This window comes from Saccostrea cucullata, unplaced genomic scaffold (assembly GCF_032062105.1).
Source record: "Saccostrea cucullata isolate Sc308-1 unplaced genomic scaffold, CSIRO_AGI_Scuc_v1 ctg669, whole genome shotgun sequence".
Lineage (NCBI taxonomy): Eukaryota > Metazoa > Mollusca > Bivalvia > Ostreida > Ostreidae > Saccostrea > Saccostrea cuccullata.
Window position 1 is genome coordinate 42,191 of NW_026922475.1, and position 144,179 is coordinate 186,369.

General features: G+C 32.4%; 2 protein-coding genes and 3 long non-coding RNA genes across 7 annotated transcripts; 2 read left to right on the forward strand and 3 right to left on the reverse strand.

Moving 5' to 3' along the window:
- The first annotated feature begins 4,864 nt into the window (after positions 1–4,864).
- Positions 4,865–10,044, forward strand: LOC134261830 (cell death abnormality protein 1-like). The gene is made up of 5 exons (XM_062744222.1): positions 4,865–5,123; positions 6,834–6,883; positions 7,433–7,609; positions 9,648–9,756; positions 9,878–10,044. The coding sequence occupies exons 1-5, from the start codon at positions 5,044–5,046 to the stop codon at positions 9,906–9,908; spliced, it is 447 nt and encodes a 148-aa protein (XP_062600206.1). The 5' UTR covers positions 4,865–5,043; the 3' UTR covers positions 9,909–10,044.
- A 29,109-nt stretch (positions 10,045–39,153) lies between these two features.
- LOC134261826 (uncharacterized) lies at positions 39,154–40,248 on the reverse strand. The gene is made up of 3 exons (XR_009990894.1): positions 40,143–40,248; positions 39,601–39,751; positions 39,154–39,167 (listed from the first exon to the last, which is right to left on the reverse strand). It is a non-coding gene; the product is annotated as an uncharacterized LOC134261826 (long non-coding RNA).
- An 11,180-nt stretch (positions 40,249–51,428) lies between these two features.
- LOC134261831 (multiple epidermal growth factor-like domains protein 10) lies at positions 51,429–107,459 on the forward strand. Of its 3 annotated transcripts, none has more exons than XM_062744225.1 (6): positions 51,429–51,495; positions 102,259–102,308; positions 104,826–105,068; positions 105,393–105,510; positions 106,331–106,353; positions 106,453–107,459. In XM_062744225.1, exons 1-6 carry the CDS (start codon positions 51,434–51,436, stop codon positions 107,343–107,345), a joined length of 1,389 nt encoding a protein of 462 aa, XP_062600209.1. In that variant the 5' UTR covers positions 51,429–51,433; the 3' UTR covers positions 107,346–107,459. The 3 variants fall into 3 exon arrangements, with proteins under 3 accessions (XP_062600209.1, XP_062600207.1, XP_062600208.1); XM_062744223.1 differs by lacking the exon at positions 51,429–51,495 and adding an exon at positions 101,752–101,867; XM_062744224.1 differs by lacking the exons at positions 51,429–51,495; positions 102,259–102,308 and adding exons at positions 104,120–104,520; positions 104,625–104,674.
- On the reverse strand, positions 67,373–72,992 carry LOC134261828 (uncharacterized). Its single transcript, XR_009990896.1, has 3 exons — positions 72,681–72,992; positions 72,528–72,577; positions 67,373–67,500 (listed from the first exon to the last, which is right to left on the reverse strand). It is a non-coding gene; the product is annotated as an uncharacterized LOC134261828 (long non-coding RNA).
- On the reverse strand, positions 70,882–71,966 carry LOC134261827 (uncharacterized). Its single transcript, XR_009990895.1, has 3 exons — positions 71,848–71,966; positions 71,280–71,302; positions 70,882–71,176 (listed from the first exon to the last, which is right to left on the reverse strand). It is a non-coding gene; the product is annotated as an uncharacterized LOC134261827 (long non-coding RNA).
- Positions 107,460–144,179: the final 36,720 nt, after the last annotated feature.

Consider the following 144,179-nt stretch of genomic DNA (forward strand, 5'->3'; position numbering starts at 1 on the left):
AGACGTTGACACTTTATTAGAATGGATTAAATGTACCGGTATCAGGTAAATACCAAGTCGACATATTAATAAAAATATTAGGTAAAGGAGAAAATGATGACCACAGGCCCGAGATTACTTTCATCTCTCACAGAATGGGCTGCTTGAGGACTCTCTGCACTTAGAATATGTACAGGATATCATTTGTTCTTAGAATTAAATAAAATGTTACAAAACTGTATCAGATACAGGAACCACAAACACAATGACAATGTCATTGTTTACAGAATTGGCAGTCACTGGTATACTAGGAATGCACAGCAATCTGTTCAACAGCCATTGTATTTCCAGATACAAAATATCGAAATGTCTTTGTCTAAAGAATGGACAGTTACAGGTGTATTCCAAGGTATGATAGTATTTATTCATGTATATGCGATGTCTTAAAATCAGTTTATAGTTTCAAACAATCATGTCATTTTAAGAGTACTGAATATGTTTAGAAAGAGCATTTTTAAAAAAGTATTATTATTAGATGACAATAAAAAAATGAAAAGAGCGATATATTATTAGTGTCTCAATTGGCCCCTTAAAATGGATATCTTAATTTTACTTTATATATAGCTTTAATTTGTACAGCTATATATGTGACCTTTATTGGTAATTTTCATTTTGATCAAAATGCCGTTATTTTAGAAACATGACATCATAAAAATCACGTTTTCCCGCCATTTTTGCATATTTTGTATAAAACTGCTTATTTTCAAGCAGTTTTTCTTTCAGAAAAGATAGAGCGCAACCGAGAACAAGATTTATATTTTTACCAAAGATGTACCTATTCAATACTAATTAATGACAGAAAAATTATGTATGTTCTACACTGCGCTCTATGTTTCCCATAAGAAAAAACATCAAGAAATAGGCATATTTTTGGCTTTTTTGTTAGATAGCAAAAATAGCATTATTTCTCATGTCATTTACAGCTAGTGAGTGCAGATAAATGTGAAAAATATATTGAAAATATTTCTATTATAATCTCTTCTACAAAATAAATATAAATAAAACATACCTGAATGTCATTCTAAAATGTTGATTTTTAGGGGGCCAAAATTGGCTCTTATCATATAAATTCCTTTGCAGGTCTTATTTTTCATTAAAGAAAAAATTGTCTTTGAAAAAAACCTGGTTTCCCATTTACCGTAGATTTATCGTAGGGAAGCTTATCTGAGCTGAGTTTATTTTAGTTCTTAATAACATAAACATTCAAATGGCATGTTAGAAATTTTTTTCCAGGGGAAGGGGGTCTACTCTGTCAAAAAAAAAAAAAAAAAAAAAACTCAGAAATTTAATGACAAGCAAAAAAATGTAATCACGCCTAAAATAATCCAATTTAGAAATTTGTTGACAAGCAAAACAAACAAAAAATAAGCAAAAAAAAAACAAAACAAAACAAAACATACAAACAAACAAACACAAAAACAAAAAACAACAACAAACAAACAAACAAACAAACACACACACACAAACAACAATAACAACAACAAAAAAACAACAAAAAATGGTACACTCACTCCATCACGAAAAACCTATTCCGGGGCGGGTTGTGTATGGGTGGGGGGTATTGACCTATAACTTCTAATGCTTTTTGACTATTACTTTTCATACCAACTAAACACAGGCCCGCGTTCTCGAGGGGATGTCTACGGTTTCTATGCGGATCCAAACACTTTTTACTTGGTTTAGTATGCCAATTTAGTAGCTCTGCATATTCTGACCGGGGGGGGGGGGCGGATCCCCCGTCTCCCTTCAGATCCGTGCATGGTAAATCATGAAAAGAGTTAGGCAAGGGGGGATGCAAATGCTCTTTCATAGTTTTTTGCGTTTTATTAAGCATATTTTTTCTACAAAGAAACATTTCATTTTATCAAAACCCTAAACCAATTTTTGTAAAAAAAAATATAGCCAACAAACAAAGCAGGGGTATTCAGGAATTCAAGATAATTAACTTTTGCAACGAAGTCTTCCACCAGTGAGAGAGAGAGAGAGTGAATTTGCTGACAATATCACTATATGATTTATACCACTCTTCACCATATAATTTGTAAAATGATTACTTTAATGAGACTGTTAACATTCTGTCCCATCAACATCTTTCCCAAATGTTTGCCTCGTTTGAAAATTTGTTTGTACGTAAAAATGTACGAAGACATAAACTCCATATAGAGCATTTAAAATACTTTAATAAAATAAAAAAAAATTGATAAATATAAATTTAAAACTCAATAAGAATTTCAATTTTATTATAATTATGAAAATTCACCCGAAATTCACCTGTGTGTTTTGGCATCGATAGCTTACCGTTTTTTGTGAAGGTGTATGAGAATAACAACAAAGACAGAAACAACGAACACGAGCTATGTGACTAGTATCACGATGAAATGAACAAAGTTGTCTTTCTTCTGAGGATTCAACTCTAGATCTGTGGTACCATTGCTATTAATAACAGTAACTAAAAGAAATGAATTTAAATTGTTTAATGAAATAATTTATTTTGTTACATTTAAAAAAAATTTTTGTTAAGTTCTATTTCATTGTATTCTATTCGTACGTCCTTCTTTTCATATATCTTGAAAGGATTTCGTATAGCAAATATAGACATATTTACAGGATCCTGTTTCATTGAATAGCTTAAAAAATACTTTTATTGAACACACATGTGATGCTCAGAACACTTTGATATACCTTAATATTTTTCATTAGCAAACTACTATTGAGATTTTAAATAGTTTAAAAAAAATATTTAAAAAATTAGGAAATAAAAAGCACTTAATACATTCGAAGAATTGCCTTTCTTTCAAACTCTAGATGATTCTCGGTACAAATCATCGGTACAACAGCCAGATCTGGTACATGCAAATAGGAGTATTGAATTCATGATACACTTCGTCAAGAATATATCATTGAAGTTATACAAGATGCCCATGGGCCTTATAGGTCACCTGAGCATTATGCAACAACTTTCCAGTGATTGAATTTGATTCATGTTCTAAGCCAGCATTCACAATTTTGAAAGAGGCACGATTGTTCATCATAACTTTACACTTTTGCTTTTCACCTAATCAGTAATATTCAGCAATAATCAGTAGTACTGCTACCACACATGAACCCCTGACCCTTATACCTAGATCCACACATTGAACAATTTTGAAAAGGCATCCTTGTTTTTCAAAAATATTTGATAAATTCCAAGGAGCAGATTTCAAACGATTTATTCATTTTCAGTATATAAGTACAGCTCCCCCTCTCTAGTACCCCTGACCCTGGGGCCTTGAACTTCACAATTCTGGAAGATTAGGGCCCTTGCTCATAACTATATAGGTAGTTTATCTGCTTAATACCCAGGAGCAGAGAAGAAAATTTTCAAAGATTTCATGTATTTTCACTATATAATCAATAGAGCCCCGCCCTAACACCAGAACCCCTGACCCTGGGGCCATAAAATTCACAATTGTGGTAGAGGCACTCTTGCTCATCATAACTATGCACTTTGTTAATCTATTTAAAAACATAGGAGCAGAGAAGAAGATTTTCAAAGAATTCATGTATTTTCACTATATGATCAATAGAAACCCGTCCTAACCCCAGAACCCCTGACTCATGGGGGCCATAGAATTCACAATTTTGGTAGAGGCACTCTTGCTCATCATAACTATGTACATGTACTTAGTGGGTTTATTTAATACCCAGGAGCAGAGAAGAAGATTTTCAAAGAAATAATGCATTTTTCACCATATACTTATTTAGCCCCGCCCTAGCACTAGAACCCCTGATTCCAGGACCATGAATTTCACATTTTTGGTAGAGAACTCAATGCTGATTACATTCATGAAAACAGTCTGACTGCTTAATGCCCAGGAGTAAAGAAGAAGATTTTTAAAGATTGCATTAATTTTAGTAATTTTGGCCCCACCCCTCAGGCCCCAGGGGTGCATGGATCATGAAAATCACAATTTTTGTTTCCCTTTACCCAAAGATATTTTTGTGCCAAATTTGGTTGAAATTGGTTCAGTGGTTGCAGAGAAGAAGCTGAAAATGTACAAATGTTAACGCACGACAGCAAACGGTCACCTGAGTTTACTCAGGTGTCCGAAAAATACACACATAGATTTAGTAAGGGAATCAAAATACGATTCTAAGCCCCATTGGCATACTACTAAGCACTCAAAGTTATTGAGTGTTTCGTGTTTGCCTCGGTTTGCACAGCCTAATTTGAAGGACCGGTCTCCACGTCTCCTAGTCGGATGCAAACCCGTGACGTAAGATTGATTGATTGTATACTGTTTAACGTCCCTCTCCAGAATATTTCACTGATATGGAGACGTCACCATTGCCGGTGAAGGGCTGCAAATTTAGGCCTATGCTCGGCACTTATGGCCTTTGAGCAGGGAGGGATCTTTATCGTGCCACACCTGCTGTGACACGGGGCCTCGGTTTATACGGTCTCATCCGAAGGACCGCCCCATTTAGTCGCCTTTTACGACAAGCAAGGGGGTACTGAGGACCTATTCTAACTCGGATCCCCACGGGGCCGTGACGTAAGTATAAAATCCTTACTCCGCGATTTTAGAGCAGACGCTCTAACTACTACGGCATCTGGGCGACAAGTGTAAAGTGTAATGTTAAAATTACATAATTATACAGAAAATGACAATATGACGGTATATCCATAAAGAATTTTCATACCCCAATAAATCTTGAAGTCTTAAAAAGTGAACTTAAGCGACATAATTGATTTATGGATATATCATACTTTCTGTTCTATCTAATTTCCTTGATATATAATTCTATTTTTAGACATCATTTTATCGTGAAAGAAAAAGGGAAATTCATGAAAAAATAATGGCATGGCAATGGAATAAAATAAAGTGCATTCACATTACGTGGAATGAAAAGATAAAACTATGAAAAAGTGTCAAGCAATTTTACTAAATTAATTGACATTAGTCGTTATTTTTTCAAGATTTTTTATTTGATTTTCATCAAATACTCGGAAGAGTGCATGTGATGGTCTTTCATAAAGACATTATAACCATTCTGTTAACAACAGTGTGTAACATCGATGGAGGATGTCATGTTAATAACTGGTACTTTATCATAAATTTTTTTCTGCAATAACGTTTACTAAATAAATTAATCGTTCATTTCTTAATACTAATTTTCATTATACTTTCCTTAGTATGCTTATATGAAGCTTTACTATGTTATAAATATTAATGCCAACTTTCCCCCTAGGTTATCATTTTGCGACGTATTTGTTCCATGTTATTTTTGGTGTTAATAGACATTCATTAGGAGATGGTTTTTCATTGTTAAAACTTAGTTACAAGTTTTGAAATATGGATTTTTACCTGAAAAGGACGTTAATGGTAACCTAACAATCAAGTTATATGATAAACGTGACGACTTTAACTTTTTATCGTCAACTTCCCGTACTCATACAGCAATATACCTTCATCACCTGCATACGGCGTGTATATATTTCAGTTGATTCGATACGCAAGAGCATGCTCTGCGTACGAACAATTTCTAAAACGAGGTAAGTTGCTGAAACAAGAATATCAACAATCTCGTTTAAAGTCATCATTTCGTATGTTCTGTGGTGGATTGATTGATTGATTGTATATTGTTTAACGTCCCTCTCGAGAATTTTTCACTCATATGGAGACGTCACCGTATACCGGTGAAGGGCTTCAAATTTTGACCTTTACTCGGCACTCAGGGTCATTGAGCAGTGAGGGATTTTTATCGTGCCAACGCCTGCCGCTGACACGGGGCTTCGGTTTTTAAGGTCTCATCCGAAGGACCCGCAATTTTCACTTCAAAGTGCCGAGCGCATGGCGAAGGAACAATTGCTACCAATTTTAACGACTAGGTCAGTCGCGGCCGAGATACGAACTCACGACCTCCCAATCACGGAGCGAGCGTTCTACCGACTGAGCTACGCACTTCTGTTGTGGATATAATGACCGTGTCAGCATATACAATTTATCATTGAGTCAAATGGTTACTGGCGTTTTTTATACCAATTGTTAGTCCATTATTTATACACTGAATTGACGACGGATTTTCCGTTATTTCACGATCATGACAATGAGCACACGGCGGGTGTGACTGGTCAGCAGGGGATACTCACTCCTCCATGGCACCTGATCCCACCTCAGATGTTTCGGAGGTCTGTGTTTGCTTTGCTCCTATTTCATATTGTTTTATGGACTTTGATATTGAATAATGTTCGTTTTCTCCATATCTTTCATGCGACAATGTTTAGAAAAATTGTCTTCAACTGAGTCCAAAACCAACCCCTTTGTACTTCAATAGTACTGGGTCCTCAGTACCCCTTGCTTGTCGTAAAAGCCTAAATGGAGCGGTCCTTCGGATGAGACCGTATGAACCGAGGCCCCGTGTCACAGCAGGTGTGGCACGATAAAGATCCCTCCCTTCTCAAAGGCCTTTAGTGCCAAGCAATTAAGGCCTAAATTTGCAGCCCTTCACCGGCAATGGTGACATCTCCATATCAGTGAAATATTCTGGAGAGGGACGTTAAACAGTATATAATCAATCAATCAATAGAACTGTATTAATTATTCACCTACTTTGTTTAAGACTCCCATATGGACATGTACGGAGCATGTTGTTTTGATTTTACGGAGGCTACTTTTAAATAAGTTAATGTTACAGTACCCTCTACATTCTCATTATGTAGAAATTTACAAATTCCATATTCGAACTTCATTATGATTTTTTCAACCTGTGTATATTATCGAAGCAGCAATTGTTTCCACTTTACCTTTCAGGCCGTATTCATGTGAGGCCAACTTTAGAAAAGGGCCAGAAAAATGCGAACGTAAGTCAAGTGGCACTAAAAAAATTGAAAGCTAAATATTACGGTAATGTATATTTAAGAAATAAACAACAATGTTAAAAAGTTCTCTGGGAAATGAACTTTTAGTTGGTCACGTGATCAAATCCTGTGAAGCCCGAAGGGCTTCTCAGTAGATTTGATCACGTACCAACTAAAAGTTCATTTCCCAGTGAACTTTTTAACATTGTTGTTTATTACTTATATTTACATTTGAAACGAATACATTTTGAGTTAAATTGTATTTATTACACGAATGGACCAACGTATTGTTATGTAGTGACGCGCAATGACCTAGAAGTTGTTTGGTCAAAATTTCACACCGCTCTGTGATCCTGTCGCGTTATGACCTCTGACACCCAAATGAAATTTACACAAAATTGAACGTATTTTCTCTTCAATAGGTTCATCTAAGAAAGATATTTGCAAATGTAAATATTGTATCATGTTCAGCAACAACAATAACAATGAATAATTCTTTAAATATTTGAGAAACCAAACAAAACAATTAAATAAACTTAATTCTTCCTACAGCCTGTGAGCCTGGTAGATATGGATGTAATTGTTCTCAAATCTGTCCAACTGGTACCTTTGGATTGAACTGCTACTTTACGTGTAACTGTTCTGATGATGAAGCATGTGATCCAAAAATAGGATGTTCCTTCAGCAACGAAACTTCACTATTTACAACAGCCAGGCCTTACAACACAGGTTTGTTTGTTATTATTTAACAAATAAGTTATAATTTTATAAGTTTTGTGGAGATGTAAATACAGTTGGTTATTTGATCATATCTCTTAAGGGCTTTCTGTTTGATTTGATCACACACCAATCCGTATTTACCCGTAGTTATATCCCGATAACACTTATTGCTTATATTAACATTCATCACTGATTTATTACAGATAGTAAGGCATTAAACTTATCAACCTATTAATGATTAATTTTATTCAAAACTCAACGGTATGAATTGAGTGTGTTAAACATCTTTATCCCTTATGACAATGAAATTACGTAGATCGTTTATGACTAAACAATCAATTGATGGTCACATGACGAAAATGCTTTACATAAGTGTAAAACCCCAGTCACATTTCCAAAAACGACCAACGGCCGACGGGTTTTGAAGCAAAAATGGGATTCTTCGGGTGACAGTCGTCAGCTAACCGGCCGTTGTCTTGCCCGATTTTGACCTCTTTTTCTGTCGGCCGACCAATTTTGTGTCTATCGGTCCAAGTTATAATTTTTTATGCGTCGGTGGCCGATTCTTTCAAGTGAAGTTATCCGTCGACCAACCTTCGATCATCGTCCGACCATCGGTGGTCAGTTTTTTGAGTCGGTCGTCCGTCGTTGGACAATAAGGGTGTTTAAAATTTCGGCCGACGCTTAAAATCAAACTGTAGCTTAGAGCTCGATGATCGAAAGACGATTGGCCGACTTGTGAATATTTAACCTAGTAAGGATACATAACACAAACAAAATTTTGATGCATGGATTGATATAAATTTTGTGAACGGAAATAACATGAATAATTAATCCGTAAGATATAAAGAAATCTTAAGTATTCTTTGCTGCTTAGATATGCACCATTTGTCGTTTAAATGCAATTTCATACAAAATTTTGCACACATTTTCAACATTGAGTCACAATTTTATAAGTTTCTGTCTCTTTGCCTTGCAAACATTACTCATGTCACCTATCTGAATATAGATCTTTAAAAAAATATTGCTTAATTGTAAAGAAAAAAGATTTTTTGTGTTATTTATCCAAGTCAATGGTGTCCCTAGGAATTAATGTGACTGCTCAGTTTCGCCCGATACTGTATCGGTCGACCATGTTCTTTCAGCTGACAATACCAGAAAAATTTAGTCGCCCGACCATCGGCTTAAATGTGACCTAGGCATAAAACGCCTTGTTCAAATATGTACGTTTAAAATTACTTGCAACTGTCTTATAAACATATATTTTTTATAAGCAGAGTTCAATGTTCCATCCTTTCGTAATGACTATTGTATTATGATATGAATGCTGAAACATTTTGATTTCATTGAAGTTTATTGCCTACAAAGATTGATAGCGTTATAATAGGCCTCGACTTAGAGTTTTATAGTACGTAATGGAGAAAACAAATTTTATAAAAGCTTAAAAGTCAAATGAAAATACAAATTGGGATCAGAGGAAACAAAGGCTGACAAAAACTTCAGAATTGAAATCAGGTACCACAGACCGGAGAAGCTACCTCATGTCAAACTACCACGCTGATTTGTATGATAATGACCAGTCAAAATTAGATTTATTAAAAGAAATAATTTGCCGACCAGGTCATTGTTTTGACCTAAGAACTTACGAATAACTAATTATTCAGATCTATCCTTTTCTCAACTTTAATGTTCATAGCTTGTGACAGCTAGAAAATGTTTGTACCTAGAACATACTCTTGTGTATTGAATCAACGTAGAGAGTTGACTGACTTATAACTGAATTAAATTAAGAAATAAATCCTTTCATTTCTATGGATCAATTAATCTTAAGTTGATGCGAAGTATTTTACTATAGTAAGATTCGTCATATTTCCCAATTTATAGTTCGGAAAAGATTTGCGACATTTGTTTTTTATACATGTATACAGATGTGATTCAAAAATTTCACTTATTTTAGGTTAATGTTATCTTTTGCCTTCCAGAAAAATTGTCAGTACATTCTATCTTCCATTCAGAGACTTATTCTACAAATCTTCTATTAATTTAGTAAGCTCAGACAAGAAATTGAACATACTGAACGAAGTAACAATATCTCTGTTGGTTTCCTCAGCAGCAGTAGTTTTCTTCAGCGTTTTATGTGCTTTTATTCTAATAAGGTAGTTTTTAACATTTTTATCTCAAGTAAGCATGTAGATTTTATGTTTAATCTTTAACATGTTTAAAGACTGACTGATTTCAATCATATTTAACAACTAAAGATGTTTTTTTCTTCTTCAGATTGAGTAAAAGGATTTACAAACGTGAATAAAATAAGTAGACTCTATGTATATAAGTAACATTAAATCCCTCCTAGCTCGTATACTGTGTTATTTGATTCTAAACTAAGTATTACATGAACCTTCTTCATTGTAAGATCCTTAATATGAATTCTATTTGCTGACTTTTGTATTTCAGGAAAACTTTTAAACAACTTACAGTTGACTGGTATGAGGAGTGAGGATGAAAATATATATAGTGAGTGCAATTATACAGATTCCAGTATGTTAAACACCAGTATATGCCCTTCTACCGATGGAGATGTATCATATGACTACTCTGTTAAGGACAACTATAACATTCTTTCACTCAGATGTAGGACATCGAGAGTGAATGAGTATGACGTAGAGAGTAATTCTTCTTCGCCATCGTTACATTCAATTACTTCTCAGCAATTTTTGGATGAACGTGAGGCGGACGTTGTGTTGGAACCAGAATGTTTGATAAATTTATTTCAGGAAAATCCAGTTCAACAGTCGGATACCAGTCGAGAGGAGGATAAAAATATATAATACTTGTTTTGAACGTGACAAATTCCAGACAAACAGCTGTTGATTTGATACGTGAAAAGAGCGCTGCCAGTCATTTGGTAATAAAACACCATGTAGACAAGCAGGAAATCAGATACCAGGTTCAAACTTGATCGAATCTAAAATACCAACTAAAACTAAATGTAAGCTTACAGTTTTAAAAATATGCATGAAATTTATAAAAAGGCAAAAGTGTATTACAGTTTATTTTAAGTGTTGTTTTTTTCTTTATAAAAGACGTCCCTGTGAATTTCATGGAAAAGGAAAGGAAATGATAACTTTAAAATAATATTTTTGCATACTATTGTTAATTAAAGAATATTTAATAAAGGAAATATCTTTTTTCATTGCATAATCAACCTCAAAAACGGGCACTCTTTTGATCTGATAAAGTGATTATCAGCATTTTTCTGTCTTCAATTTTAACTATAACTTGTGTACAGTAAAGGCATTACGAAATACAAATGAAAAATTATATTTACGGGGGTTGTCCCAAGAAGTCGTAGAAAGAGAAAACAGTTTAGTTTCTCTTTGCTAAATTGAATTTCTTTTCTTGTAAAAGCAAAAAGTAACATTTTATGATCATGCATTTCAGATTTCATGATGATATCACATGTAATAAGAAAATAATTAAAAAATAAAGAAAGCATGTAAGTTTACATCGGCGCACGAAAACAAGCATGATTTACGTCTCTGATCTTAATTTCTGCTTCATGCGCCTTTGTTCACATTCAATATTTTTTTTAACATGAAAGACCACTTTCGACTAAGGGATTTATTTAAATTCACAACTGCCCGGTTTTTTATAAAGCAGATTCAAATTTTAGTCGAAATTTAGTCGAAAGATTGCCATACACTGTAGGCAGCAGAGAATACGCATTGTTAGACGTCGTTCGTGGCCCAGATTGTTCTCCCATTGTCTGCATTTAACAAAAAGTACTCTTCTTCTTAAATGATGTAACTATTTTCGGTTTAGAGGAAAAACTCTAATTGAATCTCATGCCGTTTAAAAATATTTTCTATTAAAATCTAGTGTGTAGTGTCACTTCAGTACTCTTTTTTCCCGTCTCTGATGCATCCCTACCTATGGTTTAGGTTTACCTATTTAAAGGCTATAGGGCAGAACCGGTTTTGTAAATAAAATTGGCAGTAAACAGGAAATTGCTATAGCCTGTTTTTTCTGAAACATGCCATGTGAAAAATGTGTTTCCACACTTTTCTGAAAGACTTTCATGATTTCAAACAGAAATGGATGGCTTAAGGGGGTGGGGTGGGGTTAAATAACAGTTAATACATCTTATCATAGTTTACTGCAAAAATTACAGCTCAATAGCGACCGATACGCTGGTAAAAAAATGTGTAATATCATCTACACTGACAAACCTTTGTTTGCCTTACAATGGAGCGCATTGAAGTGGTAAAATTTTCCATTTGGATGAAACGTTCTGAGTCATGTTTTGAACGTCAATTATAACATAACGATACGCCCATTTCTTTAGAAAAGAGAAAGAAATATTCGTCGTAATGTTTTAGGACACCCCACTTTCCGCGAGAAGCAACATGAGTTACACTCGAATTTAGATTTTTTAATAAGAAAGAGCTATATATAGAATACCCGCTTCTGTAAAACATACATTTAAACGAATTTGTACATAATTATGATTTTATCATGTTTATTGGAGTTAGCATAACATGTATCAGTCGAACACGTGCTTATTCGGTGTTTATGTAGCCCGTCCATTTGACTGGCTATTATATTTATGGAATACCTGTTCTACAGGTATTCGATTGAATCATTTGACCGAATTTTCCTTTCTAATGAAATGGGCGTGTCTAAAGATAGCTCAAAACGTTCCATCCAAACGGAAAATTTTACCACTTCAATGCGCTTCATTGTATATGGCTATTGTTATTACTGCGCACAGAGGATCTTACCAAGAGCACTGACCAATTGTTGAATGAATTGCAACGTTTACGCCAAATGTATGTTTATATTCTAATTCGAACAAGTGGTTCAGATCAATCTATGATCATGTCAATGGAGTGCAAAATAAAAAAAAATGTTCTATAGAATAAAATGCAAACATTAGAAACTATGAAAAATATCACGGGCGTTTTTAATTTGTTGTTAACTAGAGAAAAATATGTTTAATAAAATGTATACGTAGTTAGTGTCAAGTTCAGAAAGCCAGCACTTCAAGGGTAAGGAAACCGAGCAGCTTCTCATATCAAAATGGACAAAACATTTTTTACATAACTATACTCATGATCACGTGTGTTTGCCAGGGAATCCACCTGACAATTGTATTCACCAATAGTACAATAAAGGAATTCATCAAGCGTAAAATTCCTGTAATATTCATATAGTAACCCATAATGCAATTCTCATTCATCTGATATCAGTTAAAGCAATATGAGCTGCATTTTTGAAAATTTTATATTTCTTTTAAAATGTGTTAATATGATAAATTTGTATGTAACTTAAACCTTTTTGATCAATTAGACTAAAAAAACATTAAATTGTTTAAGAAGAAAGACTTCTATACAATCGAATATACAGTAATATATAAGGAATAATTATTGTACAGGACGACAATAATGTAATTTTCTTTCAATCAAAGCTTATAAATAGGTCTTACATTGCAAATATGAACAACAAAAGTTTATAAATATTTTAATTTTCTTTAATTGAAATAGTTATTCACAATTTTGCAACAAAATATTCTGACTTCAAAGATGCAGCTCATATTGCTTTAAAGTCCCATTGGTGCCTCATTTGCTAATCTGACGCCAAAAAATATAGTCCCGGTTCCCATGCAAAATATTTGTCCAAAAAGAAATTTTAATTTATGACAGCAGAAAATCATGGAGAATACTAGTACTTATAATTTAAACTTGAATGAATTCAAAAAAGATCGATTGAAGTACATTTCTACAGAATGATATTATAGGGTGGTGAAAACTAAAACGCAACATAACTTTTCTGTTTACCATGTCTCTACTTGCTAGTCACTTCCTAGCCACATTTCCGTGAATAATTTACCCTATCTCGCTAACTCTCGCCAGAGCCACTGTCAGAACTACTCCGAACCCATCGGGTTTTATAATTTGCAGAACACCGAAAAATAAAAGGTTCCGAACACATAAGTAGGAAAGTGATGTATACAAACCATATTCAAAACAATTTATTGCATGTCCGTGCGCCGGTTACGCGTTTGACGACGTCATTTTCAACAAACTCAATTCCAACAACACTGAAAATCATGACACCAATTGTCTGTTTCTAATGCTATTTATATGAAATTTTGACATATTAAGATTTTGATTCTGGTTATACTGATTTAAATTAGAGTTCAATGTTTTACATAGTACTAATGAAAGAAAAGCAAAATTAATGTAATAGTTACATGAGTAAAGTATTCCGAATTTTGTTCGTGCGCCAACATACCTTATCGGACTTCATAAATCGTCCTTATATTATCTATATTAAAGATATACATTTTAATATTCACAAATTTTAAAACATTGAATATATTATGCCTATGCAAAATTGGGTAAGTATTGGTTGCATGTTTAAAAAGTTAAAAACATTGTCTAAGACTTTTTGGGACAACCCTCGTTTTGTTAACTATGATGAATCACTTATAAATATGATTGCTTGAATGTATGGAGATAACGAACAATACTCAAGATCTATAGTCTATTAAACTATATAACAAAAAAGGATAAGGACATCAGAAGTGGAATCAGGTGCCATGGAGGAGTGAGCATCCCCTGTCGACCGGTCACACCAATCATATGCTCCTTGTCAAATTCGGGAAAAAGGAAAACACCGTGACAACTCAGTGCATAAATAATGGCCTAAAAATTAATGTGAAAAACTTCAGCCAGTATTTGACTCAATGATAAATGTTTTTGTTTACAAGGTCATTGTATCGACCATAGAACTTACAAAATGATGATGTGAAACGAGATTGATGATATTCTTGTTTCAACAACTTGCTTGTCAATTATTTACCTCGTTTTAGAAATTGTTTATAGAGCATGTTATTGCGTATCGAATCAACTGAGAGATATAAACCCCGTATGCAGGAGATGAAGCATATTGCTGCATAAGAAAGGTAAGCTCACGATTGAAAAGCCATCACATTTATTATACGGATTGGTAAATAGATAACTATTAACGGATTGGTAAAGTAAATATCGCTATATGAAACAGATGTGTCGGACCCTGTGCTCCTTCAATCTCATCGTTGATACATCGTGTCGACATAAGAGTGGAAATAAACATTGTTAATTTACAATATATCTAAATGTCGAGTTGATGGCCACAGCAAATGCTTTATTTTTTTCACTTATAAGATTTTATTCAAATTCTGCTTCATATGAAAATTAAAATATTTCTGCTAATATCTTGGCACAAATTGGTATACATGAGAATTTCAATATATTGCTTGAAGACCTGGTCTCCGAAAACCACATAGATATTGTCAATCAGAAGCCCAAGCATCTTTCTAATGTCATCTGCAGAGCTCTTGTGTGTACAATATTAAGAATCAAAAATAAAAATCATGATATTGAACAATAGATATCTTCGCATCAGATAATTTGTTTTAGTAAAACTAATATCGCCATACAGTATTTAAAGTCGTAATGTCTAGAACTCGAAAAATAAGCTTGAATGTGTAAGCATTAATCCGAAAATGTTTTCATCTTTTTAGTCTACAAAAGCTTTATTATTTCATGAATGAAGCTTATTTTAACCTATGTAATACGATAAAACATGACTTGGGTCAGTTTACGCTATATACACCGCGAAGTGGTGAGGTTTTCATACTAATCGTTTGTCCATTATTTATACACTGAATTGACAATAGATTTTCCAGTTATTTCCCGATCATTACAAGGAGCACACAACGGATTTGACCGGTCGGCAGGGGATGCTTACGCCTCCATGGCACCTGATACCACCTCTGATGTTTTGGAGGTCCGTGTTAGCTCTGCTTCTATTTTATATTGTTTTATGGAAAGAACTATATATGGTATATTGCATATATTTAGCCCCACAAAAGTCAAATTTTGAAAACTTCACGAAATGTGCTGAATTTAATAAATTGTATGAGAAATATAAATCAACAGAAAATATTATAGTTTCAAAGCAGTATATTCACAATTTTTGTTTTTATGACGTCACAAACTAGTCCGATTTATATCCTTCCTCAGAAAGAGGACAAAATGGAAAAAATTTCGACAATTTTAGCTTTAAAATTTATAGAGCGCAAGTTTGTTCATGAACAATATTAACATATTTCATTGATATTATCATTCTACACATTATATCAAAATATTGATCCTGAACACACATGCTCTCGGTGACTTTTACTCAAAATATCGACGAAATATGTACATTTTTCTGAAAAATTCATAAAAAACTGAAATTTACGTCATGTTTGTGATGTCATTACGTACATATGACGTCATTACTTATGAAAATATACAGTGCTTTGAAGTCAGCATATACTCCCCTGTTTAAGAACTTAATTAAATATATCTCCATCAAAGTTTGATTTGGGGGGCAAATATTGGTTGTTACCGAATAAAGTTCTTTGATCTATCTCTATATGTTTCATTATATAAAAAAACGTAAACTGCCCCAAGTTATGTTATGTATAGCATAGTTTACTTATAATAAGCTTCATTTCTCATAATTTGATTTCAGTATAGATGATAAGACAATTTTTTTCATCTAAAAATGGCTTGAAATTGAACGTATTTGAAAGTATTGTCAAGTGGAGTAATGTAAGCAACTAATGTTATACAATATAAATAAAATCTTTAATCCAATCAAATGACGTGTTATAACTTAAATTAAAAGAAACATTTTCAATTTGATATTGATTTATTTAAAATTTATATATAAAACAATAATTATTCGTTTTCACCTTCGTGGTTTGAAATTTATTTGAAATACCAAATATGACATACAATAAATATTTCCGGGCGACACTTTATAACTAATATATATTTTCCATTGATTATGGCTTGATATATAAAGACGGAAATGTTAATTAGACTAGTTCAGAAATTGATTTTTACATTCCAGTGTTATTGCTCTGGTCCGGAGAAGCTTTTAAATCTGTGTAAAAGTAGCATTTACTCTAAGTATTTACAGGTCATGGTCCCTTATGTCTTAACGACAGTCCTTATTAAACTGTTACAGCCTATAGATGGAGGGTGTCACGTAAACAATTGGTAAGTTTCAATCAATGTCTCTTTTGAACATAAAGTACACCAGAAAGACTTAAGGTTTTTAAGAGGAAGATATTTTTTTTTAAAAATTGAATAATATCTATATGAAATGTTTTTTCTTGTAAGTTTTATTTTAAAATGTTTTGAAATTAAATATTTCTTATTAATATAGTATTCGATAAAATTATTCTCTTTAATGAATACAGGCCAGATTCATGTGAAGCCAACTTCAGAATTGGATCTGAGAAATGCGAACGTAAGTTTTCAGTTTTTGTTGTTGTTGTTTTTTCAAAATCACAATGAATATTGCATAAAATTTACGAATAGAAGTAGAGTCAGTATGATTCGAATCCTTATGAGAAGATCAAATATATGGAGAAAATAAACAGTGTATAAGATAAAAATCCATGAAGCAATACAAAATTGGTATAACACCCACACATATTTTGAAAAGACCAGAGGCTGGATCAGATACCAGGGAAGAGTGAGCATTCCTTCCGACCAGTTATTAGCCATGTGCTCCTTATGATCTGGAAATAACTGAAAAATTTGTCGTCACAGTTTTTATATATATTTTATGGTCTGACAGTTATGCCCTGTTCACACGGAGAATTTAATTCGCAGTAAATTAATGCGAAGTAAACTAATGCGAATCAAACTAATGCGAATTAAATTGCGTTCACACGACAGCTAATGCGAAGTAAACTAATGCGAATTAAAATTTCGACAGTCAGGCGTGAGGAAGGCTATTATGACATCATTTGCAAATTACGTCACCTTATGCAGAAGCAGATGCATTTGACACAATGACACAGTGTCTGGAGACATATTTTAGTGATTAACACATTTTTTCTTAGATTTTCACTCAAAAATAGCACAAACACTTCAAGCTGACCACCGACATGACGCATTTGACTTAATTTTGCCATTACGCATGCCCCAAAATTTAATTCGAATTAGCTTCGCTTAGCGTTCACACGGAGCTAATGCGAAGTAATTTAATGCGCAGTAAACTAATGCGAAGTAAACTAATTCGCATTAAATTCTCCGTGTGAATGCTAAACGAAGCTAATTCGCGACGTAAACGTAAGTTTACTGTTTAATTCGAATTAAACTCTCCGTGTGAACAGGGCATAAATAAAAAAAAACGTCAGTCAGCATTTGACATAATGATAAATTGTACTTGCTGACAAGGTCATTGAATCGAACATAGGACTTACGAAATGATAGCTCAAAAAGAGTACTGATATTCTTATTTCAGCAACTAGTTACTGTTTTAATGTGCATTGAACTGGTATCGTTGGAATTTACACTTTGTATATCGCTTCAAGGTCTCCATGACCTTTTCAGCATGTGAGCCTGGTAGATATGGTTGTAACTGTTCTCAAACCTGTACCCTTGGTACCTTTGGTTTGAACTGCTACTTTACGTGTAACTGTTCTGATGATGAAGTTTGTGAACCTGAAATAGGATGTGCCTTCGCCAACACCTCAGTCTTTACAACAGGTAAGCTTTATAAAACAGGTTCCTTGCCACATTTTACTTTGAATATTGATATTTTTTTCGAGTCTTTTTTCAAGACATTTTAAATGTTTTTGTGATAATGAAACTCACACCAGGACTTTTTTTCTGATTTATTAGATATTCCTGAAGCAACAGAGGACGCCTTATCATTTCTAAGCACGGTCATCATCATTCTAGTCGCGTCACTAGTGCTGGTGGTTGCTATTAGTATTTCCTGCATCTGCTTTATAATTAAGTAATAAATTACTAGGATATAGTTGAAAGCTATGTGAATAGAAATAAGTGAATGCACATTTTTGACATTTTCTTTCGATTATTTAGTCCTTCCAAATATTTAAGAATGTTTATTTAATGATTTGCAAAGAATATAATAATCCATCTAAATACTAACATTGTAATGATGCAATTTTTTAAATATGAGTGTTTTAGTTCACCTTAGCCGAAGATTCAAGTGATCGAAAATTTTCCGTTGTCTGCCGTCGTCGTTTCCACTGACTTTTCACAAATTCATCTTCGTTTCCAGAACTACTGTGTCAATTTCAATCAAACTTGTAACAGATAATCAATGTATAAAGGGAATTGAAGCTTGTTCAAATAAATGGCCAAGAACCCTCAATGGGAGAAAATTACAAATAGCGAAAAATTAATGAAATCATTGAAAAATCCTTTATCCAAGAACCAGTTGGCCAAGATATATAAAACTCATGTGAAATCAGATAGTGTAGATTTCCGTTTCTTCAAATCATGACAGGGGTAGGATGGGGCCGCAATAGACGATCAGATTTTAACATAGGAATATATATGAAAAATCTTTCAAAAAGGTGCTGTAGATTCAAGTTACTCCCTGAGGTAGTATGGGGCCACATAAAGTTTTATGTAGGAATAATTAAGAAATATACCCACAATTCCTTTTCTTAATAACATAAAAGCTTTGATTGGTCAATACATTTTCTTGAAACTGCCTGCCAATAATGCTCTTAAATACTGTATACAAATTCCATCATGTAGAATATACTATTGCTACCAGAATTAAAATTAAACTTGACAAATTAATAAAAGTGATCAAACTGGCTTTATTTCTAATAGGTACGTAGGAGAAAATACACTTTTGATGAATTATATCAGGCTTGTTGCTTTTGATTAATTTCGTGAAAGCTTTTTAATTTTATAAAAAAAATTACTGCAGCTTCTTTAATTTTGGTGATCCTCTATCACCTTATATCTTTATCATGTGTGGAGAACTTTTAGCAATAATGATAAGAAAAAACAATAAAAAAAATCAAGGGAATCACTATAAAGAACATGGGAAAGAAAAAAAAACTAGTTAATTAGGCTTCAAATTTGTTAAATGGAAGCAAAGAATCATTGACAGAATATAAATCATCAAAGAAATTTTTTCAGAAATTATTCAAAATCCCATGCAGCATGGACTGATTCCAAAATATTTAGACAAGCAATTTTTAGTCATGAGTATAATCTTAAGGAGGCTGGTGGGTCAACAATTTAATCCCAAATTAACCACCAGATTTAAATTATTTTTTTATACGGTATCTTTAGCTGTCAACTATCATTTGGAAAAGAAAAAATTCATATATTTTAGTTTTAGAATTTGATCATTTTGTATATCTTTATATGGAGCTCTCCTTTTAAAGGAGATTGAAATAGTCTAAAAATGGCTGCCACCCCCTAGCCTCGTTAAGAGAGGTTGTGCATGATTTATCTTACTTGGAATCTGTTATGATTTTAATTTGGATGAGATTAAAAGTCAAATAATAATGTTTCAGAAGACATAAAATTGTTATAATCCTAAAATTGTCATTGGAGGGAAATTAAGTCATTTATCAAGAGCTTTTATTTTTTAGAATCATGACTCTCAGAATTAAGGTGTGGCCAAAAAATAATTCAGTTTTGTAGGGAAAAGTCGCAGTTTGTCAAAAAAAGTATAAGCATCCTGGCCTTAGTGTAGAAAGCATACACATCTTTAGGGGGTGAGACGAGTCAACTTACGCATTTAAAGGGACACCGGGCACATGTCACATGACTCAAAAGACAGATTATGTCATAGTCGATGCTGATGTACATTTTAAAAGTTGTTAAATCAACAGTTCTTGTGTAATTTTATCTTGTTTTTAAATATTGAGTTTTTTTTAAAAATATTAATATTGAAGATTTTTAAAGACCTTGCCAACATTTATATATTGAGAAAATGCCAAATCCACATATCCGTTTCTCTTTAACCTGCAATCTGATGTCAGTGACGTCAAAGACGTAATGTATGAATTCTCAGTGCAGCGAGATCAAGTAAACATTAGCTACAAACGTCATGATCAGCTTGCTTTCATAATAAACAGGTCACAGTCAATATCTCATGATAAATTTCTGGATAACATTTAAAAATTAATATTTTTTTTCGTGTTTGGTAGCAGAGCTTCTCTCTATTCAGATAATATTGCATGTTTATGTTTTCGTGTGATGTCACGATTGATTTCCCGCACTCTGAATAATGCAAACGTGAAACGTGAAATGCTGACGTCTTATTTAACGATTTCATGTAAGATATTGAGGTGTGCTTCACTGCGATATTTAGACAGTTAATAATTACGATGAAGGATTGACATTCAGTCATAAATTTTGCAATTTTATTGACAGATTTTTTCTCCCAAAATAAATATTTTTGTCGTCGAAGCTACCTTGAAAATGCAGAAATTATCCCACCCAAATACTATGTGAAATTAAAACAAATGCTTTCAGATAATTTAAACACTATGAATATCCTGAAATATTTGAGTATATGGTGTTACCAAACTTATTCATTACCTGTGCCTTAAAATTCGCATTATGGACCCCGTAATGGACCCGTAAAGATAGAAGTATCAAAACTCCATACAAACGCTATATAGGGCGATATTTTTGAGGTGATATCTTTTAGATAAGTCAAACAATCTAGTGACAGGAACTTTTTAAAAATGTATTGTAAATGTATGTAAAAGTAAATATTAAATTAGTAATAAAAAAATACGAAAATAATTCATTGACAGGATATTTTTCAGTTTAAGGCCCTGTTCTTCCTTACGCTTTTCAATAATAAACTAATTTTTGCTTATTTGCTCAGGTGAGCGATGCGGGCCCCTGGGCCCCTTGTAAAATCTAAACTCTGATAATAGTAATAGGTTTAGTTAATTGAAGTAAAATGCTTCGTATTTTTTGGTACTTTAATTTGTGCTGGGCCTTTCCTGTGGCTTAAAAAATGACCACTTTCATTTTTCCCATTTAGATGGACCTCAAAAAAATCTTTAAAAATACTAAACGGTGAGTTTCGTTTCTTTTTCTATAAAAATATTGTAAGATTTTGTCTTTTAGAAGAATTTTAACATAAACATTGCAGTCATGCTGGAAAAAAAACAGAATTTTTGAACGAGAATATTAATTCCCAAATTTTGACTTATAATTAAAGGATAATTTCCTATCATCCAGGCACAAAAATTGGGGAACATTCATCAGGATCTGCGGATGACAATCCAGATCGTCCTTCCTATTTAACAATAGGTGATCGATCCTCTCGGTTGTATGCAGATGTACATTATGAAGAAGCAATGGACAGGAAAAGTTCTTCAGAATCATCAAATTACAATGGAGACAACTCAAGTATCATCACTGACAGTAGTAAAAGATCTGATGATTATTTGACTCCGACAGGGAAACGTGTTTTTCAAAATCAATGAACGTAGCAAACGTAAAATGATTATAGAAAACTTATGTATAAAATACAATCAGTAAAATCAATTTGGGTAATTATATATTTTTCAAAGATGACGTAGAAAAAAAATGTCAAACGTGCAATCCAATATATCAATAACGATATCCTGGTGATTGAGCCTTTAATTCGTTATCGTGAAGCTTCGATTCTCGTTAGCCAACCCTCAAACCTTGGACATTAGGAAAAGTAACAGTTCTTCCTGCGTCAGGTCCCCATTATCAAATGTTCGTCACAGGTCTTTTGGAGGAGATCTTAAAATCTGAGATCTCATGTTCTATTGGGAGTTTGCACAAAAACCATTAACCTTAACTGGTGAAGTCTCTATATAAGTGCTAAAAATCCCGGGATACATGGGGAAAGACGCCCTAGGCACAAAAAATGATAGTAATATGAAAATAGGTGTGAGTTGGGTATCAAGACTTTCCTTAAAAAACAAAAAGGGAACGAATGATTTGTTCCATTACATTTCTCAGTCGATTTGAAAGTGATCTAGCACACCTAACATGACTTTATGTCAAGGTATTCCCAGAATATTACAGCCATATAACAGTTAATTAATAATTATAAAAGATGGAGATAACAAACAGTAACCAATTGCAATGAATTGTGGAAAGATTAAACCTGGTTCCTGATTTTTTAAAAAATATTATGACGGTCACCATACAATCTGAAAGAAAAACCCTGACTACCAGGTATTCCAACAATCTATTGAAATTCCCATGGGTACAAATTGCGCTCCGTTATTAGCAGACTTATTTTTATATTCATATGAAGCAGAATTTATGCAAAATCTTATGCGTGAAAAGAAGAAAACACTTGCTGTGGCCTTCAACTCGACATTTAGATGTATCGACGACGTATTGTAAATTAATAATGGTAATTTCCATTCCTACGTCGATACGATATATCCTGGTGAGCTTGAGATAAAAGATACCACAGAGTCCGACACTTCTGTTTCATACTTGGATAATTTACTTGGAAAAGACACTAATGGTAATCTAACAACCAAGCTATATGATAAACGTAATGACTTTAACTATTTCGTCAACTTCCCTTACTTATGCAGCAATATACCTTCATCTCCTGCATACGAAGTATACAGCTCAACGCACTTTTTAAGCTCACATGGTTTTTCGCACAAATTAAGGTCACATTTTTGTAATAAAAATCACCATTTTCGAACTGCAATATAATGACAAAACCCTACGTTATATTACATGTATAATGTTCAAGCATAGATGTCTTTTGAAATTATTATCTTAACATTCCAAAGTGGATGTTTTAAGGGGAATTTATATATAAATGGTACGATGTTTCGACTATATTATTCTAGCTAGGTTTTTAACAATTGTATAAAACGAGCTTTCTTTGATACCATGTACTTGATTTTTTTAACTTTCTTCTTAAGATGAGTAGTTTTTAAAATTCTTTGTTCATTTACCATATTCCTCTTGGTTTTGTCGAAATGTAGCGCCGAAAAGGGATAACATTGCAAAAGGAGACCATACTAATGGGTAGGATAATGAAGTAGTGTTTATTTTTTTGAATAGTAAATTTCTTTTTTGAAAAGGAAAATTCCTCTGCATTTACGGTTTGAAAGGTTAGAATTTTGCAGTGGGATGAATCTCTCATGAGTCCAGATTTTAGAATTTGAATCTGAAAAATTCCACCTTATTAACATACAAGACAGTCAAACAGATGAAAAATACTACTACATGTATCACCCCAGCTAAAGAGTCGAAATGTATAGAAAATACACATTACAGTAGCTAAACTGTGCCCATGTCTACGTTTCTGCAAAGAGCTATTGCCTTCAAAAGAACGGATAAAAAGACAGTTGCAATTGGCAAGAAACCAGAAAAATCCAAATGAGAGAAGTAACTGTTGTTATTTTTAAGCCATGAAAATATCTAAGTTCTACCAATAGATATGTGTGAATTATGTTTTAGTAAATGAAATACCCCCGGTAAAACTCAAATCATGTAAACAAATACTTTTAAAATGTATTTTGATGCCTCGATAAACAATATTACATCATAACAATGTAACCTTAATTTGTGCGAAAAACCATGTGAGCTTAAAAAGTGCGTTGAGCTGTATATATCTCAGTTGATTCGATACGCAAGAGCATGCTCTACGTATGAACAATTTCTTAAACGAGGTAATTTATTGACAAGCAAGTTGATGAAACAAGAATATCAGCAGTCTTGTTTAAAGCCATCATTTCGTAAGTTCTATGGTCGATATAATGACCGTGTCAGCAAATACAATTTATCATTAAGTCAAATGCTGACTGACGTTTTTCATACCAATTGTTAGTCCATTATTTATACACTGAATTGACGACGGATTTTTCCGCTATTTCCTAATCATAACAAGGAGCACACGGCAGGTGTGACCGGTCGGCAGGGGATGCTCACTCCTCCATGGCACCTGATCCCACCTCTGATGTTTGCTCTGCTCTTATATTGTATTGTTTTATGGACTTTGAGACTGAATACTGTTCGTTATCTCCATATCCTTCTTCAATAAGGTTAGAAATTCTCGAACTTTTTTGTTAGTTTTACAAAAATATTTTTTTTTTTTTAAAATCTAGCTAACATTTTAAATTTGAAAATTATGGAAAAAGAAACGGCTGATTTCAATTACATTCACTTGTTCACTTTATTAATTTACTTACTGACTTGTTCTTTACCAAAGTTATTCACAAATTCGAAAATTCAAAAACGGATATCAGAGTCATATTTCTTGAAAATGTCTTCCCAACTGATACAGTACTTTTTTGATCAAACGATAAATATTTCGTTCCCACAGTAATAGGAAATATGTATAACAGCAACTGATTTAAAAATGATAGTGATTTTAAATATTCCACTGAGAATAAAATAGAAAGACAAAAGAAGAAAACTGTCTTAAAGATAAATCTGTTTAAACATAGATTCAGGCGTTTTCAGAGAAGACAGCGTTCTGTTCTTTTTGCAAACGCATTATAAGCCCATAAGTCACTTTCTCGTTATATTTTATATAATTATTATTTTTCCTTTTTATTTGTTAATTTTTTCTTTTTTTAATTCATTTGTTTTACGCTCTCTCTTTCTCTCTCTCTCTCTTTCTCTCTCTGAATTCATTCTAAATATGTGCCAATTGATAATCTTCTCTTCATACATTTTTTTCAATGTTTACATGTACTTGTATTTGTACCTTGACCTATAGAGAGAACGATCATAGGCAGTTATGCCTGCTGTTCAATCCATTTATATGAATAAAATATATAAACTATAAACTATAAACTTTCTCGTTCTTATTCTGTAATAAATATCATTTTGTTGACATGAATATTATAAAGTAGAAAAGGAATGAAGCTAGGGGCAATTAAATATTTTTTTTTAAAATTTATTATTAAGACAGAAAGCTAGCTTAGATTCGACTTTACGCACAACAAAATAAAAACCATACTATTTACGTGGTGCTAAAATAAAATTAAGAAGGAAAACTTACTATATACGAGCTAAAAATAATCTGATAGAGTGGAGAAGGGAGGAAAAGATCAATTGTCATCACAGCTGTTGGTATCAACCTCCGAGTACGTAACGTTAGTAAGTATTATACAGTCTTTCTTCCTTGATTTTTTTCCTCAAATATGTTTATGTAAACTTATGAAGCAAAAATACAGTGTGTCCTAAATTGTATGAGTAATAGAAATTTTTAAATTTGTTTATTCTAATGCTAAAAGAAAGGCAAATTGTTTTCTACGAAATTTTCCTTACTTGTTTTGGTGTACAACTCGACGTTTAGATGTATGAACGACATATTATCAATAACCAATAGTTACTTCATTCACGTTTCGAATCGATGTGTCCCAGCAAAGATGAAACACAAGACATCACAGAGTCTGATACATCTGTTTGAAATTTGGTATTACTAGAAAAGACGTAAATGGTTATCTAAATTTAAAACTCGTGAAGTTTGAAATTGAATACTTTTCATTATTCAATATTTCAAAATAGAAATTGAAGATTCATTTTTCAAGTTCCATTACTTTTTTATCATACATATCCTACGGTGGAATCTTGTATGTAGAAATATATGTTCATACTTTATTGTATTATTTTTATTTATTCAAACAACACTGAAATAATTGGCTTTTTTGACTTCAAAATTCGATATTCTTTTTAAATGATATGATGTAAAAGCTTCCATGCTTATGCCACACAAAGGTTCAGCACGTGAGTCTTATACAGTTAGAATATTATTTAAATCAATGTTTTTGGAAATTAGTTTCTGGTACCTGATATTAATTGATCAACCATATAATTGATTTTATACATACTAAATAAGAAAATTTACATAAAGTATAAATATATGTATGATATAAAAGGAAGTCAGTTTAATTCCACAAAAATGGTCAGATCCTCTTGAAAGGTGGAAATTATATATATTGTAAAAAGTCAAAATTATAATCAATTGGGATATGTAATTATTGTGAATACACATTACTTATATATTAATGTAATAAGTAAGTTTTTTGAGATAAAGATTAAAAGAGCTTTTCGTTTTACGTTTCACGGAAATTTGTACAATCATCCATGGGTATTAATGATTATCATTTGCCTCTGGCGTTTTAGAGTTTAATGTTGGCCCTGCTCCCGACTTTTAAAACATGAATAATGTTCCTTATTTCTATTTTTCATTTATTCTCCCAGGGCTAATTTTATGTAGAATAATGCTGAACTTGCATCCCATTGTAGCATGTAGCCAAAGACTACTCCAAATATTTGAACATAGATTTGCATTATCAATGGATAATGAAAAGCATATGAGTAGGTATCAAAAAGTTCGTGGACTAGCGCCATAAAAGTAAAACCGCTTAAGGTACATGAATAAAGAAGATGGGCGAACAAGGCGGGCAGAATGCCTATAGCGTCAGAAATTAAGAAATCGTATTTAATATGGGAATAGAGTATTTAAATCAACCTCTAAATAATTGAAATTTTTGAAATTATGAGAAAAAAAACTTTTCTGAGAGAGAAAAAATCTCGTAAAAAAATTTTCTTTCATAAAATTGGTATTCGTGGGATTCGAACCCTAGCAATAAACATCCGACGTATCAATAGCATACTGATTTGAGACTAACGCGTTAACCACTATGTTACATCATTCATGATGATTTGAGGCATTTAAATCATGTTTGTGATATGACCCGCGACTTTATGGACTTGAAGTATTTCTCGGAAAGAAGATAATGTTGTGTCATAAAATTGTACTTTTAAGATATAGTGGGTCTTCGCTCCATGTTTTAGAAAAACAAAAAATGTGTATCTTATTGCACACGTTTAGGATCCTCTTTTTAAATCAAAGTACCGAAAGCACTCATGGGAGTTGAACGTGGTATTAAATAAAATCTTTGATCGGGAGGTTAAGTGAATGAACAATATTATTATTTCAAATACAGACAACTATTTCAGATTTTTTGAGTTGCAAAAATCTTGAGAAAGACATTCAGAGACATTGAATAGCAAAAAAATGCAGGGGCCATATTGTTGTCTGCCTACATTAGTCCTTTTTTATACCCCCTGCTTGAAAAGCGGGAGGGTATTTATTAATCTGGATTTCCGTCTATCTGTTTGTTACGCTTTAGGCATACCCATCTCTTATCCGCAACTCCTCCTACACTTAACTGAACGAAATTTTCATAGAATCTTTATTACATATTGCCGTTGTGCACCTTCTATTACTTTTCCATCCTACACATATTTTGGGTTTCCCATTGCAAAACATGGACACTGCCATTATATTCATATTAGAGACGGTTGATCATTTATATAATAATTCACTGCTCATAGTCTTCAAATTTGTAAGATATTTTTCCTTGGCACCTTTACCCATGTGTTATGAAAATTTCAGTTTCGCAGGAATAATATCAATGTTGATAAAATGTGGATTTTAACAAAGCATCCTTTTAAAGGCTAACAGGTTTGTTATATAAAACTTCTCTGTGAATATAAATGTATTTCAATTACACGAACATTATACATGGAGTACGTCAGAACTTAATCTTTTTTAATATTGTGAAGAAAAAAGCAATACCAAGTTTAAAACAAATATTTAATGACCAAACATAAAAACAGTGGTATATGTGAGAGTTTGTGTGCGTACGAGTTATCTGGTATGTATATGAGGTTTTCCTTTTATAAAAAAAAAACAACTTCATTTTGTTGTTTTTACGAAATGATTTTACGAAAACATTAGTGTCCGTTTTTTGGTTTTAACATTTATAACAGAGTACTAGATTTACCGCTTTTGGCAGGTGATACTGCTGATTTAGTAATAAATACGCATGTTTCCTAGAGTTTTTATGCATTAATGAATTCATTTAAACCAAGAAAATGTTCATGAAAAGCTTGAATAAATTCTGTGGACCGGTAAAAAAAAAAAATTGCTAAAAATCCGGGACCGTCGGGCGTCGGGACGACTAGATTTACCGCTTGCCGTTAGTATGTAGAGTTGTCGATCGTATCTTTTTCAGTATATGTCGCCACTCAAAAAATGAGATCCATTACGAAAAACTTTTAAGGTTCTTTATAATTTAGTTTTACTTTGAACGAAATCTAATATTCAAAATAAGATTACTTTATCATTATTACATTTACTTACATTTCAAATTATGAAAATTAGATCAATTCAGGAGAAAATGACATGAACTATTTGTGGCGGATGTTTATGTATGTTTTCTGTTGAATATCATCGGAGTAAATCAGCCAACACAGTAGCCTCGCTTTCGGCTCTATATAATCAACACAAATTACTGCGCATGTTAAATACGTGATGACCATGGGAGATTGAACATAGTTCAACTCCCAAAAATGGAGAGAAGACCCACCCATATTGAAAAAATGTGTTAAAGTATGAGAAAATGATCGTTTTTGTTCTTTTTAGTGTGTGTATGCTTTTTCAAAGGCAAATATTTTCAGTCTTTGTGAGATTTTTGTAAATTGTAGAGATTTTACATAAAGTATACTTTTATATTAGATGAAATATCAAGTAAAATTTGGATTTAATTGAGATTAAAATTTTGACTTCTTATCTGTCGCACTATAGGCATTCTGCCCGCCTTATTCGCCCATCTTCTTTAAAATATCTTTTCTATCTATAGAATGAATCACAAATCATAAATTTTATTATTATTATTTTTTTTTTAATAAATTATTAATGAATTTGTAAGCAATGGTATGTTCATGCGGCGCAATCTCGAAAACGACGTTTTTTTTCTACCTAAGTGTAACTAAGAAAAACTATTGTGATATGGATATTCAACATCCAAATATCCCGTTAATTCAGGTATGTGCTGGGACACTACTGTTCCATTTAATATAAAATTTATACCTCATTCTGGAAGTTCTATGAAATTTTATCGTAAATTTTACAGGGAATTTCAAAACAAATATTGCCTTGAAAATGACTTAATTATTCCCACCCTTAATGACGACATGGTTTCATTACCTAAGGATGTTTTGTTGCTTATTTGCTTTACTCCGTTTCTTAGTTAGTTTGTTTTTATCTCAAAATTAAAGAATATGGAATATATACCGAATAGTTTTCAAACTCAAAAGTCCATTAAACAAATCAAAATTATACGGACCTCCTAAAAACAGAGGTTAGATAAGGTGTCATGGAGGAATGAGCATCCCCTGGCGACCGGTGACGCCCGCCGTGTGTTCATTTTTATGATCGGGAAATAACAACAAATTCGTCGACAATTCAGCATGTATACAAATGCCTAAATTAGTATGAAAAACTACAGAGTTGGAGAGAAGGACATTTTTTTATTATTCTCTTATTAAGTTTATTAAAGCAAAGTTAGTCTTTACCATTGCCATATTGGGATGTTTTAGTGTATGTTAAAAAGTGTCTGCTTTGTCGTGAATGCCTTGTAGCAGTTACCTATATCGCTAACAGAAGGTGGATGGATGGAATTATGATCAAAGTACGAAAGCCCAGAAGGCTCATTCGAGATTCAAGTTTCGAAATACGAGATTCGAAATACGATTCGAAATTCGAGATTCGAAATTCAAGATTCAAACTAACCAATCAAAAGCGCGTTCAACATTTGATTACTCCCCTTTGTCATGTTTTTACTATCAAGAAATCCCTGAATATATTTATAACAAATGGGTCATTTGCTAAAATGATAATGCAAGAAAAAATATTATATGTATTGAAACGAAATAAAAATATTATTTGGATTACATTTTGAAAATACATACATAATCTTATTTTTCTCATTAAACAAAATTGTATTATGTATATATGTAATATTATATGGTCTTATCGTTAACTTGGGAAACAAGAAGGTCGACTTTTTTAAAATCATATTATTGCTGAGGGAGAATATTGTATTTGAATATAATTAGATATGAAATATCATGAATCGTCTATACACTGCACAGTAATTAATTCAATGGTATATATTTCATTAAATTTATAAAGGGTACATTTCTGCAATGAGTGTCATAATGAACCCCACCCTGTTAAATGTTTAGGAATGCAGTTTACTAGAGACAGATTTTTGTATCCCAATTAAAACGTATTCTAAGCTTTTAAGTCGTGTTTGTTCACGGTAGAATTGTCATAAATATTATGTTATTCTCAAATGTGCATAAAGTTTTTAAAAAGTTTGTTCTAAAAAATCTTTTGAGCAAAAAACTTAAAACCACGTCTTTTATTTTTTTCTCTCATGGGATTGTCTAAATGCTGTTATCTGACGGGACAGAAGGATAAGTGCCTTGTTTATTCTGTGTATTTAATAGAAATTCACGGTTATCGTTCTTGACTTCCTTATTTAGAAATCGTCAAGACCTGTTCAAGTTTTACAAATTAAAATTTTCAGTGTGTATGGAAAAATGGGCAGGTGGGGTGGGTAGGAGTGGTGTTATTGTTAGTTTTTAGACACTTGAAACTTATTCATATCTTTGGTGATATGTCATCAGCCCCGTAAATAATGTAGGCAATACAAAAATATATATACTCCTGATATATGTATTCCATTTAATATTTAAGGAGTTAAAATATAAATTGAAGTATATCTTGCTGATCAAAAATCCAATGATTATTTAAATTTCCTTCTAATATATATATCACTCTTTCTTGCATTATAATTTAATAAAATGACTCATTTATTATAAATACGAGGGTCATTCAAAAAGTTCGTAGACTTTTGTCCTAACTTTTTTATTAAACGTCATATTATATCCAAATTTGGTACAAATATTTTAACAACAGATTCAAATAATTTGAGTAAAAAAATTGGAATGTATCTTCATATTTATTAAAATTACCAAAGATTCAGAATAGCAAAAATGGGGTCACGGAGCACAGTCAAAATTGAGTAATTTACTAATTTTCACTTTATAGTATTTACAGCCATACCTTTAATAAATGGAGCTGAAACGAAATAAGATTTACATGTTTAAATTAAGTATTGCTGTATTAATTAAAATGAAATCAGGTAATGTAATATGTCGCTCCATTTAAAAGATATCAGTTTCTAAATACATATGGACTTGATTTAAAAAAGCAAAAAACCATGACGTTTGAGGACGTCACGGAGCAACAAGTAGCAATAAAATTGTACTTAACATTCGGGAAACTTCTTATACAAGCTTAAAAAATCTGTATAAACCAGGATCTGTATGAAAAATAATCTGTGTATTTGTTTTAAATGGAAAATACAAATTTTGAGTGGTAGCTAGTTTGAATGGGATGATGGATTGTCTGCAAAAAACGGGTTAAAGTTAAAAATATTGTCGAAAGAGTTATGAACGTCATTGAACGTGATGTATGCTTCACTATTGCAGAATTAATAGAGTTACATGGTAAAGTAAAGAATTTGAAAACAATGACATTATTATTCAAGCTATATTTGTACAATTGTACGCACACTAGGTGTTAAGCGTTATGGATATGTTTTTTTGAATGGAGAAGACGCTACAAACCATGTTTTAAAATAAGAAAATTAGTATAATTTTGACAAACTTGTTTAACGTTGTCTTTGACGTTACAATGTTGGTTAAACGTGCTCCGTGGTAACAAAACATGATGGTGTAAATTTTGGCTAACAAGAGTTCCATTTAATCAAATGAAATGAAACTTCACACTTCGACAAAATAAATGTTTATGTTTACGAACATGTGTTGATCTATAATCTTATAATATAGTATATAATATGACGACGGGAAGCATTGTAGACATCTACGTATTTTTTGAATGACCCTCATATATTAAACGATTTCTTGATAGTAAAATCATAATAAAGGGGAGTAATCAAATGTTGAACCCGCTTTTGATTGGTTAATCTGGATCTTGAATCTCGAAACTTGGATTTCGAATCTCGAATTTCGAATCTCGTATTTTGAATCTCGAATGTACGAAAGCCCAGAAGGCTCATTCGAGATTCGAGTTTCCAAATACGAGATTCGAAATTCGAGGTTCAAAATTCGAGTTTCGAGATTCAATATCCAAACGAACCAATCAAAAGCGGGTTCAACATTTGATTATTTCCTTTTATTATGTTTTTACTATCAAGAAATAGTTCAATATAATTATATCAAATGGGTCATTTGATTAAATTACAATGCAAGAAAAAGTGTTATATATATTAGAGGGAAATTTAAATAATTAATGGAATTTTGATCAGCAAAAAATATTTTTATTTATATTATAGATTCTTAAATGTTAAATAGATTTCATATATCAGGAGTATATATATTTTTGAATTGTCTTCTAAACTTAATTTTTATGCATTTCCTGTGTTAGGAAAACCACGGGTACTTGTGAAAGGTACCCCCCCCCCTCCCCCCTCGATATTCAACCTTATTGCTTATTGGACATTTTTTTCACAAGTTTTATTTATTAAACTTATTCATCATGTATACAATAACAAAAAATTGTAAAATCCCCAGAATAATCGCTCAACACACCCCCCCCCCAAATACCCACTATACATTATAAGAGAAGGATATGCCACTCCAGTCTGTTTACGTTGTACCCCCACTGGTGTTAAATGCATTTATTTTGTTTTAACTTTATATGTCGATTCACACTGTCTCTACATATACAATGTATTTCCAGGGGCGGATCCAGGAATTGAAGTTAGGGGGGCGCCAGATTCAGGCAGGGGGTCTGGGGGCCGCCTTGAGGCCCCCAGTGGGTCCAGGGCAAAGCCCTGGTGGGGGCCCAGGGGGCGAAGGCCCCGGAAGCTCTTGGATTCTAGAGGTTTTGTAGGGTAAAAATGAGGTCTACCGAGTAGACATTTAAAACATTTTCTCGACAAACTATGTTTTATGCTAACTTGGACAATTTTAAGGGGGCGCGCGCCGGGTGCGCCCCCCTTAAAACTGCCACTGATTTCTGTCTTAGTCCATGCTATCGGACTGACTCTGCATCACGTAATAATCCCACATTTTTCCGTAAACAGCTTTCTTTCTTGTAACGTGGGGTAATAAATAGTGTTTTTTTGTTTTGTTTTTTTGGTTGAGCGATTATTCTGGGGGTTTTACGCCAGCGATTTTTTTCGTATTGTAAGGCTACACATAACAGAGAAATAAGCCCCGGGGTTCAATATCAAGGGGGGGGGGGGGTCTTGTCCACACGTACCTGTGTTTTTCTAAAAATTAAGACAAGAAACATGTATTGACGTAAGCGTCAAAAATCGGCCGCAAACCAATTAATGTTCCTTTTATGAAGCAACTAAAGACTATGGTGGTCTGTTTTTAAAATATCTTATATTTATCTTTTAATATATATCCTCGTGATATTAAAAGCTTGTGCTCTACATTGCATGATTTTCTTAATTATATAATGCATGTTCAGTATTAACCCCTGGTACTCTGCGTCAACAACTTTTGAACCGTGGGCCTTTATGGCATTTACATTAAAAGTTTAAAACTAAAATTAAATGTAATCTACAACTAGATATGCAGTGTAGTTTAATTTAATAAAAATGCAGCAAATATGTTGGTATCCTTGCTCTCTCTTAGAGGAAAAAACTAAACTCCCTCTAGATCCGCCACTTCATTTCTTCTCTTTGAGTTGTAGCGGGAAAATTCTTGGCACATTGTAAAACGTGCATTATCCTCGTAAATCTTGTAATATTTTGTAGCCTGCTAAGTCTTTTAATGAATTTACATTTAACCATATTTTTCAAAATGTTTATATGTGTACATATGTACACGTCATTTTAAAATAAATACGTACAACAAATCCCGTTTGAATAGAGAAAGTAAAATTGTGTAATATACATAACGCGGTCTTTGATTTAGACTACGCCAACACATGTCTTAATTTTCTCCGCACTTCAAACATATCTAAATTTCTAAGTCAGTATTGGATGAATTATTTACCTCATTCTTCATAAGAATTTTTAATTTTATGTTTATTGTGCGTTTTTCTTTAACCTTAAGACCGTCTTTTTAATATATTTTTTATTTAAAATGTTTTAACTCCGCAGAAACGCACAGCGACTTCGAACTTTCAAATCATATAACCGACCATCTCCTGGCGGCCGGTAATTTGTCATCAATACAAAAATATAATTATATACTCCTGATGTATGTAATCTATTTAATATTTAAGAATCTATAATATAAATTGAAATATTCATTGCGGATCAAAAATCCATTAATTATTTAAATTTCCCTCTAATATATATAACACTTTTTCTTGCATTGTAATTTAATCAAATGACCCATTTGATATAATTATATTGAATTATTTCTTGATAGTAAAAACATAATAAAGGGAAATAATCAAAGGTTGAACCCGCTTTTGATTGGTTCGTTTGGATCTTGAATCTCGAAACTCGAATTTTGAATCTCGAATTTCGAATTTTGAATCTCGAATTTCGAATCTCGTATTTGGAAACTCGAATCTCGAATGAGCCTTCTGGGCTTTCGTGCGAATGAGCCTTCTGGGCTTTCGTATCAAAGAGCTAGGTTCGCTTTATGCATAACATTACCCAGTAGATATACCATATCCAAAAAAAAAAAAAAATCACAATTTATGTTTAATTTATAATTTGATAAATTAAAGACTTGGTGCTATCATGCCCTATTAATTTTTTTCTTTGAAAGTTCGGGTATTGGAAAGCATGCTTCATGAAGTTGCAATGATCTTAAATTTTTCAGAGGAAAAAAAATATGAGCACACTTCTTGGTCCAAAAAAAAAGTTTCGTAATTATCACGCACAGTTCATTTAATAATTACATGTTTTAGAACAGGGGCTGCGCTCTATATGACATAGTGAAAAAGTAGCTTTCGAATTAGCTGTTTTGTTGAATTTTCTCGATATGAGGAAAATGACGCAATTCATGACGTCATAATGCATTTACTAGCCAGAAAATTAAGTCATTTTTGACAGATTTGCAATCAACATGGGTCTTGATTATATTTGAAGTACTGTCAATCAAACCAAAGCAGTTTCAATTCTTTAGAAATTCACAGTGCCTAAAATGTCCCGAAGAAAATCTTTTGCATTGTGTCTTGGCCATTATATTTCGGTACATCCCACTAATTATTTTTAGAATCGGTAGGAGAAGAAAGTAGTGCAGAAAAAATTAAAAGTTCCTTAATTTGCAGGTTTGTATAAAAAAATCGTGCAGATGTGCTGAACTGAGCCTCGCATTTGTTGATTAGGAGTATCTTTCCTACCAAAAAAGCTTGGCAAATGTAATATATCAAGAAGATCGTCCAAATTATTTTGTGTATTATACCGTCAGTGAGAACTCATTTTTTTCATTTTAGAGGTTCCCGCAGACAGACGCATTTTGCCGGAAAACGAATCTGACATGCCACCTCGAGATTTTAACCAAGGAAAGAAAACTTGATGTGCTTTGATTTGAGGGGTCACTCACTGCTGAACGAAAATTATGGACATAGCTATTGGAAGAAACGTTAACATTGTCGCCTATGGGAAAACAATTAGTGGACTGTACCCATTTCTCCGTAATGACTGTTTGACATATCTCCAAAAGTCATGTATATGATTTAAATATGATATAGCTTTCATTAAGTAAACTGTATGCCAAGTAGAATTACTTCAGCTTTTTTATCGTTAACATCCCCCATTTATGTTTCAAAATATTTCATTGATGTCTCCAAATGGAATATAAATCTCCCATTTGAATCGATTTGCGATGACACGATTTGAGCACATTGATTATTTAAACAAAATAGACTTCAGACAAATATGTTTATGTCAAAGGTATTCCAAAGATCTCAAGAGGTGTCAATATTTTGAAAATTCTAAGGACTCTGTTGCAAAATTCCACATCAAATGAATACAACGAGAATTCGATGAAGGGACAATTTCTGATCGATAGTATTTCCAACAGATTGATCGGTGGAAGCTGGCCTTAAAGAAATTTGTATAAATGTTGCAAATAAGAAAAATTGGTTAATCTAATAAATACAGTGGACAAAGAGCAAGAGCCATCTTATGCTTAAAATGGCCGTGTACTCATATCAATTAATTTACTATCACCCTCTTTCCATTTTAAATATCAAAATAAAGAAAACAATTGGTGCTTTCATTTTCTATAATACAATATCATTTTGAGAATCCCCATATTAAAAAACAGGTTTGAAAAATTGCAATGTTCTTGAAATTTGCGGAAAACATGCGTATTTGACTACCTTCAGAAAAGAATTAAAATATGAGCACAGCCCATGATCCAAAAATAAAACATGTTTTTTGATCTTCAGAAACAGAGCTTTCAGTATGTATTTTGGATCAGAGGTTGTCCTCTAAATGAAATGTTGAAAAAATGCTTCAACTTTAGGTCATTTTCAAAGGAATTTACAAGATATAAGGAAAATGACGCATTTTATGACGTCATAATGCATTGACTAGAAGGGAAATTACGTCACGATTAATAGAAACGTGGCCACAGCACTCCAAGTGATAAATACTGCATTTGCAACCTAAACTAAGCGGTTTTGATTTTTCAGAAATTCTCAGGGCCAAAAGAGGCCCAAAATTGTTCTTGCTCTTTAAATAAGCAAACAAGAAAAGGGATTTTGTTTTCACCAGAAAAGGGATCAGCTAGGTGCCTAGTACAATAACGCATCTCCTGCTTACCCATCACGCTCGATATAAGATATACAGATCAACGCACGTTTTTAACTAACATGGTTTTTTGCAAAAATGAAGGTCACATTATTCTTGCAATAAAACTTAATATAATCGAACTTCAGCTCGAGACATAACCCTAATATGTATCAAATATCTAATGTCAAAGATATATAATCTTAAGAATCATTAAGTTTTCAAAGTCAATGTTTTAAAGGGAACTTTATTAATAAATGGTATGATGTTATATTCTTTATGATTCTGAAATAGGTATTTACAAATTTTAATAATCGAGCTTTCTTTGATACTTTTAAGTAGAAATTCCCAAAATGACTTTTTAGATGAGTATTTTTTTTAAAGTACTTTGCACATCTTCCATACTCGTCTTGGTTTTATCGAAATTGATCGCCGAAAACTGACAAGGTTGTATTAAGAAATCCTGCCAAAAGATAGGATAATAAAGAATTGTTTATCTTTAAGAATAGCAAATTGTTACAATTAATAGGAAATCATTTTACATTTAAGGTCTGAAACTTTAAAAATTTTGCGATTGGACGTATATTTCATGACGCAAGATTTCAGAAAGTAACTCTGAAAGAATGCCAGCTTTTTAACATGGAAAGTAGTCGAACAGCTGAGAAATACTGTTATAATCTTGCGATTTAGAGTCATATTAATATACGGAAAATAAGACGTAACATGAGCTGCACTATTTTTGTGTATAGGCAAGGCAAATGACTGCTTTAAAAAACGGATACTAAGACGACATCAGTTGGTGAGAAACCATAAAAAATCAGTTTGCAGCTGTCATAACGCATCATGCAAGAGCATATTAAAACCCTACCAATTATTATGTATAAATTATGTTCTAAGTTAATCATTTAAAATCAAATCAATTAGTCAATAAATCATTTTAAGTATGTTTTGTTGCCTCGTTACTCAATTTTGCATTATAAATATGTGACCTTAATTTGTGCGAAAAACCATGTGAGTTTAAAAAGTGCGTTGAGCTGTATATATTGGTCAAGATTGATTGATTGCTTATTGTTTAACGTCCCTCTCGAGAATTTTTCACTCATATGGAGACGTCACCGTATGCCGGTGAAGGGCTTCAAATTTTGACCTTTACTCGGCACTCAGGTCCATTGAGCAGTGAGGGATCTTTATCGTGCCAACGCCTGCCGCTGACACGGGGCCTCGGTTTTTAAGGTCTCATCCGAAGGACCTGCAACTTTTAATTCAAAGTGTCGAGCGCATGGCGAAGGAACAGTTGCTACCCACTTTAACGACCAGGTCAGTCGCGGCCGAGATACGAACTCACGACCTCCCGATCACGGAGCGATCGCTCTACCGACTGAGCTACCGTTAACGGTTATTGGTCAGTTATCAGGGTACCTATACTGGCTCTTAACGGGAATATTGAAATTAGTGTAACATTCACATTTATTTGTAAACAGTAAATGACTTCGTTAGCAAATAACTTTTTCATCGAGTCAAATGCTCACGGACGTTTTTCATACTTATTTTTAGTCCATTAAATGTATTTATACACTGAATTGACAACGAATTTTTCCTTTATTTCCCGATTATGACAAGGAACATACGGCGAGTGTGATCGGTGGGCAGGAGATGCTCACTTCTTCATGACACCCTATCCTAACTCTGATGTCTCGAAGGTCCGTGTTTGCTTTGCTCCTATTTATATTATTTTATGAACTTCTGATCTTGAATACTGTTCGTCATCTCCATTTCCTTCCTCATTAGTAGAATATATTTAATGACAATCACAAGATCTGAAAATGCCTAGTTCTTATTTTTTTTATTAAAGAAAATTTTGTCTCTGACAAAATCCTGGTTTTCAATTAATCTTAGGGAAGCTAATCTCATTCTGAGTTATCTTTTGGATCGTAATAACAAACATTCAAGTGGCAGGCTCATCCAAAATCAAATTCACTTCAAAGAACCTGGTGATTTGAAATTATAGTTATTTTTCTTTCCTTGGTGCAATAAAACTATAACTGTTCATCTTTATATCCTCAGTCGTTATCAGGATTATTCATTCCCCCTCTGCAAAAAAAAAAAAAAAAAGAAATATAAATAATAATAAAAATACACAAAACCATTATCGATAAAGCATTGAAAGAACTATAGGCAAGTGTACAAAAATTGACAACAAACAAAGCTGGGGTATTTGGGAATTCAAGACAATTATCTTTTGCAATGAAGTCTTCAATGATTACTTTAATAAGATTGTTAACATTCTGTCACTTCAACATATTTGCCAAATATTTGCCTCGTTTGAAAATTTCTTTGTGAATAAAATGTGTTCTAGCGCATCGAAGTCATAAATTCCATATAAATTATTTAAAATTCTCTTAGAAAATTTGAAGAAAAATTATGAATAAATTTAAATTTAAAAACTCAATTAGAATTTTAATTGTATCATAATTATGAAACATCACCCGAATTTCACCTGAAATTTTTGGCATTGATAGCTTACCGTTTTCTGTGAAGGTGTATAAGAATAATAACAAAGACAGAAACAACGAACACGAGTTCTGTGACGAGTATCACTATGATCTGAATGTAGTTGTCTTTCTTCTGATAATTCTCCTCTTCATTTATTGTAATGTTGCTATTTACAACAATCACTAAAAAGCAAAAAAAAAAAAAAAAAAAAAAAATCTTTAGATTTAGATTGTTTATTTAAATAATCTCATTAACTTTTTGTTCATTTTTAATTTTTAAGTTATATTTCATCATATACTATTTTTATGTCCTTCTTTTTATACACCTTGAAAGGATTTTGGATAGCAAATATATAGATACAATGTATATCTACAAAATCTTGTTTTATGAATTAGCCATAAAAATTTAATTTAATTTTATTTAACACGCATGTACAAGTGATGCTTAAAATCCACTCAGTATGGTACCTTCACATTTTCAATCTGTAATTCTTATTGAGATTTAAATGGTTTAAAAATTGATTTAAAAAATATGGAAATAAAAACCGTCAATACATACGGATAATTGCCTTACTTTCAATCGCTGGATGCTTCTCTGTACAACAGCCAGATCTGGTACATGTAAGTAGTGTTAAATTCGTGATACACTTTCTCAAGAACATAATTATCATTAAAGTTATAAAATTACATACATTAATTTGATTTATTCAATCAATCAAAGTACAATAAACCTTACTGGTATACTTAAAGATTAATTCATATTCAAGTCAAGTGCTTTTTATGTGCTCAAGGCCTTCATAGAACTATACTTGTAGATACTCAAATAAAAAAAAATTAAGGCATGATTATTGTATATTATGTTTTTTTTAAATAAGGAAGGAAACTTATTTTATCTGTATATAGAAAGTTATATGAAACAAAGACGAGCTAGGAATTAGAGTTTTTGGTTTTTAAATCTAAATTCTTAAAATATTTTTGCTTTGATTTAATATTTCATTGTCATCTTTTTTTGATAGTCATATCCTTTGAAAACAAAAATATTTGACTATAGACGACGCAAATTATTACGCTATTGAATATTTTTTTTTTACTAAATATGTGTATTTCTGTTATTCAAATGTGTAATCTGAATTATAACTTATAGTCTGTTAAAATTGGGTTATAGTAAATTATTATATTTATTCCTGTAGGATATTTAAAATATTCCAAAAACGTTAATTAATAATGGTGACCCAGATAAATTCAAAAACTTAAGTAAAAAAAATAAGGCTATATTATAAGTTCGGTTTTTATGCTCACTTAAATCATATACTTTATTAGATTTGATTTAGAAAAGGCAGAAAAAGGTTAAGAATTATAACTTTCCCCTAATTTCTGTCAGTAAAGATAATTCAAAATCATTTTATAAAGAATTCTTCAGAGTAAATAAGTACATGTACTCACTTTTTCTCACTAAAGCCTTTCAATTCGGAAAGATATAGGAGAATAAGAAAGCAAATAAAAACGCCATAAATTTTGTTGCTGTTACGTTTTTTTTTCTTAGGGGATACTTCAATTTCCTTACCACTAGAGCCCAAGTCTTGAATTTTTGGGGTTCTTTTTTATGACCTTTTCACAATTTTGCATTGTTTGCATTGGTTTTACGTTAAAGATCGATTGGTGAGTATTTGTTATCTTAATTTTGTTTAATTAGAACAGGAAACAGGAATTTGAAACATTCAATTCTCTCTTTCATTTATTATCCTTTTCCTCTCTTATTTTTTTCTGATTTCCGACACGTCTTCCTTTCGACTCGCTTGTTTGAAAAATGTTTGTTGAAACTTTTTACATAAAAGATCTATAAACACAATCACAAAAAAGACACACTGAAGTTACGTATTCTTTAACGTGGATTACTTTAATCCCAAACCAAATGGACTTTTATAAGGAGATAAATACAGTGTATATCTGTAATTGTCAACAATATATTGCGATAATGGACAGTTTCAACTCAAAAGTCAAATGAAACAATACAAATAAGAAGCTGATCAAACATCGACCTCTAAAAACATCAGAGGCGGGATCAGGTGTCATGGAGGAGTAAGCATCCACTGTTGACTAATTAGGCCGACTGTGTGCTCTCTTTCAGAATCTCATACTCAGTGATCTTTATCTCTTGAAAACGCTTTTTGGCATCTGGAGTAAATGCTCAACTTTTTAGTACAGGCACCTGGCGTTACTTTTTTTTTTAAAACCTAAGCCCATACCTCATAACACGTGTATTTTAAGGTATGGGGATAATATTAAATAAGAAACATTAATAACTTCTGGTATCTGTTTTTGAAAGAGTGTTCAACTGACTATCTGATATAAACATTTATATTTTTCTTCTCAAGTATTACCGAATCAGTATCATTTGAATTACCCTTCATCAAAATGGAATTCCCATGGCTACCAATTCAGATCCATTCCCAGATAGCATGACTATGTTGGGCCAACACAGGTAAAAGGTTGTAAGTTTGGCGTTGGGGGAACCACGTTGGGCCAACGTTAGACCCATGTTACCATGTCAACCTTCTCGACCATGACATAATTCCTTTATTGGCCCAACGTTGGTCCAACATAAGCAATTTCCATTCACTTTACTTTCCAAGGAAGGACGGGTGCTGATGTTGGCCCAACGTTGGCCCAATATATATAATACAACCTTAAAGAAAGTGTCTTTTCAAATTGGTAGTTGTATATTGGACCAACGTTGGCCCGATGTTTGTAGTACACCCGTAAAGAATGTGTCAAATCAAGTTGGTAGTAGTATGTTGGCCCAACGTTGGCCCAATGTTTGTAATACACCCGTAAAGAATGTGTCAAATCAAGTTGGTAGTGGTATGTTGGCCCAATGTTTGTAATACACCCGTAAAGAATGTGTCAAATCAAGTTGGTAGTGGTATGTTGGCCCAACGTTGGCCCAGTGTTTGTAATACACCCGTAGAGAATGTGTCAAATCAAGTTGGTAGTAGTATGTTGGCCGAACGTTGGTCCAATGTTTGTAATACACCTTTAAGGAAATGTCTCATGAAGTTCGTAAGAGAATGTTGGCCCAACGTTGGCCCGATATTAGCAAGAGTGTTATTTTGTTCAGGTGTTTTAAAGATGGGATATTTATATTGGGCCAACGTTGGTCCAATTATTATACTGCCAACTAAATGATGGTGTCAATTTTATAATTAGCTGCTGAGCTTTACGTTGGGACAGCGTTGGTTCCAAATATTAAATTAGATGCATATTCTGAAATAATTAAGAGGATATTCTATGTCCATGCTTTTCCTTGGATGACTGCTTTTGTTTAAATATGATATTTTCAACATTTTAACTTTGAACTTAAGTGATCACAGCACCAAAGAGTGTTTTATTCTATTTTTTGAATTGTGTGCATGGTTATTTATTTTTAATAAAACGCTTAAAATTATGATTTTTTTATGAGCGTTGTATTCATAAGAATTTAGAGAAGACTGAATAATTGATAGTTAAAAGTTCTCAGGAACAGGATGTGAATCCCAGATAGCAGAACATCGTTGGTCCAATCTTACATTATGTTTGTATTAGCGCTGTTTGGTTACATTTAATGGACCAACAAAGGTCCAAAATAGAATATTGATATATGTAGTTGATTATGTATAATGGGGCCAATGTTGGGCTATCTGTTGGTGTTATATCATAAAACTACCCGGTATTACATGAGAGAAAACATTTGTTGGGGGATTGGCATCGGCCCCAAGTTGGCCCAATATACCATGAATCTGATTGAGTATCATGGGTAGACACCATCCGGGTTACTTGTAATATCCGCGCCATTTTTAATCTGACACGAGCGGAATGAGACTGATGCCTTGCATATCTGCATCCACTTTGTAAGTATTTATAATATATTTGCTTCGACACAGCTTAATTAATGTTTATAGTTTAAACGATATCTTGTACAAATCTGTGTAAATAAGTGCAGAGGCCAGGTGCTGTCGAGACAACACTGTCCCAGATAGCATGCTAACATTGGGCCAACGTTGGGCCAATGTTACCGGTTACATCGGGCCAATGTTGGCAAATGACATTGGCCCAATGTAAGTTTGCTTATCGGCCCAATGTTGGCCCGATATGTTGTGCCGACGTTTGCCCAATGTAGAATGTTATTTCTACAGATGTTGGCCCAGAGTTGCGACAACATTGTCCAATTAAATGAATGCGACACTGGGCCAATTTTGGCCCAACGTCAACAATAACATTGGGTCGATGTTGGCAAATGACGTTGACCCAGTGTCATTTTGCTCATTGGCCCAATGTTGGCCTGATATATTGGACCAACATTGGACCAATGTGAATAATATTTAATTGTTACAAATCTGTATATTAACAAATTCGGTAGTCTCTAAAATCTGAAATAAATCTACCACCAATCCTTCTTGAAAATACAAGTTAGCTAAAATAAATTTACAAGGCTTGTTAAAATTCTTAATATTCATCAAAACAAAATAGATTATCTGTGATTAAATTTATTGTTTCTAACTTTCTATACAAGAAAAATATATGAAAGTATAAAATAACAAATGTGTTTTGATACAGTTAAAACAATAAATTATTTGCCCCTTATTTAGATTGAAGTTTGTGTCTAGTAGAATAAATTTCTACCACTCATTTTACTTGTATACACTTAAAGTCGAGCACATATGACCAAACATGTTGAAAATGTTGAACATGTTAAAGTTAAAACAAAATTTATTCGGTACTAAAGGATAGATTGGGTTCTTTCATTTAAAATGTGTTCAGTGTACTAACAAATTTTCTATACATGTATTTAACTTTGAATAATGAGTTATATGGCGCAACATTAAATTAAAATCGGTGTAATGGTGATCAAGCGTAGAAATTTTATGCATAAATGCCTTCATCACGCAAGCTAATCGCTTAATCACACCATCAAACAAAAAAGACGGTTATTCTTCAATTGACAGCTTAAAAATATAGTGATATACTTATAAATTTAATCGTATGTTTACTCTTTACTGAGAAAAGTAAGTAACAAATGTATAAAGTACCAAATACTACAATTTTAGTGGTACTGGAGATTCTAAAAAGACATTGAGAACACAATCAAAGAATGGCTAAAGTATGCAAAGGACAGGAATGGGGGAGGAAGAAACGGACAAAGAAGAAAAGAAGGGGGAGGAGACTCTGGAGAGAGAAGAGGAGACTTAGGAGAGGGATCAGATTGAACGCGGCAGTGTCTAACTTTTTCCTGTTTGGGCTGTGACATACCTGTATTTCTCTCCTTTTCTGTGTCTGTTTGTCGGTAACAAACATGATGCAGATGTCAGATACATTTTTTTGTGTAAGTAAACAAAATTGCGAGATTCATTTTAGTATTATTTTAAGAAAAGGAGATCTTTGTTTATTTTTAAGACGCGCTTATTGATATCTGCAATTTACTGAACTTGTGCATAAATTTACATCAGAAAGGGAGTATACAATCATTTAACCCTACATGTATCGCTTCAAGTGAGCATCAACTTTTTGTTCTTTATGTTTTCTTCATGCTTTGAGCAATAAAATATTAGTATGTTATAATTTTATTTAATAATATGATTTCTTTTTGCTCAGTTTTTTAATTAATGTAGAGCTACTTACAATGTAATACTTGTTGATGGTAATTCTTTGAGATATTGTGAATATGTATTAAACTATTAATCTAGCATATATAAAGGGCTTTTACCAATAAATAAAGGGCTGTTACCAATAAACTGTACTACAAAACTACGATAACCTTATATAGTTTGTTATTACATTTTGAGGACAAATGGCCAGTCAGTGAAGAGCAAATGAGTTGTCCTGATGGAGAGCCAATAAGATACAAACCAACGTTGGTACAAAAATTGTGTTTGCCTCATATTGAAAAAATAAGTGGCCCATCAATGGCTGAATGATATCCGTTTGTTGGTCCAACAATAAGCCAACAAGTTGGTCTGATTAAGGGCCGATGAGCAAATTACCGTTGGCCCAACATTAATTGCTTACAATGGCCCAACTGTACAAAAGTGACGTTTGCCCAACAATGAAAGAATACATTGGCCCAACAGTGGTCCAATATTAACTGTTACATTGGCCCAACAATAAGCCAACAAGTTGGTTTGATTAAGGGCCGATGAGCAAATTACCGTTGGCCCAACATTAATTGCTTACAATGGCCCAACTGTACAAAAGTGACGTTTGCCCAACAATGAAAGAATACATTGGCCCAACAGTGGTCCAATATTAACTGTTACATTGGTCCAACAATAAGCCAACAAGTTGGTTTGATTAAGGGCCGATGAGCAAATTACCGTTGGCCCAACATTAATTGCTTACAATGGCCCAACTGTTCAAAAATGACGTTTGCCCAATATTGAAAGAATAAATTGGCCCAACAGTGGCCCAATATTAACTGTTACATTGGCCCAACAATAAGCCCACAAGTTGGATTGATTAAGGGCCGATGAGCAAATTACCGATGGCCCAATGTTGAATGCAAACGGTGGCCCAACACAAGGAGCATTGTTGGCCCAACAAAGGTCCAACAGCATCCTGCTATCTGGGTTATTAGCAGACCTATTTTTGTATTCATCTGAAGCAGAATTTGTGCAAAATCTTATGCGTTAAAGAAGAAAACACTTGCTGTGGCCTTCAACTCGACATTTAGATATATCGACAACGTATTGTCAATTACCAACGGTCATTACCATTCCTATGTCGAAACGATATATCCTGATAAGCTCGAGATAAAAGATACCACAGATTCTAACACATCTGTTTCATACTTGGATATTTTACTTGAAAAAGACGTTATTGGTAATCTAACAACCAAGCTATATATGATAAACGTGATGACTTTAACTTTTCTATCGTCAACTTCCCTTTCTTATACAGCAATATATCTTCATCACCTGCATACTGAGTGTATATATCTCAGTTGATTCGATAAGCAAGAGCATGCTCTACGTATGAACCTTTTTCTGAAACGAGGTAAATTATTGACAAGCAAGTTGATGAAACAAGAATATCAGCAGTCTCGTTTAAAGTCATCATTTCGTAAGTTTTGTGATAAAGATCCCTCACTGCTCAAAGGCCGTAAGTGCCGAGCATAGGCCTAAATTTGCAGCCCTTCACCGGCAATGGTGACGTCTTCATATCAGTGAAATATTCTGGAGAGGGACGTTAAACAGTATACAATCAATCAATCAATCGTAAGTTCTATGGTCGATATAATTACCTTGCCAGCAAATACAATTTTTCATTCAGTCAAATGCTGACTAACGTTTTACAAACTAATTGTTAGTCCATAATTTATACACTGAATTGACGACGAAGTTTTCCGTTATTTACCAATCATGACAAGGAGCACACGGCGGATGTGACCAGTCAGCAGGGGATGCTCACTCCTCCCCGGCATCTGATCCCACCTCTGATGTTTCGGAGGTCCGTGTTTGCTCTGCTCCTATTTTGTATTGTTTTATGGACTTGATATTGAATACTGTTCATTATCCCCATATCCTTCTTAATTCATATTGCATGAAAAAAATGTTCCGATGTTTTAATAAAAAAAAAATCAAAAAGATATTTCATTTTGAATGATTGGATGTTCATACAGTTAAATGTTGAACGTGTGTATAAGAGGAGGAGAGGCCGATTTTTCATAGTACTTTTCGATTTCTTGAATTGTTAAGGATACTTTTCAACTGTATTGATTTCTTTGATTTCTCTTTTTTTCAACAATATTTCGTTAAATAATAACGGAATTGCACATACTGTTAAACCATTAAAACTGACAATTAATTTATAGTATTTGAAAACGTTACTTTTCTTGATGGTTAAAAATGTGTCGATAATTAACAATAAATAAAATGACTCTGCCATGATTGATTTAAAACAAAAAACAAATTGGATGAAAGAACTATATGCGGTATATTGCATATATTTGCCCCCACAAAAGTCAAATTTTGAAAACTTCCTGAAATGTGCTGAATTCAATAAATTGTACGAGAAATATAAGTTAACAAAAATATTATAGTTCCAGAGCAGTTATTCACAATTTCTGTTTTTATGACGTCACAAACTAGTCCGATTTTATATCCTTTTTCAGAAAGAGGACAAAATGGACAAAATTTCAACAATTTAAGCTTTAAAATTTATAGAGCGCATGTGTGTTCAGGAACAATATTGACATATTTCATTGATATTATCATTCTACACATTATATCAAAATATTTATCCTGAACACACATGCGCTCGGTGACTTTTATTTAAAATATCGACGAAATATGTATATTTTTCTGCAAAATTCATAAAAAAACTGAAATTTACGTCATATTTGTGACGTCATTACGTACATATGACGTCATTACTTATGAAATTATTCAGTGCTTTGAAGTCAGCATATACTCCCCTGTTTAAGGACTTAATTAAATATTACTCCATCAAAGTTTGATTTGGGGGGGCAAATGTTGGTTAATACCGCATATAGTTCTTTCATATGTTTTTTTCCTTACTATTCTGCTTACATTTTTCAAAAATCAGAATGATTGAAATGAGTGTTATTGCTTAAATTGTTCTTAATTCAACTTTGAAAAAAGTATCCGAATACCACTACAAATATCAAGTTTTGTACATTTCAAACACAAACAGCTATTTTCGGTCTTATTTTTTCCCAATTCTACAACAGGTCAAAGAGGATGACACTAGCTTGCATTTTCTTAAAGAAACACAACATAACAAGGAAAAAAATATGTCCTAAACAGAAATAATATTTTTGCAAAGATTTGGATGTACATTTACATTCGATTTGTATTGAGCATGGAAGTAAATAAAAAAAATATATAATGCAAAAATAACCATATTTCATGACTTTCGTACAGCCCATTTCCACTTTAATAATTGTACTCGTTATATGACATTTAATCAGGATGACTGAAAATACTCAATTCTTTCTTTACAAAAAAAGAGTGCAACATCCAAGATACTTTTGGATTTGAAAGGTCATACAAATGTATTTCTAGAATTCTTTTTTTCAAATTAAATTAAAATAATTTCAGAGTTTAAAGTTAGGTAGACGCTTTAAAATGGGGATATTTAGTGTCAATGGAGCGTTAAGATTGATGTGTAACGGACCCTTTCATACATAATAAATTGCTCATTGTGTATAAGAGAATGAGAGTTTTAACAGATACATCTGTTTTCTTGACTTGATTTCTTGTTCTCCGTTCATTATCGTATGAATAAACAAGAGGCCCATGGGCCACATCGCTCACCTGAACACTGTGGCTAGGAAAAAGTAGAAATTGGTTTATTATTGTAAAGTTTAAATCCAAAAGTAGTCCCATGACCAATCATGGATATGCTATTCTTGAGAAGATTTTAAAGAATTTTCCTATATATTTCTAAGTAAATCTTTGGTCGGCCATTTTGGCTCCACCCTACCCCCGGGGGTCATGATTTGAACAAACTTGAATCTACACTACCTGAGGATGTTTCCCCATAAGTTTTATCTTTCCTGGGACAATGGTTCTTGAGAAGAAGATTTTTAAAATATGCCACCAAATTTTCATTAATTCCCAATTCATTAATTCCCAAATTCCCAATTAATCCCCCCCCCCAAATAACTTTATGTAAATTGTTATCCATGCTATATCTTGGGTATACTCGTTGATTTCTATGGAACACTGCTAAAGACGAAAACAAAGATTATCAATTGTGACAAAAATGTTTCTTAGATTTAAATTCATATGATGCATGAGAAGAGGTTTGTTTTAACAGAGATAAGATTCTTTTGTGCACTCAAATCATCGTGTCGATCTAAAGAGGCTACAGTTGGAGTTTTTATTCTTCAATAGTGTTTGATTATTTTCGGTAGATTTCACACACACCTACTAATGTGTTCGGAACCTTTTATTTTTCGGTGTTCTGTAAATTATAAAACCCGATGAGTTCAGAGTAGCTCTGGCAGTGGCTCTGGCGAGAGTTAGCGAGACTTCAGCGAGATAGGGTAAATTATTCACGGAAATGTGGCTAGGAAGTGACTAGTACGTGGAGGCATGGTAAACAGAAAAGTTATGTTGCGTTTCAGTTTTCATCAACCTAGAATCAACTGATAATGTCTGTAGAAATGTACTTCAATCAATCGATCTCTCTTACATTCATTCAAACTTAAATAAGTATTCTCTATAATACAATTTTCTGCAGTCATGAATTTAAATTTCGTTTTGGACAAATATTTTCGCATGGGAACCTGGACTATATTTTTGGCGTCATATTAGCAAATGAGGCACCAGCATGATTTTAAATGACCAATTAGCTGAATGAGTATTGCATAATGGGTTACTACGAATACTACAGGAATTTTTAGCTTGAAAAAGGGAAAATGTCTTGGTAAATGAAAAGCATTTTAAAAAATATTATTTTCATGCTCACAATGACAAACAATTCATTTGTCAAATAAACGGTGGAAGTCTAGGTTTCTGAAAGTCATACAAAAGCGAATTGCGTCTGTATTGATTCCTTTGTGTACTATCGATGAATACAATCGCCAGGTGGATTCCCTGGCCGAACACGTGATCACGAACGTAAACAAAGTTTTGTCCATTTAAATGCATAAGAGATGCTGCTTGTTTTCCTCACCCTTGAAGCGCTGGTGTTCTGAACAAGACACAAACTACATTTTATTAAGCATGTTTTTTAAATTAACAACAAATTAAAAACGCCCGTAACATCTTTCATAGTTTCTTATCTTTGTATTTCGTTCGTAAGAACATTTTTTTTATTTTGCAGTCCATTGACATGATCCTAGATTGACCTGAACTACGTGTTCGAAGTAAACTGTAAACATGTATTTGGTGTAAACACTGCTATTCATTCAACGATTGGTCAGCTGCACGTGGTAAGATCCTCTATGCGCATTTACATGTATAACAATAGCCTGGCCATATAAGGCAAGCAAAGGTTTGTCAGTGTAGATGATAATACACATCTTTTACCAGCAAATCGGTCACTAGTGAGCTCTAATTTTCGCCGAAAAGTATAAGATATATTGTTAATTTAACACCCCCTCCTTTAGCCACCCTTTTTTTCGTTCAGAAAGGTCTGGAAACATTTATTACAGGACATGTTTTCAAAAGAAACAGGCTATAGCAATATCATGCTTACTGCCAATTTTATTTATAAAACCGGTAATACCCTATAACCTTTGAATAAATCAACATGGTACCACGTGTCTTGAATTTAAATCACAATAACATTAATAGGGGTGTCACAGCAATACAAACATGTATTTAAAAATGAAAGAAAAAAAAAAAACACGAATAGCTGGGTCGTATTAACATATAGATGGTCTTCAGAAACTTCAGATTTTTGAAATAATAGAAAATGTTCTTCTTGATTAATCTTCTTCAAATTTACCTGTTTTCTTTTTACAATTTCAAAATTTTAAATATCATCTGAAGAACTGATACAAATGAAGTAATTCATTTACTACATAAATTGTAAATGTATTTAATTAACTTAGAGCCTTCCATTTGTTTGTTGTGAAATATAACATGCATAATATATGATAATGTAAAAGTAAAAGGAATACGTCAACAATGTCACACTGAAAACCTTTTTTGTATGATGTGCAACTCTTTCATCTTGTAAACAATAATAACTGTTACAAAGTATTTTAAATAAATAAAAGGGCGATATTGGGGTTCCGTAAAAACAAAGTTTAATTTTAGTATGAATTCATATTAGAATCCTCTTTGTAAGGAAATGAGTTAAGCCAATAAAATTTGAGAAATAAAAAAAAGTTCTATTAGAAAAGATAGAAAGATGGAAATGTATAACGTAATACTTTTACTTTCGTTGATGCCAATCATCAGAGGATGTGTGGATAATTGGTAAGATGCTCTTTTCTTTTTATCTTGGATGATTTCATGATCTTTTAAGCAAAAGCAACCCTTTATTAACTTATTGAATTAGTTATTTTTAAATGAAGAATGCTTACAGTATAAAATGTATTTAAAAAATGCATATCATTTTTATATTCCTTACTGTTTGTTCCAACAATATATACATGTATATTTTATACACATAAATACACATTCTAAATAAGATTCCTCATGATTTTCATATTATTTGTTCTTTTGATTATTTAGCTTTAAAGTGAGAATCATAATTGCAGAAAAGATATAAAGAAAAATTACTTCATTCTATGTCTTAACGCGCTTCTATGAAAGAATAAATTGAAATGTTAAAAAATAAAAACTTTTTTAAACACAAAAACTTTCAGGCCTAAGAGCTGCTGTCCAAACCACATGGTTACTGACAGGGGCTACAAAGGTATGAACATGTGTTTTATTTTGAACCTGAATTTTTCATTTGGTAATAAATTTAAATATAAGTTTAAATATACTATGCACGTGTGAAAATAATTCGAAATCATTTATACTCTAAAACTGTTTAGCCTGTGAGCCTGGTACGTATGGAGTAAACTGTTCAGTGTCCTGTCCTGATGGTCAGTATGGAGATAGATGTTTGTCTGTGTGTTACTGTACAGAGGGAGAGATCTGTGATATGGTGGTTGGGTGTGTGAAAACAACGTCTCATTAAAGTAAAATTAAAGTTTACTGATAATTGATATGTTATATTCTCTTAATTTTCACACACATCGTCCTGCTGTTTTCGTTAAATCTCTTATATTTCTGTTATCCACCCCCTTCGTTACTTATGATGCTCGATAAATACTATTAAAATTTATGATGAACAAAAAAGTATTTTTAGATGAACTCAATTGTTTACTTTTGTTATTCATTGTTCTTATATTGCTTTAGTTTGACATCCAAAACTAGAAATTATAACTATCACAAGTTTTGAGATATACGATAACTCTTTACATACTAGTAATAAAAACACTGTTTTAACGAATTAATATAAAATTTGCCAAGAGTTAATTAAATCAGATATTTATGGGGCATTTACTGCCAAAAAGTTATATCACCTATTCGAATAGGTAATATTATATAAGAGGATTATTTTCGTAGTTTTCATTGGCTGAAAAGACGTCACATGACATTCCTCCTTTTGCGATAGCGACGTGAAAGCGCGTCCGCGGAAAATGATATCGCACGATATGCCGTTCGGTTGCACTGAAGTTACGTAGAATGTGACGTCATAATAAAAGAAACGTGAATTTAACCATTGTGACGTAATGACAGCCCAGTCCGTTGTGTAAGGACTGTGTCGGTGCATTCACTTTGAGTGATTATATAATATAGCTATTATGCACTTCAGTGAACGGTCAATATGTGGTTATAAGGACTCATGGCAATTGATATTGACCTCAGACACAGAAAATGATAGCGACCTCGCAGGCTCGGTCGCTATCACTTTCTGTGTCTTCGGTCAATATCAATTGCCATGAGTCCTTATAACCACATATCGACCTACACTGAAGTCCATAATTGTATAATATCACCTTTTCAATTGGTGATATTACGTATTCGAATAAGTGATATCACCTATTCAATTTGGTGATTTCACCTTTTCGAATAAGTGATATCACCTATTCAGATTTTGAATAGGTGGTATCACTTATTCGGATAGGTTATATCCTATATCATTTTGAATAGAATGATATCACTTATTCGAATAGGTGATATCACCTATTCAAATTATGTTTGAAATAACAACAGCTCCCAGGACTATAGGTCCCTTTATCTTATTTACATTCACTTTAGTTTTATACCTCATCAATCTAGGAGACAAAAGATGACAGTTTTGCATTTCATTTTAATTAAACCTTATAGAAATTGTTTGCTCGCAAATTAATTTATTTCACTTCATTTCACATATAAACATTAAGAAAATTGGATAAACGCATGAAAACGGGGTAGTCCGAATTTTCTTAGTTCCTGTGGTAATCTACATTTTAAAGGGAGCATTTATTATTTATTGTTGTAAGAAATTCAAATAAGTGATGTCACCTATTCGAATTGGTAAATCACAACTTCAAATTGAATAGGTGATCTGCACTTATTCGAAGCACGGTCATCATTATTCTAGTAGCATCACTAGTACTGGTGATTGCTAGAAGTATTTCCTGCATCTGCTTTATTATCAAGTAATTATTTTTTTTTCAAATAATTATATTAATTATAGCCCTATGGACAGAAACATGTGGAAGAGTTTTTCCCAAGTTTTTTTTATATAGGTGCTTTTTCATAGCACTGTGTTTATATAAAAATTCAGGTAGATAGAAGAATGTATTAGTTAATTGTTTTACAATGCTTTGAAAAAATCAGCCTTTCTTTTGACTTAAAAATAAATCAGAAGATAAAGGTTTTAAGAACATTTTCCATTTTTTTTAATTTTCAGACGGACATCAAAAACCGCCTTTAAAGAAATAAACGGTAAGTCTATGAGTACTTTTTGTTATGCCTTTTCAATTAAATCTGAGCTTAAAAAAAAACATGGTCAGAAAGATAGAGACCAAAATTTAAAAATGTTATCCAGGTATCCCAATTTTTATAAATAAGGATTTTTCTATCATCTAGGTATAGAAAGCGGTGAACATTCATCAGGACCTGCGGATGAAAATCCAGATTCGCATTCTTATTTAACAATCAGCGACCGGTCCTCTCGGTTGTACGCTGATGTACACTATGAAGAAGCCATGGACAGAAAAAGCTCTCCTTCAGAATCCTTAAATTACAAGCAACTCAAGCAGCATCACGGACAGTAGTAAAAGATCCGATGATTATTTGACCCCGACTGGAAAAACTGATGACGAAAATCAATATAGTGGTCAATCATTTGGACAGGATAATGTTAAACACGAATTAGCGGAAACGTGTATTTGAAAATTATTGAGCTTTACAAACGTCACATGATTATACAAAGCTTATGTATAAAGTACAAAAAGTAAAATTAGCATGAGTAAATATATATTGTTCCCCGCTTTCACTGAAAGTGGGATATTAATTTGGGTCTGTCCGTCCGTCTGTCTTTCTGTTTGTCTGTAACGCTTTCGTTTCTGCACGATATCTCGAGAACACTTTGAGCTTTCGCAGTGAAATTTTGCATAGCAACTCCCTATGGCCAGAAGAAGAACTCTATTTATTTTGAGGTCAAAGGTCAAGGTCATGAATGATGTCATAACACTTGTTTCCGCACGATATTCCAAGAACTTTTTGAACTTTTGCAATGAAAATTAACATAACTCCCTTTGGCCTAAGGAAGACCCCTAATAATTTTGAGGTCAAAAGGTCAAAGTTCAAGGTCGAAAATTTATACATTCTGGCTGTTTGTAATACTATCGTTTCCGGGCGATATTTCAAGAAGATTTTGAGCTTTTGCAGTGATTTTACTTTTACCAAAACTCCCTAGGACCTCTCTAACCCTTTCTAAGTGTCCCACCTCGTTTGTTTTAGTGGTATTTATTGTATTAAATTAAATTAATTTAGCACAGGGGTATGGCACGCCGATTGGTTCAAAATTATTTTCTGCACAACGATCACGATTTTATACACGAGCTAGAAGAAAAATATACACGAGTGAAATAAAAATGCACGAATCGGTAAAAATTGCTCATAGTTTGAAAGATTTTAACACAAACATAACGAAAAATACACGAATCCGAATTTTTTTTACACGATTAAAGGGTTTAATATGCACAAACAAAAAACGAAAATTGCACGAGCAGAGGAAACTAAAAATTACACAAACAATTTTACTGTGCATACAGCTGCGCATATCATTACTATGCACATAGAATATTCATAGTGTTCTTGGTTTTCTGTACTCTTTATCTCATCATGTATGCTAAGCGAATGTTATCGAGAATGGAAGTTGCTTGTTTACAATCCCATTTCGAATGAAGTGTTTCCTTCTGATCTATGCGAGAGAATTTAAAAGCTTTTTGAAAATACTATGTTTTTCTTATATTGACAGAGATCAAAGATGTATTATATGATGCCGGACAAGAATGAATTGCACGTTTACGCTACAATGCGGGGTAAAAAAAAAAAGTACCATTGCATATGATGCACTCGGCTCGAACTAAAAGTACCTAACGATGGACGTACAGTACGACTGACAAGGATCTTGATTTAAAAAAATCATCAGAGGAGATTTTTTCCCCATTTCGGAAATTAAATATTCAGTTGGCTGGATATATACAAATGTATATATTTTTAAACTTAAAAAGTGAGGATTACATTAGAGGTACCGGTACACAACGTATTTTAAAAGTCAAACATAAAAATATTTTATTTCCATTTACATATGTATCCTAACTTATAAAATATCCGATATCAATTTTGGTTGGATATCTGTAGCCTATTTTTTGTTATGGTTTTCTTCCATGATATTTCATATTTTCAGTTATAAACTTCTAAATAAAAACAAGACATTTCTTATAAGCGTTGCCCTCATTCGTAATGACGATTACTTGATAAATGTTTTCATTTTTAATAAAAAGGACCAGATAAACGGAGAATATACTTATACATGCGCTTTTGTGTTTTGTTAATTAAATTTGTCCAAATGAAATAAAAAAAAACTCTACTTAAATAATCCTGGCCATGGAAAAACATGATCAGTGGCGGACCTGGTTCGTGGATCGATTGGAGTCCCTATATAAATTTATTTAAGTTTCAAATCGTTGGACCATAATGACACACCAAGACTTCTAAAACATTGTGAATTACTAAATACATCTACATACAATGTATTAAATTTATTATTTCCCAAACACTAAAGTTAAGTTTTTTGTAATAACACTTTTTAACCCAAATCTATGACCATTATAACAAGAACATGACTGTATAATTATAAAATGAAACAATCGTCAAACAGGCCTGTAGAACGCCCCCTACGTTTTTTTGTGTATTATAGACTTTGCAAGAGTAAATTTTCCTTATATGCTGGTTGACCCCCTAACCTCCAATTTTAAATGTTGTTAGGTCGAGCACAAATTTCAGGATATGGACGGTTAATTACAATATTTATCGTTATAGTTTTAGGTTGGATTGCAATCCTGATTTCGATCGACTACTTCATGTACGCTTAAATTCATAGAAGAATATATCAGCCAGTAGCAGCTTGAGGGGCATGTCCCTCACCCCTTTTCGTTTTATTTTCTTTTGGCAAACATAACCTTTTTCTATCGTAAATATCCACTGAAAAGCCCCATCCCCTTTTTTGTTTGGTAGTTTAAATCTAAGTAATATATGCTTATGCGTTTCGAAAAGAAGGCGGAATATTGAAGGTGCCTCACTATCTCAACGAAATAGGATTTTCGAGTTTGGACACTTCCCACCCCTCTTTTTTTTCGCTTGTCATGCAATAAGGCTTTTCAGGTAATTTGTCAAAAAAAATTATAACCCCCTCCCCACTATCAAAAGCGATGCTATACCGATATTATATGTGTCTGTATATTATAATTTTAAATTGTTTTAACTCCTTTATATGCATTTTACCTATTCAAAGCAAATTACATTTAAAAAAAATAATATATTATTAAGCTTAAATTCACATAACTAAACGACAACATACAATTTTTCTACATTTACATGGATATTTATGAAATCACTACACATTGTTCAAAATTAAAGACTACATGTTCTACTTTGTCACATGCATAGTTATATAAAAAATTAATAATTATATTCGATCGTTTCAATATAATACTTAAAGTTGCGCAAATATTTGCCTTATTTTTATTATTTACTGTTTATTTCCTAAAAGTTTTCTGTCAAATTCCACAACCCAGATGATCGCAACATTGCTTCAAAATCTCTGTATAAATTGCTAGTAATCCTTAATCAAAAGGTATTATTGATGTGTCAAATAACTATAAATCGATTAGCGTACAGGTGTCTTTCATTCCATCACCAGCAGGGAGGGTTCTCTCTATATGAAAAGGTCACGCATCCACATCCTTAATTATTACCGACGTACACACAGTGGGTGGTGGAGGAGAAGAGTTTGTTTTGTTGTTAACTGCCCTGTATGACATCAAATGCTATTTTCATAATTTTTATGAAGACCTTTACTATATCAATGTTTTACACTTTCAAAAGAAATTGCTATATAGACAATGATACAGGAATGACATAATTTAAAAACCTAACAATTAAACACACAACTGGTAATATATATGCTTTTACGTTATTTATACATGTGAATGTTTTTAATCGGGGGTGTTCATATTCAATACTTAAGATTGTGTGTTAATTTATACATGTATAAAACAAATTGTACATATTCTTGAGAGTCTATCGGAATTCTAATAGACTGACTCCTTTTTAAAAACATTAAATAAATATTAACAACACATTACTCATCCTTTAGGATAAATTTATAGGTAAAATATGTTTCAAGCATCCAAGCCACCCTGAGCTGTTCTCTATTGAATATTAATGAAATGTGCGCAATGAGGATGCGTCGTATATTATGTCGATGTTGTATTCTCACTCGTGCAGTTTTCGTTTTTACGTTTGTGAAATTTTCTCATTATATCGTGTAAATATTTTGTTGATTGTGTAGTTTTTCTGTAGTATGTGTAAATTTCAATAACTTTGTGTATACTTTCCTCACTTTGTGTAAGTTTTTACTACTCGTGTAATTTTTGTTTAAGGTCGTGCAGAAAATAATTTTGAACCAATCGGCGTGCCATACAGGGGCATGTGGAGAGTTATTACTTATAATACAGGTTGTCGGCAGACTTTTTTTAAACTCTTATTACATCTATTAAAACTGTTTAACACATGCATTGTGTATAATTTTGACAATATCGATCGTGAATATATACATGTATGTGACCTAATTGTGACTAAATAGCTACATATATTTCATTTCATATATTTCATTAGGCGAATACCGTGCTCACTTTGTAAACATTTCTTATTCGATTATTTGAATCAAGTAATTATAATCCTATCATTTTGTAAAGGCTTTTGTCGAACACTCTTTTGTAATCTTATTCCTGACTGGCGTATTTTTTTAAATCAACTCAACCCACCTGCGTAGTAGATCTGGGTATAAATACTCAAGTTCGATTGAAATTACCTGTCCCGCCAGCCAGTTTTCAAGGTCACAACTCCTCGAGGCCATGCTGTCCATATAAGTATTTGCTTTTGTAATACTTTTCTTTTTCATAACTTGTTATTTTTCATTCTATTTGAAGCTATAATTTATATATATATTCTTTTATAGACATATGCCATTGCAGTTTATTGCTGTTGAATAAACTAAATGTATAAACGTGACCTGGTGTTGTTCTTCTGCAAACATATTGTTTGCATATAATTTCAGACAGAATATAGAGGTCCATGGTGTAGGGGTATGTCTTAACTTGTAAGAGGTCCCGGGTAAGAAACTCGGACAATCCATATTTGGGGGTGGGTGGGTTGAAATCCTTTTTTACTAAATGATAATATTCAGCATGTGAAATGAAAAAGTTTTGACGTCTAGCTTGCACAAACGCATAAAATCATCATTACAGTGTGATAAATATTCTATATTAAAATCTTCTATACACAAAATAAAGAATAAGCAATCAAATTTTTATATCCATATTGACATTTCTTGTTTGCTTCAATACACATGTATACATTTAATTTAACAAATTCAGTCAGGGGGATCCGACCCCCCCCCCCCCCCCCCCCCCCCCCCCCCCCCCCCCCCCCCCCCCCCTCCCTCAACTGCGCATGGTCTTTATTCCTTACGCTGGGAACACAAACTCTCTGAATTAGATTGTTTTTCAAAGATTATAGACACAAAATGTCAAACTTGTAATCCAGTTTATATTCCAAACGGTACAATCACGATTCCCTAGTGGTTCCGCGTATTATTCGTTATCGGGAGGGTTCGATTCTCTTTTGCCACAAGACCTAAACATAGGTATGCCATGCCAAATTCACAAAAATGAGCTAAACATAGTTTCACAGTTGATAAACTAAGTTAAAAAGTTTACCGTCAGCAAACTATAGTTTACAACCGGTAAACCTAGTTTATCGACTGTGAAACTATGTTTAGCTCATTTTTGTGAATTTGGCGTGCCATATATAGGTAAATATAGGATCTCACATGATTTGTAGTTGGATATGATTTTTATCCAACGAGTTGTGTGGATTTTATCCCCGAGCCCCGAGTTGGATAAAAATCATATCCAACTACAAATCATGTGAGATTCTTTTTATCCCATGCTTTTTACACCACGAACAATGTTTGACACTGTTTTTATATAGGACTCTATTTCATTTTACTTCATCACTCTAACGCAAAATCCATTGTGACGTCACAACTGTGTGATATGAAAACGATATCACATGAGCTATATCAACGGGATAAAGGGTTAAACATGGGATAAAAATTCTTTGTTTATCAAGCCCTCATTATTAAAAGTTAAAGTCACGGATTGAATGAAACCTTAAAACCGGAAATCTCTTGTCACTTTTGAAGTTTGCACAAAAACATTCTTAACTTGATGCTCTCAACATGATAAAGTCTCTATAGGAGTGAAAACATCTCCGAGGGTGTAAACAACATACTGTGTTACAGTGTGAATGTGCCCCAAGGACATAACACCTTCTCTTCCCTCTGTCATATCCGTTGAATGATTTAAAACAAAAGTAAAGTATGCAATTTCTCTTGGTCACAATATAAACATGTAATACCCAGAAAATACTAGCTATGTAGAATACCTCTCCTTTTTAAAAACAATATTTAATGTCGATCATTCTATTGCAAAAACCGTTCACGGTAGCTCAGTCGGTAGGGCGCTCGCTCCGTGATCGGGAGGTCGTGAGTTCGTATCTCGGCCGCGACTGACATAAGTAGATAAAAAAGGGTAGCAACTGTTCCTTCGCCAAGCGCTCGGCACTTCGAAGTTGCGGGTCCTTTGGATGAGACCTTAAAAACCGAGGCCCCGTGTCAGCGGCAGGCGTTGGCACGATAAAGATCCCTCACTGCTCAATGGCCCTAAGTGCCGAGTAAAGGTAAAAATTTGAAGCCCTTCACCGGTATACGGTGACGTCTCCATATGAGTGAAAAATTCTCGAGAGGGACATTAAACAATATGCAATCAATCTTTTGCAAAATATATACGAGGGTTGATCCGAAAGTTTTGACAAACAGTCTGATTCGGGTGCATATTATATTATTTACATTCAGTGTAATTTTCCTAATGAAATCCATTAGAAATCCACGACGTTCAAATTTCTATAACACACGCGAAACCTTGTCACCGCGCTTTAGAATACACAGTAGGAACTATATGCATTTTCAATACTTTTTGAACACCAAAATGTACTTTGTTTGACACAATTTAATTTTTAAAAAGTAACCCTTTTGAATTAACGTAAAAATACAACAAATGTCCATTTAGAATTAATTTGTCACTTTTTTCCTCGCAATGTTCGTTTGCGTTATTTAACTTTACGACGTCACAAACGGCTCTTACGTCTATAAAACACACAAGTTTTGAAGGGCGCTAAATTCACATAAAAGATTACCGAAATTAACAATTATGAAGAGGAAAAATTAAGGAATGTAAATATAAGTATTGAATTCATATTTTGGGATGTCTTCGGTCCTATAACACACTTGGCCGTGCCGACAAATTATCATACCGCGCTCGCGCGCGGTATTCAATTTGTCGGCACGGCCAGGTGTGTTAAAAAATCCCAAAATATGAATTCAATGCTTAAATGAAAGGGTCAGAACATAAGTAAATCTAACGATCTATCGAGAAGCGAAGCGTAGAGTTTGATCTGATGATCCGCGCCTGTCAACGAGACGTGATACGGCTCTTCGGATCATGTTACTGTTATAATGATAAATCTATTATATACCCCATTATAACTAGCAAAATATAGCAAAATTAAACTTTAGAGATCAATTGTATAATACTTATCCATAAAACAAAGCGTAATAACAAGGGATCTAGTGAAACGCAAGAAAAATAACGTCATGTTTCTGCTTACTACGTCATCAGTTTCAGAGAGTGGTGATATGGATTCAGAAAGCCACAGTGTGGTGATCCGGAAAGTCGGATCACGACGTCAAGTGATGGCGTAAAATCAACAGTAAAATTGAGTGATACGCATTAGATATATAATAAAGAATATTTATCACACTGTAATGATGATTTTATGAGTTTGTGCAAGCCAGACATCATAACTTTTTCATTTCACATGATAAATATCATATTTAGTGAAAAAAGTATTTCAACCCATGCACCCCCAAATATGGATTGTCCGGGTTACTAACCTGGAACCTCTTAGAAGTTAAACGAGAGACATACCACTACACCACGGAGCCACTTTATTCTGGCTGAAATTACATAGTATATGCAAACATTACATGTATGTAACCGGGCAGAAGAACAACACCAGGTCACGTTTATATCTTTAGTTTATTCACCAGCAATAAACAGCAATGGCATATGTCTAAAAAAGAATAAACATAAATTATAACTTCAAATAGAATGAAATATAACAAGTTAAGAAAAAGAAAAGTATTACAAAAGCAAATACCTATATAAACAGCACGGTCTCGAGGAGTTGTGACCTTGAAAACTGGCTGGCGGAACAAGTATTTTCAATCGAACATGCGTATTTATACTCAGATCTACTGAGCAAGTGGATTGAGTTGATTGATTTAAAAAGTACGCCAGTCAGGAATAGGATTACAAATGAGTGTTCGACGAAAACCTTAACAAAATGGTAGAATTATAATTACTTAATTCAAATAATTTAATAAGAAATAAGTTTACAAATGTGAGCACGGTATTCGCCTAATGAAATATATGAAATGAAATATATACAATTATTTGGTCACAATTAGGTCACATACATGTATATATTCACGTTCAATATGGCCAAAATTATACTCAATGCATTGTGTCTAATTTAGCCTTTATTAAACAGTTCTAATAGATGTAATAAGAATAAAAAAGTCTGCCGACAACCTGTATTATAAGTAATAACTCCCCACACGCCTCTCTGCTAAATTAATTTAATACAAAAAATACTAATAAAACAAACGGAGCGGGACACTTAGAAAGGGCGAGAGAGGTCCTAGGGAATTTTGGTATTAAAATTCATCGCAAAAGCTCCAAATCTTCTTAAAATATCGCCCGGAAACGATAGTGTTACACATAGCCAGAGTATATAAATTTTCAACTAATTTTTCAAGCTGCACATATAGTAAAAAACATTTCATTATTTTATTAATAGGTACATGAAATTATCAAAAAAGATTATAACTTATGCATAAATTTAATTAAATCATTAAAAAGTTTAATTATTTATAATTGAATTGTTAGATGATTGTGTTTTAAGGAAAGGTAACTCAGGTGTGTAAAATGACCAACTTAGTGCCGATTTATGAGTTATCGTTTATAGGAATGACATATAGGCTACTTCCGCATTGGTATTGTTATTATTCTCTTTAGAGAAGTGGACAGGCTTTCGCCTACATCAACTTCTCTTCGCAGGCCGTCATGTTGTTATTCTGGAAAACGTGTATGTCTGATCATACGTAACAGACTTGTGAAATTAACAAATTCAACATAATTACATACAACTATCACAAGAAAACCAACCTTTATGAGTTATTTATCCATTTTCACATATGCTCCATCCCGGATTCAAATTATGAGCAAATAATTCTAGGAGGATTACAAAAACTCTAATTCGGATAAAATTGGAAAATATTTTTTTTTAAAGTCATAATGAAACGGTAGAAATTGTCTTTTTTATTTTATTTAACGAGGCATTATTTACTCAAATTTTGTTTAATTATTCTTTTGAAATTGGTTTTAAATCTCTTTTAGCTTAATTTCTCAGAAAAGGTAGAATTTTAATAATGATAACTATATTTCCCAAATTATCCGATTTTGAATTTTCACATTTTTCGAATTACCCATTGTAGAAACGCATGAGTTTGAATCCGGGAATGAGAAGTTGTAAATATGGATAAAAGATATGTAAAGGTTGGTTTCCTGGTGACATTTGAGTTTATTTATCTTTATATTGTTAATATAACTTGTCTCTTATGAACAAATAGACATATTTCAGACGAAATGTTAGTTGAAGTGTAGGCCGTCTCCGGTTCTTCATTAAACGTTTTCCAGAATAACAACATGGCGGCCTGCGAAGAGAAGTGGATGTAGGCGAAAGCCTGTCCACTTCTCTAAAGAGAATAGTATTGTTTGTACACAAAAGGGTTCCTTACATTGCTTTGTACATAAAAGTGTTGACCAAAAAAAAGGAGAATGTTTTCACTCTATCTGAAATGACAGGTTCAAATGAATGGGGAACAGACTATATTCAATATTATTAACTCTCTTTGACGATTGTTATGAGGAAGAAAATATAATGACATGTTTTTTGTACACACTTTTGCGCTTCCTATATAAATATATATATTTTTACAAGTAAATGCAACAATAAATTATCTTATTTGTGTTACTTAGCACGAAGAAGAACGACCGAGTACAAACATTAAATCAGATTAGAACTAAGAAGAAGGGTGGATTTCACTTTTTACTTTAATTAAAAAAATTACTTATATCTAATGAAACAGTGTCCTCTGCAACTAAATAGTAAATAAGTTTAACATTACTTCTAAATTTTAAAACAAATGGATTCTACTGACAGCGAAGAAACACTTTGGAAATGCTAAAAACTGACTTGCGTATAAACAGTCAGATACCTCGGATATGCTATAAACAAGTTTCAGTAACGAGTTATCGTTCATAACAGCGAACCCTAGCGACAGTTGAAAGGCCTACCTTGAACTTTGACCTTTTACCTCAAAATCCGTAGGGGACTTCCCTAGGCCACAGGGAGTTATGTTAATTTTCATTGCGAAAGCTCAAAGGGTTCTTGAGATATTGCGCGGAAACAATTGTTATGACAGACAGAATTTACGACCTTGACCTTTGACCACAAAATAAATAGGGTTCTTTTTTGGCCATAGGGAGGTGCTCTGCAAACTTTCACTGCAAAAGCTCAAAGTGTTCTCGAGATATCGTGCAGAAACGTAAGAGTTACAGACAGACAGAAGGACGGACGGACGGACAGGCCCAAATTTAATATCCCAACTTTCAGTGAAAACGGGACACAATATATATTTACTCATGTTAATTTTACTTATTGTACTTTATACATAAGCTTTTTATAATTATGTGAAGTTTGTATAGCTCAATAATTTTCAAATACACGTTTCCACTAATTCGTGATTAACATTATCCTGTCCAAATGATTGACCACTATATTGATTTTCGTCATCAGTTTTTCCAGTCGGGGTCAAATAATCATCGGATCTTTTACTACTGTCAGTGAATGTGCTTGAATTGCTTCCCTTGTAATTTAAGGATTCTGAAGGAGAGCTTTTTCTGTCCATGGCTTCTTCATAGTGTACATCAGCGTACAACCGAGAGGACCGGTCGCTGATTGTTAAATAAGAATGCGAATCTGGATTTTCATCCGCAGGTCCTGGTGAATGTTCACCGCTTTCTATACCTAAATGATAGAAAAATCCTTATTTATAAGAATTGGGATACCTGGATAACATTTTGAAAGTTTGGTCTCTATCTTCCTGACCATGAATTTTTTTATAGCTCAGATTTAATTGAAAGGGCATAACAAAAGTACGCATAGGCTCACCGGTTATTTCTTTTATGGTGGTTTTTGATGTCTGTCTGAAAATAAAAAAAAATGAAAAATGTTCCAAAAACCTTTATCTTCTGTTTTTTTAAGTCAAAAGAAAGGCTGATTTTTCAAAGCATTGTAAAACAATTAACTAATACTTTCTTCTATCTACCAGAATTTTTATATAAACACAATGATATGAAAAGCACCTAGAAAAAGAAAAAAAACTTGGGTAGAAAATAAAATCTTCCACATGTGTCTGTCCACAGAGCTATAACCTATATAAGTATTTGAAATAAATAATTACTTGATTATAAAGCAGATGCAGGAAATACTTATAACAATCACCAGCACTAGTGACGTGACCAGAATAACGATGACCGTGCTAAGAAATGAGAGAGTGTCCTCAGGTGTCCCGAGGGTTGGCGTCAAGTTTGGAGAGAATAGATGGAACTTTGACGTTGCTTCATGTATATCTAACCAATCAGGAAAAATAAATGATACCGGTTTTATTGATTGATTGAATGTAAGTATATTGTTTTATGTCCCTATCGAGAATTTTTCGCTGGTGGAGAGCTGCAAAATCTGTCTTATATATGGCACCCAAGGCCTTCGAGCAGTGAGAGATGCAAAATCTAATGCATGAAAAGAAGAAAACACTGCTGTGGCCTTCAACTCGAAATTTAGATATATCGACGACGTATTGTCAATAAACAAAGGTTATTTCCATCCTTACAGAATGTCAATACGATATATCCTGGTGAGATTGAGATAAAGGATACCACAGAAGTGACATATCTGTTTCATATTTGGATAATTTACTTGAAAAAACCGTTAATGGTAATCTAACAACCAACCTCTATGATAAACCCAATGAGTGTAACTTTTATATCGTCAACTTCCTTTACTCATGCAGCAATACACCTTCATCACCCTTAGAGTTTATATATCTCAGTTGATTCGATACGCAAGAGCATGCTCAACGTATAAACAAGTTCTAAAACGAGGTAAATTTTTGACAAACAAGTTGATGAAACAAGAATATCATCAGTCCTGTTTAATGTCATGATTTTGTAAGTTCTATTGTCGTTACAATGACCTTGTCATCATATACAATTTATCACTGTTTCAAATGCTGTCAGGCTTTTTTCATGCTAATTGTTAGTCCATTATTTAAACACTGAAATGACGATCATAATAAGGAAGGCGGGCGTGATCGTTCGGTAGGAGTTACCCAATCCTCCATGACACCTGACCCTACCTCTAATGTTTTGGATGTCTGTGTTTGATCTGCTCACAGTTTGTATTGTTTTATGGACTTTTGTTCTTGAATACATTGCATTGTCAATCTAATCGCCTTCTACATTCAGACGGATATTGTTATCAGGTTTCTAGCTGTCTTTTCATTTATTTTAGTCAATATTTTGTCTCATTTATAATTATCTTTTTTTATTTCGTGCATAATAAATTACTTATTCGTAATATTAGCTATATAATTAATTCACAATATGCAATTTGATAGTCTTTATATAATTTAAGATGAACAGTCTAAATTGTTCATGATTTTAATCTTCTTTATAACTGTTAGAATTTCAATATCTGACTGAATTTATCTTACATTCGTCAAAATCAAATTAAAACAAAGTTAAGATTATAAGCATACGAAAAACATTTTTCTTTCTTTGAACATTTATGAGTTCTTTATGAAACTAGACATTCTCAAAACTAATGAAATGTATTTGAATAAAGTCTAAGGTCTCAAGACTAAAGATGATAAACGCAGTATTTAAACAAATAATTCTTACTGTAAACAATTGTGCTTAGAGTTTTAAAAACTTGTCATTTGTTGATAATAATTTTAATAATATTATTGAATATCATATGTGTTAACTTACATGCATATAGCGAAAAGGAGCCGAACTACAGAGGACCTAGATAGTTTTCGTATGATAATAGTAATGTGATGTTATCGAATAAAAAGATAATAACAGATTGATTTTCAATATGCTATAATTTCACCTTTAGGAGAATTTAATTTTGCTTTGGTTGTACTGAGCGCCAGAGTCATCAAACCAATGTCCGTACTTGATGTCATATTTGGAGGTGTGGTTTTCACGCATCCATACCTCATATCGCAGACTTCTCCCTCTGTGCAATTACACTCATACAAACATCTATCTCCATACCGGCCATCAGGGCACGACTCTGAACAGTTAACTCCATATGTACCAGACTCACAAGCTAAATTATTTTAGAAAAATAGATTTTTGTTAGTTTTAATAACTTAGGATCGGACTACTTTATCTTTAGTCTTTTTATACTATGCATATTTTACATCAAATACATATAAGGTATATAATGCTTTGGACAGAAAGGGAATTTTTTTTTAAAATTATCTTATTTGTCCATATTTGCTCCCCTGTTTTTTGTATCACATGTACATCCAATAGTAAGAGTTATCTTTAAAAAATATTTTTTTCAAAGACAATAAATAAAAATGTAATACTAATAACAGACAAAAATCTAATACTGATAAAAGAACATTTGAAAAATTAATGGTCCATAAATCGATATTACTTAATATTTAACTTGTAAGAGTTCAAAATCTGGAAGTATTTTTTGTTTCAAAGTTATGTCTCCTTGATAAATGTTTTATTTAATTGATCATTTAGTTGTGCATGTACATTATCAAAATCTGGTAAGATGACCTACAAGTAATATTTGGAACTTATACTTAAAAAAATATCTCTATGGAGAGAACGATCATAGGCATTTATGCCTGCTGTTCAACCCATTTCTTAATGAATAAAATATATTTTAATTAGTAACAAATATCTCTCTCATCAGAGGGTCAGTCCTCCTTAAAGACTGGGGAAAATGCATATTCTTTTCTTTTTAATACAGCAATTAGCAAAGTCCAAGGTTTATTGGCCTTCCTAGTGCAGTCTTGAGAACTCTGGTTTAAAAATCTAACGATCTATTGTTTGATAAAATTTCCTGGTACGCAGAGGAAAAAAAGCAAAATTGTTGTTTCTCATTTCCTTTATGAATTATCATTGGTTATAAAGATTTTTATGCTAGGTCAAAAAAATTACACAACTTCGTCTATTTAGAATTATTTCCTAGTAAAAAGGATCGTCTTTTTTTAAAATAGATTATATTGCCTGTTCATTTGGTGATCCCAAAATAACATACTAATATGATCTTTATATGTTAAGTGCCAAGTGATATATCTCAATTTATTTTCATTTAAAAATTTCAGATTTCCTGTCTATAATCTGATCTCAAATAATCAGAGAAAAAAAGTTTTTAAGCAGAACCTAGTATAAATAATAAATGCTATCATATGGATTTTCAAAATTAAAAAAAAATAAAATCCTGTGCTATTCTATATTTGATGTCAATCTATATAGAATGATGATAAGCACTTGTCCAAGTCAGGAACGTATTCATCGGACTCTGGGACCCGTTTTACAAAACAACTGACGACTAAGACCAAAAGCTAATGATACTTATAACTTTTATTTTGTACATCATATTGAAACTAGGTTTAATCCTTGCAATAATGCAGTGCAATAAGTTATTCTTACAATAGCAATTTGTAACAGAATCCTTAATTTTGCCAAATTTTACAGAATTCTTCATTTTGCCAAATTTCACTATCAACTTAAGTTTTTTAGCTCACCTGAGCCGAAGGCTCAAGTGAGCTTTTCTGATCACATTTTGTCCGTCGTCCGTCCGTCTGTCTGTCTGTCTGTCTGTCCGTCTGTAAACTTTTCACATTTTCGACTTCTTCTCAAGAACCACTGGGCCAATTTTGACCAAACTTGGTACAAAGCATTCTTGGGTAAAGGGGAATTTAAATTGTTAAAATGAAGGGACATATCCCCTCGCAAGGGGAGATAATCAAGGAAAGACAAAAATAGGGTTGGGTCATTAAAAAATCTTCTCAAGAACCACTGGGCCAGTTAAGCTGAAACTTATGTGGAAGCATCCTGGGATAGTGTAAACTTTAAATTGGACAAATCATGACCCCCGGGGGAAGGGCAGGGCCACAATGGGGAATCAAAGTTTTATATAGAAATATATAGGAAAAATCTTTGAAAATCTTCTTCTCAAGAACCACTGGGCCAGAAAAGCTGAAACTTATGTGGAAGCATCCTGGGATAGTGTAGATTATAAATTGTTCAAATAATGACCCCCGGGGGAAGGGCAGGGCCACAATGGGGAATCAAAGTTTTATATAGAAATATATAGGGAAAATTTTTGAAAATCTTCTTCTCAAGAACCACTGGGCCAGAAAAGCTGAAACTTATGTGGAAGCTTTCTGGGATAGTGTAGATTCTAAATTGTTCACATCATGACCCCCGGGGGAAGGGCGGGGCCACAATGGGGTATCAAAGTTTTACATAGAAATATATAGGAAAAAACTTTGAAAATCTTCTTCTCAAGAACCACTGGGCCAGAAAAGCTGAAACTTAAGTGGAAGCATCCTGGTATAATGTAGATTCTAAATTGTTCAAATAATGACCCCCGGGGGAAGGGCGGGGCCACAATGGGGAATCAAAGTTTTATATAGAAATATATAGGAAAAATCTTTGAAAATCTTCTTCTCAAGAACCACTGTGCCAGAAAAAGTGAAGCTTATGTGGAAGCATTCTGGGGTAGTGTAAATTCTAAATTGTAGGAATCATGACCCCCGGGGGAAGGGCGGGGCCATTATAGGGAATCAAAGTTTTACATAGAAATATATAGGAAAAATCTTTGAAAATCTTCTCCTCAGGAACCACTGGGCCAAAAAAGCTGAAACATATGCGCCCATGGAAGGATCATGGGGTAGTGTAGATTTCAAAATGTCTAAATTATGATCAGTGGGGTAGGGTGGGGATGCATTATGTATAACAAGGGGGAAATCTGGTAAAGAACGGAATGGTCAAAGCTTCTCAGGTGAGCGATGTGGCCCATGGGCCTCTTGTTATTCTTATAAGTTTGTCACTGCCAGGCAGTCCTATAAATTGTATCTTTATTCTTAAATAATATCAGTACTGAACCCCTCATCAGTCGGTGTTAATTGTGCCGATATGTGAATTGTTTAGATAAGAACTCATTGCATTTTCATACAATTGGCTTCCATCCCTATCTATATCTATAAAGGGACACTGGTCTCCATTTGTTTGTTCTTGCTAACAAACGTCAGATATTTGTATTTCATTGTCCTCATCCTCTCTGGAATTTCCTAGGTCAGCATCCTCGGGAGCGATGTCAACTTTATCAATTTGATGAACTAAAGCTGAATCCCCTGCTTTTATTTTTAATGTAGACTGCAGCTCGTCAAAGTTGCTCTTCAATATTCTTTTATCGTTTTCGCCTAAATAAGGATTGTCACCGTATGCTGGGGCTATTTCGATTTCCCTATTCGATTTAAGTACAGTATTGTTCCTACCTTGAACGGCACATTCACTTATTAAGGGACCATCTTGGTTTAGATGTCTCGTTATTTCACTACTCTGAGATCTTTTCCTCTGTGAAATATCTACAATGTTCGCACCTGTACTGCCTCCATCATTTGTTTTCATCGACAAATCTGACTCTCCCTCCGAGTGAGCACGTTTCAGTAGGCTAATAGAGGGTTCCTCGTACGCGCTATGAACATTGATATTGGATACTGAGTGGGGCTTCCTTGGTCCAATACAGATACAGGGCGGATCTAGAAACTTGTCACTCCTTAGGTCTAGCCTGAGAGAAAGAGTATGATAAACAGTATCATCTTTGTGGCCATAGAGTGGGTCAGAGATTGTTAGAGGGAGGGGAGATTCCTCGACATATATAGATTCTATTTTATTATATACACAGTCGTCTTCCTTGAAGTAGTCTGCGTTGTTTCTGACATCAGGAGCTGGCATAGGTCTGTCCCTTTCTGAAATATTTTCAATTAGGAAATCTAGCATCAAATGCAAGTTTGAACAAAGCTCATGCCTCATTCTAACTTTTATTTTGGAGACCACGTAAATATTACTCACTTCTTTGTTTTCTTTTTGCAGCCCTAAACAAATTAGAAATTTATCAAATTAATATTTATCAAAAGTCAAATAAATAATTACAAAAAAACTCGATTGTTCCAATAACGTTATGGCATTTATCAATTAATTACACATAAAAGTTTACAAAAATAAATAAAACAATTGTTTCAATATGTTTATATGTTTATGGCATTTCATAAAAATTTTAATATCTGATATTGATTTGCATTATTTGTATTATGCAGAACTTGTAGAAAACAGTCAGCGATTTGAACTGTTCCACAAATGCTGCTTTTAAAATTAGTGATTTAAAGCTATATTGGGTAAGAATTACTTCAACGTTAAATCACTTGTTTCTTAGAATTAATTAATTGACCGTATCATCATTCTGCTAATCTACTTTACGACTGAAGAATCTGGACTATCGTGTTATGTATTGCGCATTCTGCTTGGTGAATTTGCCAAGTAAAGGGTTAAACGACATATAAGTGAAATTTCTTTATGAGTGATAACTGATAATGGGATGTAAAACAACATACATTCAATCAATTTTGTTGAATAACTTTACCTTTTAGAATAGCAAAAATAAACGATCACGGAAATTATGCAAAAGCACACAAGAGTGCTTCCAATGATAATGACCTCAATGCTTCTTACACCATCCGTACTAATGTGTGCTTCTGTTTCGTAAAAAATATTTTAATATGCAGTACAAACAATATCAAGGTAGTACAAAGATCACTTCAATTTCAGGAATAGAAGTTTTGTTTTACCTTCCGTTGAATCAAACTTTATATTAGTCGTATAGAATGGCTCTTTAGAATCGTTGTACGATATTTTTATCCCATCAATTGCATCCGTTGAACCATTTGTTGTATTTGCAGATTTCACACACCCAGCCTCTTCATCGCATATCTTTTGATTTGTACAATTACAAACAATTGAACTTTTTCTTGGAGTTAAGCGTTTGATACAGCCCACCCGTTTATCGCAGGTCTCTCCCTCTGTACAATTACACTCATACAAGCATCTATCTCCGTATCGGCCCTCAGGACATGGCTCTGAACAGTTTACTCCATATGTACCAGACTTACAGGCTTAATGTGTTTGATGACAAAAGAGTTATCCATATTACTGGTGTTTGTTTACGCGATCTTAGCATAAGGGTTTATAACTTAATTTTGTTGTTATCAATTTAATATATATATTTCTCAGTGAAACATTTAATTCAACTGAAAATGTACAAACGTATACAGCCCGTTTCAGTAAGTCTGTAATTAGAAAGGCAGCTCTTGGGGCTGAAATTGATTTTGTATATATGTAGGCTGTATTTATCAGAGACATTTTATAACAAAAGATATATATTCACATGTTCTTATGATGATAAACTTAAAATCTTACCAATTGTCCACACATCCTCTGATGATTGGCGTCAGCAAAAGTAAAAGTAATACGTTAAGATTTTCCATCTTTCATCTCGGCTGATAGATATAATTTTAATTTTGATCCTGTTCTCTAACAATTTTATTAACTTTGTTGAAATATTTCCTTGTTGCTTGATGTAACAGATTATATTGGGCAATAATAATCTCTTTTTGTTAAATTCATTCAAACTTTCAAGGATGCAGAGATGGAGATATACCTAACACATATTGTTCCGCCCTGACGCTAATTACGTCACAATGTAGGCGGGTTCAGACATATTTTGTTATGATTAATCATGGAAACCAGCGCAATATAGAACATACGTACTTCAGGATATTCTTGAAGCGGTGAAAATCACACAATGTTTCTAAAAATATTCAAAGAAATTTCTTATAATTTTTTTTTAAATCAATTTCTCCAAAAGTCAGAAGAAATCCATCTTTTAAGATAAATTAGATACTAGGCCTACGGCTTTTTAAACTGTTAAATATCAGAGACAACGACGTGAGTTTTTACAATGCAACAATGAGAACTAGTTCTTTGTAAACTCCTCTTTGCAGTTGCCTTTAACTCAACTTTAAACATACATGTATCAACAATGTTTTATCAAAGAACAATAGATGCTTTCCTCAATATGTCAATTGGGTATATCTCAGTGAACACATTAACTGTTTGAAAATCATATTAACTGTAATGTCGAATTTCCCTTGAAAAAAATAAACATTTTCAACCCAAGTTCATTATTTATTATTTTAAATCTTACTGATGGAATAATCTACCTACTATATGATCAGGGGTACAACTCCGGTTCATGTTAGTCTGACCATCATCGGTATCGCCTTCTTCATTTTGACGGATTGTGTTATCAGTTTGAATTATAGTTTTATTTTCATTCATTTTAGTCAATTATTGGTCTCATTTGTAATGATTATTTGGTTTATCATACGTAACTTATATGTAATATTAATAATATCATTAAGAATATGCAATTTCATATTCAAATTTCGCATACATAATCTAAGATGAGAGATTAAATTGTTCGTAATTTTTTACCTCCTTAATAACTGTTAAAATTTTTATATTTTAGTGAATTTACCTTCATTTTATCAAAATTAAATTGAACCAAGGTTAAAATTATTATTAGTAATTTTTCTTTCTAGTTTTAAACATATCGGAATCCTAGATGAAACTAGACTTGGCACCTTTTTTATTTTAATTAAAGAAAAAAAAGTAGTTAAGCATGTCTTTCAAAACTGATATACACTGTATATATTTGTAAAATAAAGTTTTAGGTGAAACATATGGAGATAACAATCAGTATTCAAAATCAAAAGTACAAAAACAACACAAAATAGAAGCTGAGCAAATACGGACCCCCAAAACATAAACTTGAGAGATGAGATAAGGTGCAATGGAAGAGTTGAGCATCCCCTTCAGTCCGGTCACACCTGCCGTGTGCTCCGTCGTCAATTCAGTGCGTAAATAATGAACTTATAATCAGTATAAAACGTCAGTCAGAATTTAACTGAATGATAAATTGTATTTGCCGACAAGGTCATTTCATCGACTATAGAACTTACGAAGTGATGACTTTAAACGAGACTGCTGATATTCTTGTTTCAATAACTTGTTTGTCGATACTTTACCTCTTTTTAGAAAGTGTACATACGTATATATACGTCCCACCTCTCATTTTATGTTTTGGGGTTTTCGTTTTTGCTTTGCTCCTATTTTAAATTGTTTTATGGACTTTTGATCCTGAATATTGTTATCTCCGTATGTTTTATTTCATATGAACAGGGTTCATCTGTACCTGTCAATATAACCCTTACCGCCTTCAACATTCAGACGGATTGTGTTATCAGGTTTCTTGCTGTCTTTTCATTTATTTAGTCAATATTTGGTCTAATTTTTAATTTTCAATTTTTTGCCTTTACTTGGTGCCTAATAAAAAATTATTTATTTGTAATATAAGCTACTGTAAAATCACAAATCTTCGTGGGGTCAAATTTTCAAGTTTTGAGGAAAAACATATTGATTTGTTGGGATTTGATTTCGTGGCTGAATTTTTTTAAGTAGTAATGCTTATGAAATTTTACATTTCGTGGTGGTCATGAATATGTGGATCTCTCCATACCTAGAAAACAACGAAAATTAAACTCCACAAAAATTAATGACTTCACAGTATATGATTAATTAACAATATGCAATTTGATACTAGTAATCATTTTATACTGTATGTGTTTTTTTAAAGCGAGCTATACATATTAGCGGTATATACATACATATACGGTATTATACATAAACCTTTATGATGAATTAGACTAAAAGAAAGTATTAAATTGTTTCAGAAAAATGATTTCTGTGCAATGGATTATATATAGTATCATATAAGATATCAATATTGTACAGGACGACATTAATGCAATTTTGCTTCAATTAAAGCTTATTCAAAGTTCTTCCATCGCAAATATGAACAACAGAAGTTTATCAATGTTTTTATTTTCTATTATTGAAATAGTTGAAATCAACTTTTCAACAAAAATTTCCGACATCAAAGTTGCAGCTCATATTGCTTTAAAAATAAAAATATGTAATATATACGGAATAGAATTCAAACTCAAAAGTCTATTAAATAAGTCAAAATAGGAGCAGACCAAATATGGACCTCCAAAAAATCAGAGATATGATCAGGTGCCATAGAAAAGTGAGCATCCCCTGCCGACCGGTCACACTCGGCATTGTTATGATCCTGAAATAACAGATTATATGCAGCATGTATATAAATGCCTAACAATTAGTATGAAAAACTACAGATTGGAGAGAAGGGCATCTTTTTATTATTCTCTTTTTAAGTTTATCAAAGAATAAAGCAAAGTTAGTCTTTGCCATTGCAGTGTTAGGATGTTTTAGTGTTTGTTTAAATGTTTCTGCTGTGTCGTGAATGCCTTGTAGCAGTTAGCTATAGCGTAAATAGAAAGCGACGACAGTAAAAACGCTGTCCAAGGTGGATGGATTAAATTATTATCAAAGACCTAGGTTCACCTTATGCATAACATTGCCGTGTAGATATGCCATATAAAAAAATACAATCTATGTTACATTCCATAATTTGATAAATAAAAGACTTGGTGCTTTCATATCCTATTAATTTTTTTACTAAAAGTTCGGGTATTGGAAAAATGCTTTATGAAGATGCAATGATCATGAATTTTAAGGAAAATAGGTCTATTTGAATACTTTCAAAGGAGAAAAAATTTATTGGACTTATTGATAAAAAAAAAGTTTCGTAATTTTCAGACACAGTTCCATCATTTGATAATTATATGTTTTAGATCAGGAACTGCGCTGTATATGACATATTTAAAAATACTAGTAACTTTTAAATTATCTGTTTTGTTGAATTTTTCTCGATATGAGGAAAATTACGCAATTCATGACGTCATAATGCATTTACTAACCAGAAAATTATGTCATTTTTGATAAATATGCAATTACCAAAGATTTAAAAAATATTTAAAGCATTGTCAACATAACCAAAGCAGTTTACTTTTTTCAGGCCCTAAGTGGATCTTGTTCTCTGTGTGTTGGCCATTACATCTCTCCGTCCCTATCATCTGTGCTAGATATGTTTTATATATCTCAAAGAGGTCATGTATATGATTTGAATATGATATACGGTAATTTTCATTAAGTAAACTGTATGACAAGTAGAATGACTTTAGCTTTTCCATCGTCAACATCCCTGATTTATGTTTCAAAATATTTCATTGATGTTTCCAAATGGAATATTAATCTCCCATTTGAATCGATTTGCAAAGACATGATTTGAGCACATCAATTATTAAAAAAATAGACTTCAGATAAATATGTTTATGTCAAAGACATTCTAACAATCACAAGAGATGTCAATATTTTGAAAATTCTAAGGACTCTGTAACAAAATTCCACATCAAATGAATACAACGAGAATTCGATAAAGGGACAGTTTCTGATCAGTAGTAATTCCAACAGATTGATTGGTAGAAGCTTCAAAGGAAATAGTATAAATGTCGCAAATAAGAAAGAGTGGTTAATCTAATACATACACTAGACAAATTCAAGTAAGCAAACAAGAAAAAGGATTTTGTTTTCACCAGAAAAGGGATAAGGTGCCTAGGACAATAACGCATCTCTTGCTTACCCATCACGCTCGATATATATATATATCGATCTAGCGCGCTGTTCCTGCACTGCTAGGAGACAGATTCCGAAGGTCGAGAGTTCAACCCCGGGCTGGGGCGGAAGTGGGTATCCATATAAAAAAGTGAATTTCTTTGTGCTTTCTATATTAATATATCTTCACTTAGGGCAGTTATGTTAGTTTAAGAGTTGTTGTAAAAATGTGCTTTATAAATAATAATTAATTTCATTACAACATGTATTGGTAACAATCCTCTGTTCAAACTAATCTCCAGATAACTGTATCTCACTTCTATTCTCAATGACCGTGTAGTGTAGGACAGCACCGCGAGAATTCCATCGGCATCGAAAGCAAGTTCTTTGACTTGCCTAGATAGCCGAGCGGTCTAGCGCGTTGTTCCTGCACAGCTAGGAGATAGATTCCGAAGGTCGAGAGTTCAACCCCGGGCTGGAGTGGAAGTGGGTATCCATATAAAAAAGTGAATTTCTTTGTGCTCTCTCTCTCTCTCTCTCTCTCTCTCTCTGTATATATATATAAATTAGTGTAACATCCACACTCATTTGTAAGCAGTCAATGACCTTGTTAGCAAATACAATTTTTCATAGAGTCAAATGCTGACTGACCTTTTTCATACTTATTGTTAGTCCATTATTTATACACTGAATTGACAACAAATTTTTCTGTTATTTCCCGATCATGACAAGGAGCATACAGCCGGTGTGATCGATCGGCAGGAGATGCTCACTCCTCCATGGCACCCTATCCTAACACTGATGTTTTTGAGGTCCATGTTTGCTCTGCTCCTATTTTGAATTGTTTTGTGGACTTCTGATCTTGAATACTGTTCGTTATATCCATATGTTTCATGACAATCACAAGATTTGAAAATACCGAGTTCTTATTTTTTATTTAAGAAAAGTTCTCTGTCAAAATCATGGTTTCCAATTAATCTTAGGGAAGTTAATCTCATTCTGAGTTATCTTTTGGTTCGTTATAACAAACATTCAAGTGACAGGCTCATCCAAAATCAAATTCACTTCAAAGAACGTGGTGATTTGAAATGATAATATTTTTCTTTCCATGGTGCAATAAAGCTATAGGCTACAGATATTTATCTTTATATCCTCAATCGTTATCAGGATTATCATTCGTTCCCCCTCTGCAAAAAAAAGAAATATAAATAATAATAAAAATATACAAAACCATTAAAGCATTGAAAGAACTAGGGAAGTGTGCAATAAGTTCTTTCATACTTTTTTGAGTTTTATTTAGATTATTTTTTTCTACTCATATCTCTTTTTTAAAACCCTAAACCAATATTTGTGAAAAATGTTTGACAACAACAAAACTGGGTATTTGAGAATTCAAGACAATTAACTTTTGCAATGAAGTCTTCAATGATTACTTTAATGAGACTGTTAATATTCTTCCCCATCAACATCTTTCCCAAATGTTTGCCTCGTTTGAAAATTTGTTTGTGCTTAAAATATGTTCTAGCGCTTCGAAGACATAAACTCCATATAAATTACGTAAAATTCTCTTAGAAAATAGAAAAAAAGATGAATAAATTTAAATTTAAAAACTCAATTGGAATTTTAATTTTATCATAATTATGAAACATCACCAGAAATTCAACTGAATTTTTTGGCAATGAAAACTTACCGTTTTCTGCGAAGGTGTATGAGAATAATAACAAAGACAGAAATAACGAACACGAGCTCTGTGACTAGTATCACTATGATCTGAACGTAGTTGTCCTTCTTCTGAAAATTCTCTTCTTCATTAATTGTATTGTTGCTATTTACAACAATCACTAAAAAGCAAAAAAAAAAAAAAAAAAAAAAAAAAAAACAAAAAAAAAAAAACAAAAAAAAAACAAAAAAAACAAAAAAAAAAAAAAAACAAAACAATGGTTTAAAATTGATTATTTAAATATTTTCATTACCTTTTTGTTTATTATAATTTTTAAGTTATATTTCATTATATACTATTTTTATGTCCTATACAATGTATATCTACAAAATCTTGTTTTGTTGATTAGCGTTAGAAAATTTAATTTTATTTAACACACATGTACAAGTGATGCTTAAAATCTGCTCAGTATGGTACCTTTACATTTTCAATCAACAATTCTTATTGAGATTTAAATGGTTTAAAAATTGATTTAAAAATAGGGAAATAAAAACAGTTAATACATATACGGATAATTGCCTTACTTTTAATCGCTGGATAATTTCTGTACAACAGCCAGATCTGGTACATCTAAGTAGTGTTAAATTCGTGATACACTCCCTCAAGAACATAATTATGATTAAAGTTTAAAAAGAAATACATACATTAATTTGATTAATTCAATTAATCAAAGTACAATTAACCTTACTGGTATATTTAAAAAAGATAAATTCATATTTAAGTCAAGTGCTTTTTATGTGCTCAAGGCCTTTATAGAACTAAACTTGTAGATACTCAAATTAAAAAAAATTAAGGCATGATTATTGTATATTATGTTTTTTTTAAAATAAGGAAGGAAACTTATTTTATCTGTTCATAGAAAGTTATACAAAACAAAGACGACCTAGGAGTTATAGTTTTTAGTTTTTTAATCTAATTAAATTCTTATAATATTTTTGCTATGATTTCATATTTCATTGTCATCTTTTTTTGAAAGTCATATTCTTTGAAAAAAAAATGACTATAGACAACGCAAATTATTATGCTATTGAATGTTTTTTTAATATATACGTGTATTTCCTTTATTCAGATGTGTAATCTGAATTATAATTTATTTGGAGAAAGTATTATCCAGTGTTTGTTAAAATTGGGTTATAGTAAATTATCATATTTATTCCTGTAGGATATTAAAAAAATTCCAAAAACGTTAATTAATAATGGTGACCCAGGTAATTCAAAAACTGAATTAAAAAAGAATAAGACTATATTATAAGTTCGGATTTTATGTTCACTTAAATCATATACTTTATTAGATTTAATTTAGAAAAGGCAGAAAAAGGTTAAGAATTATAAGTTTTCCCCTAATTTCTGACAGTAAAGATAATTCAAAATCATTTTATAAAGAATCTCAGAGTAAATAAGTACATGTACTCACTTTTTCTCACTAAAGCCTTTCAACTCGGAAAGATATAGGAGAGTAAGAAAGCAAATAAAAACGCCATACATTTTGTTGCTGTTACGTTTTTTTCTTAGGGGATACTTCAATTTCCTTACCACTAGAGCCCAAGTCTTGAATTTTTGGGATTCACTTTTTATGACCTTTTCACAATTTTGCATTGTTTGCATTTATTTTATTTTAAAGATCGATGGGTGAGTATTTGTTGTCTTTATTTTGTTTTATTAGAACAGGAAACAGGAATAAGAAACATTCAATTCTCTCTTGCATTTATTATCCTTTTCCTCTCTTTTTTGTGATTTCCGACACGTCTTCCTTACGACTCGCTTGTTTGAAAGATGTTTGAAACTTTTTACATAAAAGATCTTTAAACACAATCACAAAAAAGACGCACTGAAGTTACGTATTGCCTTAACTTGGATTACTTTCATCCCAAACCAAATAGACTTTTATAAGGAGATAAATACAGTCTAATTCTGTAGTTGTCAACGATATATTGCGATAATGGACAGTTTCAACTCAAAAGTCAAATGAAACAATACTTATAATAAGCAGAGCAAACACTGACCTCTAACAACAGCAGAAGTGGGATCAGGTGTTATGGAGGAGTAAGCATCCACTGTTGACTAGTTAGGCCGACTGTGTGCCCTCTTTCATTTTCTCATACTCAGTGATCACTATTTCTTGAAAACGCTATTTGGCATCTGGAGTAAATGCTCAACTTTTTAGTACAGGCACCTGGCGTTATTTTTTTCTTTTAAAACCTAAGCCCATACCTAATAACACGTGTATTATAAAGTATGGGATTAATATTAAATAGGAAACATTACTAACGTCTGGTGTCTGTTTTTGAAAGAGTGTTATATTTTTCTTCTCAGGTATTTCCGAATCAGTATGATTTGAATTACCCTTCATCAAAATGGATTCCAGTTTTTTTGTATAGAGTGACAAATCTTTAATTAATCTTGTGCTAGATGAAAAAGAAATTCTGTTAAAACAGGGGAAAAACTGTCACATTCATACAATACCACAACCCTTATTAAATTAAAGAAGATCTCTTTTTGCCATAAACCCGGTTAAAAGATATTTATTTCATGAATCAAAATTGATATGGGACCAGCAGTATAAAAAACAACATGTTTTGAGCTCATAGACCTTTCAATGGAACTCGTAAATTAACTGAACTGAAAAAGACGTTATTGGTAATCTAACAACTAAGCTTCATGATAAACGTGATGACTTTAACTTTTCTATCGTCAACTTCCCTTTCTTATGCAGCAATATACCTTCATCACCTGCATACGGAGTGTATATATCTCAGTTGATTCGATAAGCAAGAGAATGCTCTACGTATGAATAATTTCTGAAACGAGGTAAATTATTGACAAGCAAGTTTATGAAACAAGAATATCAGCAGTCTCGTTTGAAGTCATCATTTCGTAAGTTCTATGGCCGATACAATGACCTAGCCAGCAAATACAATTTTTCATTCAGTGAAATGCTGACTGACGTTTTACATACTTATTGTTGGTCCATAATTTATACACTGAATTGACGACGAAGTTTTCTGTTATTTACCGATCATGACAAGGAGCACACGGCGGGTGTGACCAGTCAGCAGGGGATGCTCACTCCTCCATGGCACCTGATCCCACCTCTGATGTTTCGGAGATCCGTGTTTGCTTTGATCCTATTTTGTATTGTTTTATGGACTTGATATTGAATACTCTTCGTTATCCCCATATCCTTCTTAATTCATTTTGTATGAAAAAAAAGTTCTGATGTTTTAATAAGAACAAATCAAAAAGATTTTGAATGATTGGTTGTTCATACAGTTTAATGTTGAACCTGTGTATAAGAGGAGGAGATGCCGATTTTTAATAGTAATTTTCGATTTTTTGAATAGTTAAGGATACTTTTCAACTGTACTGATTTCTTTGATTTCTCTTTTTTTCAACAATATTTCGTTAAATAATAACGGAATTGAACATACTATTTAACCATTTAAACTGACAATTAATTTATAGTATTCGAAAACGTTATTTTTCTTGATGCTTAAAAATGTGTCGATAATTAACAATAAATAGAATGACTCTGCCATGATTAATTTAAAACAAAAAACAAATTGTATGAAATTTCAGACATTAATGTTTTTTTCCTTACTATTCTGCTTACATTTATCAAAAATCAGAATGATTAAAATGAGTGTTGTTGCTTAAGCAATTCTCCTTTCAACTTTGAAAAAAGTATCTGAATACCTCTACAAATTTCAAATTTTGTCTCTTTCAAACACAAACAGCTATTTTCGGTCTTTTTTTTCCCCAAGTCTTCAACAGGTTAAAGTAGATGACACTAGCTTGCATTTTCTTAAAAAAAACACAACATAACAAGGAAAAAAATATGTTCTAAACAATTGTTTTTTAAAGATTTGGATGTACATTTACATCCGATTTGTATTGAGCATGGAAGTAAATAAAAAAAATACAATGCAAAAATAACCATATTTCATGACTTTCGTACAGCCCAGTTCCACTTCTAATAATTGTACTAGTTATGTGACATTTAGTCAGGATGACTGGAAATTAGTGTTGGCAACGAGTACCCGGTTAACCGATTAACCGTCGAACGATGCGAGTATCGGTTCGTAAAACTGCTATTCGGTTTCTTTCATTTACATACTGAATTGTCAAATTGTCCCGATTTAACATGGGGATATGTAGGGGCCAGTGGAGCGTTAAGATTGATATGTAATGGGGGACCCTATCATACAATAATACTTTGTTCATAGTGCATAAGTAAGAGTTATAACGGATACATCTTTCTTCTTAACTTGATTTCTTATTCTCCGCTCATTATTTTATGAATAAAAAAGGCAAAGATAATATACGAACAGTGTTCAGTTGAAGCTGAAATCCAAACAACATTTATTAATTTTAATACAATTTATCATTGAATGAAATGCTGACTGACGTTTTTCATACCAATTGTTAGTCCATTATTTATACACTGAATTGACGACGGATTTTTCCGTTATTTCCTGATTATGACAACGAGCACACGGCGGATGTGACCGGTCGGCAGGGGATGCTCACTCCTCCATGGCACCTGATCCCACCTCTGATGTTTCGAAGGTCCGTGTTTGCTCTGCTCTTATTTTGTATATTGTTTAATGGACGTTGAGATTGAATACTGTTCGTTATTTCCATATCCTTTTTTTTTTTTGGCTAAACTAGAAAAACACAAAGAATGTCAAAATTAATGTAGAAAAAAATCATTTAAAAATACAGACTACACATGGTGTTTTTTTAAATTTTCTTTTTTTTTAATTATATTATTACGGTAGCTTTAAAAGCAATACAAACATGCATTGAAAAAACAAAACACGAATAGCTGGGTCATATTCACATATCGATGGCTTTCACAAACTTCAGATTTTTGTAATTGTAATAAGAGAAAATTGTCTTCTTGTTTAATTTTATTCAAAGAAAGAGACAAAATGTTTCTCAATTTTCAAAATTCACAGAAAAGTTATATTTTTCTAAAACATGTTCTCAGTAATGACATCTTCAAAACATTTCATCATTTTATTTTACTTAACGACTTATCATTTGATAATCTTTATTTCAAAGTTGACAGTTAAGCATATTTAGTGGAAAATGGGTTTAATAGAGCTATAAAAAACGAATTTTGAACATGAATGGGTCAAGTCACCGTTTTTCGTTAACGCTTAGATGATGGAGACGTAAATGAGAAATCTATTTCATTTGTCCAAAAAATGGATTCTAAACCCATTCTATAAGAAAATCAAAAATTTCTGAAAAAAATTACGCTTCATCAAACCCGTTCATTTAAATCACACTGACAGACGTCAATAATGCATATACTTCGTAGCGTAGTGGTTAACGCGGTCGGTCCTGTGCCAAACCCTGCGCTGTGGAGAGTGTTCGAATCATACGTGAAGCTTTTTCTTTTTTCTGTTTCCACATATCTTAAACATGAGTGAAAAATAAATTATTAATAAAATATTAAAACAATGAATTGCAAAATTTAATGTGTAAAAGTTGACACAAAGCATATAATTTTGAAAAATATAACTTTTTGAACTGGGAATCGTCTTTTTCAGAGCGGGGGATTGTCCCCGCCTTGTACGCCTCCATTCTTCCGCTGTTTTATTTTTTCCAATTTTAAAATTTTAAATATCAACTTCAGAGCTAAACACGTCAACAATGTTACACAGAAAACCTGTATGTGTAATGTGCAACTCTTTCATCTTGTAAACAATAAAAAGTCAAAATATATTGAAGTAAAATACAAGGAAGGAATTAGGGTTCCGTAAAAACAAAGTTTGACTTTAGAATCAATTTAGATAACAATCCTCTTTTCATGTCAATATTTTTTTAGATAAAAAAAATAATATTTTCCATTTGAAGAACTTGAAAAGATGAAAAGCCTTAACGTATTAGTTTTAATTTCGGTGATGCCAATTATCAGAGGATGTGTGCAGAATAACTGGTAAGATGTTCCTTTTCTTTTTTTATCTTGGGTGATTTCTTGATCTTTTTTAACAAGTAAAACATATTATTAACTTATTTTATTACTCTTCTTTTAAATATGTTTCATGAAGAAAGCTTACAGTATATTATGTATTTAAAATGCATATCATTTTTATATTCATTCTTGTTGTCCCAAAATAGTATGATATATACATGTATATTTTATACACATAAACATATTCCTTATGAGCTTGATATTATTTGTTCGTTTGAAGAATAAGATTTAAAGTGAGAAACATAATTGCAGAAAAAATACTTCATCTTATGCATATGTCGACACGCTCTTCTTTGAAAGAATGAATTGAGATGCTGAAAAAATAAAAAAAAAACTTTTTAATACAAATACTTTCAGGCCCAAGATCTGCTGTTCAAATTACAGACTTACTGAAAATCGCTGCATACGTATGTACATGTATTTATTGTTAGCATTAATTTTGTTCACTGGGTAATGAATTTAATTGTGAGTTTAAATTTACTATCTGGCTGTCAAAATATGTTTTTTTTTTATTCTAAACTGTTTAGCCTGTGAGCCTGGTACATATGGAATAAACTGTTCTAATTCGTGTCCTGAAGGTCTGTATGGAGACAAATGTGCGTATGAATGTAATTGTACAGAGGGAGAGACCTGTAACAAGGTTGTTGGGTGTGTGAAAACAACGACTCTAAAAGGTGAAAGTAAAGTCTACTGAAAATCGATCATTTATATTCTCTTAATTTTAACATCGTCCAGCTGTTTTCGTTAAAACTCCTGTATTTCTAGTAACCCTCCTTCCATTACTTATGAAACTCGATAGATACTGTTAAAATTCATGATGAACATAGAAGTATTTCTAGCTGAACACAGTTGTTTACTTTTGTAATTTATTGCTTTAGTTTGACATCCAAAACTAGAATTATAACTATGACATGTTTTGAGATATAAGATAACTTTTTACATACTAGTAATAAATACAGTGTTTTAACGAATTAAATCTCATTAAAGTGAAAGACTCTGCTAAGTCCAAAGTCAAAGCAATGTTTTTCTTTAATTATAATAATCTAAACTTTGGTTGTTTCAATTAAAATTTGACCAGAGTTAATTAAATCAGATATTACTTGTATTTTAACAAATACTCAAATTGGTAAAATTTTAAGTTCAAGTTCATTTATTCACTCAAAACCATTTAGATATATGCTACATGATGACAATGACAAATATTTACAGCATATAAATTCAGGACAGAGGGGAGGTATATGGTATACATAATCAGAAATAAAATGGAAAAGAAAACAGAAAAACACAAATGATACATGTAATAATGGACTAAATGAGAAAAAAATCACGAAGGGCAGACTAAATCATATCATTTAATATAAATATACAGAGTTATTTTCGATGTCCTAGGATCTTGTTATGTCATAAGTTGAAAAAAAGTTAAGTTTATTTGGTAAAGTGAAGTTGTACTACAGTATTATTTAGAACCAACTTAGACCGTTAGTTCATATATATATATGACAATTGACATATTAGTTACATATTGACATATAAGTTACATATTCTTCATGAAATACTAGTAACTAATATAACACACGAATAATTCACTACTGCAGCAAAAGGAATGAAATATAAGAGATAACGAACAAAAGTCCATTCAAACAATACAATTCTGAAGCAGAGCAGAGCAAACTCGGATCTCTTAAACAACAGAGGTGGGATCAGGTGTCATGGAGGCATGAACATCCCACATCGACCCGTCACCTCCGTCGTATGTTCCTTGTCATGGTCGGAAAATGAAGTGAAAATCCATTGACAATTCAGTATGTAAATGAAAGAAAAAGTGAGCAAGCTCACATACCCCACGCTTCCCCAAAACTCAAAGTGCTGAAAATCCCGGAAAAATGAAAGAATCAAAATTTCACGGTGATATGCACATCCACAAATTGTGTCCTAAATATCTCCAAAGTTTGATGAAATTCTGTGCAGCGGTTTATGAGGAGTTGCGCTGACAAACTGTTTATCTCTATATTTAAGGTATGGCCAAAAATCTAAGTTAAAAAGTGTGGAAATTCTAAGAAAAAATAAAGGAATAGGAATTTCCTGGTAATATGCACATCTACACATTGTGTCCTAAATATCTGCAAAGTTTGACGAAATTCTGTGCAGCGGGTTATGAGGAGTTGTGCTGACAAACAGTTCATCTCTATATTAAAGGTATGGCCAAATGCCTAAGTTAAAAAGTGCGGAAATTCCCGGAAAAAATAATGGAATCGGGATTTCCTGGTAATATGTACATCTACACATTGTGTTCTAAATACCTGCACAGTTTGACGAAATTCTGTGCAGCGGTTTATGAGGAGTTGCGCTGACAAACTGTTCATCTCTATATTCAAGGTATGGCCAAATGCCTAAGTTAAAAAGTGTGGAAATTCCCGGAAAAAATAATGGAATCGGAATTTCCTGGTAATATGCACATCCCCACATTGTGTCCTAAATACCTGCAAAGTTTGACGAAATTCTGTGCAGCGGTTTATGAGGAGTTGCGCTGACAAAAAAAAGGACTGACTGACTGACAGATTGACTGACGGACTGGTCAAAAACATTATACCTCACGCAACTAGTTGCATGGGGTATAATAATTGTCCAACAATTATCATGAAAAAGCATGCTCTTTGCGTTTCTGACCAACGGAGAAACATAAACCCAGTATGCGAATGATAATGGTATATTGCTGTATAGGCAAGGACATTTGACAATTTATAGGCTAAGAAAGAATAAATTATTAAAAATAAAACTATTTATTGCTTATAATAACTGGAAAAAAGACATAAAACTTATAACGCTATTTATCGGAAAGCTGCGTTTTTCTAGTGTAGGAGGTAATGAAGAGCAGGTTGACTTGTTCAGGAGTTACTTCCTCTGCTCACATGATATGTTAGCATTGTTTTAAACTAAATGAATTAAAGCTTAATAAATTTAAACTAAGCAAAAAATTCCAACAATCTTTAGAATAAACATAAGATGAATAAATGAGTAAAAAAGTACTTTGTGAATAATGGTCTAATGGGTTGAAGATGCATGGTTGTTTTATTTTTTTTCAAACAAATGTCTTGATTTTCTTATTAATGATGTTCAAATTAAAATAATAGGATGAGTTTTTATTTACATTAACGAATCAAGACGACTCTTTGTTCATTGAATCTGCAATTACTGTTGCAATTACAGTTCGTTATCTCCATATGTTTCATTTGCTTTAGAACTTGAACACTTAAATTGTTTCTTGACATCTACTATTGTGACATGGCATTATTAGATAAAATAATAACTACAAAGCAACGAAAAATAAGTGAAGGCATTGATATTAGTAAATACTCAAGATAACGAACAATGATAGATCTCAGTAAAATTATTACAAATCTGCAAAGATGGCATAGAATGCGGAGTCTATGAAATTCCAGAGATGGGATCAGGTGGCTAGGAGGAGTAAACATTACCTTGAAACAAAACGTTAGAACCCGAGACTAACGTTTTAGCATGTGAAGAAAACATAAGCGAATATATATTTTCGGGTGAGGGTTGTTAGAGGGGATGCAGGCCCCCCCCCCCCCTCCAAAACTTTTTTGAACAACAATTTTTACTTTTTTCGGCTGTCAGTTTTCCCTGATAATACTCCTTCCATTTAAATCTATCCTATAAAAAAGACTGATATTAAATCTTTTTTTCATGACAATTAAAATAGATTTAAAAAAAAAAGCACTTCAACTAGTTGAAACATTGATACGACTAGTAAGGTTTAATTATATTTTAATTCTGCTTCTCTCTTGTATTTGGTTAGGACTTAAATGCAAACATTTAAGTAATGGGCTGTATAATTTTATAAGTGAATCTGTAATAAAACACTTATTGCTGTTTTTTCGGACAATACAATAATTTGGCCATATTCGAAGTACAATATGCACCTCGCTCTTCGGGCTGGGTGGATATTGTACCTCTCAGATAGATGGCTTAATCATTGTACTGACCTCAGAAAGCAACAATAACTGAATAATATTCTTGAAGGATATTTTAAAAAAGCAAGTTAATCAGGAATACCGACCTATGTCACTTCAAAATCTGAAGTATAAAAGGAATAAGACTATCGTGTTTTATGTTAACTTCTTATGCTTACAAAAATTATATATTTTATAATTTTTATTAGGTGTGATAGCCGGAAATCATCTTAAAGCCATAAATTTACTGTTAGGCAAGGGAGAGAAAAGTTAAAAATATAACCTTCCTCCTAATTTCTAACAGTAAAGATAATTCAAATCATTTTATAAAAAAAATAAGTTAAAGTAATTAAATACTCACTCTTTCTCATTAAAGCCTTCATATAGGAGTGTAAGATGACAAATTACTGCTTGATATATTTTGTTGCTGCTTTAGGGGATTTTTTTTTTGGGGGGGGGGTACTTCAACCTTCATACCACTAGACCCCACGTCTTGAATTTTCTTGATCCATGTTTTATGTTCTATTGTTTGTAGTTTTTTTTAAAATCGTGTGTATCAAAATCCTTTAATTTGTATTCTTAATACTAGTTATAGTGTTATAGTCAATATCTATATTCATACTCCATGATACACTAATATTATAAGACACACTTACTACATTGGTTATTGTGTAAAACTCTCTCACATATTCAAGTAACTGGAAACATTATGTTTTAAAATATTTTTGATATGAATGTTGAAGTAAAAAGATTATCGAATAATAATGTAATATTAAACACAAACTATGAATGTGAGAAAAAAAATCATGCATTTGGATTTTTTTCATTCTGTTTTATTTTACCTTCTTCTTTTATTCTCAAAATACTCCAAACATTGATCATGTTTTAAACTATAATTAAGCATGAAAGACCCGTATTGGAAGGTTACCTGGCCCATGATACTAGTTACAGTGGGATTGAAAGAGGTTTTTCTTTTCTTTTTTTTTTTACATCATTCCCACTGCAACAAGGGTCATGCTTCTATTTATGTAAACTAATACTTTGATAAGTATAAAATGAAACATATGGAGATAAAGAAGTTCAAGATCAGAATGGTGCAAAATTGAGTTTTGTTTTCAATGATATATTTATGTATATGTATGAAAATGAGATGTAAACAATGATTTAAAATTTGTATTTTCTCCTTTTTCTAATACATAAAATTCGATTATTAAATATTTGAAGAAATAATATCGATCCAGGGAGCTAATGGCACCCCAGGCGAGGTATTAACTGAGAGCTTCTGTGGAAGTTTTACGTCGATAACTTTTTGTACATTATTGAATAAATTTTGGGAAATTATAAACAAAAAAGACGTACTGAAGTTACATATTGCTTAAACTTGGATTACTTTCATCCAAAACCAAGTAAACTTTTATAGAGATTAAAACAATGTATTCCTGTAGTTGTCAACGATATGCATTAAATTCTTGAAAACGTTATTTAGCTCCCAGGGTAAAGGCTCAAGTAAACTTTTCTTTTCACAGCATAAGCATCTGACGTTACTTATTTCTTTTAACTAAAAAAATAAGGCCACACCTAATAACACGTGTATTAGAAGGTATGGGGTTAATTTTTTTAATTAGAAAAATAAGTGACGTCAGATGCCTGTGGTTCAAAGTTCGACTGACTATTTGCTATAGGCATTTGTATTTTTCTCCTCCAGTATTACCTAGTCAATATCATTTGAATTACCTTTCATTAGAATGGATTCAAGTTTGTTGTATAGAGTGTCATATCCTTAATAAAACTTGTACTAGATGAATGAGAACATGTCTTAAAACAGGAAAATGAATGTCATTTTCATATGATACAAGAACCCTCGCTAAATTTAAATCAGATATCTCTTTGCCTTTGACACTGTTACAAGATACTTATTATATGAATCATATTTGATATGGGATCGGTAGTATATTTCATTTTCAAAAAACGTATTTATGCAAGTGTAAGGTCATGGACCTCTCATTTAATCCATACTTTATGAAATAAAGTTCTGGTGTTTTAATTTAAAAAGATATTTTTTTGAATGATTGGTAGTATAAACAGCTGGTTCATGCTGCAAACGTGTTTTGGTACAGGACATGCCGATTCTCCATGGTAATTTCACATTTCTTGAAATTTGGTATACTTTTTAGATGTATTGATTAATTCCTTCGACTTATTATTACTTTCAACAATGTTTCGTTAAATATTATTGGAATCGCATTTACTTTTAAACTTTTAAAACTTAAAATTAAAAAGTATAGTTATTTTTAAAATTATACGAATATGTTGCCTTTTCTTAATGTAGAATTAACAATAAATCAAACTACTAATTATAATAATCAAAGTACTGAGAGTACTGATAGGCGGAAGCATGTTTGCAGGTTCTCATGTGCAAAACTTTAATGACACATATTTGAAGCATAATGTTTTTTAAAGGGGGGGGGATGATAAATATTTTGATGGATTGTAGTATTGAAACCAAGGAACAAGAATAAACAATATGTCTCGGTTTTGATGCGGATACATGAGAATAAGTCACGTCAATAGCAATATGAACATTTTAACATTTATTATACCCCCGCTTGAAAAGAGGGAGGGTATACTGTAATCGGTATGTCCGTCCGTACGTACGTCTAGCTGTCCGTTCGTCCGTCTGTTACGCTTTGGGGTACTCATATCTTATCCGCAATTCCTCTTATACCACTGAGTGAAATTTAATGAAACCTTCACAGAATCTTTATTACATATTGCCATTGTGCACCTCCTCTTTTACTTTTTGATCTGACACATATTTTGGGTTTCCCGGCCACAGCAAAACATGGACTTTTCCATTATAATCATATTGGAGGCGGGGGTATCATTTAGTCAGTTCATTGCTCACAGTACCTCTTGTTTTTGTCAAGTATAACAAGTTAAAATTGAAATGCAAGTTGCAATACATAAAATTTGTAAGATATGGTTTTGGGGAACAAGAAATGGAAAATTATAAAATTTCACACAAAAATGAGAACTAATTAGTAATAAAAAACAATAAATATCACAACTGCTTTTGGGTTTTGTATGTGTACATGTATTAAGTTTTAGTACAATGAAGCGCATTGAAGTGGTAAAATTTTCGGTTTGGATGGAACGTTTTGAGCTATCTTTCGACACGCCCATTTCTTTAGAAAGGAAAAATCGGTCAAATGATTCAGTCGAATACCTGTGGAACAAGTATTCGATAAATATAGTAGCGAATCAAATTGACGGTCTACATAAACACCGAGTAAGCACGTGTTCGACTGATACATGTGTTATGCTAACTCCAATAAGCATGATAAAATCATAATTATGCACAAATTCGTTTCAATGTGTGTTTTACAGAAGCGGGGACTCTATATATAGCTCTTTCTTATTTAAAAATCTTCATTTCAGTGTAACTCATGTTGCTTGTCGCGGAAAGTGGGGTGTCCTAAAACATAACGACGAATATTTCTTTCTCTTTTCTAAAGAAATGGGCGTGTCGTTATGTTATAATTGACGTTCAAAACATGACTCAGAACGTTTCATCCAAATGGAAAATTTTACCACTTCAATGCGCTTCATTGTACCAATGAAACAAAGTCTTGTTATAAAACAGGGATACAACATACACAGAAGACCTTACATAGATTTACAATGTGCTTGTGGTTCTATGAATTGTTTTCATTCAATACATGTATGGCCCAGGTAGAACAAATCACACAAGTCTCTAATGCTGATGACAGGTGAACACTGTGTCATGATGTCCACAATAAATGGAATATTTTTTCAGGAGAGCTTCTACCATGGCAGGCCCTTGAATGCCAGACAGTTTTATTTTTATTCCTGTGGTAAATTTGTCTTTGATGATTGTATTACAATATTGGTACATACATCCCAATATCAGTGGTGATTTCTTTTCTGGAGATTATCTACACGATTCCCTTCACAACTGTCTCTTGGCAGAATTTTCTACAAAGTGTATAATTGAAAAAAAAATTAAGAATATCTCACAATGTTTATTTAACAAAAATTATTTCACATTATGTATCTGACTTTCAATAAATGAAATCAAGGACTTCAAATAACCTTTTATGATGTACCGGTTATTTTAATATATTTTCTAGGGAAGTCAACTTTACCGGGTACTCGATCCAAGGTCCAAGTATCGAATACTAAAAAAAAGTTCCTCGTTTACTTGGATGTATATTATTTCTTTTTACAAGGTACACATTTTTATCAGAAACTTATCAATTATAACTAAAACATGCAAATGGTAATTAGCATGTCTTCATCTACACCTAGCTGTAAAACACCCGTTATCGCCTTGATCTACATTCATTCATTCAGTGAAATCTGACATGCAAAGAAATTTATGCCACTATACCCACTTCAATAGTGAAGTGGGTATATAGAAATAACAAAAGATTCAAAACTGCGGAAAGTGAACTTGTGTAGTAAGTTTAGTGTAAATATACTGGAAACAACCAACAAATGAAATAATATAAGACTAGTGATCCTGACCAACAACATCTGTCCCCTCTCTTTCGCTAGTTATATAACCTACATGTGTACACAGCAGATTTTCAAATAGATCCAATTAAAACAACCTTTTGTAATTTTGGGTGTATTGTGCATTTGTGTTTTATTTGATAACTAATTTAATACCAAAAATTATTTCCATTGGAATTCATAATTATCTGTACATGTAATGAAAAAGTCAGATATCGAGTAAGCGATTATTAAACATGATAAATATTGACTGATTTGACTTCTCTAATATTTTTTGTATTTGTTTTCTCTTTCAAAAGCCTACTATTATAAGTAATCATGTATTTGCATGTATTTAAAAAAATGAAAAGAAAATAAGTCAACAAAAATTAGAAAAGTCAAAATATACTTTCAAAAATAGTATTCGGTTCATGATCAGTTTTGCCATCATAACAAGATGATTTGTTATGCTATAAAAAATATGTATCATAAGTTATGAAAATTTTTTTCCACTTATCTAGAAATATAATAAATTGATGAACTCCCCTTCAGAAAAGTGTTTCTGGTTGTGCTGATTTGAGTTTTCTTCTGCCATTTAGAGGTGGCACAGGGCAAATCCACAATGCAATCTTAATTATATCCCCTTTCTGTTAGCTGCCTCCGTAGCAGGGACACATCTATACAAAACACAATGTAGTTCTTATGCTTGCGTTTTAATTTCTGTCCAGATTTTACAGTTTTGGCCCATCCTTCAACATACATGTATTAACATTAAATGAGAAAGGATATATAAATGTATACACAAACTCGGCATGATAATTACTCAAATAATTTCTCCCAGGCATGTAATCATGGTAATTAGAGTACCAGTTCGTTCGATAAGACCCGACCATAACAGCTATCATATTACGATATCTAACATGTCTAAAGCATGCCTGCATAGGGAGGCGACATTTTCAGGTTAAAACAATCAAAGATAAGGGTGACAATAAATGATAGGCTAATCACACAGCGTGAGTTACCTTATTTATTTTGAAGAGAAGGCCTGTCACTTCCAGTCAACCATTGTAAATCATTTGTGCTCCACGTGGGTTTGTTGACAATAATTTCACGCTGAATCGTCTATATGTTAGATTATTACGCGAATGTAGTACACAATTGATAAAAGGAGTTACATACCTCTTTTCTTCTATTTCATACAAGATTATTGAAAAGATAAGCTCCTCAGTAGCTATGTACCTGTCATTAGTTCTTAAACATAATTACCTACTTGAACTATTTTGTCCCTCGTAGTATTTCTAAAGATCGCTTCAGTACCCCGTGCTAATCAAATGTTGAACCCGATTTGTTTATGTTTTAGACATACAGAGTTGTCGTTCGTTCTTCTCTCAAACGTGAAACGTATCAGCAGTACTAAAGTAACTATTCGTTCTATTATTAGGCTATTATTTTTATTGGACTTTTTTTACATTAATCAAAATAAATTGTTAAAATAAATTCGCCATAACACACGCTTTTTGATTTGATAATAACGATAAAGATTGGGAAGGGGTCAAATATGATTAAGCGGGTTGTATGCCCTTAGTTTAAGATACATCCGTTTGGAGTACCATGAAGCGGGGCAAACATCTTGAGAGGTCGAAAGGTCAACAAAGCATGCAAAAGTAAAAGGCGGCTTCCGCCTAAAAATGACAATTATATGAACTTTCAACAAAAAAGTTTATTTTTTCTTCCTCCATTCTGTTTACATTTATCAAATATTACAATGATCAAATTAAACATTCTCCTTTCAATAATGAAATCAGTGTCCAATTTTCAATACATTGGGTCTCCTTGGTTTCTCAATTCTACATCAGGTTATAGAAGATGACACTGGCTCGCACGCAGCGATTTTCTTCTAAAATTACACAACATAACAAGGAAAGAAAAAACGTCCTGAACAAAAATCATTTTTTTACAAGGATTAAGATGAACATGAACATCCGATTTGTATTGAGAATGGAAATAAATAGAAAAAAATTATAATACAAAAATAACCCATATGACATTCGTTCTGCCCTGTACCACGTTAAATAAGTGTACTTGTAGGGTGATATTTAATCAGAATGACTGAAAATACTCAAATATTTCTTTGACAAAAAGATTGAAAATCCAAGAATACTTTTTGGAGTTGAAACAATTTACAAATGTACTTATAGAAATCAATTTTAAGGTCAAAGTTAGGGACCAACTGCGGTAGATCTCAAGAAATCTACAAACATTACAGATATATATACAGAAAATAAAACACGGATTTCTGGATATTCCTAGAAGTGGGGTCAGGTGCCTAGGAGGAGTAAACATCCCCTGTAGACCGTTCAGACCCGCCACAAAACTTATACTAGTATATTGAACTATACGGAATATTACATACCCAAATTAGGTTTTAAAAAAAGGGTCCTAACACGCCAGCCAAAATAAGACCCAATGTTGTGTTACATTTTTGAACAAGATAATATTTTTGAGCATAAGTTGTTGATTTCTTGTAACATCAGTTTATTCATCTGTAGCCGATCTCGGATTAATTAATGACCTAACTCAACATGACCTTGCGCATCAATTAGAAAGGAAAATGAAAGAAACAAATGAAAGATTGATTGATTGTATACTGTTTAACGTCCCTCTCCAGAATATTTCACTGATATGGAGACGTCATCATTGCCGGTGAAGAGCTGCAAATTTAGGCCTGTTCTCGGCACTTACGGCTTTTGAGCAGGGAGGAATCCTTATCGTGCCACACCCGCTGTGACACGGGACCTCGGTCCATACGGTCTCTTCCGAAGGACCGCCCCATTTAGTCGCCTTTTACGACAAGCAAGGGGTACTGAGGACCTATTCTAGCCCGGATCCCCACGGGGCAACATATGAAAGATAATGAAACGTATGAGGATAACAAATAGTATTCAAGATCAAAAGTCCATTAAACAATACAATTATCACGCAAGCTAATCAATTTATCATCGTCATGAAATCAAGAAATCCGACAGGTATTCCTTATATTTACATTCTCTTGATTACTCCAATGTAAGCTGTAAGTCCCGCTTCTGTCTCTATTTGACCCGCTAACACGGACCTCCAAAACATCAGAGGTGAGATCAGGTGCAATGGAGGAGTGAGCACGTGATTTTTTACGGCGACTATTAATGAACCAGTACATTGATGAAGAAATAAAGTACATTGATTATTTGTAATTTTATCTCGGACAAAAACATTGAAAATGTAAATATTGCAAAATAGGTGTAATATTAAATTAGGGATGGCAATCGATTGCAGAATTGCTAATCGGTTAACCGCAAAACGTTCCGACCGATTAACCGGTTAGTCGTATCAAGATATACATTTTGACATTTTCTTTTCATATACACGAAAAGGCTAAAAAGACGTTAGAAGTTACATTCTGTTTATTATTTTCACAGGAGAATTTTATGAACATAAGAGTTTTATTATTTTATTTTAAGTTTAATAGACAAGAAAAAATTAAGAAAAGCATGAATCTTGCTTGAGAAATCAGCCATGGATAACTTTCCAACGCATATGTTAAAGAAGCTAATTCTGTGTTGTCGCTATAATCAGAACTAGTCCATGCCTGAACTCTTATTTTATTTACAATTTAAAATGTTCTTTATAAAAATAGAATTTAATAGATAACGGTAAAATATAGACATGCTATAATCAAAAGTGCTTTACGGTCGGTTATATTTTTAATATCACGAAAAAAAACAGGGCTATCTGGGCAACGGCATGATGTTATAAAAACAGTTATTAACACTTACAAATTGACCAATTACCCGGCGATCTCAATCTGGAGAGCTATAATTACCTCCAAATATTCTTAATTATAAGATGAAACACTAAATAAAAAAAACTATGCACCGCTTTCCTTTATATAAAAAAACGAAGGGGTTTTCATGAAACTGTGCTTAAAGCTGACATGAACTCTTAAAAAGGCATCATTTTTCATCTTTGTACGACTTACTACATTCCTGTACGCCTTTGTCCGCCATATTTATTCGATTCCGCCATATTTACCTGAAAATTTTTGGCCACCTGTACCTGTTATATAAAGCCTGGTGCATTTGTTTCACTTGAGTGATTTTCTAGCCTGGCTGTCGACATGTACACATCTCCGATAGCATAGTTGTCATAAATCCATAAACTGACCAAATACATGTTTTAAAAGTTAACAAAAACTAGAACTATACTGAGAAGTAAATTATTTTTGAATGCATTTGCTGCAATTTAGAAAAAATAACACGGAAAACAGCAAAAGCCGTTTGGATATGCACGCATGCAGGTCGAGAATACGCATCGAACGCAATGATAAAGATATTTACCTGAAAACTGCTATCGTTACAGGGATGTGCACATGTCGAAAGAAATATCCTATTTTACTTTTATTGAAATATGCATCTCAGAATTCATGTAATCCATTGCTAACTGAACAGTAAAAAATTGTCACCACATAGCACTTGGACACACGTGGTCCACGACGATAGTCTATTTGGTCAGGGGAAATTTCAAAGGTGGAAAGCTTACTGGTATTTTGGTTGACTGAAAAAGTGCAATTTTTTTTCAAAAATAAATATTACTCTTGTCTGTAAATGTAAATGTAAACAAAATTTTTAGAGATGGCTTAATTACATTAAATTTATTTTATAGCATGCAACATTACGAATCATTCATCCTTTGACGAGATTCTCCCGTGAAAGGGGGGGGGGTTAAAAAAGTGCATAACACTCTCTGAAAAAGATCGGATTTTATTACGATCAAATATTTTCATTATAAATAATTTGTATTGGCTTTATTTATTTATTTTTTTTTAAATAAAGACATATAACTTGATTTAAACTTATTTTCATAATTTTATACACAATAAACGAGTTTGATTCTATGGTACATGAATAATCAAAATGGAATTCATTGGCGGATCCAGAGGTGGAGTGGGGTTCCAGGGATTGGAACCCCCGGCCTTTATTTTTGTACACACATACAGAGAGAGAGAGAGAATGTTTTTTTTCCTGTAATATAGAGTATAGATATTTATACGTCTAATAATATGAATAATTTGAAGAAATAAAAAAAAATCTCTGTCCTTTCAGTTCTCTAGATCCGTAGATTTTCGCGGATTTGCTTTCCTCCGCGTACCTTCAATCATTTTTCAATCAACTATTTGAATCTCTTCATCATTTTACAACAGTATACAAAAATCATAAAAATATTTAGGTGATTTTATACATAACAGTAGATCTATAAAGCATGCGTGAATAAGAAACTAAACAAAAAAATTGTACGTTGCTATAAATGTGAAGTATGGGAATTTAGGCCGGGGCATATTTTATTTTTTTTCTTTATAAACAAGCACAATTTTCTCAAAAAAACAGTGTTATTGTTATTCATAATGTGTTTAAAATTAATCACATTCTGAAATTTTATGCTTTTTTTCTGTTCAGCATAGCATTCTTTCTGAAAGTAGCGAGCTGCACTTTAGTATGTAATGAAACTCACCTCTGAGTTCTTTTAAATTACAATGGGGACAAATTCTATCTTGTCTTGGTAACCCTGTCTAAGGGCTTCGACCACCCAAGTAACATGCAAGGAAGATTCCAGCGAACTTTTTTTACCATTTTTGGACCATTTTTAGAAGTAACTAACTTTAAGAAGTATGCATGAAATATTTCGATTCGGTAAAGATAAAGGTTTAAAATGTTCCCGTAGTATGCAGATGGAAAGGGGGGGGGGCCCTCACTTTTTCTGAGGATAATCTTTGCTGCAGTTTTAAATAAATTAAAATTTTGATTTGGAAGCTCCCTCCACATTTTTTGTTTGCAAGAAAATACGCAGATTCAAGCATTCAAAAGTAATGTACTGAACAGAAAAGTTACAGGAAGCCTCCTTTATCCCCTACCAAAAAGGATTGTATAGAGTGTGGTGCATAGGTTTTTTTGTTTTGTTTTTTGTGTTTGTTTTGTTTTGTTTTTTGTTTTTTTTGTGTTTGTTTTGTTTTTTGTTTTTTGTATTTGTTTTGTTTTGTTTTTTTTTTTTTTTTTTTTTTTTTGTTTTGTTTTTTTTTGCTTGTCAACTGATTTTCAAATTTGGAGGTCCCCCATCAATATAAATTGAAGTGGATGTGTTGTGATTCTATGCATGAGTGCCATGCGCGGATCTAGAGGGGGTTAAGACCCCTTCCCCCCTCCTCCCCTGGGATTTGCAAGGTTATTAAATTTATTTACTAAAGCAAGAAAAAAAGTTACGCAGGAACCCCTTCGGAAAACGCAGACTCCCTGGTAAACGCGAATTTGTGTTAAATTGGTATGAAAAGGCTAAGGTTTGAAGCATTAGAAGTCATCGGTTTTGAAGTTTGGGCGAGTTTACGGGCTTTTTTTTTTTTTTTTTTTTTTTTTTTTTTGCGTGTCAAGAAATATCTGGGTTGGATATAAATTATTAATAGTCGAAGCATATAGGAAGGGAAAGCAAACTGCCGATGAGAGTTCCACAGTATACCAAAAAATAGCTTTTTTATACCTCTTGTCTAAATAATTTCTGTCCAGATTCCTTACCTGAGAAGGTACATGTATTTGAGAAAGTTCCCAATGTTCCCATTCCTATGATGTAGACTTCACGTTTACATGTATTTTCCTTTCAATTTCGGCGTTTAGGTTTACTTTCTTGTCATTATTTCAATTTTTGAACAAGTTTCGACATCCCCGTCTGACAAAAAAAATCTTTGATCTGTCCCAAGATCTAATAAATTGTACAGCACAAAATACATATGATTTTATATCTATTATTGCGCTTACAGATGGTTACAGGAGGAGAGAGAGCGATAGAGTTCAATGAATAAAAGAGTAATTAAAAATTATCTGTATTCCACCAGGTTTCAAGTTTCTCTACCAAAGTTTTTAAAATTATCTCCCAAATATTGCAACAGAAATTATTTTTATTTCTAACAAAACTAGACGGTCAGACAGGGATACTGAAATCTCGAAAGACTTCCTGTAATAATTATAAAACAGCCATATTCCGCAAAAATGTTCATACTTTGTGGTCGGAGTGAGACAATAAAAAATCTTCAAAAATGGAATTAGCAGAAATGTCTGTCTTTCAAGAATATTTAGGTAACGGCCATGTCAATTATTTCTGCCCCCCCCCCTTAAAAATACAAATGCCTCAATATCAGTCTAAAAGGGGGATGTTTTTTTCCGCGTGTGTGTTAAAGAACGTACAGATGTACACATAAACTTTTGTATTCCGGTTAAATGTTTTTAAGTCTTGAAATAAATATTTACCGTATATCAAATTACTTGGTTTAGTTTAGATTTGAGATTAGTACTAAAATAATCAGTTGTAATTGACAAATGAATTTTGCGATGCAAAACAACTGCAGACTATATAAAGAATGTTTATTAGAACTAGATAGATTTTCAGTTATACCTTATGAAGCCGTTATAATTATACTTATAATTATACTTTCACCCCCCCCCCCCCCCCCCCCCCCCCCCATTTCAGCCGCTCAAATACCACTCTTTTTCACTTGTGATATTTTCCCTGACCAAAATGTGATCAGCACGGACTAAGTGTGTCGACGCGCTAGACTGTACGGTGTAGATACAGTGTGTTTATTGAGTTTTTATGGAGTTTATTTCTTTTTTGTGATGCATATTTCAATAAATGGAATTTAGGGTGTATATCACTTAACTTGTGCACATCTTCGAACCGATGCAGTGATCTTATTACCAGGTATGGGTACGTTTACAGCGTTCGACGCGTTTTCTCGACATGCATCAAAGTCTGCATAAAACCTGCAAATCAAAGACGCTGATTGTTTTGTTCCATTCAAATGATAATAATTTCAAAGTGTGTTTACGGGTTTTAGTGCTTTTTATTTCATGTTTATTCTGCATAAATTGGCGCAGTGTAAAAATGCGTACTCGTGCAACTAAATCTTTCTTTCAAACTTGCATTTTCTTTCTTTTTTTATTACATTTGATTCAAATCTATAATTATTCAGAAATATGATTATTATGTTGTGTGGTTTTGAAATGTCTTGATCAACCCATGTGTTTTCAAATGTTTTACCATCGGAGATATGCACAGGTCGATAGCCAAGCCAAAAAATCATTCAAGTGTAACGAGGGCATTCGGGTATATATCGTTACAATAAGACAAGGTATCTGAAAGAAATATGGCGGAATACGGCTATAGTTGGTATGAAACAAGTCGTACATAGATGAAAAAGTTGCGTTTTTAAGAATTCATGTCAGCTTTAAATTGACATATATTTTATTTTTTTTCCGACTAACCGATCACGGATTTTCTAACCGATTAGCATCGTTTCGACCGATTAATCGATTAACCGGTAAGAAATTGCCATCTATAAAATACAACAATAAAAAATAGACGATTACCTGTTAGAATCTGACGATTCATTTTGCTAGTAAAACAATTTCCATAGTTTCTCATCTTATTAGAGTTATACAATAACATGATATGTATAATATATGACACAATTTGACACCATCAACTTTTTGGCACGATATATATTTTATGAATACAATAAAAACAGTAAAATGTATATAGCAACATACAAGGAAGATATTGATGTCTCGTAAAAAACACAATTCAATTAGAGTTTAATTCAGAACACAATGCTCTTATAAGAAAATGAGTAGATAAAATGTTAGAAATAAGATTTTTCTATTAGCCGGAAATAGGATGGAAAGCTTTTACGTATTACTTTTACTTTTGATGATGTCAATCGTCAGCGGATGTGTGGATAATTGGTAAGACTTTTAGTTTTGTTTTGCTTTTTACCCTTTTTGTGTTTTTAGATTTTGGATGATTTCATAATCTTACCTTGATTAATATTTTAAATAAAAATCTAAAAGTATATAATAAAGTTAAAGTGCCTATTCTCTTTAAAGTCCGATTTGTTTTTTTTTTCAAAGTATCTTGCTGTTCTGCATGTCTATTTCATAAACATACTTAATCAGAGAATATGTGAGTTTGAGTTAAGTGAGTAATATGTGAGTTTGTTTATATATTGGTTAAATTGTGTAGCTGTAAAATAAGAAATATAATTGCGAAAAAAACATCAATAAAAATATATTTCTTTATGACAAAAATTGAAATACTGAAACTTAAATGAATTAAAAAAAATTATAATGCTTTCAGGCCAAAGAGCTGCTGTTCTAATTACAGACTTACTGAAACGGGCTGCATACGTATGTACATGATTCAGTTGATTTAAATGCTTCTGTGAACAATACATATTAAATTAATGATTAGAGTAAATTGAAGTTTAAGCCTTATGACATTAGTACATACATGTACACACTCCAGTATTCAGCATGTTCAGGGTATCTCTTTTGTCTTTAAAAACATTCTAGCCTGTGAGCCTAGTACGTATGGAGCAAACTGTTCAGTGTCCTGTCCTGATGGTCAGTATGGAGATAGATGTTTGTCTGTGTGTGACTGTACAGAAGGAGAGATTTGTGATATGGTGGTTGGGTGTGTGAAAACCACACCTCCAAATATGGCTTCAACAGCTGACATTGTTTTGATGACCACTGTGTACAGCATATCTACTGTGACGCTCAGTACAACCAAAGCAGGATTAAATTCTACAAAAGGTGAAGTTATAGTCTATTGAACAGTGATCTGTTATTCTCTTAATTTCGATATTTTTAAAATCACACTACTATTTTTATACAAAAATATCTTAATTGTAGTTGGGCTCCTTTTCGCGATATGCATGTATGTAAATACATATATACATTTAATAATATTGTTAAACTTATGATCAACAAATGGCATGTTTTTTATCCAATCGCAATATTTTACAGTCAGAATTGTTTGCTTTTATACTACCTTTATCAACTTTAGTTTGAGACCAAAAAAAATATTTAACAAATATAATACATTTAATAAGTTTTGAGAGATATGCTTAATCTTTTTTTTTCTATATATAATTCGAAATAAGTGACGAGTCTAATTTTAGTAATGATAATAATCTTAACTTTCGTTCCATCGATAAAGGTAAGATAAATTCAGTTAGATATTAAAATTTAATAGTTATCTATAAGTTGAAAAATTAAAAACAATTTAAACTGTTCATTTTCGATTTTAAATGACTATCAAATTGCATATTATTAATGAAATAGCTAATATGACACATGGATAATTTTACTAATGCACAAAATGTAGAACAAACAAACATATAAAATAACATAATTATAAACGAAACCGGGGCATAAAGCTGATAACACAATTCGTTGGAATGTTGGATTAGGAGGCGATGATGGTCAGATTGACTTGTACAGGAGCTAATATCCCTGATCATACGGTAAGTTGACTTCTTTAAAAAAAAAAAGAAAGAAAGAAAAACCTTTATTCCATAAAATAGGTTTAAAAAAAAGATCATGAGATTCACTGCTCTCCAACAATTTTGACAGTTACTTTAAGATACTACATGTAGTAGTTAAAGCAACATGAGTTCCATTTTTATAATTTTATTTTGTTGTTAAACTGTGTTATTACATGTGTATGATAAAGCTAATTTAAACAATTAGACAAAAACAAAGTATTAAATTTTCAGAAGTAAGAATTGTGAACAGAATGTATAGTATTATATAGGAAATCAATATTGTACAGGACGACAATGATGTAACTTTGTTTTAATCAAGGCTTATAAATAGTTCTAAATACTTCCATAAAAATATGAACAAAAGAAGTAAATAAATGTTCTTTTTTTCTGTCTGGAATAGTTACTTACAATTTTGCAACAAAAAATTCCTACTTTGCAGCTCATAATTCTTTAAAAGGAGTAGAATCATAATCACCCTCTAATGGGTTGAAAATGTTTTTATTTTTTCCAAGTGGAAGTCGACATTATTGTTGCATGTATTATGATGTTCAAACAGTGAATGTTTTCGCTGGGATATACTTTTACCAAACTGATTTTAATTTATCTTGAGAAAAAGATGTACATGTACTGACTTTTGGGGGGAAAAAATGATTTTTTGAAAAGTTCTTTGGATTTTTGATTTTTAGAATCTACACGTGATTTACACCACTTCTAGAATATGCTGAAATTAGAATCTCCTATATTGCACTGGTCTCCATGATTCATAATAAGATATGCCTGATCCCGCCTACTTCGTGACGTCGAAAGCGTCAGGGCGGAACATTATGCGTTAGGTCTATCTATCGCTCTGAATCCTTTGACGTATGCATGAATTTAACACACAAATATTATGATTGCCCTATAACCTTTTACATCAAGCAACAAGGAAATATTTCAACAAAGCTAATAAAATGTAAGAGAACAGGGTCAAAATTAAAATATATCTATCAGCCGAGATGAAAGATGGAAAGCCTTAAAGTATTGCTTTTACTTTTGCTGACGCCAATCATCAGAGGATGCGTGGACAATTGGTAAGATGCTCCGTTTATCATCATAAGACCATGTGAATATATATTTTTTGATATAAATCTGTCTCTGATAAATACAGCCTACATATATACAAGGTCATTTTCAGGTCCAAGAGCTGCTGTTCTAATTACAGACTTACTGAAGCGGGCTGTGAACGTATGTACATGTTTCAGTTGATTTAAATATTTCACTGTGAAATAAATATTGATTTAATAAATAATGACAACTGAAGATAAATTCTTATGCTATGTTCACATACATACGCACCAGTATTCTGGGTATATTTTTTTTCTTCGTACAAATCTAGCCTGTTTACCTGGTACATATGGTGTAAACTGTTCAGTGTCCTGTCCTGATGGTCAGTACGGAGATAGATGTTTGACTGTGTGTAATTGTACAGAAGGGGAGATCTGTGATAAAAAGTTGGGGTGTGTTGAATCTGCAAATGCAACAAATGGTTCAACATATAATACTGGTGGGATAACAATATTGAACAACGAGTCTGAGGAGTCACTCCATACAACTGAGGCAAAATTTGATTCAACGGAAGGTAAAAAAATAAAGTCTATTCCTGAAATTGAAGTGATGTTCTGTCTACTCTAATGTACATTATATCACTCATTAAAAATACCGTAGATTGGCAAATATTCACGATGGATTTAATTTTGCTATGTTCGCGATCTATCATTTTCCCGCGAAATCAAACCCATCGTGAATGTTATTATTAGTTGTTAAAAGTGTTTAAATGCTTATACGTAATTTGAATTAATTTCTTAAAGCATGAAATTAAAACCATCGCAATTGGTACTATTTGAGATATCGTGAAATTTTAACACCGCGGAATTAAAACGATTTACAGTACTTTGTTTCAAAGATACAGAAGCACACGTTAATCTGGATGGTGTCCAAAGCAGTGAAGTCATTATCATTGGAAGCTCTCTTGTGGCCCTTTGCATCATTTCTGTTATCAGTTATTTTTTCTTTTCTAAAAGGTAAAGTTATTCTACAATATTATTACATCCCATACGAATTTTTTTCTCTCGATTAAACAAAAAGAGGTAGATTCATTTACTCCATAAAATGGTCCTGTCATTATACCAATTAACTGACGAGGTCCTTACGTCACATTTCGAACATAAACATAATGTGGAGACTTAGTGTTTTCATTTCCTATGAAAATAAATTACCTCTGAGAGTCTAAGCTTTGATACTCAGGTTAAGTGAAACTACTATGTTCTTGAATTTTGAAGAAAATGAGTGAATTTGAGCATCTTCAACTATTGTTTAGAATAGGAACCCATGCACCCCGCGATCCAAAAAAAATTTCATGTATTAGAATCTTCCGAAACAGTTCTTTTATTATATAGTTAAATATTTTAGATCAGAGGGAGGGTGTTATGTAACATATTCAAAATCAGCTTAAACGTTTTGCCATTTTTAAAGACATTGTCAAGATTTGAGGAAATTCGTGACGTCATAATACATGGATTAGAGAAATAAATACATCATTTTAATTTGATATGAAGTCACCAAGGGTGAAATTCAACATATTTTCAACTAAAAATGAGTAGTTCTGATTTTTCAGAAATTCACAGGGCCAAAAAGGCCAAAGGTGAACCTTGATCTTTCACTATATGACGTTGAACCCTTTACTCGGCAAAGTCACAGTGCAGAAAGAGCATCATTGCATATTAGACAGTCTAGATTCTTCAATCAAATAAATTAATGCCATAATGTTATTGGAACAATCTTTTGGCAATTATTTCTTTGACAATTGATAAATATTAATTAATCAATTTCTAATTTGTTTAGGACTGTAAAAAGAAAACGAAGGAGTGAGTAATATTTATGGAGTCTCTAAAAAAATAGAATGAGGCATGAGTTTTGTAAAGCTAGCATTTGATGATAGATTTTCAAAATGAAATATATTTCAGAGAGGGGCAGACCTCTTCCAGCGCCTGATGTCAGAAACAACGCAGACCACCTCAAGGGAGACGACTGTGTATATAATAAAATAGATTCTATATATGTCGAATCTCCCCTCCCTCTAACAATCCCCGACCCACTCTATGGTCACAAAGATGATTCTGTTTATCATACTCTTTCTCTGAGACTAGATTTAAGGAATGAAAAGTTTCTAGATCCACCCTGTATCTGTATTGGACCAAGGAAGCCCCACTCAGTATCCAATATCAATGTTCATACCGCGTATGAGGAACCCTCTATTAGCCTCATTCCACTGAAACGTGCTCACTCGCAGGGCGAGTCAGATTTCTCAATGAAAACGAAGGGTGGAGGCATTACAGGTGAGAACATTGTAGATATTTCACAGAGGAAAAGATCTCAGAGTAGTGAAATAACGAGACATCTAAATCAAGATGGTCCCTTTATGAGTGAATGTGTCGTTAAAGATAGGAACAATACTATACCTAAATCGAGTAGGGAAATTGAAATAACCCCAGCATTCGGTGACAATTCTTATATAGGCAAAAACGATAAAAGAATATTGAAGAGCAACTTTGACGAGCAGCAGTCTACATTAAAAGTAAAAGCAGGGGATTCAGCTTTAGTTCATCAAATTGATAAAGTTGACATGGTTCCGAACAAAGCAGATTTGGGAAATTCCAGGGAGGATGAGGACAATAAAATACAAATTGCTGACGTCTGTGAACAAGAACAAACTAATGGAGACCGTTGTCCCTTTATAGATATAGAAAGGAACGGAAGCCAATTGTATGAATATGCAATGAGTTCATATCCAAACAATTCACATATCGGCACAACACCGACTGATGGGGATTCCAGTACTGATATTATTGAAGAATAAAGATAGAGTTGTATGGGAGTTTCTGAGAGTGACAAAACGTAACGTTATTTATAAGAATTAAAAAATTTAGTGAAGAGTGAAATTGGGCAAAATTTAGCATTCTGTTTAAATTGCTATTGTAAGAATATCTTATTGCATTCCTTTTAAAAGGATTTATAATGTAACAAATTAAAGTTTAAGCATAATAAAATTTTAGACTTGGTCGTAAATTCTTTTGTAAATTGGGCCCCCGAGTCCGATGGCTACGTTTCTGACTTGGACAAGTGCTTATTTTCGTTTCATATGGACTTACATCAAATATACAATAGCACAGGATTTTTTTTTTAATCCATATGATAAAATATATTATTTATAATAAGTTCTGCTAAAAAAAATTCTATGAACATTTGAGGTTAGATTGTTGAGAGGAAATATAAAAGTTTAAATAAAAATGAATTGAGATATATCACTTGACACTTAACATATAAGGATCATATTAGTATGTTATTTTGGGATCAACAAATGAACAGGCAATATAATCTATTTTAAAAAGACGATCCTTTTTACTAGGAAATAAATCTAAATAGACTTGTACAAAGTTGTGTAATTTTTTTGACAAAGCATAAAAATCTTTGTAACCAGTGACAATTCATAAAGGAAATGAGAAACAATTTTGTGTTTTTTTTCCTCTACGTACCCGGAAATTTATCTGACAATAGATGGTTTGACTTTAAAACTCGGTCTCAAGAATGCACGAAGAAGGACCAATAAACCTACGACTTTGCTAATTTCTTAAAAAGAAAAAAGAATGTGTATTTTTTCCACTCTTTCACGAGGGCCGACCCTCTGATGAGAGAGAGAGTAAAAGTTCTCAATATTACAATTGTAGGTCGCCTTAACAGATTTTCATAATGTACATGCATAACTGAATAATCAATTAAAATATATATTTAGGAAACATGACTTATGTTTCCTTTTGTCTATACATTTTAATAACCTTTGAAAAAAAAATACATCCAGATTTTGAACTCTTACAAGTTAAAAAGTAATATCGACTTATGGACCATAATTAAATGTTCAAACATTATTTTTCATTTATTTAGTATAACTTTTTTGTCTTTTATTTGTGTTATATTTTTTGTTTTTAAAAAATATTTTTAAAAAGATAACTCTTGCTATTGAACGTACATTCTTTTGAAATTTACTATGCAATATGATACAAAAAGGGGAGCCGACATGGGCAAATAAGATAATTAAAAAAATAAAATTTTCCTTTTCTGTGCAAATCAATAAATACGTACATGTACTTCATATGTATTTTATGTAAAATATTAATAGTATACTAAGTAAATACGAATAAAGTTTACATTCCTTAGTAAGTCAAATTGACCGTTTCTGTATACTTAAGTACACATGTACTTTAACATTTTCTTTATTAGGGATCCTCTTCCATTTTAATGAAAACGTGTATTTCTAGATTAAGTAGTCCGATCCTAAGTTCTTAACACTAGCAAGAAACCGAAAAACTCACAAAAAATGTCTCCCAAATTTCAAAATAATGTTTATAATTGATTATTAAGATCACACAGAGATTTTTTTTTCAAAATAGACAAGGGTCCTCGGTAAATGTCTTCTGGTACTTTAGTGTACATTCCAAGATGATTTGTCCAGAAAGGGCTAATAGGTACTTGTAATTGATATTGGCCTGTTCAACTGCATTGAAAATGAAGGTCAGTTAGAGAATGTGGAACAAGTCTGGTTGTGAGCATGGGTAAAGATAAAGTAGTATTTGAATGTTTGTGTGTGCCAAACCTTACAATTATATATGTAAGAATGAAATTCAGAGTCTGATTTAACTAAGTTCATGGCTTTGACAAGTGTTATCTTTTTTAATGATTTTACATAAAAAGTAGAATAACACAGAACTGAAAATTAATTCAGAATGTCTATCTCATTAGTCCGAAATATCTGATATTTCAATGTTTTTTCATGATTTAGATATTTTGCCAGTAAAACGTCAGAACCGGCGCCATTACGTTCTTGACGTTTTCCTGGAACGTAAAATATCAAATCATGAACAAAGCCTGAAACGTCAGATATTCTGGACTACTATCTGATATGATAGCTTATATACGAGGGTTGATCCAGATGTTCGTAAAATTTCTTTCCAAAGTTTTATCGTAATTTGATTAAAGTAAAAAATAGGCATATTTAAAATAGAGTTTTTTCTGCAGCAATACTGGAAAAAATATCCAAGTTCCAATTGCCAATAAGGACACACGAGCTTTCTGAACATGGATAGTCTTAAAATCCGGGAGAGACTTAATTCAACGTAAGGTAATTTGACAGAATATATGCCGCCATTCCCCCATTTTTTCTCAAAAAAAAAGCCTGGGTATTCTCTCGAACCGACCTTTCTTCGTTTTAAACTCATATTTTAAAAATACTCCATATGACGTTTTAATTTCAGTAACAATGTCAAGCACAGTACCCCTACGTCAGTGGTCAACGTCCTTTAACGCTTAATTTGTGTTTGGCTTTGGCTCAGAAAAGCTAAAAATATGAAGATACTCCACAAACTTTTGAATCAACCCTCGTACAATACATGCAATAGGTCCTGAAAAATAACATTTGAGATTGGATTACTGAATGGAAATCTGAAAAGTTAAAACAAAATAAATTGAAATATATTTTATTTGACACTTAAAGGGGCTGGGTGGTTGTGACCATTTTAAGACTATTTTGATCTCCTTTAGAAGAAGAGCTCCATATATAACAAAAAAATCAAATTTTAAAACAAAAATTTATGAAATTTTTCTTTGCCAAATGATAGTTGACAGCTTAAGATATCATATCCCAAAATTTAAGTTGTATCTGGGGGTTAATAAAAAAAAAATAGGTTATTGACCCCCTAGCCTTCTTAACTTCAAATATATGTATGATTCTAGGATCATACTAATTAGTGGGCAATACTTGTGTCATTTTATTAAAAAGATGATCCTTCATATAAGGAAATAAATCTAAATAGACTTGCACAAACTTGTGTAATTTTATGTTTTTTTTTACCTAGCATGAGTGTTTTTAATAACATTTGACATATTAAAAAAAATACATCGAGATTTTGAACTCTTACAAGTTAGATAAGTAATATCGATTTATGGACCATTACTAGATATTCAAATGTTCTTTATTAGTATTGCTTTTCGTCTTTTATTAGAATTAATTTTTTTGTCTTTGAAAAAACATGTATTTAAAAGGACAAGTCTCGCTATTTTGAAATTTTTTATGCAATATGATTCAAAAACAACAGGAGAGCCGATATGGGCAAATAAGAAATTCAAGAAATAAAAATTTCCATTTCTGTCCAAATCAATATATACCTTATATGTAATTAATGTAAAATATGCATAGTTTACTAAAGAAAATACGAATAAAATGTACGTACACATTCTTTAGTATAACAAGAAGAATATTTATAATTTATTACGAGGATCACATCAAGGAATATTTAACAAAAAAAAAACCAAAAAGGTTCTAGCTAAATATATGTGTTCAGGTACTTTAGTGTACATTCCAAGATGTTTGGTCCAGATTGGACTTTTGGAATGAATCAGGATGCTCACTCCTCCATGGCACCTGATCCCACCTCTGATGTTTTCGAGGTCTGTGTTTGCTCTGCTCCTATTGTGTACTCTTTTATGGACTTGGAGACATAATAATGTTTGTTATCTCCATACCCTTCTCTCAGCCCAAATAACTTGAGCCTGTTTAGTCGCATTGAAGATGAAGGTCTGTTACAGCATGTGGAACAAGTCTGGTTGTGAGCATGAGTTAAGATCAAGTTGTATTTGAATGTTTGTGTGTGCCAAACCTTACAAGTATATACATGTATATGTAAGACTGAAATTCAGAGTCTGATTTTACTAAGTTCATGACTTTGACAAGTGTTTTATTTTATATGATTTACATGAAAAAGTGCATAACACAGGACTAAAAAAAATTAATTTAGAAGATCTGATTAATCCGAATAATCTGACTTTTCAAGTCCTTTTTCACGATTTTGATAATTTACCTGCCATAAGAACGTCAGACCAGGCGCCATTACGTACGTTCTTGACGTTTGGCAGGTGAAATATCAAGATCATGACCAAAGTCTGAAACCTCAGATATTTTGGACTACTATCTGATATATTATGTATGTACAATAGGTCATGAAAAATGACATTTGAGATAGGATAACTGACAGGAAATTTGAGAAGTTTAAATAAATAAATTTCAATATTTATTTGACACTTAACATCAAATTTATGTATTATTCTGGTGTCTGGAATCAACTAATAAGTGGACAATATAATTCTAAAAAAGATGATTCTTTATTAGGAAATAAATCTAAATAGACTTGTACAAACTTGTGTAAAAAAAATTGACCTAGCTTAAAAATCTTGACAACCGATGACAACTCATAAAGGAAATGAGAAACAACAATTTTGCCTTTTTTCCTCTGCATACCCGGAAAGTTCATCTAACAATAGATCGTTACACTTTAAAAGTGCACTAGGAAAGCCCAATAAACCTTGAGCTTTGCTAATTGCTTAATTAAAAAAATGAATGCATTTTCCCACTCTTTAGGGAGAACTGGCCGTCTGATAAGAGAGATAACTTTTTAAGTATAAAAGAAAACCAATTTGACTTTTATTTCCGATAGCCTATATTTTAAATAACTTTTGAGATTTAAAATAGCATCCAGGATTTTGAACTCTTACAAGTTCAAGAAGTTCTATCGATTTATGATCCATTATATACTAGTAATGCATAAGGTACGTAGGATTCTTCTCATATTTCTTGTATTTAAAATTAATGAATTTTTCACAGAATCAAGAAGACAATATCACTAATTGATGGAATCAGTGAGATTGAATTTGACAGTTTTATCTTTTAAAAGCTAACTTAGTTCTAGTTTGTTTGAGAAATCATATCTATTTGATATATTTTTGAAATTCTAGTTTCTTATCAATTTAACTTACATTTGAAAATTTCTTCACGTCTTTCATTGTGTAAGAATTATAACAAAATTAATCGTTCTATAATAAATTTGAGAGGCAGATAAGCCATCATTCCGCCAAAAAGATTAGTCCCTACTATTTTTCAAAGGCAGTGTATTTAAAGTTGAACAATTGTGATAACAAAAGAAAGATGTACAATTCAGGCATAAGTTATAGTTGTGTGGACAAAACAGTGAGTAGATCATAGACAGGATCATGAAACAGACTAAGACTTAAGTCAAATTTTCAATCGCCTGTAAAATGTTTATTAATTATTGAATTGATCTGAAAATTTGCAAATAACAACATCTTTATAAATCAAAAATGAAACACATTTCAATTTTGATCTGTTTGCCTTCTTCAAAATTTATATACAGAATGAAGATTTTGACTTAAGCGCAAGATGTTACATGATCCTGGAGCAAATCTCTTACACCTAAATATTTTGGACATATAAGCAAATATACTTTGAATATTTCATCAACCAGAGAAGAATCATGCCTTAAGGATAAATAACACAAACAAATTTTTCTTCCAAAATTTAGATATCTTCGCTAAATTAGGGCTTTATCTCTTTGAAATGATACTTGCTTAGTTAAAGGGTTTTTATCATGCATCATGATTTTTTGATATAACAAAGTTTATATGCTATTAAAATCCTCCATCAAATTTTTTTTGTTAGAAAATTAATATTTTCGGTGTTTCAGCGATTCAAAGTTTAAATTTCTCAATATGCATATTTTGATCGCCGATGTTGAGCGCCATTGCTCTGACGTCATAGGTGTCAGTCCTGGTCAAGCAAAGTACTTATTGTGTTTACAAAACGGCTCAATGGCTTCGTATATATAAACCCTACTAGAAATTAAATAAATGATAATTGGTTGATTGATAGATAATTAGATATAATTTGTGGCGTTTGGATGAAAAATCAGCACAGGAAAGGTTTTATGAAGTTTTTTTTTGCCTGCCAGGGACTTGGTCGGTGCGTGGATTTGTCTCCATTCAGAGCATTCGTTAATGTACGATCACAATTTTTTCTGTATTATATAAAATATCTATTTAATGAAAATAGTATTTTTCAAAAAAAAAAAAATCATTTATCAATAGGCATTTTCAAAGTCCGGCACACACATCATGCACTAAGTGTTGTGAAGTTCGTAATGGCGCACGACGCCATTGACGATCGAAGTGTCCTTCCTATCAAATGATGTTCATTGCTGGAAAAGATAGAAGATACACAAGATCTGTTTATGTATAATTTATTAAAATAACAAAGAAAGAAAACGTATAACGACCATTTTTATAATTTTTCAAAAAGTCAAACGTTAATAATTCGATCTATTCAGTCGAAGCCAGGAGTTGTCATTAATGGCTTCGTCTTCAACAGGTCGAGGAAACTATTTTCTGTGACGTCGGAATAAATTTACATGTTAAGTGGGGAACCAACGTGACTGACAAATCGACCAATCAGCTCAATGAGTTGCATTATGGTCTACTACAAAAATACTACACGCGTGTTTCTAAAAGGCCATTTTTAGCCGGGCTCATTGCTCGAAGAGCAATGCCCGGCTATTGCGACGGTGAGCAACGGAAAATGCTGCCTCTTCACCGCCAAATTGAGTTTACGAGTAAAAATTAAGTACGGATGCCCAGCCGCTTTTTAGAAAACAAAATCCATTCAAACACTCTAAGAAATAGTAAATCGCATATTTTTATCAAAATATTGAATTGTTTAATATTTTTCCAGGCTTCTTTAACTAGTATTTTACAAAGCAATTCAAAAGATTTTCACACAGTCCCTCGCGACGGTGTCCAACCGGAAATGCTGCTTCATCATCGACAAATTAATTTTACGAGTAAGAATATCGTATGTTTGCGCAATCACCTTTGAGGCAATACAAACACTGAAATAGACTTTCAAAGTTATCTGAAATTGTAAAAAATGATTATAAAAAATACTTTCTATCGTCTTGGACAATTAATTATTTGCTTAAAATTTGCGAAAGGTTTTCTTCAGGAATCCCTGTCTGCGTCATATTCTATAAATAAAGGTTGTACTATCAGGTTATCACAAATACGGGGAACATCATTAGTGACTTGATGTACGCTTTTATGCAAAACTCCCTGCTGGGGACACATCTGTGCATAATTGTTTGACCTTAAATAATCTTGCTGCATCAGTGTTTATTTACTTCTGTTGGTATATAAACCCCCGAAACGATACATGTGACAAAATATTTTACGCTGTGAAATTTTACCTACATTTTAATTAATTTAAAAAATTTTTAATGCTATAAATGACATAGATATATATAATTACTATAGTATCTTCTCAATGTCTGTATCGGCTTGTTTTTAAACTGTCATCGCGGTCATAGTTCATTACCCTGTAAATGAGCCCGGCTTTCAGTACTTCTGAGTACTTTGATTTCTTAAATCGCTCTCGGAAAAACGTGATGCATTTTTCCAAGCATTTTACACACTTAATACAATATGAACATCATTATCTACTGATTCCATGCTCACATTTATATACAAATGATTTACAATGATAAAAAAAGGTTTTCTCCACTCCATTGTACAAGTCCGTTTGTTGACAGCTTTCCCCGTGCTGTATAGCTGTACTGTCAGTGAAAAGTCAATTTCACGTGACTACTCCTTGGTCCAGAAACAATCAACTCTGAGGTGTGCTCTCGTATTGTCAATGTTTATAACGTACACAACTTCGAATTATATGCTACTCATGTTCTATGATCAATGTGCATAAGGGTTTATGTAACAGGTAAATAATAAAAAAAAATGCAACTTAGGAATCTTTTTTTTTTGTTTATAAAATGCAAGTTTTAATTTCTGGTAACAAATAACTGAGCAACAACTACTTAAATTTAACCAGTAACATGGCAAATTAACGAATATCGAGTTAAAAAACTTGAGTCTTATTTACTAGTGAAGACTTTGTGAGCGGTATTTCAAAGCACTATTTAACAAGGAAAACTTACTTTGTTTGTTAATATGTGAGCATGGGAAATCTTAATAAGTACCCAATCTTCGTATTTTTCATGACAAATTAAAAAAAAATTGTCAGCTGACTTTCCTGCAGTCTTTTGAAATCGCGTCCTAACATTCCCTGAGCCACGTGTTTGTAGTAAAAATAAACATGTAGTAGACCATCATGCTTTTCGGCTCATTCACTGGATTGGACAATTGTTTGCTGTGAGCACCTCTGTGCGCAATCACAACAATATCCATATAAGGTAGTTTCCTCGACCTGTTCAATGCCCTGTCCTCCTTTGACGGTATGTTTTTAAGGTCTTCCGTTTCCAACGGAAGACCTTCTACTGATTCTGTTGGTAAAGATTATTATTCTTTTTTTTTTCTTCTACTTCCTAGACGCCAACTTTGAAGCCTCATATCTCACTCATTTCTCAATTGATTTCGCTGAAATTTTCAGAGGTACTAGAAGTTACTAAACTCTATCAGAATGCCGTCAAAAATTTCAAAAAGTCACTTCCGGTTTTGAGTTATTTCCCTTTAAACGAAAATTTATAAGCTTTCGTTTCCAGACAAAGGCTCAGGGACGGCTAAAGCTCGAGCAGAAATTCTACTTATTTTAGATAAAAGAAGGATTGAAGTTGTGCACATCAGTTTTTGGTTTTCGATTTCTCTATTCAAAATGGCGCTATATAGGGGTCAAAAATTAGAACACTTAAAAAAGCCAAAAATTGCTCATATTTTGCTTTTTATCTTCTAAACTAAAAATATTTTGTTAAAATATATAGAACATAATTTGTACAGAATTAGAAGATCTTTCAAATGATATCTTGGAAAAAGGGCTGGCCCCTAAAATTAAAGGCCAAGACGGTCTAAAAGTTTTTCCTTTATATCTCAAAAAGTATTCAGAATTTATAATACGTCAAAGAAGCAAAGTTGTTCAAAATGTCAAGCTCAATCTATTGAAGTCGTCAAAGTACGTCTGGCGACGTCAAACCGGAAGTAGTCGGAAAACACATATTTTGCCATTCTTGACAGGTTTTTGGGTCTGTCTCTGGGAGCATAAAAATTAATTTTCCGTCCGTCGTCTTCACTTCCGGTCAAACCGGAAGTGGCCAAAAATAGCTTATTTTTGCATTAAATAACATAGATTTAGAGGATTTTAACAATTTTAGGACGTAATTTCTCAGTTTTGTTAAATTAAATGTTACTTCCGGTCAAACAGGACGGAAGACCTCTCGTTGCTTTGCAACGAGCTTTGCTCTAGTTTGTTTATTTTTTTTGTTGTAGAAGTTAATACATATAACATCCATAATACATATAGCATCCATAGCCAAAGTTATATTTTCAATATCAAAATTTCTTCCAACCTAGTGGTGTATTCTTTTTATTTCATGCAAACTTTGTATCTATACCACTGTATACAACGGGTAACGCGGGGGAGTCGCTAAAAAGTATGGGGGAGTCGTTTTCAACGTATGGGGGAGTAGATTTTCACCGCTTCGGAGTCAGAGGAGATGTGGGTCACGTCTTTTTTCGGTATATATAAGATGTATTTACAAAAAACAAATATCCCACGGAAGATGGCAATAGTTAAGCTTTATAGTGGTCATTTGTCCGGCTAACATATACGTCTAGTTTTCTCAAACACTTCGAAACTATTTGACAGTTTTCATATTTACGTTGATCGGGTGGTAAAAACATGCATGATTTGCACAATCTACGACTTGCGTAGGGATTCTCACATTTAAAACAGCGAGAGAAAACGTTTATCTTTTAAATGCAACAACTTAAACTTGACTAGACTTTATAAAAATTAATAATTAAGACATTTTGTCTTCAGACAGTAACGGATACGTAGGGGGGAGTCGTTTATGGGAAAGCACATCGCAAGGGGAGTCGCAAAATAAAGTCAAATGCATATACTTGGTGTTGTTTTCATCTCTTGTATACTGCCAATACCTTTTTATTTACTCGTAGATATCTATAAATCTATGTTTGGTTATTTACTTTATAATCTGAAGTTACGAAAAGAGATTTTTCTGTGGCTTTATCAGTTCCAAAAAACAATCAGCAATTTAGATTACATGAACAATTGGATTATATACCCGGTATCATCGGAGCACATGTGCTTGGGGACAGGACCCTCCCCCTCAGTATGTAATTTTCGTACATGTATATCACAAAAATTCAATTCACGAATTCAGAACCCTCACTTCGAATATGAAAGCCTAGATCTCCTTAAAATAAAATCTACCAGATTTATAATATGAAAACTTTCTTGATAATATCAACCATTTTTTTAATTAGAAAAAGGCAGATCTCTGACGCGTCTTCACGTCCCTTTACGTTTTCTTTGGAAAGGGGGTTAAATATAACTGGTATATTCTCACGATTAGGTTCACAATTTATTATTTATTTATAATATGTAGTAACATATCTTCAGACACAAACGAATTAGTATGTTAATTTAGAATATTTGGATAATATGAGATTAATTCACATAGGTAAATGTACAGAATGAAACCTGAAGAAGGGACTGGATTGCATATTACCTAAAGCGCTGGAAATGTATGTCTATGATAAATAAAATGAGAAGTGTCAATGTAAAAATAATTAACCAAAAACTTTGAAAAGAAGAAATACGAAAATATTTCTCCAATGTATACATTTCATTATCATGATACCCTCCCTTACCTTGCCCGAACTATATACAGTTCCTCAGAACATGTTACCCCCTATACCCCTCCCCCTTTCGCAGTTTCGTGAACACATAGCATGGCGGGTTGTTGTACCAGAATCAGTCTGAGGCAACCAGCATTATACATTCAAAGACAGGGTTCGAGGGCAACATGCGTTTTGTCGGACTCAAGAACCAAACTGTTTGCACGAGACGATTAGGCCGAAGGCAAATAGTTTTGTTCAAGGGGTCGACAAAACACGTTTTGCCAGATCTAGAGAACACAGTCGATAAATGTTTTGTTATACATTTTACTGTTTATTTTGATATTATCATGATGAAATTTTTGTTAACCCTCACTGCATTGAAAACTGTCAATTCCGTAAAGTTCTGACATCTGACCCCGCCCACACTTTGACGTAAACGGTGCAATATCTCATCGAAAGGTCCAACATCTCGGTCCACGGTCAAACAGCTATTTATTTGACTTTTTGACTTATGAAAACAGTAGAAAGGTTATTCCTTTTAGTGTAAATTTATGTAACAAATTTTAAAAGTATAACAAACAAAAATTACAGACAACTCACCTGAAAATTTGACAAGCAAAAAAAAAAAAAAAAAAAAAAAATGGGTTTGTGAAAGGAGGTCACAACAATTTGACAACCAAATTGTATGAACACATTAGCAAATAATAGTTACTATAATTTATGTATTCTGCAACAATGATAATAAAAAAATGTTATTGAGAAATTTTCCAAATTATTAATCGGGTTGTTCTTTTTTTATGGAGAGGCTTTCATATTGGAAGTGAGGGTTCGTGAATTCGTGAATTGAATTTTTGTGATATACATGTACGAACATTACATACTGAGGGGAGGGTCCTGTCCCCAAGCACATGTGCTCCGATGATATATAATCCAATTGTTCATGTAATCTAAATTGCTGATTGTTTTCTGGAACTGATAAAGCCACAGAAAAAAATCTCTTTTTTCGTAACTTCAGATTATAAAGTAAATAACCAAACATAGATTTATAGATATCTACGAGTAAATAAAAAGGTATTGGCAGTATACAAGAGATGAAAACAACACCAAGTATATGCATTTGACTTTATTTTGCGACTCCCCCTGCGATGTGCTTTCCCATAAACGACTCCCCCCTACGTAACCGTTACTGTCTGAAGAGAAAATGTCTTAATTATTAATTTTTATAAAGTCTAGTCAAGTTTAAGTTGTTGCATTTAAAAGATAAACGTTTTCTCTCGCTGTTTTAAATGTGAGAATCCCTACGCAAGCCGTAGATTGTGCAAATCATGCATGTTTTTACCACCCGATCAACATAAATATGAAAACTGTCAAATAGTTTCGAAGTGTTTGAGAAAACTAGACGTAAATGATAGCCGGACAAATGACCACGATAAAGCTTAACTATTGCCATCTTCCGTGGGATATTTGTTTTTTGTAAATACATCTTATATATACCGAAAAAAGACGTGACCCACATCTCCTCTGACTCCGAAGCGGTGAAAATCTACTCCCCCATACGTTGAAAACGACTCCCCCGCGTTACCCGTTGTATACGGTGTATACGGTAGATGTTTTCTTACGATACGCTTTACGAGGTCTAATTGCCCATTGACACCTATGACGTTTCAGTACCACGTGACCCCTATCTAATTAGTGGAGATTTTCAATCTGAAGACCTTACATTACGGACGTATTATAGCTTAAATACGACAGTTTAAAATATTATTTTATAATTAAACGATAATAATATGTTCCAAGAATATAATAGTGTTTAATTTTAAAGAAATTTCGATGCGTGATAAAAACCCTTTAAACAACTTAGCGTTCGGTCAAGCCACATAATTTGGCAAATAGTACAAAAATGCAACTTTACAGTGCAATATGTTTTTTTAAGTTTATAGAGTGTATTCAGTTTTTTCGCTTCAAAGTTTCTGTGGACATTTTCAAGGGTGTATTTTTTACACAACTGAAATTCATTAATTATATTTCCATTGAGAGAAATATTTAAAAAATAAGAGTGCAAAACTTAGAAAATTTGTTTGTGGTAAACACTGTATATGCATCCTTAAATGTATTTTTATTATTATTACATTATTTCTCTTTCAAAATCATTTTTTTTTTAAATATAAAAGATTACTCTTGCTATTGGATGCAGGGTTCTCAATGGATCTTTAACGCGGCGGCCCTATCACAATTAAATTCTTTGGTGCCAGTTAAAAAATCAAGACCTTATTTCTCCCAGTTAAAATAATAGCGCCACAGTAAGATCACCGTTGTTAGTACGATAAAAATTTTATTTTTTAAAAAATCAAATAAATTTCTTAACCTCAAAACCTACCATTTTCAGTTTTTCAGTTGCTAAACTGTTAATTTACTATATCAACTTCCCTTTCTTATGCAGAAATATACCTTCATCACCTGCTACAGAGTTTATATATCTCAGTTGATTCGATACGCAAGAGCATGTTCTACTTATGAACAATTTCTAAAACAAGGTAAATTATTGACAAACAAGTTGATGGAACAAGAGTATCAACAGTCATCATTTTGTGAGTTCTTTGATCGATACAATGACCTTGTCAGCAAATGCAATTAATCATCGAGTCAAATGCTGACCTTATTCATACTACTTGTTTGTCCATTATTTATACACTCATTTGATGACCAATATTTCAATTATTTCCTGATCATGACAAGGAGCACACGGCGGGTGTGACCGGTCGGCAAGAGATGTTTACTCCTCCATGGCACCTGGTCCATCCTCTGATGTTTTGGAGGTCGGTGTTTGCTCTGCTCCTGTTTTGTATTTTTTTATGGACATTTGATCTTGAATACTGTTCATTATCTCCATATCTTTCTAAAGGTTCATCTGACAAAGATATTTGCAAATGTACCGGTATATGTATTTTTAAAGATCGATCACTGCTTAAGATTGCATGTACAAGCAGTTTTGTTCTCATAACAAGAGGCCCATGGGCCTTATAGGTCACCTGTGCATCATGCAACAACTTTAAACTATTGAATTTGGTTCATGTTTTAAACTAGACATCATGGCATTCACAATTTTGAAAGAGGTACCATTGCTAGTCGAACTGTACACTTAGCCTGTTTAGTTTGGTTAATTAATACCCATAGACAGAGTAGGGGAACAAAAAAATCCATTTCGACTAATCAGCAATATTCAGCAATAATCAGTATAGTGCCACTACCACACATGAACCCCTGACACTTGGTCCCCACATTTCATAATTTTGGAAAATGCACCCTTATCAAAAATATTTGATTAATACAAAGGAGAAGTCATTTTCAGTATAAAAGTAGAGGCCCCCCTCACCTATGGTACCCCTCACCCAGGGGAGTTGAAATTCACAATTCAAGAAGAATGGCCTTTGCTCATCATAGCTATATATGTAGTTCATCTGCTTAATACCCAGGAGCAGAGAAGAAGATTTTCAAAAAATTTCTGTATTTCCCTATATAACCAATAGAGCCCCACCCTAACAACAGAACCCCTGACCCTGGGGTCATAAAATTCACAAAGGCTTTCTTCTTCATCATGACTATGTACTTAGTTTGTTTATTTAATACTCGGGAGCAGAGAAGAAGATTTTCAAAGAATTAACGTATTTTCACTATATAATCAAAAGAGCCCTGCCCTAACAACGGAACCCCTGTCCCTGGGGTCATTAAAATTCACAATTTTGGAAGAAGCATTCTTGCTCATCATAACTATATACTTAGTTAATTCGTTGAATACCCAGCAACAGAGAAGAAACAATTTCTGCATTTTCTCTATATCATCAATAGAGCCCCGCCCTTACACTAGAACCCCTGACCATGGGCCCATAAAATTCAAAATTTGGAAGAAGCATTCTTGCTCATCATAACTATATACTTAGATAATTCGTTGAATACCCAGCAGTGGAGAAGAAAATTTTTAAAGAAATAATGCATTTTCACTATATAATCAAGAGCCCCGCCCCCTAGTACTAGAACCCCTGACCCTGGGGCCATAAAATTCACAATTTTATAAAACACATTCTTCCTTATCATAACTATGTCCTTAGTTAGTTTATTTAATACCCAGGAGCAGAGAAGATTTTAAAAGAAATAATGCATTTTCACTATATAATAATTAGACCACCCCCTAACAGACCCCCCCTAACACTAGAACCCCTGACCCTGGGGCCATAGAATTCAAAATTTTGCAAAATGCATTCTTCCTCATCATAACTATGTCCTTAGTTAGTTTGTTTCATACCCAGGAGCAGAGAAGAAGATTTTTAAAGAAATAATGCATTTTCACTATATAATCAATTGAGCCCCGCCCTAGTACTAGAACCCTGATCCTGGGGCCATGAATTTCATAATTTTGGTAAAGGACTCAATCATCATTACATTCATGTTAACAGTTTGACTGCTTGATGCCCAGGAGTAAAGAAGAAGATTTTTTAAAATTGCACTAATTTTAGTGGTTTTGGCCTCACCCCTCAGGCCCCAGGGGGGGGGGGCAGGGACCATGAAATTCACAATTTTTGTTCCCCTTCAGCCATAGATGCTTCGTGTAAAATTTGGTGGGAATTGGTTGAGTGGTTGCAGAGAAGAAGCTGAAAATGTTCAAATGTTAACACACGACGAATGACGCACGACGCCGGACAAAAACGGATAAGGTCACCTGAGTTTACTCAGGTGACCTAAAAAGTATAAACAATTAAACAAATATATGGAGAAACATATGGACGCTATATGGATCAAACACTTCATAATTTTATCACTGTCTAAAAATATGTTTAATGCTTCATAAATTGAAAGCAAAGCATCCATTTGCATTTGACCACATTATAATAGCAAAAAACCCAGAGTGAAAATGTTTACAATATTTATTGTATTTTATCACAGTAAAAACACTGATACATGTAAACATTATTTGATGTTTACAAAACAAGTATGATCAACCAAATATTCTTGAATTGCTACATTTTCTTCCTGACACTAACATTCAGACTTGAACTAACAACTAACACCTAGACTTCACAGTCACTCATCTGTAACACAAATCATTCTTTAAATCATAACTTATCTTTAAAGATGTTACATAAAAATCATTTGAACTTTTGTTCTCAAAACAATTATACCAGACAAAGCCTACATAAGACTGGTAACAATCTTTTTTCTCAAAATTTCTTTGAAAGATAAACAATTTGAACAGAAAAAACTTAAAATGTGCTTCATTGGTAATCATTATGTAATCAATTATCATGATATTTGCAAAATCTAACACTTAAAACTAGTGCGTGCTACAAAGATTTTTTCCTAGCAGTGTCTGCAGCCCATATCTGATTTAAATAATTCCTTAGAAACTAAATAGAAGAACGATTTTATCTATATCTAACAAATTTTAAACATATAAAATATTGCTTCTTTAACATATATAAGAAAGATTTGTTTTCCATCAATTACAAAAATACTACAAATACTGCAAGTTCTCAAATAGTATGGCATTGTACTAAAAATAAACAAAATGATAATTCACTAACTTTTAGATTCCTGTATCCATTCAAGTTAAAATGAGTTACAAAGTTCATGATTCCTACATGTATATAATAAATCTTCCAGCTTAACTGAGACTCAATTTCCAAGGATCCTTGACTGTTCTATAACGTGTTCTTCCTAGTACACAGAACTTTATCTATAGCAGAGATCCTGTTTTTATAACAATGGAAGTTCTGACAAGCTAAGACAACCCCTATTCACCTAAGTAAAGACTCGGACGCCATTTGTAACATGCGTAAGGACCGTGTGGTCTTGTCATTAGGGTTACCTGTTATGTAGGTCTTCAGTTTTTGAATCAGTCCCATTAACACACTTCTCATGTGGCCTTGAGTCACGGGGTTAGAAGTGTCTAGATTCATCACAGCTTCTTTCAAGTATCTGCAATGAAAAGAATGTATTGTACATATAAAGGAACGCTAACAATTGCTAATGAAATACATTAATGATTATTGTATATTATGTTTTTTTTTAAATGAGGAAGGAAACATATTATCTGTATATAGAAAGTTATAGAAAACAAAGACGACCTAGGAGTTAGAGTTTTTTGGTTTTTAAATCAAAATTCTTATTATATTTTTGCTACAATTTAATATTTCATTTTTATCCTTTTTTGAAAGTCATATTCTTGGAAAACAAAAAAATATTTAATTATAGACGACGAAAATTATTATGCTATTGAATATTTTTTACTATAAACGTGTACTAGTATTTCTTTTATTCAGGTGTGTAATCTGAATTATATCTTATTTGGAGAAAGTATTATCCAGTGTCTGTTAAAATTGGGTTAGTAAAATATTATAGTTATTCCTGTAGGATATTTAAAAAATCCCTAAAAAGTTAATTAATAATGGCGAGCCAGGTAACTTAAAAAAAATAAAAAGTAATGACTATATTTTAAGTTCGGTTTTTATGCTCACTTAAATCATATATTTCATTAGATTCAACTTAGAAAAGACAGAAAAAGGCTAAGAAATATAACTTTCCCCATAATTTCTGACATTAAAGATAATTCAAAATAATTTTATAAAGAATAAGTCAGAGTAAATAAGTACTCACTTTTTCTCACTAAAGGCTTTCAAATCGGAAAGACATAGGAGATTTAGAGAGCAAATGACAACGCCATACATTTTGTTGCTGTTACGTTTTTTTCTTTCTTAGGGGATACTTAAATTTCCTTATCACTAGAGACCAAGTCTTAAATTTTTTGGGTTCACTTTCTATGACCTTTCCACAATTTTGCATTGTTTGCATTTATTTTATTTTAAAGATCGATGGGTGAGTAGTTGTTATCTTTATTTTATTAGAACAGGAAACTGTAATTAGAAACATTCAATTTTCTCTTGCATTTATTATCCTTTTCCTCTCTTGTTTTTATCTTCTTCCCGACACGTCTTCCTTACGACTCGCTTGTTTGAAAGATGTTTATTGAAACTATTTACATAAAAGATCTATAAAAAGAATCACAAAAAAGACGTACTGAAGTTACGTATTGCTTTAAAGTGGATTACTTTCATCCCAAATCAAGTAGACTTTCATGTACAGTGTATTTCTGTAGTTGTCAACGATATATTGTGATAATGGACAGTTTCAACTTAAAAGTCAAATGAAACAATACAAATAAGAAGCTGATCAAACACCGACCTCTAAAACCATCAGAGGTGGGATCAGGTGTCATGGAGGAGTAAGCATCCACTGTTGACTAGTTAGGCCGACTGTGTGCCCTCTTTCATTATCTCATACTCAGTGATAATTATTTCTTGAAAACGCTATTTGGCGTCTGGAGTAAAGGCTCAACTTTTTAGTACAGGCACCTGGCGTTAATTCTTTTCTTTAAAAAAAAACTAAGCCAATACCTCATAACACGTGTATTATAAGGTATGGGGTTAATATTAAATAAGAAACATTAGTAACGTCTGGTGTCTTTGTTTGAAAGAGTGTTCAACTGACTATCTGCCATAAACATTTATATTTTTCTTCTCAAGTATTACCTAATCAGTATAATTTGAAATACTCTTCATCAAAATGGATTCAAGTTTTTTTGTATAGAGTGACAAATCCTTAATTAATCTTGTGCTAGATGAATAAGAAATTCTCTTAAAACAGGGAAAAAACTTTAACATTCATACAATACAACAACCCTTGTTAAATTAAAGCAGATCTTTTTTTGGCATGAACCCGGTTAAAAGATATTTATTTCATGAATCAATTTGATATGGGACCGGCAGTATAAAAAAGAATGTTTTAGCTCATAGACCTTTAAATGGAACTCGTAAATTAACTTACCCAGGTCTGGGCATTGGTAATTTTCAAAATTATTTTGTTAAAACACATTCTGATTGCACACACAAGTAATCTGAAATTGACATCAAAGAGATGCTTGAGTTTCTGATTGACAATATCTATGTGGTTTTTGGAAACCAGGTATTTCAACAATCTATTGGAATTCCCATGGGTACCAATTCCCTCCGTTATTAACAGACCTATTTTGGTATTCAATTGAAGCAGAATTTGTGCAACATCTTATGCGTGTAAAGAAGAAAACACTTGCTGTGGCCTTCAACTCGACATTTAGATATATCGACGACGTATTGTCAATTAACAATGGTCATTACCATTCCTACGTCGATACGATATATCCTGGTGAGCTTGAGATAAGAGATACCACGGAGTCTGACAAATCTGTTTCATACTTGGATATTTTACTTGAAAAAGACGTAATTGGTAATCTAGCAACCAAGTTATATGATAAACGTGATGACTTTAACTTTTTTATCGTCAACTTCCTATACTTATACAGCAATATACCTTCATCTCCTGCATACGGATTATATATATCTCAGTTGATTCGCTACGCAAGAGCATGCTCTACGTATGAACAATTTCTGAAACGAGGTAAATTATTGACAAGCAAGTTGATGAAACAAGAATATCAGCAGTGTCGTTTAAAGTTAACATTTCGTAAGTTCTATGGTCGATACAATGACCTTGTCAGCAAATACAATTTTTCATTGATTTGGATATGCTGACTGAGGTTTTACATACTAATTGTTAGTCCATTATTTATACACTGAATTGACTACGGATTTTTCCGTCATTTTCCGATCATGATAAAGAGAACATGGCGGGTGTAACCAGTCAGCAGGGGATGCTCACTCCTCCATGGACCTGATCCCACCTCTGATGTATCGGAGGTCCGTGTTTGCTTTGCTCCTATTTTGTATTGTTTTATGGACTTGATTTTGAATACTGTTCGTTATCCCCATATCCTTCTTAATTCATTTTGTATGAAAAAAAATTTTGTTTTATGAACAAATCAAAAAAAAATGTCATACTGATGTTTTGATAACTTTTGAACATTTTCAGCTTCTTCTCTGCAACCAATGAACCAATTTCAACCAAATTTGGCACAAAGCATCTATGGGTGAAGGGGAACAAAAATTGTGAATTTCATGATCCCTGCCCCCCTGGGGCCGGGGGGGTGGGGCCAACATCACTAAAATTAATGCAATCTTTAAAAATCTTCTTCTTTACTCCTGGACATCAAGCAGTCAAACTGTTTGTGATTGTAATCAGCATTGAGTCCTCTACCAAAATTGTGAAATTCATGGCCCTGGGGTTTTTGTGCTAGGGTGGGGCTAAATAAGTATATAGTGAAAATGCATTATTTATTTGAAAATCTTCTTCTCTGCTCCTGAATATTTAATAAACTAACTAAGTACATAGTTATGATGAGCAAGAGTGCCTCTACCAAAATTTGAATTTTATGGAGGGGTTCTGGTGTTTGGGGCTCTATTTCACTCACTGTCAGAGAAAATACATGAATTCTTTGAAAATCTTCTTCTCTTGGGTATTAAATAAACTGCTGTGTGATGAGCAAGATAATTGTGATGCCCCAGGGTCAGGGGTTCTGGTTTAAGGGCGGGGCTCTATTGATTATATAGAGAAAATACATGAATTCTTTGAAAATCTTTTTCTGCTCCTAATTAAATAAACTAGCTAAGACATAGTTATGATGAGCAAAAGTGCCTCTACCAAAATTGTGAATTTTATGGCCCCAGGATCAAGGATTCTGGTGTTAGGGCGGGGCTGTATTGATTATACATGTATAGTGAAAAAACCTTAAATCTTTGAATATTTTCTTCTTTGCTCCTAGGTTTTAAGCAGATGAACTACCAATATAGTTATGAGTAATCCCTAATCTTCAAGAATTGTAAATTTCAAGGCCCCAGGGTCAGTTGTACCATAGAGGGGGGGGGGCTGTACTTATATACTGAAAATGAATGAATTGTTTGAAATGTGCTCCTTGGTATTAATGATTTTTGAAAAGCAAGGAATAGTGCTTAAAACATGGATCAAATTCAATGGAAAGTTGTTTAATGCTCAGGTGACCTATAAGGCCCATGGGCCTCTTGTTTATAGGAAATTTCTTGAATAGTTTAGGATACTTTTCAACTGTATTTATTTCTTTGATTTCTCTTTTTTTCAACAACTTTTCGTTAAATAATGATGGAATTGCACATAATATTAAAAAATTAAAACTGACAGTTTAATTCATAGTATTCGAAAACGTTATTTTTCTTGATATTTAAAAATGTGTCGATAATTAACAATAAATAAAATGACTCTGTAATGATTGATTTAATTAAAACAAAAAACAAATTGTATGAAAGGATGTATTCACTTTGACAAAAGAATTGACCTATAGGAGAGATCAAATTCCCGGAAAAAGTGACATGTAAATATTAATCTTTATTTGTTGTTCTCTACCGTATATATGTCTAAATTTTTCAAATTTGTATTTTATACCTAAAATTTATTCATAACTTTACATTAAACCTCAAAAGTTGACCGAAACACCATTTTGTTCGTTAAAGCCTTGATTTTTGTATGAATTTTGGTCTAGAAGTCCTTCAGGGCAGGCCTGCCCCTAAATAAAATTGTGATATTTAAATAGGTTGGGATGTAAGGAATAATTTAAGATAGGATTTTTTTAGGGGCACCCCTGCCCTAGGGTCGAAATTCACAAAAAACCTACAGAAAATAAGGAAAGCTGATTTTGATAATCTGCTTCAAATTTATACATTCAATTTCTACAGTCAGACTAGCTCAGTTGATATAAGTGCTGACTATTATACCGCGAAAACTTTCCTTTTAAAGTCAGGGGTTCGAATCCACCTGGTAGCACACTTTTGAAGTTTTAAATTTACGCCATTTAAAAATACTATCTTAATTCTTTTTATAGACTTGTGTATTTTCTTTCAATTATCTATCCTTTATGCATGCCCATTCTTGATAAAAGAAACACTATAAAAGAGAGATCAAATCGTAACAATTCAATGTGAAGTTGTCAGTCAGGCGGAACACACACTTTCTCCGAGGACAAGAATAACTCACTATGTGTTACTCCATAAAGGTATTCTTGGAAGCATTGAGCTGCGATGAATTTCAATTGTATATATTTCTTAGAATTTAATCACATTGATTTTAGCTATATATATCAGTAACTGTACTCCCTTGGATTTCATTTTAGGCCTATATAATTTGCACACATTAATGGCATGTTATATCATATCCAAATAGCCTAGCCACAAAGAATAGAATTTTAGAGACAGTAGACATTAACATTATATATGCACAATGAGAAGTATAGAAAAATATCAATTATTACATTTGGAGATAAACTCAGAAAATCAATGAAAAGATTACTACTACCTCTACTCACTGAAATAAAGATTTAGGAAAACGAATTGTTATGTGTTTTCGGCCTAATGTCATTAATCAGAACGGAAATCGACAAGCTTTTTGTAGAGAAAAACCAAGCCCGGTCCTATAGGTCAGATCCCTATTTATAATGAAGTTATCCTTTCAGATATTTATATTTTGTTCCTTACTATTCTGCTTACATTTATCAAAAATCAGAATGATTAAAATGAGTGTTGTTGCTTAAATGATTCTTCTTTCAACTTTGAAAAAAGTATCCGAATACCTCTACAAATTTCAAATTTTGTATATTTCAAACACAAACAGCTATTTTCGGTCTTATTTTTTCCCAATTCTACAGCAGGTCAAAGAAGATGACACTAGTTTGCATTTTCTAAAAAAAAAAAATTTAAAAAAAAAAAAACACATACACACACACACAACATAACAAGGGCAAAAAATATGTCCTAAACAAAAATCATATTTTTGCAAAGATTTGGATGTACATTGACATCCGATTTGTGTTGAGCATGGAAGTAAATCAAAAATAGCCATATTTAATGACATTTGTACCGCCCAGTTCCACTTTTAATAATTGTACTCGTTATGTGACATTTAATCAGGATGACTGGAAATACTCAATTCTTTCTTTACAAAAAAAGAGTGCATCATCCAAAATACTTTTGGAGTTGAAAGCTAGGTCATACAAATGTTTTAAAGAAATCATTTTTTCAAAGTTTACTTTATGCACAAACAAATTTTGAATTAAATGCAGGGATAAAATTGCAAATATATTGGATAAAGAGGCGGGGGCTACAGTTGTTTATAACAAATGTGGGCTAAAATTACACTTCAGAGTTAAAAGTTTGGTAGACTCTTTAACATGGGCATATGTAGGGGTAAATGGAGCGTTAAGATTGACATGTAATGGGGGACCCTTTCATACAATAATATTTTGTTCATAGTGCATGAGTAAGAGTTATAACAGATACATCTTTCTTCTTAATTTGATTTATTTTCTGTTCATTATTGTATGAATAAAAAGGCGAAGATAATATACGAACAGTAATTCCAACAACATTTATTATTTTTTGCTAAACTAATAATGTCAAAAATAATGTAAAAAAAAATCATTTTAAAAAAAAAAGACTACATGTGGTGTTTTTTTCATTCTCTAAGAGTGTTTTGGTTATTTTTCGGCAGATTTTAAAGCAATACAAACAGGTATTGAAAAACAAAACACGAATAGCTGGGTCATATTTACATGTATCGTTGGTCATTATAAACTTCAGGTATTTGTAATAAGAAAAAACGTTCTTCTTGATTAAGCTTCTTCAAATTCCTCTGCTTTCTTTTTTCCAGTTTCAAATTTTAAATATCAATTTCAGAGCTGAACACGTCAACAACGTTACACCGAAAACCTTTTGTATGATGTGCAACTCTCATGCTGTAAACAAAAAATAAAAAAAACTGTTAAAATGTATTGAAGTAAAATACAAGGAAGACATTAATGTTCCATAAAAACAAGGTTCAGCTTTAGTATTAATTCAGATTACAATCTTCTTTTAAGGAAATGAGTAAAGTCAATAAAATTTGAGAATTAAATATAAAACTTTTCTATTATACGAGGGTTGATCCAAAAGTTCGTGGAATTTCTTCATATTTTATTCATTTTTAAGTGGAATTGGTTGAAAATTACAAATGAAAATATAGACACCTGAAGAATATTTAAAATTAAAAAAACATTTTTAATATCTTTGATAGTAACACCTTGGCAGTTGCCATAGAAACGGTTGTTTATAGATGCGGGGGAGACATTAACGCGTTTATTATTACTTTAATTTCTTAATTCGTGAAATGAGAATTAAACCGCCTTATGTGGTATATAAAACGAAAATTATGTCATTATTACGATTGCCTGATCTTTTATAAATATATATATATATATATATATATATATATTATATATATATATATATATATATATATATATATATATATATATATATATATATATAAACGCGTATATTATTGACTTAGGCTTGGAAAAAATGCATTTAATTATTGGTTTTCCAGTGGCATAAGAAATTTAAGAGAAAATAGAACTTTTATTGATGTTGATTAAAGACGTGGTCGCTTTTTGGAGGCTCTGTTTTAAGTGCATACTCCCCTAGACAAATCAAAAGTGTCAATGGACGTTGTCGGCTGGCGCACTGTTCTTGACATTGCTAATGAAATTGGAACTTCATATGGAAAGATGGGTAGTATTTTGAAATATTATTAAAAAATGGAAATAAGTTGGTGCGAGAGGATACCCAGGCTTTTCTTGAGAAAAAAATGGAGGAAAAGGCAGCATTATGTAGAATAATGTATTCAAATTGGTCATTAGGATGAGGTGCTTCTATAACGTGACGTGACATATCTAACTTGACGTTACGTCGAAGTCTCCCCCGGGTTTCACAACTATCAATTTTCAGATAGCTCGTGTGACCTTATTGGTAATTGGAAAGTGATGAAATTTTCCAATATTGTTGCATTATGACTCTGTATTATAAATATGCCCGTTGTTTGCTTTCATCAAATTACGATAAAATTTTAGAAAGAAATTCCACGAACTTTTGGATCAACCCTCGTAAAAGATTAGAAATATGGAAAGCTATAACGTATTACTTTTACTTTCGTTGATGCAAATTATAAGAGGATGTGTGGATAATTGGTAAGATGCTCCGTTTCTTTTTTTTTATATCTTGGATGATTTCATGATCTGTTTAGCTAAAGCAACCTACCATTAACTTATTTGATTAGTTATTTTAATAAGTTAATGGTAGGTTGCTTTAGCAATATATAATGTCTAAAAAATGCATATCATTTTTATATTCCTTTATGTTTTTTTTCAAAATAGCTTAATATATACATGTATATTATATAAACATAGAATACACATTCTAAATAAGATTCGTTATAATTTTCATATCATTTGTTCTTTTGATTATTTAGGTTTAAAGTGAGAATCATAATTGCAGAAAAAATAAAAATAAAAATTACTTCATTCTATGTCTTCACGCGCTTCTATGAAAGAATAAATTGAAATGTTAAAAAATTAAAACTTTTTTAAACACAAAAACTTTCAGGCCTAAGAGCTGCTGTCCAAACCACATGGTTACTGACACGGGCTGTAAAGGTATGAACATGCGTTTTATTGTGAATTAATTGATTATTTCACTTAGTAATAAATCTAAATGTAAGTTTAAATATTTACATTTGCTGATGTCTTTCCTTATATTACATTGCTTATAAAATTGAAATTCAATTTTCACTGACATGCAATTGGTCACATGATCATACATTCTTGCATATGGAAGGCAAACTGCACGAGTAATTTGGAAAGTTCTGACTGTTACGTCACATGACGTCGTAGATACTTTACGTTGCATTTCAAAATCAAAGTCTAAATAATGCCTATATTTCTTGGTAACATGAATAAAAACGTAAAATATAAATATAAGAAAGAAGATATCATTTTTAGAGTTTCATTGGGTTATGACATGAAGTCGGTACGTGATCAAATCTACTATAACGCCCTTCGGGCATATAGAATTTGATCACGTGACTGACTTCATGTCATACCCCAATGAAACTCTAAAAATGATATCTTATTTCTTAAATATACTATCCACAAGTCAAAATAATTCAACACAAGAACTCTTAAACTGTTTAGCCTGTGAGCCTGGTACGTATGGGGTAAACTGTTCAGAGTCGTGTCCTGATGGCAATTACGGAGATAGATGTTCGTCTGTGTGTAAATGTACAGAGGGAGAGATCTGTGATAAAAGGGAGGGATGTTTAAATCCATCGGCTCCAAAAGGTAAAATTAAAGTTTACTGAAAATTGATCTGTTATATTCTCTTAATTTTAACACACATCGTCCTGCTGTTTTCGTTAAATCTCTTGTATTTCTGTTATCCACTCCCTTTGTTACTTATGTTACTTCGTTTTAGAAATTGTTTATACGTAGAGCGTGCTCTTGCGTTTCTGATCAACTGAGAAACAAAAACCCCGTATGCGAATGATAAGCTGCACAGGAAAGGACATTCGACGATTTAAAAGTTAAGAAAAAGAATAAATAATTAAAAATGAAATCATCTATTGCCTATAACAACTGAATAAACAAGAACATGAAAACTTATAACGCTACCTGTCGGAATGCTGCATTTGTCTTGTGTAGGAGGGATGAAGAGCAGATTGACTTTTTCAGGAATTTCTTCCTCTGTTCACATGGTATGTTAATATTGTTTTAAACTAAAATGAATGATATCTTACTAAATTTAATTAATCCAACAATTCCAACAATCTTAACAATAAACATAAAATGGTTAAAATGAGTAAGAAATACCTTGTGAATAATGGTCTGATGAGTTGAAGATGTACGGTTGTTTCATTTTTTTTCCAGTCGTGATGTCATGATTATTTTATGAATGATGTTCAAACTTTAAATGTTAGGATTAGTTTTATTTACATTTTTGAATCATGAAGACTTTCATTTGCTTTAGAACTGGAAAACTTTAACCTAATTCTTGACATTTACCATTGTGACATTATTAGATAAAATAATAACAAAAAAGCACTGAAGATTGAATGTCGGCATTGATTAGGTAAATACTTAAGATAACGAGCAATGATAGATCTCAAAAAGTCTTGTACAAATGTTTGAAGAATGTAGAGAATGCAGAACCCGGAAATTCAAGAGGTGGAATCAGGTGCCTATCAAACAAATCATATTCAAGCTAAGTGCTTTTTAGCAATCAATGGTGTACAAGGGCTTCATAGAATTACATCTTCATATAACATTACCTATACTTGTAAAAACTCAAATAATAAAATTTTCAAGGCATGATTATAGTATATTTTAATAAGTAAGGAATTTTAAATAATTTGTAAATAGCAAGTATACAAAACAAATACGGCCTAGGAGACAGAGTTTGTTGGTTTTTAAATCTAGATTGTTATCATTTTTTTGCTATAATTTAATTTTCTTATAATTTTTATTAGATGTAACAGCCGGAAATTATCTTAAAGCCATAAACCTGTTTTTCGACAATGGAGAGAAGAGTTAAAATATAACTTTCATACTAATTTGTGACAGTAAAGATAATTCAAAGTCATTTTATAAGAAATAAGACATCGTATCTAAATACTTACTTTTTCTCATTAAAGCCTTTCAATTCAGACACAACTTGGAGAGTAAAAAGCAAGTTACAGCTTGATACATTTCGCTGCTGTTATGTTTTTTTTTTCTAGAGGGGTGGGGTAGGATACATACTTCAACCTCCTTCAACCTCTTGAGTCCACGTCTTGAATTTTCTTTGTTCACTTTTATGAACTATTTACAAATTTGCATTGTATTATAAGGTATGGGGTTATTTTTCTAAATGAGAAAAATAAGTGACGCCAGATGTCTGTGGTTCAAAGAGTGCTCAACTGACTCTGATAAGCATTTATATTTTTCTATTACCGAGTCAATATCATTTAAAATGGATTAAAGTTTATTTGTATAGAGTATCACATGCTTAATTACATTTTGTAATCTTGTGCTAGATGAATGAGAAATTCTCTTAAAACAGAAAAATAAATGTAATTTTCATATCATACAACAACCGTTGTTAAGTTGAAAGCAGATGCTTCTTTGCTGTTACAAGATATTTGCTGTTACAAGATATTTATTATCTGAATAAAAATCGATATGGGATTAGTAGTATTATTTCAAATTGTACTTATGCATGTGTAAGCCTACGGACCTCTCATTTAATCCATAATTTATGAAATGAAGTTCTAGTGTTTTAATAAAAAATATTTCATTTTGAATAATTGGTCATATATGCAGGTCAATGTTGCAAATGTGTATTGATGAAGGACATTCCGATTCTCTTTGATAATTTCACATGTCTTGAAAAGTTGAAATCGCACATTCATTTTTAAAATTGCACGAATACGTTGCTTTTTCTTAACATAAAATTGGTTTAGGAAATTAAAAAAAATAAAAAGAATAATTATAATTGAAAGAATAATTATAATTGAAAGAACAATTACATGAAATTTCAACAGAAAAGTTTATGTTTGTTCCTCTATATTCTGGTTACATTTATCAAATATTACACTTATTAGATTAAGCACTCTCCCTTCAATTCTGAATTCAGTATCTAAGTTTCTTTATAAAATCAATATTTCAGCCCAAAATATTTTTGGTCTCCTTGGTTTCTCAATTCGACATCAGGTTTTGAAAGTGACACTGGTTTGCACGCGCGATTTTCTTCTAAAATTACACAACATAACAAGGAAAGAAAAAAAACATGTTCTGTACAAAAATTATTTTTTGGCAAGGATTAAGATGAACATAAACATCCGATTGGTAATGAGAATGGAAATAAATAGAAAAAGTTATAATGCAAAAATAACCCATATGACATTCGTTCTGCCCTGTACCACTTTAAATAAGTGTACTTGTAGGGTGGTATTTAATCAGGATGACTGAAAATACTGAAATCTTTCTTTGACAAAAAGATTGAAAATCCAAGAATACTTTTGGAGTTGAAACAGTAAACAAATGTAATTATAGAAATCAATTTCAAGGTCAAATTTAGGCACCAACTGCGGTAGATCTAAAGAAATCTACAAACATTACAAATGTATGTACAGAACATAAAACACGGATTTCTGGAAATTCCTAGACGTGTGCCTAGGAGGAGTGAACAAATTCATCAAATTTATATAGCTGGGGATCCAAGATAACTTCGCTATATCGAAATATCCTTGTTCGTACTAAACGAGTTTTACTGTAAAATTAATGAATTCCTTATGCAGATATAACGAATTACGGATATAGCGAAGCTATTTCAGAAGACCTGGCGACTTCGTTATAACCGAGTTTTACATAATATATGAGAATGTATACGTAAAAGTAACAAGTCAACAATTTGACACCACCAACTTTATTGCACGATGCAACTCTTATATTTTATGAAAACAATAAAAACTGTAAAATGTATATAGCAACATACAAGGAAGATATTGATGTCTCGTAAAAACACAATTCAACTAGAGTATAGTTCAGAACACAATGCTCTTATAAGAAAATGAGTAAAGTCAATAAAATGTTAAAAATAAGAATTTTCTATTAGCCGGAAATAGGATGGAAAGCTTTAACGTATTACTTTTACTTTTGATAATGTCAATCGTCAGTGGATGTGTGGATATTTGGTAAGACTTTAAGTTTTGTTTTGCTTTTTACTTTTTTTTTTTTTTTTTTTTTTGGTTTTTAAATTTTGGATGATTTCATAATTTTACTTTAATTAGTCTTGTAAATAGAAATCTTAACCTTCTAGCCTGTGAGCCAATTACTTATGGAGTAAACTGTTCCGAGTGGTCCCCTGATGGCCAGTAGAGATAGGTGTTTGTCTGTGTGTGACTGTACAGAGGGAGAGATTTGTGATATGATGGTCGAATGGGTGAAAACCACACCTCCAAATATGGCTTCAACAGCTGACATTATTTTGATGACCACTGTGTACAGCATATCTACTATGACGCTTAGTACAACCAAAGCAGGATTGTTAAATCTTTTTTTTTTGATAATTAAAATAAAAATGGGTGAAGAATCTAGTTTCATTAAGGACTTCTTATGTTTATAGCTAGGACAATGTTTTAATGATAATAATCTAAACTTTGGTTCAAGTAGATTTTTACAAAAGTAAGATAATTTTAGTTATATATCATAATATTAACAGTTAGTAAGAAGTTGAAAGATCACGACCAAATTAGATTTTTGAATTTTATTTACGAAATTTGACTACGAGGGTCGTTCAATAAATAATGCAACATGTCATCTAAATATTGAAATAGTACGTAATACATATTCTTAATAGTTTCAATCCTTCTGTGCATTCCCTGTTGCCCTTTATAAATGTCTTAAGTCTTTGTATCCATGAACAGAAAACCTCAGCATACTCATCTTTAGGAATGCCCCAAAGGCACTGACGAATATCACTTCCCATGACATATCTAACATTGTGCAATCTTCCTTTGATTGTTTTTATGTGTTTTGGGAATAAAAAGATCTCACAATGTCTTAGATCTATGTTATATAACCGATGGAAAAGATCTGTTTACTTTTTTTCATCAAAATCCTATTTATTTCTCTAAGCTTTTATGCAACTGCGTTGTCAGGCACCGGAAAAATACCCTGGTCACCGAAATTTTACTACCGTTGCAAGAAATCTGCTTAACTTTACTTGATGCAATTCGAACATAAAAGTTACCATTGCTAGTCTTCATTTGGAAATATGTACATGTTTAATGGATCTCTCTAAATACACGAAAACTAATGAAAGATGTTTGGAGCACTTGCTTCTACTTATTATTTTTTTTAAATTGACCGTTGTCATATTTACCGCATGTTTTTTAAAGGTATTTGTAAGAAAATAGGGCACCTATCTGATAGAAATATTGTATTTTTTTCTTTGTCAAAAGCCTACAATTTAATGTTTAATATCTTAACGATGTCTTTCCATGTAAATTTAGCATTTTCAAATATCATGTGATACATAAAATCGATCTTTTTGGTGTACTCCCAAATTTCAATCGGCCAGACTTTTTTTTTTTTTTTTTTTTTTCAACTTCATTGAAATATTTTTTTTTTTTATTATTGGCTCTTACATTCTACAAATTAAGATTAAAGACATACATGTAACATTGCAGCAAAGATATATATAATCAATATTTCTAATAGTTATAGACTTTAAATTATCTAAAATAATAACTGAAAATTGTTTGGGCTCAAACTTATAAAAAGAAATAAAAATACACATAGATCATGTAGATCAGTTTTCCAGCTTATTCAATAATTCTTCCCATTCTTTGTAGAAATCTTCTAATTTTCCCTTGGTACAATATAGAAATTTTTTAATACATAGTTTTTCCTTTAAAATTTTTCTAAAAACCATAAAATTCAAGTTACATTGACAATTCTCTTGTGCATTTCTAACGGTATAAATATAGTATTTTGCTAGCAATAAACAATAATTCAGAGCTGTATTATAAGTATTTGTATAAATTCCAAATATCACATTTTGACATGAAATATCTTGGATAATACATATATTCAAACTATTCCACCAATTCAAAAATTCATTCCAAAATGCTTTAGTACTTTCACAAAAATAAAACCTATGTTCTATTGTGTCAATTTCTGTACAAGTTTTACATGATGGTGACTTATTTATACCCATATTACATAATAATTTTCCATGTGCTATAAATCTATGAATTAATTTATAATTAAAAGATTGCAAATAAGTCTCATTATTACATAAAAAGGAAATGGAAAAAATATTTTTCATGTCTGATTCTGTTATACTAATATCAAATATATTTTCCCATTTTTAATACAAGTTGGTTGCTCAATCAATTGTTCTATTATAGTCCAATAATAGTCTTTGCATTGTATTTTTGAAACTGGACATTTCTTATCATCTATAGAAAGTGTTAATGTATTTCTATTAAAATTAGGTTTTTGCTTTTCCCTAAAAAATTTTCGCCATTCATATGGTATTGCCATTCTAATAGACATGTAGTCCAGAAAAGAAATGTTTATTCCATAAATCTCGACTAATTCTTCATGACTTAAAAAATCTCTATTTTCACAAATAATGTCATTTACATAAACTATTCCACAATTGTACCATTTTTTCCAGAAGATGGGTGTTTTGTTGATCTTGATTTTATCATCAAACCATAAAATTTCCTTAAATACTTTAGGTTCTACACAAACATTATCATAAGTTCTAAATTCCTTCCAACAATTTAAAATGTCTCTATAAAATTGTGGTAATTGTGGTATATACATGTGTAAAAAATCTATATAGCATCTTGATTGAAGTAAAGTTTGTAAATTTATGTCTTCAAAATATGCTTGAAAAATCATAAACCACTTTGGTTGTTGATTATCAAAACAATACATTCTTTTAATCCAATTTAGTCTAAGTGACTTAATCTGATTTTCAAAGTTTGGAACTTTAAGTCCACCCTTATTTATTTTTTGACATGCTACAGTTAATTTAACTTTTGGTTTGTCACTGTTCCATATAAAAGTTGATATCATTTTATTTACTTCTTTTATAATCTCATTAGAAATTGGTAGTACAGTAGCTTGATAAATAACTTTAGGAATTGCTAGTGTTTTTGTAATTAAAATCCTTCCTATCAGAGTTAAGTTCCTCATTTTCCAAAGGTTGAGAGTTGCTTTAATGTCATCTAATTTGGAATTGAAATTTTTTACTAAACAGTCATGTTCCCCATGTACACTAAACCAGATTCCAAGTGTAAAGAATAAACCACTAGACCATTTTACTGGCAAGCTACCTGGAGGATAATTCCTACAGCTACCAATCCATATGGCCTCTGTTTTATTAAGATTGATCTTTAAACCAGAACAGTATTTAAAATTTTGGATGATTCTCAATACTTCAAATCCTGATTTTTCATCACTTAAGAAACAAGTAGTATCATCTGCTAGCTGACTGATTTTAAATTCTGTTTCACCAATTCTTATACCATGAATGTTTTTATTTGATCTAATTGCAATAGCCAATAATTCAACACATAAGATAAATAAGTAAGGTGATAAAGGACATCCTTGTCTAACACCTCGAGTTATCTTAAAAAAGGAGGAGGAATATCCATTATTGATTAAGCAACTTGTTATATCTGAATATAAGATGCGTACCCATTGTCGTAGCCCTTTTCCAAATCCAAAAGTTTCTAAAACTTTATCTAAATATAACCATTCAACTGTATCAAATGCTTTTTCAAAATCCACTAACAAAATAAGTCCAGGAATATTTTTAATACTTGTGTAATCAATAAGATCTGCGATAGTTCTAATATTTTCTCCTATATATCTATTTTCAATATAACTTGTTTGATCAACATCAACTATGTAAGGCAGTAGTTTTTTAATTCTAGTTGCGAGAACTTTAGCTAATATTTTATAATCAAAATTTAATAATGATATTGGTCTCCAATTCTTTAATAAAGTTCTATCTTTATCTTTTTAGGTACAAGAGTAATGATTCCCTTTCTTTGATCTGGAGAGAGAGATAATTGTTGATTGCTTTCATTTAAACTGTTTATTACCAGATCTGCTATTTCAGGCCAAAAGTACTTATAGAATTCGAACTGAAGTCCATCACTTCCTGGAGATTTATTTGGTTTAAATTCTTTTAAGATATTTTCACATTCATCTTTACTTATTAAACCTTCGCATGTTAGAGAATCTTCTTTAGTAAGTTTTGGAATATTTTTATCATTCACAAAGTGACTAATGTATTTTTGATAATTATTTTTTTCTAAGTTAGTTGAATAAAGATTTTCATAGAAAATTTCTTCTTCCTTGAGAATTTCATTTTTATCGCATATAATTTTATCATTTACTACAAACATATCTATACACTTGTTTTTGTAGTTTCTTTTTTCTAAAGACAAAAAATATTTTGTAGATTTTTCTCCCTCTTCACACCATTTTGCTTGAGATCTCAATATTATGCCTCTTGTTTTTATGTCTGTTAATACATTTAATTTTTCTTTGATTTCATTTAATAAGGCTATGTTTTCTTCAGATGGATCTGCTGATAGTTTTTCATTTTGTTTATCTAATTCTTTTACTAATCTTTCTTCTTCCTGCCTACTTTTCCTAGCTTTTAATTTTGAATATTTAACAATAAACCCTCTTAATTCACATTTAATTGTGTCCCATTTTAGTTGAGGGTCAATTAAATCTGTGTACTTGTCTTTTAAACAATTGATAAGTTCTTTTGTTTTCTTCACAAAATCCTCATCTCCCAATAATGATGTATTAAATTTCCAAAATCCAGGGCCTCTAGCATGAAGGGCTTCACCTTTTAGTATTAAAGATATAACACTATGATCTGTTTTAATAGCAGGTTTTATGTTTGACTTAGCATGTGGAGCAAGAAAGCATGGAATGATGAAAAAATCTATTCTTGATAAAACTAAAGGATTTTTACATGAATATGTGTAATAATTTTTATCTGGGTTTTGTTCTCTCTATCTGATAAATTAAGATCTTCTAGTGCAGCTAAAATATTATCTCTATAGTTAGATTTTCCTTCAGTAGTACCACCTTTTTTATCTAGTGATGGATTTAAAGTAATATTGAAATCCCCTCCAATGACTAGATTTTCAAAGCTATGCGGTTCTATGTAGGCCAATAATGAATTGAAAAAATCCACTTGACAATTTGGCTTATCCTTTGTTGGAGCATAAATATTAGTTAAAATAAACTTGGTTTCATCTATCATTAACTTGACTTGTATAATTCTACCTTCATTATCTTGTACCTTTTCTTTAATAATATAATCTATATTATGAGGAAAAAGAATAGCTACTCCCCTGCTGTTGGATTCACCATGACTGAACTCTATATCAGACCCCCAATCATTTAACCACTGACTTTCATTCTCTGAGGCTGAGTGCGTTTCTTGTAAAAATATAAAACTGTTTTTAAAGGATTTTTTTAGCCATGTAAAAATACCGAGTCTCTTAATTTTTGCGCCGAGCCCTCCCAGATAGCATGACTATGTTGGGCCAACATTTGTTAAAGGTTGTATGGTTGGCGTTGGGGGAACAACGTTGGGCCAACGTTGGACCAATTTTACCAAGTCAACCTTCTCGACCCTGACGGAATTCCTATGCTGGCCCATCGTTGGTTCAACGTAAGCAACTTCCATTCACTTTAGTTTCCAAAGAAGGAAGGATCATGGCGTTGGCCCAACGTTGGACCAATGTTTATAATACACCCTTAAAGAAAGTGTATTTACAAGTTGGTAGTAGTATGTTGGCCCAACGTTGGCCCATTGTTTGTAATACACCCTTAAAGAAAGTGCCTTATCAAGTTTGTAGTAGTATTTTGGCCCAACGTTGGCACAATGTTTGTAATACATCCTTAAAGAAAGTGCCTTATCAAGTTGGTAGTATTATGTTGGCCCAACGTTGGCCCATTGTTTCTAATTCACCCTTACAGAACGTGTCCTTTCAAGTTGGTAGTAGTATGTTGGCCCAACGTTGGCACAATGTTTGTAATACATCCTTAAAGAACGTGTCCTATCAAGTTGGTAGTAGTATGTTGGCCCAACGTTGGCCCATTGTTTGTAATACACCCTTAAAGAACGTGTCTTATCAAGTTGGTAGTAGTATGTTGGCCGAACGTTGGCCCAATGTTTGTAATACACACAAGTGTTATTTTGTTTAGGTCTTCAAAGATGGGATATTTATATTGGGCCAACGTTGGCCCAATTATTATACTGCCAACTAATTGATGGTGTCAATTTTATAATTAGCTGCTGAGCTCTACGTTGGGACAACGTTGGTACATTCTGAAATAATTAAGAGGACTTTCTATTTCAATGCTTATCATTGGATGACTGCTTTTGTGTAGATATGATATTTTCAACATTTTAACTTTGCACTTAAGTGATCAAGCACCAGAGTGTTTTATTCTATTTTTTGAATTGTGTATATGCTTATTTATTTGTAATAACCCAGATAGCAGAACACCGTTGGCTAAATCTAACATTATGGTTCTATTTTCTATGTTGGGTTACCTTGAGTGGGCCAACAATGGCCCAACATGGAATATTGATAGCTGGTTATGTATAATAGTGCGCTAATTTTGGGCTTACTGTTGGCATTATATCATAAAACTATTATCATGAGAGAAAATATTTGTTTGGAGATTGGCATCGGCCCTACGTTGGCCCAATATACCATGAATCGGACTGAGCATCATAGGTAGACAACAACCGGGCTACTTGTAATATCCGCGCCATTTTTAATCTGACACGAGCGTAATGAGACTGAAACCTTGCATATCTGCACTCACTTTGTAAGTATTAATAATATGTTTGCCTCGGCACAGCTGAATTAACGTTTAGTTTTTAAACGAAATCATGTACAAATCTTTGTAAATCAGACACGGGGAATGCAGAGGCCAGGGCTGTTGGGTCAACACTGTACAGATAGCATGTTTACATTGGGCCAACGTTGGGCCAATGTAATCGGTTACATCGGGCCAATGTTGGCAAATGACATTGACCCAATTTAAGTTTGCTCATCGACCCAATGTTGGCCCGATATGTTGGGCCAACGTTGGCCCAATGTAGAGTGTTATTTCTACAGATATTGGCCCAACGTCGCGCCAACATTGGCCCAATGAATGCGACATTGTTGGCGAAACGTCAACAAGAACATTGGGCCGATGTTGGCAAATGCCGTTGGCCCAGTGTCATTTTGCTCCTTGGTCATATGTTGGTCCGATATATTGGACCAACATTGGGCCAATGTGTATAAACATTTAATTGTTACAAATCTGTATATTAACAAATCTGATCGTCTCTACATCAGAAATAAATCTACAACCAATCCTACTTGAAAAATCAAGCTAGCTAAAATTAAATTTAAAATTCTCATAATTTATCGAAACAAAATAAATTATCAGTGATTAATTTTTTTTTGTTTATATACAAGAAAAATAAATGAAAGTATAAAAATGTGTTTTGATACAGTTAAAACAATTAATAATTTGCTCCTTATTTAAATTGAAATTTGTGTCTAGTAGAATACATTTCCGAAGTCTACCACTTAATTTACTTATATACACTTAACGTCGAGAACATGATCAAACATCTTGAAAATGTTGAATTTGCTGAAGTTAAAGCAAAATTTATTCAGTACTAAAAATAAATTGGGTTCTTTCATTTAAAATTTGTTCAGTGTAACGACAAATTTTCAATAC

Coding starts and splice junctions, on each gene's coding strand:
- LOC134261830 (XM_062744222.1), top strand. CDS start 5,044: ATGGTCTTTCATAAAGACATTATAACCATTCTGTTAACAACAGTGTGT. Junction 6,884..7,432: donor AGGGCCAGAAAAATGCGAAC/GTAAGTCAAGTG, acceptor TTCTTCCTACAG/CCTGTGAGCCTGGTAGATAT. Junction 9,757..9,877: donor TGTGCTTTTATTCTAATAAG/GTAGTTTTTAAC, acceptor TTTCTTCTTCAG/ATTGAGTAAAAGGATTTACA.
- LOC134261831 (XM_062744223.1), top strand. CDS start 101,800: ATGGAAAGCTTTTACGTATTACTTTTACTTTTGATGATGTCAATCGTC. Junction 102,309..104,825: donor TACTGAAACGGGCTGCATAC/GTATGTACATGA, acceptor GTACAAATCTAG/CCTGTTTACCTGGTACATAT. Junction 106,354..106,452: donor TGTAAAAAGAAAACGAAGGA/GTGAGTAATATT, acceptor AATATATTTCAG/AGAGGGGCAGACCTCTTCCA.